This window comes from Pongo abelii, chromosome 3 (genome assembly GCF_028885655.2).
Source record: "Pongo abelii isolate AG06213 chromosome 3, NHGRI_mPonAbe1-v2.0_pri, whole genome shotgun sequence".
Lineage (NCBI taxonomy): Eukaryota > Metazoa > Chordata > Mammalia > Primates > Hominidae > Pongo > Pongo abelii.
Window position 1 is genome coordinate 25,095,379 of NC_071988.2, and position 144,179 is coordinate 25,239,557.

The 144,179-nt window shown below is 44.6% G+C and overlaps 1 pseudogene; it reads left to right on the forward strand.

Moving 5' to 3' along the window:
* The first annotated feature begins 128,113 nt into the window (after positions 1 to 128,113).
* Positions 128,114 to 130,106, forward strand: LOC100446561 (zinc finger protein 248-like; annotated as a pseudogene).
* The last annotated feature ends 14,073 nt before the right edge of the window (positions 130,107 to 144,179 follow it).

A 144,179-nucleotide genomic window follows, 5' to 3' on the forward strand; every position in this document is an offset into this window, starting at 1 on the left:
ACTGGATTAGGGCCCACCCTAATGACTTCTTTTAACTTTCTCTCTTTAAATACAGTCACACTGTGATGTACCAGGAGTTAGGACTTCAACATATGAATTGGGGGTGGGAGCGGGAGATAGAATTCAGCCCATAATAGGGTGGTAGCTATTATTGCCCCATTTCAGCTGAGGAAACTGAGGCACAGAGAGACTAGATAACTTACCTAAGTCCACAGCTAACAGAGGGTAGAGCCAAGATCTGAGCCAGAATAGCCTGACTCCGAGGCCAAGGTGGGCAGATCACTTGAGACCAGGAGTTCGAGACCAGCCTGACCAACATGGTGAAACCCCATCTCTACTAAAAATACAAAAATTAACCAGGTGTGGTGGTGTGTCCCTTAATTCCAGCTACTCAGGGGGCTGAGGCACGAGAATCGCTTGAACCTGGGAGGTGGGGAGATGGCACCACTGCACTCCAGCCTGGGCAACAGAGCAAGACTCTGTCTCAAAAAAAAAAAAAAAAAAAAAAAAAGCCTGACTCCATAGCCGGAGCACAGAACCACTGCCTGGACCCCACAGCAGCCTGCAGAGGAAGATCTCAGACCAGCTGAGGAATCCAAGTCTTAGAGGTCACACCTCTTGCCCAAAGACATTGATGGGACAGATGGCAGAGCAAGAACTCCAAACCAAGTGTTCTGGCTCCCAGCCCAACCCCAGCCCAACCTCCTTCCATCGAAAAGGGAACAGCAAAAGCTTCCAAGAAGGTAGGAAAAGGTTTGAGAATAAGAAGCAATTTGACTTTCCCATGACATTACTGGGAGATTAATGAAAAAACGGTTCCCTCTAAGAGCCTCTGACACACGCCTTATAGGCAGGGCACCTGTGGTTCAGAACAGCCCCAGACAAAGCTGGAGAAGAAAGCAGCAATCTCACCACCCCATCCCCCAAGATTCTCACTCTCCCCTGAATTCCCCTCTCTGTATCCCGCAGCCCCTTTCCCTTGCAACAACAAAACAGCCATAATAATACTCACACTTACCAAATGACTACTGTGCTAGGCCCTATTCTAAGTGCTTTTTTTTGACAGAGTCTTGCTCTGTCGCCCAGGCTGGAGTGCAATGGTGTGATCTCGGCTCACCACAACTTCTGCCTGCTAGGTTCAAGTGATTCTCCTGCCTCAGCCTCCCGAGTAGCTGGGATTACAGGTGCCTGCCACCATGCCTGGCTAATTTTTGTATTTTTAGTAGAGTTGGGGTTTCACCGTGCTGGCCAGGCTGGTCTTGAACTCCTGGCCTCAAGTGATCTGCCCGCCTCGGCCTCCCAAAGTGCTGGGATTGCAGGCATGAGCCACCGTGCCTGGCCCTAAGTGCTTTTATGTACTAATTTATTTAATCCTCTCAACAACCTGTGGGCAGAGCATGGCATTATGACCCTTTCTATTTTATATATAAAGAAGTGAATGCACAGAAATTTGTCAGAGGTCACCTGGGAAATACTTGCTGCAGGCTGAATTTGAACCTAGGCAGCCCGGCTCCCAACCAACCCCTCATCCATTCTTCACACTGTGGAGTGGATGGCTGGTAGGGAGTTAATGGGTTAGCTCTCCTTAACTACCCCTTCACTTGTTCATTCGCTTATCCACCCAAGGAAAATTTAACACACCTATTTTGCTGACTCTGCCCCAGCCCCACACGGGATTCCCCTGTCTAGGGCCTTCAGTCTTGCAGGGCAGGGAGACCCTTAGAAATGACAGGGACCCTATATAATAGGATTGTGTCCAAGAGGCTCTGAGGCAAAGAACAGGGGGATTCACAGCGTAAGACAGTCAAGATCGGCTTGATAAAGGCAGTGGTGGATAGGCAAGGTCTTGAAGGGCAGGTGGGTGTTTCCCAGGCAGATAAAGGGATGTTGCCTTTGGAACATAAGAGAGAGCTATGGTGGGTATATGTGGAGATGAGAGTGGGGTGAGGCAGGAGGAGAGCGCAGAGGAGAAGCTAGCTGGGTGCTGTGCTGAGGAGGTGTTTCATCCTAGAGGCCATGGCATTTTAAAGACCCTTTGGGGCTGGAAACAGCATGGTCTTCAAACTCCATAGTAGCTTCCCATCATACATAGTCTAAAACCCAAAGTCCCCACTGGGGCCTAGAAGGCTGTACATGGTGTGGCCTCCCAGCCCAGGATTCCATCTTTGCTCTCATCTCCCCCCTACTCTGCCCCTCGCTGTCTGCCCTCCAGCTATTCCTATCTTCCTGCTCTTCCTCAAACAAGCCAAGCCTATGACCTAGACATTGAACTTGCTGCTCCCTCTGCCTGGAACTCTCTTTAGCGGAGTTTGGCTTAATCGGCTAATTACATTCAGCAGAGCTTTAGCATGGCTCTCAATAAATGCTTACTTGTTAAATGAATGAATGAGGTCTATTTTATGATATTTCAATTCATTGAAAGTAAGTATACAGACAGCTCTCAGCCATCTAACTGGGTTGAATAATGAACCAGGACACACTGTCGCCCTTCAGGCTGGCCTGATGGCCCTGTTAGGTCTGGACTGTCACTGGGTTGCTAGCAAAGCCTCCTGAGCGGGTGTGGGCTGCAGTCAAAGCGAGGCTGCTTAGCAATTTGGCTCCTCAGCCTGCGGCTGCAGCTAACAACGCTGCTGCCACAAACACGTCTCAGCAGCAGAAAAGAAGCCGTGAAATTGCCTGAATTGAGGAGCTGACGGGAAAGTAAAAGGGGCCTGTCAAAATCCAAGTAAACTAAAAGGCAATTCCTCCTTGCCACTGATGCACTTTTGATGCTTGGAAAAGGGGAAAGAAAAGTCTCTCCCACTTCCTGTCCAACCTATACCCTCCTTTCCTCTGTCGTCTCCCTGCACTCATAACAGAGAGGGAGGGGGAGTCCTACAAGCTGATGGGTGACTGTGGCCCTAGGGCGAAATGAAATCACTGGCCGCATTATTAGGGAAACATGGTCTTGAAAATTCTGGATGATCAAAATAGCAATAAAGTCTTTGATGGGAAAGACAAAAAGCACCCTACTTCTCTCCCGGGTAGCAGAGTGTCCAAATAAATTGTTTCAATAATTAGCAATTCATTCATGTTCATCCGTACTCAGTACTTGCCTCTTGTCTTTGTTCTTGGTTATTTCAGAACAACAAAAAAAAACTAAGGTGGGCTCCCAAATTTTGCCCCCTAACTCAGTGCTCAAGTTTATTTCTCATGTTATTAGTCTTTCCTGTGAATGATAGCATCAGCTGATTATAAATAAATCAAGGTCCTTTTCTAGCAGTTACTGCTAAAAGTTAATGTCTCAGGCAGGATAGGGCCTATTTCAATATGTCTTAAACATGGGATGGAACAGCTAAGCCATTTGCGCTCAGAATGCTGGTGAAGAAATTAGGGCTTAATGAATCCTGAAACAACCAGCCTCTCCTCTCCTATATGGAGAAAAGAAAACATGGCTCGCAATTGTAAATGTGAACCAACAACTGGTTTAGAAATTGTTATTTAGAGATAGTGGCAGTGGGGGACTCTGGAAAGCAGATGTCTTCACACCTCATGAGAGAGATTGTTTTCTTAGGAAAGGCTGAGGTCGCCCCTGAGAGATTCTGATGATGAAATTTGGAGCCCACGTTTCCTACAATTCTGTGCATGTGGATGGCGGGTTTTAAATGCCCAGAATGTCCAATTTGCTAGGGGCCTCTTGGGGGTAAGGTAATTGCCTGGCAGCTTCTGCGGGTTCTACTGGCAATGGGCTCAGTAGATTTACTCCTTGAAAATTTCAAGGCAAAGTGATTTCCCAATATTTGCAAATTGGCAAGCTATGAAGGTTTTGAAAAAAGCAAATGGAGGTTGGAGAGCTCGGAGCAGGCGCCGGAAATCTCAACTCAGAGAATGCGCGGGAGCCAGTTCTCCATCGGAGCGCTAGATGGCGCCAGCAGCCTTCCCGGGCTGAACCGCCTTCTCCCTCCCCGTTCTCAGGGCGAGGCTGGCCCTTAAAGAAGTGACTGGGGAGGGGGGGAAACACCCAGAAAAGGCTTCCTGTTGGTTCAGGAGCACCGAGGGTGAATGTGGAAGGTGATTGGTGACACGTCTAGCTCTGGACGGCAGCACGTGGGCTGGCCGACAGGTTAGGAACCACTGCTGTGTGCTGTGTTGCATTGCTCTCCAGTTGCTTTTGCGAGGAAGGGCTGGTTTCCTCACTGAAACCCTTTTACCCTGCCTCGGCCTCAGCAGCACAGCCTACTCTCCGTCAGCTACCAGAGAGCTTCCTAAAAGATGGCACTCTGTTTTGGCAGAAACTGCTTGTTGTCCCCTAATATCTGCTTTCTCCTACCTTAGTAATAGAACCCCCCTTCGTTTGGGAGCTCTGGGCACCCAGGGACCACATAGCACAGGACACCTGGGGATGGAAGTCATCACCCACAGGACGGGGAGAGGCATTGAGGGGCTCTTTGGAAGGCTCAGATGGGACACTTGCCCACTTCCCAGCTTTGTGCATCGTTATGTGTGGTATGAACGCTGGGTCTGAAGTCAGACAGTATCACCCAAACTTGGGGGTCTCTGTGAACAAACGGACATAAAGAAATATGTGTATGGAACCTTAGGTTCATATTGTGGTTATTTCATGTTTTCATTCTTGATCAGTACCAGGACTTTCTGATGACGGAGTCTCACTCTGTCACCCAGGCTGGAGGGCAGTGGTGTGATCTCTGCTCACTGTGCCCTCTGCCTCCCGGGTTCAAGTGACTCTTCTGCCTCAGCCTCCTGAGTAGCTGGGATTACAGGCTTGTTCCACCATGCCTGGCTGATTTTTGTATTTTTAGTAGAGGCGGGATTTCACCATGTAGGCCAGGCTGGTCTTGAACTCCTGACCTCAGGTGATCCTCCAGCCTTGGCCTTCCGATTAGCTGGGATCACAGGCGTGAGCCACTGTGCCCGGCTTCTGATTGTCTTTTTACTCTTTTCTATCCCTGTTCTCTACTCCAAAGGCAGCTGCTTTAATGTGATTCATACATATCCTTGAATTCATATTATCCATAGAAAAAAATCTGTGATCTTGAGCACGCATGCATGCATGTGCGTGCGCACACACACACGCAAACACACACATTCAAAGAGTTTGAGTAAGGATGTACTTTTTTAAAAAAGCACCTCATCCAACATTAACATTGCAAATTAGAAATCCAAAATCTAGGCTTGGTATGGTAGCTCATGTCTGGAATCCCAGCATTTTGAGAGGGTGAGGCGGGAGGATTGCTTGAGTCCAAGAGTTTGAGACCAGTCTGGGGAACGTAGCGAGACCCCATCTCTACAAAACAAATCGAAACAGATGTGGTGGCGTGCACCTGTAGTCCCAGCTACTCAGGAGACTAAGGTGGGATGATCCCTTGAGTTCAGGGCTGCAGTGAGCGATGATCACACCACTGCACTCCCACCTGGCAACATAGCAAGACCCGATCTTTATAAAGTTAAAAAAAAAAGTTTTCATAAAAAAGAAAAACATCCAAAGTCTAAGAAGGACGGACAAAGAGCTTGAGGTTTCACACTGGGTTGGGACAGCACTTGGCCTCCATCCCAGGCATCTTGATTCACAGGTCAGTACTTCTTCCACCAGAGCATGCATAGATTTTTAATTTACACAAATGAGTTATTAGTCTGGATCTAGCAAGAAAATTAGAAACCACTCTAGGTCTTTCAAACAGAGGAAATTTAATATAGGGAATTGGTTACGCAAGTTAATAGGCAAACTGAGAAGATAAACAGGTGACCCAGAGATTATCAACCTCAGGAAGCCACCATGACCCCTAGGGCTGGAGCAGCAATAGGAAGGTTGATGCTAGTGCTTTATGTCTGGGACTGCAATGTAGGGACCGCTGGCAGGATCTGAAACAGTCGAGGAGGGGCCATCTGGCAGAAGGCGGGGCCATCTGGCAGAAGGCAGAGCCAAGGAAGAGAAACAGGGTTGTGGGAGCTACTGGAGGAAATAGACATAGAGAAACACCCTGTCTCTCCCTTCTTGCCCTCTCTAATCTTCTACCAGTTTCCCATTCCCTAAACCAACCCACAAGCCACAGCCACGAGAGCTGGCAACTGTAGTTCCCTGGGATACAAGGAAGAGCAGAGGAAAGGCAGAGATGGATTGAGAACAAACTGGCAGTTTGGCATAGGCAGAATGGTGATGTGCCGAAGGTCCTGCTGTTACAAATGTTCGTGTGTGAGGCCAGGCGTGGTGGCTCACACCTGTAATCCCAGCACTTTGGGAGGCCGAGGTGGGCAGATCACCTGCGATTGGGAGTTCAAGACCAGCCTGACCAACATGGAGAAACCAACATGGAGAAACCCTGTCTCTACTAAAAATATAAAATTAGCGGGGAGTGGTGGCAGGTGCCTGTAATCCCAGCTACTCCGGAGGCTGAGGCAGGAGAATCATTTGAATCCGGGAGGCGGAGGTTGCGGTGAGACGAGATCGCACCATTGCACTCCAGCCTGGGCAACAAGAGTGAAACTCTGTCTCAAAATTAAATAAATAAACAAATAAATAAATGTCCGTGTGTGTGTGTGTGTGTGTGTGTGTGTATGCATGTGTATGCATTTAATACAGAATTGAGGTGAAGCATGTAGGCTGCCTGGTTCAAATCTCAGCTCCTCTGCTATGTAAGATGATAAGCAGGTTACTGAATTTTTCCATGCCTCTCTTTGCACATTGGAGATAATGATGTTGTGTACCTGATGGGATTCGGTGAGAACTGAATGAGTTACACTGTGTCGAGTACTTGGAATGGGGCTGGGTACAAAGTAGTATTTGATGTCCTCTATTATGTTTTTTAAGATCTGTTCATGTTACTGTGTATGTGCATCCAGTTTGTGGCTCGTAATTGTTGCACAGAGCCCCATAATGTGTGAGCACCACATTTTATTTATCCAAGGAAGCACGAGGCAAGTCACTGATCCTCTGTCCACTTTCATTTGGGATGACCAGAGTGGTAGATACTGAATTCAGGCAACAACATATTTCAGAAACAAAATTAGATGGTGCATGTAACTGGTGCATGAGTTTACTGAAATCCAAGATGGTGCTTTTGCTTCACTTGACTTGCTTCATTTTTGACTTTTCATAAATGAAGATAACTTGGCTTTTTTCTTCTGAGTACAGTTCCATAAGGGTAAGTTCATGTCTCATAATAGTTTTACTAATGGATCACCTGCCCTGATCCTCACAGCTGCTTTGTGAGTTAGGTATTCTTATCAGTTGAGAGAAGTGAGGCTTGGAGGAGTTAAAAAAACCTCCCAGTCGCTGAGGCAGGACTGAACCCAAGCCTGTGGCTGGTCACTCTGCCATACCGCCTCCTTAAGACAGTCGCAGAGAGCCTGGCCCATGGAGTAGAAATTCATCTTTCACTATTACCAGGACTGGGGATTGAGTCCATGGGACTGAAATTTGGGTGAGAAGGGGCAGAATCTGTTGGCAGACAGCCAAAGAGCCACAGGCAGGACCTGAGATGGGGTCAGAGCCCAGAGTGTGAGAGAAGTGACTCCAGGTCTGGAATTACCCAGGGGGATACTGGGAATCCTTGCCTAAAGGCAGAGTTGGCTGGCGGGAGAGGCAGGCTCAAAGGGCCAAGATCTTGGTGGCAGAACACAGAGTTGGCAGCTTTATATGATTTCAGTGACAGATTACTGTAATGCCCCATTGTGTCACTGTAACTGATTGCATTTTGTAATTGAAAGCTCAGCCAGTGTAGAGTGTGGTTCATTTGGACAATTGCTGTGCACTTTTAAGGATGGATGTGGACCATTTATCTATGCCTTGTTGTCTCAGCAGGACTAGAATCAATGCTAATGAGAGCAGACTCATTTTTCCAAAGCACCATTTCTATCATATTGCTCCTGGGTGAAAAACCTGCGATGACAGCCCATTACCTTCAGGGAAAGCCACGTCTGGAATGGCTTCAGTGTCTTCCACACTGGCCCCAGGCTGCCTTTCCTGCTTGGCCTCCCTCTGCCTCCCACATGCACCCTATACCACCAGGCTGATCTACATATGGCCCCCTGAACCCTCAAACCCTCAACATGCCTTGCACCCTCCCAATTTCATATCTTTGCCCGTGTCATCCCTCCTGTCTAGATCACCCTCCTCCACAGCTGTGTGAGCACATCAGCCTGCTCAGTGCAGGGGAATGCTCTCCAAAGTCTTTTCTACTATCCCACTAAGAAAGCAAATAAAAGTATGCACATTTAAGTATGTCCTATCAGGCACATACAAATAAGTACATTTGTTCTTTTTTTTTTTTTTGAGACTGAGTCTCACTCTGTTGCCCAGGCTGAAGTGCAGTGGTGCAGTCTCAGCTCACTGCAATCTCTGCCTCCCAGGTTCAAGTGATTCTCCTGCCTCAGCCTCTGGAGTAGCTGGGATTACAGGTGTGCGCCACCACGCCTAGCTAATTTTTGTATTTTTAATAGAGACGTAGTTTCACCATGTTGCCCAAGCTGGTTTTGAACTCCTGACCTCAGGTGATCCACCGGCCTCGGCCTCCCAAAGTGTTGAGATTACAGGAATGAGCCCCTGTGCCCGGACCGTTCATTCATTTAATTTTATTGTATGTCCGGTGCTGCTAAGTTACAACAATTAGGATTTGGGTTGCAAACAGAAAATAACCTAAAAATACAGCATGCAATACTTTTCTGTGGCTGTCTTGACAAGGTACCACAAACTTGGTGACTTAAAACAACAGAAATTTATTCCCTCACACTTCCAGAGGCCAGAAGTTTGAAATGAAGGTGTCAGCAGGGTTGGTTCCTTCTGGAGGCTCTGAGGGAGAATTGCTTCATGCCCATCTCCTAGATTTTGGAGGCTGCTGGCAATTATTGGAATTCCTTTTTTTTTTTTTTTTGAGACGGAGTTTCGCTCTTGTTACCCAGGCTGGAGTGCAATGGCGGGATCTCGGCTCACCATACCCTCTGCCTCCCGGGTTCAAGCAATTCTCCTGCCTCAGCCTCCTGAGTAGCTGGGATTACAGGCATGCACCACCACATGTGGTTAATTTTGTGTTTTTAGTAGAGATGGGGTTTCTCCATGTTGGTCAGGCTGATCTCAAACTCCTGACCCTCAGGTGATGCGCCTGCCTCAGCCTCCCAAAGTGCTGGAATTACAGGCATGAGCCACCGTGCCTGGCCAATTCTTGGAATTCTTTGGCTTCTAGGTGAGTCATTTCCATATCCACCTCTATCTTCACATTATGTTTCCTCTGTGTCTTTCTGCTCTTCTTCCAGAGGACAAGTCTCTATACGAACGCTTATTGAGTCATTGGACTCAGGGCCCACTCTAACCAAGGCTTATTTTTATCTCCTTTACTTAACTACATTTGCAAAGACTCTTTTTCCAAAAAAGGTCACATTTGCAAGTCTCAGGGGAAGGACTTTCTGTTGCGGGGATGGGGCCGGGGGGACACGACACGCCCACCATTCAACCCAGTACACAGTGTGTTAAATAAAAAGGGCTTTATTCTTTTCACTTAACAAGGAGTCTGGGGGCCAGCAGCTGCCAGCCCTGATTTATTCCCCGCCCCTCTCTGCAGTTCTCTTGGGTTTTCCCTCATCATGCAAGAAAGCAACCTCAGCTCACTTTGTTATCTGAGTGGGCAGGGGGTGGGGGGGTGGGGGAGGTGTGACAGCACCAGTCACATCCATCCCTATTGTCACCAGATCACGAGTTGTCTTAGACCCCACCCAGCAGACATCTCCTTTTCAGGAAGAAAGGCTGCAACAGGGTGGAGATGGATGAAGTGTCTGTCATGGATGGAGGATACGGTGACCAACACATAGTCCCACCCTCAGGGAGCTGCAAATCATTGTTTCACTTCACCCCCAGGACAGCCCCGCCTTCAAGTTCGTTCAGCTGCAAGACACAGAACCCACCTGGTGGTGGATCCTGAAAGCACCGCCCTCTGGATCCTGAAAGTAACGCCCTCTTTGATGCAGAATCTGATGTTCCAGCTGCTGGGGGAGCTGACCACAGACAGCCTTCAGCTCTCAGATCCCTTAGGGACCGACTCAGCTGCAGAGTGTGGCCTTGCCCAAGGTCATGCTCTTCCCAGAAAGTTCCACATCCAATGACTGATCCTTACAGACCTGATCTTTTTGGCCTGACTGGGATGATTTTGAAGGGCCGTTCTGACTCCAGAGCTTCCCATGGTGTCAGAGTTCAATTGTGCTCTCTCCTGGCCCCTCCAATCCACAACTGATAGGTGGAAGTTTAAACCCCAGAACCTCAAAATAAGTCTCTATTCCAAGACAAGGCCTTTAAAGGTTAATTAAGGTAACATGAGGTCATTGGGTTGGGCCATAATCCAATATGATAGGTGTCTTATAAAAAGAGGAAATCGGCCTGGTGCAGTGGCTCACACCTGTAATCCCAGCACTTTGGGAGGCCGAGGCAGGGGGGATCAGCTGAGGTCGGGAGTTTGAGACCAGCCTGGCCAACATGGAGAAACCCTGTCTCTACTAAAAATACAAAATTAGCTGGGCGTGGTGGCGCATGCCTGTAATCCCAGCTACTCGGGAGGCTGAGGCAGGAGAATTACTTGAACCCAGGAGGTTGTGGTGAGCTGAGATCGCACCATTGCCTGGGCAACAAGAGCGAAACTCCGTCTCAAAAAAAAAAAAAAAAAAAAAAAAAAAGAAGAAGAAGAGGAAATTAAGATGCAGACACATGGAGGGAAGGCCAGAGGGAGATACAGAGAGAAGACAATCGTCTACAAGCCAAGGAGAGAGCCCTCAGAAGAAACCAGTCCAGCTGGGTGTGGTGACTCACTCCTGTAATCTCAGCACTTTGGGAGGCTGAGGCAGGCAGATGGATCACTTGAGGTCAGGAGTTCAATACCAGCCTGGCCAACATGGTGAAACCCTGTCTCTGCTAAAAATACAAAAATTAGCCGGGCCTGGTGGCACTTGCCTGTAATTCCAGCTACTCAGGAGGCTGAGGCACAAGAATCGCTTGGACCCAGGAGGCAGACGTTGCAGTGAGCTGGGATCGCACCACTGCACTCCAGCCTGGGCAACAGAGTGAGACTCTGTCTCAAAAAAAAAAAAAAAAAAGAAAGAAAGAAAAGAGGAAACCAGCCCAGTCAACACCTGATCTCAGACTTCCAGCCTCCAGAATTGTGAGGAAATAAATTTCTGTGTGAAACCCCTCCGGTTGCGGTCCTTTGTTATTGCAGCCTAGCAGTTTAACACACATGGGTTGGCCAAGGCTGTGGCCCTGGTCCCAGCTTAGCTGCTCTCTCCGCCCACTCCTGCCTCCTTCCCCTCCTTTCCATAGGTATCTATCCCAAGGGCAGTCTTTGGTCAACATGGAGCAGCCTAATGATCTCAGAGGCACCTTCCAGGGGACCCAGACTGTGCCTCCACTCCTGCAGCCTGCTCTAAAGGGAGCCTGTAGGGAGGCACAGGAGACACTTGGAGACATGGAGGGCAGGAATGCACAGGCCTGGGGAAGGACTGTACCTGGGGCTGGAAGCTGGAGAGGAACAGCCTCTCCCTAGCACCTGCCTGTGTGTCTCTTGTCCCCTTTCTGAGTGTCTGTTTTGTGCTGCAGATTCCCCAGGAAGACTTACCCTCTCTGTGGCGTCCTCATTGCTGGTTCCTTCAAGAGAACCAGCCCACCCCAGCCTGAGTCTATGTGATTTTCCATTTCCAGGTCACCCCTGACCGTCCTCCTCTGGGATGCTCTGCTGAAATTCTCAGAGAATCTGATTGGCCCCACGGTTGCCCATGTGGTCAGATGGTCACGGGTAGGGTCTCTCCTGGGCCTCAGGAAGTGAAGGCAGTGGGCATGTCCACCCTCTTTTGAGGTCATTGTCTTCCTGAGGAAGGAGTGGAGGCCCACAGGGCTTGCTTTCTTTTACCACTGATGGGGAGATGCTTGTCCTATGTCACCTGTGTTGTTATGGCACATTCCTCAATCTGATGAGAGTTCGAAGGCCTCTGAAGCCTGAGACTGGGTATTAGACCTCTGCATCCTCCCCTCCTCCCTTACACCCGAGCTGTGGCCCTTGGCCGGGCCTAGCTCAGAGCTGGAGCTTAATGAACATTTGTGGACTCAAGGATGGAGGTCAGGATTTCAGATAAGTTTAATTCAGTTTCTTTTATGATAATAGTCCATTCCTGGAATTGTGCCAGCCGTCTCCAAGAGGTATGAAATGAGGGGCCAGGGAGCAGCTGGAGGCCGCAGTCCTATACAACATTAATTTATTTAACAGCTGTTTTGCCTATTGTGGTAAAATATACATGCCATACAATGTATCATGTTTGTATTTTTAAATGTACAGTTTTGTGGCATTCAGTACATTCACATGCTGGGCAACCATCACCACCATCTAACTCCAAAGTTTTTTTGTCTTCCCCAGCTGAAAGTCTGTACCCATTAAACAATAATTCTTCATTCACCTCTCCCCATAAGCCTCTGGGAACCACCAATCTACTTTTGGTCTCTATGAATTTTTTTTGAGACAGAATTTCACTCTTGTCACCCAGGCTGGAGTACAATGGTGCGATCTCAGCTCACCACAACCTCCGCCTCCTGGGTTCAAGCGATTCTCCAGCCTCAGCCTCCCGAGTAGCTGGGATTACAGGCACCCACCACCACGGCCGGCTAATTTTTGTAGTTTTAGTAGAGATGTCACCATGTTAGCCAGGTTGGTCTCAAACTCTTGACCTCAGGTCATCCTCCTGCCTCAGCCTCCCAAAGTACTGGGATTACAGGTGTGAGCCATTGCACCCGGCGGTCTCTATGAATTTGTCTACTCTAGGTATCTTATATAGAGTCAGGCAATATTAGTCCTTTCATGACTGGCTTATTTTACTGAGCATAATAGATGCAAGAATCACCTATGTAGACTATGTCAACATTTTCTTCCTTTTTGGGGCTGAATAATTTTGCATTGTATGGATATTCCACATTTTGTTTATCCATTCATCTATCAAGGGACTCTAGGGTTATTTCCACCGACAGCTTTTTTAAGAAAAAAAATTAATTTCCCATTCACCATTGTACTTAATTCTTTATATATCTTACTCAGTTAATCTTCCCTATAGCTTAGGAGGTATCATTATCATTATCCTCTTTTAGGATGAAAAAACTGAGATTTGGAAAAATTAAGGAATTTGTCACTGTTACCCAGCAAGTTAGTTCCAGAGCCTGATTCCCTCCAGGGCTGTGTGACACTACATGCTTCCCGCTCCATGGTAAATGGCACCTGGGTAATGCAATCAGCAAAATTCCAAATGAGGAAGTTCTACATGGATAATGACCTAGTTTTTTCAAAAAATAAAATAGAAGAAACAAAAGAAAAGAAAAGTCAAGGAACCTAGAAATTAAAAGAGGTTTAATAGAAAATCAACCAAAAGCATGGGCTTATTTGGATCTTGATTTTAACAAGCTGTGACTTCACTGTGAATTACATCACTTCCAAACAGTGATAATAACTGGGGAAATTTGAACAATGGGTATCCAAGTATGATTATCATCACTGTGGTGTATTAATGGAATAGTGGTTGTGTTCTAATGTGAGAGAGAGTGAGGGTGTTAGAAGTACAAACAGAAATATTTAGAGATGAGGCTTAACATTTTAGTGTCTAGGCCAGGCGTGGTGGCTCACGCCTGTTATCCTGGCAATTTGGGAGGCCGAGGTGGGTGGATCACCTGAGGTCAGACGTTCAAGACCAGCCTGGCCAACATGGTGAAACCCCATCTCTACAAAAAAAAAAAAAAAAAATTAGCCGGACGTGGTGCTCATGCTTGTATTCCCAGCTACTTGGGAGGCTGAGACAGGAGAATCGCTTGAACCCAGGAGACAGAGATTGCAGTGAGCTGAGATCGCGCCACTGCACTCCAGCCTTGGCAATAGAGTGAGACTCTGTCTCAAAAAAGAAAAAAATTTTTTTTGGTGTCTGGAATTTGTTTCAAAATATTTCAGAAGTAGGGGACAGGGAGTGATGTGTGGGGAGTAGATACAGATGAAATAAGAATGGCCTATTGGGTCAGGCATGGTTGCTGACACTTTTAATCCTAGCACTTTGGGAGTCCCAGGGAGTTGATCACCTAAGTTCAGGAGTTTGAGACCAGCCTGGCCAACATGATGAAACCCTGTCTCTACAAAAAAAAATACAAAAATTAGTCAGGCATGGTGGCGAGCGCCTGTAATCCCAGCTACTCAGGAGGCTGAGGCAGGAGAATCACTTGAACCTGGGAGGCAGAGGTTGCAGTGAGCCGAGATGATGCCACTGCACTCCAGCCTCGGCGACAGATGAGACTCCTCGTCAAAAAGAAAAAAAAAAAAGATTGACTTATTGATAACTGTTGGGACCTAGAGATTAAATGAAACTCTAGAGGCGTATCAACCAAATGGAATGTAAAAATAGGCCTTACTTTAATCCTGCCTCAAATATATCAAGAGTGAAAAACGATTTATGAAACAAAGAGGACGATTCAAACTCCACATTTTTGAATGATATTAAGGAACTGTTGTTAATGTTTTAGGTGTGATAATAGTAAAGTTTAAATTTAAGAAAAAAGAGCGATTATATTTTGCAGATACATACTGAAATGTTTATGGACAAAATGATATCACATCTGAGATTCAGAATGTTCTAGGAGTAGGGTGTGCGGAGAAAGAGAGACACAGATCAGAGATCAGCTGTGTTGATAATTACTGAAGCTGGGTGATGCTTACCTGGATTCATTTTACTATTGACTGTTCTGATGAATGTGCTTGAAAATTTCTATAATAAAAATCCTAAAAGCAAACACTTGTGAATAAATAGCATCGCATTTCTCTAAGTGGGGAAACTGAGGCTTTGAGAGGATAAGTAACTTGCTTAAGTTCCCACAGCCTGTTGTGGGCAGCAGTGGAGGACACAGTCATCAACTTCCACTCTGGAGCCAGGCGGTTAGCCACTGGAACTGTTCCCTCCTGGGCACAGCCCATGTTTTTACCCTGTTACTAGCATCTTGGTTTTTCTTAGGGAGAGCACCCTCTCCAATCCTTAGTCCATGTGGGAGGGAGGTTGACTCCACGTCTGGCCCCAGCTGTAGGGGAGGGGCATCTTCCAGGCCCCATCAGTCTTATTAGTCTATCCCCTCAATCATGCTGATTGCCTCAGGGATGGACAGGAGGCCTGCATTGATCCAATGAGACACAATTCTTGCAGTTTTCCAGAAGTGGAAGCAGCAGTTCCTTTTTCCTCTGGAATTGCTAAAGAATAACAATAGCAATGAGAATAATACGTATCAAAGGCTTACTGTAGGTGCTATTATTATCCCCCTTTTTACAGGTGAGAACACTGAGGTGCAGAGAGGTTAAGAGACCTGGTGACAATCTGGAGCACTGGAGGCCAACACATAGACAGATCTGCTTAAGTCAACACCTTGAAGTCAACCACGCTCAAAAGAAAGAGTTGCAAGGAGATCAAGTCCCGATGATGTCATTTGAGTCTCTGGATTCAGCTAGACCTAGGACTTTTCTATTTCTTGAGCCTATAGTGTAAGTGTAAGCCAACTTGAGTTAGGTTTTGGCACTTCGCAACTCAGAGAGGCTTGGCATGAAAAATTATGGAGGAACTTGAATTTCAGGGGTAGGGGAATGGAGAAAATAGAAAGGAACCAACGGAACTTGCCTATTGTTAAGACAGGCATTGTGCTAGAGGCTTTCCATATGCTATCTCACTTAATCATTACAACAGCATGTTTGATGAGTAATAGTCACATTTTATAGATTAGGAAAATTAGGTCATAAAGGGTTCAGTCCATTGGTTCATTCACCATGTATTTTATTCTGGATCAGGTACTCTACTAGATATTGAGCAGTCAAAGATAATAGCAATAATAATAATAGCTAACATTTTATTGAGAACTTACTGTGTGCCAAACACTGTTGCAAGCATTTGACATTCATTGTCTTGTTTATTCCACTGAACAACCTTGTGAAGGTTGTTATCATCATCCCTATTTTATGCATGAGGAAATTAAGGCACAGAACCATTTAGAAATGTGCTTAAGGGCAGGTGGCTGGGAAGTGGTGAAGACAGAGTGGCTTCAGGGGCCAGGACTCTAACATGATGCCAAGCTTCTCTCTGGAAGTTCAAGGTAGCTTGCCTCAGGTCACACAACAGCAGTCCAGGCTGGTTCACCTGACCCAAAGCAAGCTCTTTCCTCAGCATTATAACGCAATTGCACATAGTGAAGTTAGAGTTCAATTTTGAAGAGGATTGGGAGCCACCAAAAGGTTTTCGGAGGAAAATGTGTTTCCATCAAAATTATGCCATATTTCAAAGAAGGTATGGGTCCTTCATTGTATTTATTCTGACCACGAGACAAAAACACAACCCCATAAACACCTCCCAGAGGCCACACCTTAGTGTGGTTTATAATGTGTGCCATGACGTACAGAAATGGGTTTCATTTCTGTTTTTAGGGAGAAAACTTCCTGTTTGTCCTGGCACAGAACCTCTTGCAGCAGGACACACTGTTGGCCAGCATAGGAACTTGACTCTTGCATGTCTTTTCTTTTGAACTGCCAACAGCTCTTACTAACTTTATTTTGGTAACAGCTCCCTTCTTTTGTTTCAGAACTGACCCTCCTCCATTCCACATGAGTCTGTTAGGGTCTCCTAACTCTGGCCAGAGGGTCGCTGCCCCTGAGCTGCAGTGATGAGCTCATGGATCGGGAATGCCATTCTAGTAAGAGCAATCAGACTCTTCTGGGAGAAGAGTCTGGCACTAGAAGAGAAAAGCTTACTTTTTATTGAGAGTGAATGATGCAAACTGGAACCTGTCTGTGATCATACTCATACCCTCCTCTCCACAACCCCTAAAGCCACAGGGAAGAAGCTCATCTCTTGCGATAGGAGTAAGCCTAACATCCCAAGAAAAGCACAGCTGAGAAATGGGCACAGAGAGAGAATATTACTGAGTTTCTGCATCCAGTCATGCTGGAGAACAATTCCATTCCATGAACTCCTAGTTTCTGGAATCAGTAAATATCCCCTTTGCTTAAATTGGCTTGACTTGAGTTTCTGTTGCTTGCAACCAAGAGAGTTCTGGCTAAGACTTGGTTTATTACCCAGAGGCTTTATTATCTATTGTTTGTTTTTGTTTTTGGCTTTTCTCACTTTCATCTTCACAAATGGTAATAAGTCAAGAATGTGTGTGAAGATATAACTGTAAGCTAATACTGGCTGCCAAGTTATTTGTTATGGTAAACATTTATAAAAAATCTTAGATGGCTCATCAGGGATCATTCACCTGTACAATAACCTAGTGTACCTAGGTCTGATGACTTTGTGGATAAAAAGTGACATCTAGTGATGTTAATGGCTTGACTGTGGTACACAGGGGTTCAACTCCACCCAGAGTCCCCACGGTTTTGTCTGGGGGTCCCATGGTTATGTCTCACATAAATTCAAGGACAGGCTCACTTGTATTTTTCAACTCTGGCTTCCTCCTTGAGACATTTCGCCACTGCCCAGGGCTGTCTGGGAAAACTGCTCCTCTGTGTGAAGCTGTCCTTTGGGGTGGCTTGAGCTCTGGAGTATCAGAGCTGGGCTAGGCCAATGGGAGTGGGAGGACCAGTGAAGGAAATCGCCCTGCAGTGGGCTGTGGCATCTGTGCTTCATCTTTCTCTCTTCAACGAGCTTCTGCATGTTATTTCCTCTGTTAAGAAACCCTTGATCTGGGAGGAACCAGGCCTGGCCAGTCAAAGTACTTTCTCCCCCTGACAATGGAGACTGGCCAAGAAGTGACATGGGATGCATGCAGGAGGACAGATCCCCAGAACCTGGGGAGAAAGACACTCTCTTCTTTTCACTTATGTTTCTAAGCTGGAGCTCATGGACTAAACCTATAATAAGAAAACCCAAGAGCTGTTGGTTGGCCTCTACCTTTCACCCTGTGGCCTGAGGCACAGGGAAAGCTGGCTTGCAGAGAACAGAGAATAGAGCAGATGGACAGGGAGCAGCAAGGAAGAGACAGAGTCTTGGCAGCCTCCCATCCGGGCCCTGATTCTAGGTCATTCCTAAGGTTTTGCTGCATCCCTGAGCTTGTGCTTCAGGGAATCCATACAATTGCTCTCGATATTTGCTAAAACTCACTTCAATTGGCTTTTGCTTTTTTGCAACCCAAAGGGTCCTAACGAATACATGCACTGTTCTTTTTTTCTTCAGATACCTGTGCATAAAGATATCAGTGCATAAAACTGTTCCCTTCTCTCTAGTCTCATAAAAGCAACTGCAGCCGGGAGGGGTGGCTCACGCCTATAATCCCAGCACTTTGGGAGGCTGAGGCGGGAGGATCACTTGAGGTCAAGAGTTTGAGATCAGCCTGGCCAACATGGTGAAACCCTATCTCTACTAAAAATACAAAAATTAGTCGGGTGTGATGGTGGGTGCCTGTAATCCCAGCTACTTGGGAGGCTGAGGAAGAAGAATTGCTTGAACCTGGGAGGCAGAGGTTGCAGTGAGCCAAGATGTCGCCACTGCACTCCAGCCTGGGCAACAGAGTGAGACTCTGTCTCAAAAAAAAAAAAAAAAAAGAAAAAGCAACTGCCTTTAAGCAAATGAACATATGCAAACCAATCTCTGGGATACTAGCCCTAAGCCTAGCCCCAGACTTGGCCAAAAACAAAGTCCCTTAAACACAACCTATAACTCACAACATCTATATTGAGTCTAAATGCAATAAATAGCAATTGTGGATGCGAACTTGCTCAAGGTTGTCAGATATGATGAGAAAGGAAGGGCCGGAATTCACATTTATGTCAACGTGTGTAGAAAAGTGTTTCACCATTTTGCTATATTTGCATATCAACCAATCTTTCAGAGCTTGGTCTCAAAGAAGTAATCTGGGACTCATTTATAATCCTTAAAGTAAGGGTCTTAGCTGCAGATTCCAGCACCTCTCTGCTGCTTCCCTGGCCTTTGCTGCCATCAGCCAGGCCAAGCAAGAGGGGAGATCTCCTGTACCCTGCACCACCACCCCTCACAGTTGGAGGGGCACTCAGCACAGATGCAGATCACACAGGCTCAGATGCTTACCAGCTAAGCTCCAAGGCCTCTCCAGGACAAGGATAAATGAAGACAACTCTGAATGAGAGGATACAGGCCTGGTGTTCAGCCCAGGAGATAGGCTGGCTCAGAGCGTGGAGGAGGGTGGTCACAGCCAGAGAGCAGGGACTCTCTCAGACAGCTGTTTCCTGCTGGGATCTGCTTCACAGAGGCTGGACTGCCACCCCACACACCCCTCCCAGGGACTGCTGTCTTGACTGCTGTCTCCAAGCAGTTTTTACCTCATAACCCTTCAGATTCAAGCCCAGGGATTGGAACTATGATTCCTGATTCTATGGACTTGAGATTTCCGAGGCCTGGATCTTGCTGGTGAGACTTCTCTGGCCTTTGCTTCCAAGGACTTCCAGCTCCAGCTGGATTTGTGTGATTGGATTCTCCTTGGCTCCATAACCTCAGAGTCTATGGCTCTCCACACCTCTGCTTGCGTGTTACTAAAAGAAGCCTATAGACAACTTTCCCAGATTGTGGGTGAGAGAAACAGCTGGGAAATATCTTGCCTATGCTGAGAATAAACACAGCCATTGCCTTTCAGTGGAAATCTTTGTTCTAGTTCTCCTTTGATGCCAAGGAGTAGGCAGGTATTGAGAACTCTGATGAGAGGCCTCCACGCTCTTGCCAATGCTGGTTCTTCACTTGCTAACAGGCTTGTGATTCCCTCTGCTGTAGAGACCAACCCTGGATTTAGCCTACTGTTCTCTCCCACATCAGGCCTCCTGGTCCTACAGATGGGTGCATCGTGAATCATGGTCTTCAAACACAGCAGGACCTCTGTGCTCCCCGGGGTCCTCTCAGCACCAGCGCCCCCGATTTCCCATGGTCCTTTAAAAGCTGCCTCCCTTTAGGCCATGATGTGACCTCATTTTCTATATCCCAGAGAGAACAGTCATCAGAGAAGACGTCCTCAGTCCTGCTGCACCCCCAAGCCTCCTCATTTCCCCTCCATCCCAGAGTTCTATTTAAGGAGCCCCTATTCCTAAGGTATATATGCTCTGCCTCCTCAGGAAAGTCAACTATTATTTATGTCTACCTTTAAGCAAGTGAACATATGCAAACCAATCCCTGAGCTACTAGCCCTAAGCCATCAATATTAGCCTTCTCCAGAGAAACAAAGCCAATAGGATGGATGGATAGGTAGATAATAGATAGATAGATAGATAGATAGATAGATAGATAAATAGATGAGATGGTAGATAGATAGATACACAAATAAGATAGATAAGAAATAGATAAAACAGATAGATACAAAAGATATATATAGATTAGATAGAAGATAGAAAGATGATAGATAGATAGACAGATAGATTAGATAATAGATATGAAAGATGATAGATTAGATAGATGGATAGATGGATGGATAGATGATAGATAGATAAAGAAATGGATAGATAGATAAGAAAGATGATTCATCGATGAATAGATTAGATAGACAGATTAGATAGATGGATGAATGGATAGATTGATAAGAAAGACAGATGACATAAAAACAGATAAGAAAGATGATAGATTAGATATATGGATAGATGATAGATAGATAGGTAGAAGAATGGGTAGATAGTTGGGTGGATGGATGAATGGATAGATACGCAGACATGATAGACAGATAGATAGATAGATAGATAGATAGATAGATAGATAGATAGATAGATAGATAGATGATAGAAAATAGATAAACAAATTTTAAGGAATTGGCTTATGTGATTGTGGGGCTGGCAAATCTAAATTCTGCAGGGCAGCTCAGCAGTCTGGAAACCCTGGGAAGACTTGATGTTGTAGCTCAAGTCTGAAGGCAGAGTCTGCAGACAGAATATCCTCTTGCTTGAAGGACCTTAGTCTTTTCCTCTTAAGGCTTCAGGTAATTGGAGGAGGCCCACTGACATTATAGACAATCATCTGCTTTACTCGAAATCTACTGTTTCAAATGCTAATCTCATCTTTAAAATACTGTCACAGCAATGTCCAGACTGGTGTTTGCCCAGATAGCTGGGCACTGTGGCCAAGCTAAGTTGACACACGAAATTAACTGATTACACAAGTTATAATTGTGGTCAAGAGCTCTTATATGTTTACTAAGTGTTAGTCTTTGTGCTAAATTAATCACATACAGTTTCTTATTTAATCCTCTTGATGCCCTATGAGGTAGATCCCATTGCTGTCCCCACTTTACAGATAGGAATGTTAAGTTACACAGTGAAGGGCAGAGCTCTTCTTCAAACTCAAGTCTAGCTAACTCAGAAGATTATATTCTTAATCACTAATCTGTGCCACCTTCCAGCTGCTTTCCCTATTCTGGCTTTTTATTCTCTGATTATAAACATATTAAAATCTCTCTGATTCAACAAAACAGAACTTCCCATGATCTGTTTCCTCTCTTTCCCGGGGAACCATCTTTGTAAGAGTGGCCTCCTCTTGGCGGCTCCAGTTCTTAGTCTTCTTTAACCCACGGCATCCTGGTATCCGCCTCCACCAGAACAAGAAAACAATGTTGACCAAGGTAACAAATGATATCCATGGATGTGGTAATTTTATCTTGGCATTTATTGTAACACAGAAGCAATTGTCCATTGTTTTAAAAAATCAGAAAAGCACTTCTGGTCAAGACAGCGTTTGTGTAAATACACATTTGTGTCACCCATTCTGCCATAAACACGTAGTAGCTATAGATAATATATTTTTTTAACAGAGCATATAAAAAGGGTATAACTGAACTCACAAATGAGACAGTCAGTTTTGCAGACCAGAAACAGAAGAGAAACATACAGCAGTTAGTGGGCAAGACTTTGGCTTCTGGGTGTAACTAAGCTAATCTGGCTCCAAGGAAACAGGAACTGAATATCTGTAGGTGAGGCAGGGTTCGGGGCTGAAACTAAGACTGGTGGAGTCTCCATTTAGGACAAGAGATTGCTAAAAGCGCCTACAAACAACTGCTTGAGGTTTTAGCTTATGTGAAGCTGAGGGACTAGGTGGGCAGTGATCAAGACAGAACAAGAAGCAGGACCTGAACTAAGCCACTTGCTCACTGAGTGAGACACCCACATTGCCAATAAGCAAGAGCTACCATCATCAATATAAGGTTCAATTTGCAGGCAGGCTGATAGGGGAAACTCAAAACTCCTAGACAAGAACAGAAGAATAGACAGAAAAAGAGGGAAAAAGAGAAGAGAGCAAAGGATCAAGCTTTAAGTGAACCTGAAAACTAGAAGTCCAAAAGATAAAAAGAAATCTATCTCCAAGGGATAATAGCTAATAAATCAATATTGATAGATTTTTTTGCTTCAAGTTAAACTAAAATAGTAAAACAATCTGAAAAAGAATTTAAAAATAAATGTGTTCCAAGTATTTAAAACACAAAGTGAAGAAATAAGATGAAATAAATAAGAATATAAAATGTGAAACAAAAATGGACAGAAATGAACTTTCTTTTTTTTTTTTTTTTTTTTGAGAAGGAGTCTCGCTCTGTCGCCCAGGCTGGAGTGCAGTGGCACGATCTCAGCTCACTGCAAGCTCCGCCTCCAGGGTTCACACCATTCTCCTGCCTCAACCTCCCGAGTAGCTGGGACTACAAGTGCCCTCCACCACACCCAGCTAATTTTTTTTTTTTTTTTGGATTTTTAGTACAGATGGGGTTTCACCATGTTAGCCAAGAAATGAACTTTAAAAAAAAATGAATATGGTCAGGTGTGGTGGCTCACGCCTGTAATCCTAGCACTTTGGGAGGCTGAGGCAGGTGGATCACCTGAGGTCAGTAGTTGGAGACCAGCCTGACCAATGTGGAGAAACCCCATCTCTACTAAAAATACAAAATTAGCCCAGTGTGGTGGTGCATGCCTGTAATCCAAGCTACTTGGGAGGCTGAGACAGGAGAGTCGCTTGCATCCAGGAGGCAGAGATTGCGGTGAGCTGATATCATGCCATTGCACTCCAGCCTGGGCAACAAGAGCGAAACTCCATCTCAAAAAAAAAAAAAAAGAATATGGAAAAGAAACAATTATTAATCTTGGAAATATAAAATACAGTTCCTGAAATTTTTAAAAGTCTAATAGATTGGATAAAATTTCAGACTCGGTACAGTCATAAAAATAATTGAATTGAAAGATGATACCAGAAAGTTCACCCAAAAATATGGCACAGAGAGCCAAAGTTTAAAATTATGTAAGAATAATTGAGAAAGATGGAGAATAATTGGAGAGGCTACAACTTACAGCACATGGAAGTTGCAGAGAAAGAGAGTAAATAAAAAAATAATAAAAGAATGATGGTTAAGAATTTTCCAGAATGGTAGAAAGACCAAACTCTCAGGCTGAAAGAGTATTCTGAGTGAAGTTGCACAATGTCCAAATAAAGAAAATCTTTTTTTTTTTAAATTATACTTTAAGTTCTAGGGTACATGTGCACAACAGGCAGGTTTGTTACATATGTATACATGTGCCATGTTGGTGTGCTGCACCCATTAACTTGTCATTTACATTAGGTATATCTCCTAATGCTATCCCTCCCTCCAAGAAAATCTTAAAGGCAATCAGAGAGAAGAATTAGATTATCTAACAACGAAGCACAGTTAGACCGATGGTAATTTTCTCATGAGCCATAATGAAGTCAGAGATAGTAATAACAACAGCTAACACTTGAATGGTACTATGTCCCAAGCGTAATGCAAAGTACTTCATGCATATTAACTAATTTAATCTTCACAGCAATTCTGTGAGATGGGATTCTTATTATCCCCTTTTTACAGCTGAGGAAACTGAGCCAAAAGGAAGTTTAATGGTTCTTGTCCAAGGTCTTGCATCTAGTAAGTAGAGAAGCTGGGACTCAAACTGAGCTGATCTGGCTCCAAATGCTCATAGTTACTGCTCTATAATGCTCCTCACTGTAGAGAAATATGTTCAAGGTAATGAGGGAAAATAAATGACAACATAAGATTTTATTTCCAGCTAAATTAAGAAATGTTTTGGTGCATAAAAATTAAAGACATATATTACCCATAGACATTCATTTTAAAAATTATTAATGTATATATTTCCACAAGAAGAAAAATTAACTAAAAGGGAAGGCATAGGAGTCAAGAAACAATGAGGACTTGATCATCTCTTTGGTAAACTTAATTATAAAGTATAAAAATTATTAATTTTTTTCTTTCCTTTCTTTCTTTCTTTTTTTCTTTTTTCTTTTCTTTTTTTCTTTTTTGAGATGGAGTCTGACTCTGTCACCCAGGCTGGAGTGCAGTGGCACTATCTCAGCTCACTGCCACTATCTCAGCTCACTGCCACCTCTACCTCCTAGGTTCAAGGGATTCTCCTGTCTCAGCCTCTCAAGTAGCTGAGATTATAGGCGTGTGCCACCACACCTGGATAATTTTTGTATTTTTAGTAGAGACGGGGATTCACCATGTTGGCCAGCCTGGTCTCAAACTCCTGGCCTTAAGTGATCTGCCCACCTCGGCCTCCCAAAGTGCTGGGATTATAGGCATGAGCCACCAAGCCTGGCCAAAAATTATTAATTTTTAAAGAAGAGATAAAACTTAGTTGACAATAACAAGATAGGTAAGATGATAATTATAATGTGTTTATGTTTCTTTTCATGATTTAAATGAGCACAGAAATATGGAATGACTTCAGATTTATTTTGTGTGAATTATAAAGGTAACAATAAGGAATAGAAATAAAGCCTACAGCTTTCACACTGACAGAGAGGGAAAAGAGTAAATATAGAAAACTTTATCAATGCAGCAGAGTAAATGGAAGGAAAAAAGGAAGCAAAGAAAAAGAATGGCAAATAGAAAGTGCAAAATAAAATGGTAGAAATTGCTTCAAGTAGATCAGTAATTACAATAAATGTAAACGGAATAAATTCATTGATAAAGAGGTAGGGATTATCAGATTAAAGTTTTTAAAATTGTGGGGCATACTGTCAAAGCCACATAGCAAAATTGCAGTAGCGGTAGAGAAAAAGATATACAATATTGTACAAATACTAACAAGAATAATGCTGAGATTATAATACTTAAGTCAGGCAAAATAAAGTTTAATGTAAAAAAAGTAACAGCAACAAAGGGATGGTATAGAACATTAAAAGAAATGACTTTCTAAGAATGCATAGTAGTAATACACTTATATGGCCTTACCAATGTAACTTCAAAATATAAAAAGCAAAATTGACTAAATTACTAGAAAAAATGGGAAAAAATTGTTATAATGGAAAGTTTTAACTGATCTTTTAAAAATGTTATATAAAGCTGACAAAAATATTTAGAATTTAAATTTAAACAAAAATATTGAACACTTTAAAATCTATATAAAATGCTGTATCCATTAAATAAAGAATACACATTATTTTCAGATATATGTGGAACACTTAAAAAGTGATCATATGTTAGATCACAATATTTTCAAAGAGATAAAATAATAAGGTCTACATTCTCTGTTCACATTGCAATTAAATTGAATGTCAAATTTCCAAAAGTTTGGAAACTAAAAAATGCACTCTAAACAACAGATGGGTTAGAAGGGAAATTATAATTAAACAGAAAATATTTTGAACTGAAGAGCATTCAAATGATTACATATCAAACAAGTATACAGCTAAAGTGATACTTTGAGGTAAATATAACCCCCACTACCCGCTACATACACACACTCCACCTACCCAGTTCCCTTCCCTGGAAATTGCTTATGTTTCCAGTTTCTTTTGTATTCATCCACAGATATTCAAACCATATGCAAGCATATATGTATAGGCTTAGTTATGTGCAAAACAATGTGTGCAGTATGCTACTGTTGGTATAAAAATGTTATAAGAAATACAAATTTCAGTTCATACATCTTGAAGATTTTCTTTTTTATGACTGCATTATATTAATTGTGCAACCTGTGAATCATTTGCATTAAAATCAGAAACAAGACAAGGATGCCCACTCTGAGCCAACTATTCAGTACTGGAGTTCCTGTCTAAGGCAAAGGTGGAAAATAAATAAGCAGCTTAATACTTAGAAGAGAAGAGGTGAGACTTTTTATATGCAGGCAATACAATTATCTGCATAGAAATCCCTCCTCCCAAACCCCGGGAATATTCACTGTCAAATTATTCAAATGAATACGTGAGTTAAACAAGATTGCTGGATGCAAAATCAACATTTTAAAAATGGTTGTTTTTATATGCTCTAAATTCAGAATTTTAGTTGAAAAATATCTCATCATACCATTACATGTCACATCCTCCAATCATCATGAAAAACAAGAAAAGAACATGGCACCTGCAGACTAAAGCTTGAAAAATCCCAATAAAGATGTTCTCTCTCTCTCTCTTTTTTTTTTAAAATCAGATTGCTTCATTTGCCTGTGCCTGAGCCAACGATTGTGGTGCAGAGAGAGATAGGATCTGTGATTAATAGTCTTTGGTAAAACAGATGAATGAGGCAAGGAAGGAACAATTATCTCCAAATAGGTGGGGATCTTCAGTAGCAAACATGTTTTTTATCTACCACACATCTGTCTCCCCAGTAAACAGCTCATTAAGGGCAAAGACAATGTTAAATTGTCTCTTCAGCACCTAGGCTTAGCACTGTGCCTTACATGTGATAAAGTCTCAATAAGTAATCAGTGAATGAGTGAGTGCATGTGAGCCAGGACCAACAAGACTGGATCACCCTCACCTTTTGCAAGACCACTCAGAACCCCCACAGCTGGGGACAGAGACTCTTCACCAAGCCCCAGCTGAGTGAGTGGGAAATGAGGGAAGTAGCTTTTGATTGAGATTGATGGGATCACTTAGAGGACAAATGTGACTGCCACTCAAGGCACTGATGTACGACCCTTGAAGGGAAGTGCTCACATTGAACTTGGCTGTGTCCAACATGGTTAGTGGTTTCCAGGAGTGTAGAGTCTTCTGTGCATTGGGAAATGAGGACAGCCTCTCATTTTGCCCAGCATTTTATGGGACTGGTTCCCTTTTATTTCATGACCTAAGAGAAATAAGTGATCCTGTCTTTTTTTTCTCTTTTTGAGACAGGGTCTTGGTCTGTCACCAAGCTAGACCATAGTGGCATGATCATAGCTCACTGCAGTCTCCAATTCCTGGGCTCAAGAGATCCTCCAACCTCAGCCTCGTGAATAGCTGGGACTAGGGAAGAATTGCCATACCCAGCTAATTTAAATATATATATATGTGTGTGTGTGTGTGTGTGTGTGTGTGTATGTATATGTATGTGTGTATTTATGTATATATGTGTATATACACACACATATATGTATTTGTAGAGAAGGGGTCAACATAGTTAAGGTTGCCCAGGCTGGTCTCAAACTCTGACCTCAAGTGATCCTCCCACCTCAGCTTTCCAAAGTTCTGGGATTACAGGCGTGAGCCACTGTGCCTAAGTGATCTTGCCTCTTAAGTACAGACAGAACCCCCAATGCTGCTCTCTTCAGCCTCAATACCACCACTAGTTAAGCACACAAAGGGACAGTGAGAGGAAACTGACATTTGAATGTAATCAGAGATTGATGGAAATCTTTTAGGAGCAAGGACTCCTTCTGTGTCTTTGCCCAAGCCATGTCTTTTGCTGTAACACCACATTGTCTCCTCCCAAGACCCAAGTTCTCTTTGCCCTTTGAGGCTCAACACATATCACACTTCCCTGGGGAAGTCTTCCATGACTATTCTCCTTAGATAGCATTTCTCTGGACACTGAACTCCTGTAGCACCATCACCAATATCTAATTCTCTTTTCTGTGCCACTTTTTTTCCTCTTGGAGACTTTTCTTCCTCCCAACACTTTGGAAATCTGATGGGCTGTCAATCAAGGGGAACTGCCTTCCCACCACCTGAGGAGCCATAAAACTCCGGTTGGCCAACCGAGTACCCCATTTACCCGACACAGTGATGGGTCCAAGAGTGGGCAAAGGAACAAAATGGGCTTTGGGAGAGGGAGGCTTTCTCTCCTTCTGGTGGACCATGGCTGGAGACAATGAGCATCAGGTTTTCTGCAACATGGAAAAAGTGTCAAGAAGTGAGGGAACACCGAGGAAAGCAAAGCTGAGATATGGGCAGAGAATATCCTGATTATATCACAAGAGTGCCCTGGATTGAGCTGTGCCTGAAGCCAGACTACTCTACTACGTGAGCCAGCACCTTTCCCTTTTGTCTTGAAGTGCTCTGAACTTGAGTTCCCTCAAACCAACAGTCTCGACCAATTCTCTCTCTTATAATTAGGACCATTTATTTGGCACATAAAATTATTGTAACCCAGTGAAGCTGGTTCCTCAGAATGTCTCACTTTTTTACAGAAAGATTTGACTAAACTCTGCTATATATCAGGGCCATCAGGCCAGACTTTTGATTTCTTTCTGTATGAGCCCTTGTTTCTTTATTTTGTAAAAAAATGTTTTTCAACCTTTCTTTTTGCACACTTTTTTCTCTCCATATGGTCTGTCATGCTTTGGTGCCAAAATAATTTAGAGTCATATCAAATTGCTTAAGATAGCTTATGCAGAATTTCCACTGCTCCCTGGCTTTGTCTGAGCCTCCCCCTCTGGGATATGTGTGTGTGTGTGTGTGTGTGTGTGTACTGTCTCTCTCCCCTCACTCACTGCTCCATTTAGGAAACAGGTGTGCACAACCTCACAACCCCATTCTCCAAATGCCTCCTTCTCAGCCCAACACCTCACTTGAAGATAGCTTTTGCAGAATCAGGTGCCAAAAAAGGATCCCTCCCCTAAGGCCTCAGGGGACCCCCAGATTTAGGATGCTCCTGGGTGTTCTCTGGTGCAGTCTCTCATCTGTGTTCAAGGAGCTGGAGAGCAGGGATCTGGCTAATTCTCCTGTCACCATCTCAGGCTCTACCTTAACTTAATCACCCTTTATCATGTGAGTACTTGCTCTAGAGCCCACAGTGGCTCCCTTGTGCTACCCACATCTAAACCAACCTCGTACCAGAACCCGCCCTGCTTAGGCTAACTTCCTTCCTGCACATTCTCTCTCCATCCCCCAGATTGGTGGGCTGACCCTCTCCCTCATTCATAAAAAAATATCAAGCTCATTCTCCCCTCAAGACTTTTGCTCTTTGTGCTCTTCCTGTCTGGAATACCCTTCTCTCTTCTTTCTCCCTCCTCCAAATCTTACACAGCCCACTTCAAGTCCCTCCTCTTCTGTGCAGCCTTCTCTGATTTTTCTAGTTCATGATTTACCCCTTTTCTGAATTGCTCCATAGTTAGGACTATACAGCTTGTTATTTAGATGTTGCACACTTTGGTATTTGACTCTGTCTTGCCCCCTTACTGAAATATGTGTTTTTTGAATTTAAGGACCATTTCTTAAACAGGTTTTATTCCTCTCACTCCATCTCAGCATCAAGCATGGAAACAGTTGCTCACACATTGTAGATCATAGGCGTCATAGGCATCATCCTGGGAATTTGTTTTAGAAATACAGATTCCCTGGATCCTCCCTTGGAGAGTCTGACTTTTAATAGGTTTGGGGTAAGATGCTTGGATCTGTACTTTTAAAAGCCCCATGACGTAAGGCATTACTGAAGCTAGTTTGGAAAACAATTTGGGTGAATATATTGTCAAACCTCAAATCAAGATGCTCATCTGACAAGCTCAAGTATTTTTATGAGAAAAAGCCACAGGATATTTTAAATGTGTAGGGACTTGGAAATCCTAGGGTGTGTGGTTCTTCTGCACTTGGTGATGGGGCTCCATTTTGGAGGTCATGTGGTGTGATGGCTAAGAGCATGGGCTTGGAGTCTGACAAGGATTTGAATCCTGGTTTACTCACTCATTGTGGGACTTTGAACAATATAACCTCTCTGAACCTTCGCTTCCTTATCTGTTAAATAGAAGTAAAAATAGAAGCCACTTTCCAGGATGACTGTGAGAATTAAACAAGGTCCCATATGTAAAGCACTCAGCTCCATGCCTGGCACAGAATACATATTTGTAACAAGTACTAGTAGGTGTTAAATTATTGAAGTTGGAAAATCTGCCAGCTTGTAGGAAGTTTTCGATCCAGGAAACTCTATGTTGGTGAGGCACACTCTCCATTGCTTTTGAGAGGGAGCACTCAGGAAGACCTCTTAGTCCTAATGCAAGTGCTTACCCACCACTGGGGAGGAGGGGTCCAACATCATGAAGCAGCTGAAAGGTAGACTGAGAAGTGCTCTATTTATTATGCAAATTGGGGGTACTCCCAGCACTATCTCCTTGCTGAGTTAGAGAACCTTTTCCTTCCTCAATCTGTATTTACGCAGCATCACAACTGGAAACCATTGTTTGTTTCTTGGAAGTACGTGTGCCCTTGCCCTTTCTTTGCCCACAGGAGATTGAGGGGACATCTGTAGCAGACGGACGGAGAGCCTGGACATTTCACTCCTAATGTCAGAGGAAAAACTATGACCAGGACTTAGCCTGGGCCAGGATGGTGTGACCACCATATGGTGTCATTTAAGACCAGCAAACCCAGGCTTTAGAAATGCATTAGCCGTGTCTTACATGAGGCAGGAGGACAAGCCCAGCAGGTGGAATGGGGCTTTGCATGCAAGCAATAGATCAGCAGATCAATGGATCAATGGGCCAGTGAATCACTTGCTGAATGGGTTTCTCCTACAGGCCGTGAATACTCCCGTGGGTCAAGAAAAGAATAGGGTCTTAGTTTGGGCAGAGGGAAGTTTTCCTCCCCTCTTAGGGACCAATGGGCACTTGGATCTGTACTGTGAGGGGACAAGAAGCCTGGAAAGTGTCATTCTGAGGGAGGTTCATGGCCTCTGGTACCATTTTCGAGACATGGGTTCAAAGGTTCTGTGTCACATGGCATTCTGCCAGGGAGGTGGGAACTCTCAGCTCAAGCAGTAGGTGAAAAGCCTTCTCTTGTTTAAACTTCAGTTTCCATAATTTTTGACAGGATCTCATGGGAAGAATTTAGTGGCAGAAATAACTTAGCAGAGATCATCCCTTCCTGGGGTGGGAATCTTAGTGGCAGTTACCAGCAGAAAAGCTAATGGGGTAACCCAAGAAATCTTCCTGGAGGAGAAGATGTTGGCTGAATCATCAATCAGCTCGTATCACTGAGCCAAATGCTTGTCGTTGGCTTTGGGGGGTCAACGTAGGCCCCACAGTTCCCCCCATCATCCTCAGAGTTAGCACTCCCCAGTGACTCACAGAGATGATTTCAGGTTCAGAAATTCTGACTCCCAACCCCCTTGGGTCCACTTCCCCTCTCATCATGCAGGGCCATCTCCCTGGTCTTGGCTTGCCCTATGACCACACTGCATTCTCCTTCCACATGCCCTGACACACGCTCTGAAATGCCAGGGTTCTCATGAGTCCAGCCTGCCAGGAGCGAGACTTGCCAAAGCTGTGTCCCAGCCAAGCGGGTGGCCTGCGGAGTGAGCCATAGGACTGCACTCAGCCCAGTTCCAAGCTGGAAGGTGAGGGCAGTCTCCCAACTATTTCTTCCAACCTCAGAAACGATTAGTGCTGGCAGTTCACACGAGGTCCCCCTGACATCTCCAGTCAGGAATGCAACTTGCTGTGGATTCTGAGGCAAAGAGAAGACCATTAGGAAGGAGGGAAGTCATTAGCAGATGGGATGACCAGCATGCACGAGGGACACATCTGCCTTTCCCTGAGGTGCCCAGGGGCTTGTGTGTGGGTCAACTTGAGCCTTCCGGGACTCTTTGACCACTTGAGACCCAGAAGATCAAAGGTCTGGTAGCCACAGCCCCCTTTGAATCCATAATTCCTTGCCTCTCACAAATGAAGGGAAGAAAAAGTGTCAGGAGGCAAAGCTGTAGCTAGCAGTTTTGCCAACATGCATGGATTGTAAACATTATTTAGTAAAAGGGTTCAAGGATGGAAGAGAGGAGGAGTCAGGAACTCTATTCTTGACCATCTCAAAGCACCCTTGACCTCAGGGGAACTCCTGCTGCAGACTCCCTGCCCTTAACCTTCAGTCCTGCTCCATACATTTTTGTATCCTCTAACATGCCCCTGAGGTGGCCTGGCTAACAATTTCTGCTGGCTGCTACCCCCCAAACCAGGGCTGGCTTGGCTCAATACACAGAGGGCACTCTGGGTTCTAGAGCATGTACTGGCTGAATATATAGTCATCCCACTGGTGGGTAGAGTACTCGAGCAGTGCTTCTCAAACTTTCATGTGCCTAGATTTATCTGGGGCTCTTGTTGAAGTGCAGATTCTGATTGAGTAATTTTGGGTGGGCCCAAGATTCTGCCCTTCTAGGAAGCCCACAGTTGAGGTTAATACTTCCAGTCCATGACTATACTTGGAAAAAGAAAGTGCTAGAAGGCTCAGCAGCTACTGCTGTGAAATCAGGACTTGCAATTCTTGTACAGAGGTCCAAATAGCACACTCATTAAAAAGACCAGATGCCTCCCTGCCCTCATAGCTGCAGTCACTTAGCCCCCACCAGAAGGCCCAACTCCTCCCCAAACTCAGGTACCCAATATCTTGAGAGATACAAAGGGGCTGTGGGGGTTGTTATTCTCCCTCTATCCATTTCACCCTCCTCTTCTCAGTGTTAGATTCTCCTCTACAACCTCCCAGCTTCCTGGGTTGACCAGCCTCTCTGCTTCACCCTCCAGTGCCAGGCCACAACCTGCCTGCTGGTGCTATGGGATAAATGTGCATCCCCCAAAGTCATATATTGAAGCTCTAATCCCCAATGACTGTGATGATGTTAAAAGGTGGGGTCTTTGGGAGGTAATTGGGTTTACATGAAGTCATGAGAGCGGAACCCCTATTCTGAAATTAGTGCCCTTATAGGAAAAGAAGGAGACCTTCTCTCTCTGACATGTGAGGACACAGCAAGAAGGTAGCCATCTGCAAGCCAGAAAGAGAGTCCTTACCAGAAAACTGAATCAGCAGGCACCTTGATCTTGGACTTCCCAGCCTCCAGAATTGTGAGAAACTAATGTTTGTTGGTTAAGCCACACAGTCTGTGGTATTCTGTTACAGCAGGCTGAGCTGACTAGGATACTTGGAGTGCCTGGTCCCTTCATGGGCAGCACTAATGAATGAACACAGAGTTCTCCTCATTCCTGCAAGACCACCAGTGCCTCCTTTTCTGGGCCCCAGCTAGAAAGAGCAATCTGCCTTTTCCATGCTGCTACTATTACCTGGAACATGTAACCATAATATTAGTCACAGTGTGATTGCAATTCTGAATCTACATAATTGTCACTTCTGCTATCCTTGAGGGAGGAAATAATAATGCAGAGCTGAGCACATAATGTATATTCATCGAATCAATGATGCTGTTATTCCTGGTCCCTCTTCCTTGGGAGGCCCCTCCCTCATATCCTTGGAGACAGTCACTATGTCTATCCTGTAGGGGACTTTTCTAGTTTAATAGCTCCAGTTTCTCCAACCCCAACCAACTTCTCTATTTAGAAGTATTTAAGATGCTAATTGTCAAGTTTGGCTGCTTGTTAAAATTAACAGGGGAGTTTTAAAAATACTGAGTCTAACCCTCAGAGATTCTGATTTATTTGGTTTGGAGTGTGACCTGGCCATTGGGATTTTTTTTAAAAAACCCAATGCTGCTAATGTGCAGCTAGGTTTGAGAGTCACTTGGAGTCAGGAATTTTAGGTTCCTACCCAGCACTTTAGTCTCCAGACAGCACTGCTGTCCGGCCTGTTCTAATCGTAGGTCCCCCAGTGTGAGTGAACAAGCTCTTGCTTTGATCTTGAAACTAGTTCTTTCTATGAAGAGAAGGCACAGGGCTACACTAGCAAGGACCAGAGGCTGGCATGAGACAGATCCACCATTTAAATAGGCATGACTCGAAGCAATTGTCTCCACCTCTCTAAGCCTTTGTTTCCTAACCAATAAAATGGGATCATGGTGTAGTCAGTTTCTACTGGATAACAAACCACCCCAAAACTTAATGGCTTCATTAGTCCATTTTCACGCTGCTGATAAAGACATACCCAAGACTGGGCAATTTGCAAAAGAAAGAGGTTTAATTGGACTTACACTTCCAAGTGGCTGGGGAAGCCTCACAATCACGGTGGAAGGCAAGGAAGAGCAAGTCACGTCTTATGTGGATGGCAGCAGGCAAAGAGAGCTTGTACAGGAAAACTCCCCCTTACAATAACCGTCAGCTCTCATGAGACTTATTTGCTATCATGAGAACAGCACAGGAAAGATCTGCCCCCATGATTCAATTATCTCCCACCAGGTGCCTCCCACAACACATGGGAATTCAAGATGAGATGTGGGTGGGGACATAGCCAAACCATATCAGTGGCTAAAAGCACAAACATTTATTCTTTCACACAGTTCTGTGGGATGGCTGGACAGTTCTGGTCTGGATGGACTCACCTGGAGCTAGATGGTCCAGGAGGGCCTCCTGCAGATGTCTGGCCATTGGCTTGACATCAGCTGGGGTGACACGGATGGCTTGGCTGGTGTCTGTGTCTCTCATCATCAGGCAGTCCATCTCAAGCTCATTCATGTGGAGGTCACCAGGTTCTGAGGGAGTGAGCCTCAAGATACTTTTCAAGCCCGTTTGCTAATGTTCCACTGGCCAAAGCTAGCATAGGGACCAAGGGGAAACTTCCCTTTCACTCTCTTGAGGCCTGCTGAAAATCAACTGACAAAGAAGGCAGATTAATAGGAGAAAAGACATACAAAATTTATTTTAATGTGCACAGCGTGAGGGAACTGCAGGAGAATATTACTCAGTATCTCCATGTGGTCCAGATTCTTATATAACTTTCTCCATAGGGAAGGGGGGAGATGGGAAATGTTGGTAATTCTTTTGAGGAGCAGTAAATGATTATTAGGGAGAATGAATGGACCCAGGAGACTGAAATTCAATTGTAAATTATTCTCTTTGGAATCTGAACAAACCTGAGAGACAGACATTATCTTATAAAAAGGTCTGTCCAGTTGTTGTTACATTACTCAGTCTTTGTTTCTGTGATAGATAATGAGATTTTAGGGATGGGACGGGAAGTAATTGTTCCACTTGGTGGGTCAAGTCTTCATGCAGCTAAGGGAAAAGCCTCTTCCAGCATCCGCTGGTCTCCAATGGCCTTGAATTTGAAATATTCATCATACCAGGATGCCATATTTTGGGGTGAAATTCTCCGGGCGTCTTCATTTATCAAGGCCAGCCCAGAGCCATGTTTGTTGCAGATGTTTCCCTGCAAGTCATGCCATTAATTCACTGATTCCTCCTAGAGATTAATTCATTCATTCATGTATTCATCATAGAGGTGCTGGGTGTCTGCTACATGCCAGGCATTGTACCAGGTGCAATGAATTTTGAAACAAGCGAAAATAGACCCTTACTCCCAGGAGTTTTATCATCCACTGGGAGAGGCATGCAGGTAAATAGAACCTAGAATTCAACTTGAACTTCAGATTTGTATTTGCATGTGTTTTCTCTGCTTTTGCCTGTTTCAACTTGCACACAGAAATCCTTCTCTTTAGAGTTCCGCATCAGACAAATATGTTTGTAAGCAATATAGACTTTATGGGCAGCTTTGCAGGGGAAACAAGAAAAGGGTAATATGGTACCCATCACATCAATGGGCCATCAGCTCAAACAACCAGTCAGATGTTTCTGTTCTTCCAAAGTTAAAGTGTCCGAACTCTCCCTTGAAGGAGCCCCACCTTCAATAGTTCCCTCTCTCCCCTTCCCAGAATCTCCTTCAGAAGTACACCCCTCTCCTCTCTGTTATGCAAAGCAAAGCAGCTCTCTCCTGGCTCCCTCATATCAAAACATTTCTTCTCCAATTTACAAAATTAGATCCACCCTGCTTAGAAGTCAGGGTTGGAACCATCTTGTGCTATTCAACCAGGCACTTTGAGATCTTATCTCTTGCCTTCTGTCACCCAAAACAATTTATCAAATTGTTTATTCCAGTGTTCTCCCCAAGAAGATGTTTCTGAGTAAAAATTTTCTCCATCTTCTTCCACATACAACTATGTCTAAAATCAAGCATGTTGAATTTTGTGCAAGAGCAACAGGAAGGAGTAATTTTTTTTTTTTTTTTAAGACAGGGTCTCAATCTGTTTCCCATGCTGGAGTGCAGTGACAAAAATGACCTCTGGTCGTCCTCACTGCTTATTATATGCCAATTATAATGCCTTAGCAAGCAAAAGACACACCCACGAATGTCATGACAGTTTACAAATGCCATGGCAACATCAGGAAGTTACCCTATATGGTCTAAAAAGGAGAAGAACACTCAGTTCCAGGACTTGCCCACTCCTTCCCCAGAAAACTCATGAGTAATCCACCCCTTGTTTAGTATATAATGAAGAAATAACCATAAGTATACTCAGTCAAGCAGCCCACACCACTGCTCTGCCTATGGAGTAGCCATTATCTGTTTGCTTTCTTAATAAACGTGCTTTCACTTTACTCGATGGACTCGCCCCAAATTCTTTCTTTTTTTTTTTTTTTTTTGAGATGAAATCTTGCTGTCGCCCAGGCTGGAGCACAGTGTCATGATCTCGGCTCACTGCAACCTCCACCTCCAGGTTCAAGCAATTCTCCCTGCCTCAGCCTGCCAAGTAGCTGCGGTTACAGGCACCCACTGCCACTCCTGGCTAATTTTTGTATCTTTAGTAGAGACAGTGTTTCGTCATGTTGGCCAGGCTGGTCTTGAACTCCTGGACTGAAGTTATCTGCCCACCTTGGCCTCCCAAAGTGCTGGGATTACAGGCATGAGCCACTGCACCCAGCTCCCAAATTTGTTCAAGAACCCTCTGTTGGGGTCTACACTGGGACCTCTTCTGGTAACATTACCATAAGTGCCTTTTCTAGTTAGCTAACAGGAGGATAAAACAGGCCAAGCCTTCACCTATTCACGGCACACAGAACAAGAAAGAAAAAACAGTGGCCCTACAGTTTCCATTGTTCCCCCCAAATGTCTGTATGTCATTTGTTACCTTGGTTTTGTTTGGCAGGGATGTGTTGTTGTTGCCTTTCACATGCTTTCGATCTAGACTAATCTCGGCACTCAGATGTCCCTTTGGCCTTACAGAATAGGATGCCTGGAATCAGAACAAGCCGTGGAGTGCAAAGAAATTCCTCAGTCATGACTACATTATTTTGTTCTTCGTCTCAAAAGCAAGCTAGGTGAGAGAATTCATTCATCTTTTACCACACTGCAAGGGACAGAGGCAATTTTTCTCCCAGGATTCAGGACTAAAGTAGATGATCTTCTGGACTTCTCTGTGACATTTCACTGAAATTGCACGTCACCGAAAACAAACAAGCAAACAAAAATCTTCCTTTTGAGAAGATAATCCCCAGAAGTTAAAAAAAAGAGTAGTAGTCCACTTGGAAGATGCAAAAAAATGTAAGTACACATGTCATTTGAAGGGGTGCGTGTGTGTGTGTGTGTGTGGACTCTTTCAGTTGCAAGATAGAGCAACTCAACTACAAGTGGCTTAAACAAAATGGGGGTTTTATTTGTGTTATAGAAAAGTCCAAGATAGATCAGTCTTCAGTCATGGCTGGATCCAGGTGCTCAGATGATGTCATATGAGTTCTTACCCCTCTCCCTCACTCAGCTCTGGTTCAACATGACCACCAGCAGCCCCAGACTTACATTCTGCCAGCTAGACACATCCCTGGGGGAATGTGTGCTTCTTTCCCAGAAGTCTTTTTAAAAGTTCTAGGTTTGCATCTCAATAGCCCAAATTGGATTTAGTGTCCATCCCTACACCAATATGGTGCCTCCAGTTGGCCAGGCCTTGATCACACACTCCTGAAGCAGGGTGGGGTAAGGCAGACTCCAACCAAACTACATGGACTTAAAAAAAAAAAGGATGATATTACCAGGAAGGAAAATGGTTTGGCAACAGCAAAGGATGCCTGTTACAGTGGAATGCCTATGTAATGGTGAAATGAATAAGAGGAAGAAAAGAAAGGCAGCTGGTAGGATGCTGGCAGAGGGCAATGAGCAGGTCTGTTCTAAGTGAACTCGGGTCGGCAGGCTTGGTTCTCAAACCAGTTGCCTTGATTAATGGTAAAAACAATAACATTTCAAGACCTGAAACACATCTCCTTAAATTTCATCAAAGCGTCCAGTAACTGCTGATGTTTACGGATGTCACCGTCACCCAGGGTTGCTGTTGCCCCTGGACAGCCGGGTAAGCAGGCAGCTGTCTATCAGGACTAAATGAAAGAGGTTCGAAAGCCAATGCGGTGAAGTCAAGAACTTGGCTTGTGCAGTGCATCATAAAGGAAGGAGGGAAGAGGGAGAAGCCTTGGCAATTTGTTTTTAATATTTTTGCTTGTTTTGGATGCCACGAAAGCCTCATGTATTGGCTCTTGACTAACAAAAACAGAGGGGAAGCCAGGCTGGAAACCTGGCTGTGTTTCCGTGCACAATTAGGTTTGTTTGTTTAGGTCTCTTTTTATTTGTTTTCAGATGACTCAGATATGAATACTGCAGGCCTTTCAAAGTGAAGTGTTCATACGTGTATTTTAGGTCTAGGGCTTCGCCAAGTGCAGAAAGACTTGGCTCCCTGAGGTTATTTTCCTATCCAGGGGTTTTTCAAACTTTCAAGTGGAGCTGAAGAATGCTGTTGCAAGCCAGGTTCTTTTTCTCAGCAGACCCCAGCTTGGGGTTGTAGGGGGGACAGGGATTGCAAACATACAAACACAAAAATCCCCAAACAGTGCACAAGGGCACCCATTGTGCTGATCCCGGCACTGCTTCTCCCTGATGGCTTTACCATCTGCATACTTCCGTCCTCTCTGGAAACCTCTTCACTAGTCTGCCTCCCTTTCACCAGACAACCAAGTCCAGAGGTGGACTCTCCCTTCCTCTCTCTCTGGATCTGTCTATAAACTGTCTACTTTCAAGATTCTCCTTTTTCATTGCTATAGTTTGGAGTCTGACGCCTCCTATAAAATGCAGAGATATTTACAATCTGGGAAGCTGCCAAGCATCTGTGAGCTCCTACCCCTAAGGGTGGTGTCTCCCGCAGGAATGGTTCGCTTCTGGCCAGGTGACCCAGCTTCCAGGGCCCTGGGAGGGGTCTAGGGAGAGGTCGAGCGGTAGTCTTTCCCCCCAAGATGAGCAGGATGCAAGCCAGGCAATGATGAAGACCAGTCTGATCTCCCTTCTTGGAGATGAGACTTCTTTCCAGTATCCCTGTCTCTGCATTGATGAATCAGAGAATAGAGACAGCCTGAAGTGGTCCCAGCTGTTTTCAAATACTCAGGATCTATATAGGCATCAGAAGCAGGTTTCCTAAGCTCCCTGGAAGCTGGTCACAGCCTAAGAGTCTCTGACAGCCTCCCTTGCTCACTGCCCATGTGAAACGGAAGACACTGACCAATGCATTAGCCAGAGAAGCACTTTCCTACGTTAGTCACTCCAGCGAAACGTCTGGTAGCCAAGATCACATTTTTTCAATGCTCCTCTCCCTCTGAATTTGCCCCTCAACTCTTCTGCTTTTAAGACTCTCCTCTTTCAGTGTTCCAGCATAGAGGCTGAAGCATCTGAAACTTTTAGGAGAAAGATTTATTCTGTCAAAATTCACACATTTCAGGAATGTCTTTTATTTTATTTTATTTTCCAAACCACTGTCTTCCAGAACTCTATCCTGGGGTCAAAGAAAAAATCGGTCCAATCTTGCACCCTCCACACCTACACTGCTGTGTCAGCACAGGTGGTGATTGGAATAATGGCCCTGTGTCTCAGCAGACACTGAGATAAGGATTTGAGTACAAACAGTTTAGTCGAGTGGCGAGCCCAGGATGCAACTCAGTGGGGAGGTGACCCTGGGCAACTGGACCTCAATCCTGCTAGGGACCCTCTAACAGGAGGAACAGTGGAATATGCCCGTGATTGTCCCACTGAGGGACAAGGAAGCTGGCTCTTAATGGTTGAGGGTTGATCTTGGCATCTTAACTCCTGGTCACTTCCAAGTACACTGCCAGTCAGGGAACATCTTCAGGCAGAAGAGATGTAGAACTTCCCAGACGCCACTTCCAGGGTAGGCTGAGGGGATTTGGGAAGGGCACCAGCCATGTCTATAGAGTCTTCTATACCCTAAGATGACATAAGGAAAAGACCAGTCATCAGAAAAAGACTGTACCGTCCTTACTCCACTGTGCCCGCTGAGGCAGGGAAGTGGACTGCACTAGTTGAAACAACAGGGCTAGAAAGCAAAAGGTTTGAGTTCAACTCTCAGTTTGTTGTCTACTGATTTATTTAGCAAATATTCCTGGGCTGCTTGCTAGTAAGTGGCAAGTGGGGATGGTGACGGTTAAAGCTGGCAGTGAGCAAAGGTCAGATCATAGGATCTAGAAGGCCATACTATGTTGCATAGCCAGGGCAATGAGGTATGCTTTTGATTATTATTCAATTAATATTTATTTCATTGTTTCTTGTATCCCCCGTCTTCTTTTCAGGTTCAACTTCTTTCTGAAGATCCCCCTTTCAGTAGCTTTTCACTGATGTCTGTGAGGGGTAAACTCTTAGTCAAGAATGGATCCATTTTTAAGACTATTCATTCATTCATTCATTCATTCATTCATTCAGAGACAGGGTCTCACTCTGTCGCCCAGGCTGTAGTGCAGTGGCACAATCATGGCTCACTTCAGCCTCCACCTCCCTGGCTCAAGCAATCCTCCCACCTTAGCCTCCTGAGTAGCTGGGACCACAGGCGCCCACCACCATGCCCGGCTAGTTTTTTAAATTTTTTGTAGAGACAAGGCCTCCCTGTGTTGCCCAGGCTGGTCTCAAACTCCTGCGCTCTAGCAGTCCTCCTGCCTTGGCCTCCCAAAGTGCTGGGATTACAGGCGTGAACCACTGCCCCTGGCCTGGATCCATTTTTCTTGGGGCCTGAAGCTAATGCCATTTTGGATCCTCTTTAGGAAAAATAATACAAACTATGAATATAAAATTAAGAATGAAAATATTGACAATGAGAAAAAAATCACTACAAATTATAAAGTTTGAAATGCTGACAAATAAAACAAACATTTAAAAAATCCAGAAAGAATACTATTTTTTATTAATTAACTAGACTTTTTCCAACTTCTCATATTGGTGCCATTGGAGGGACGATGGTCATTTTGGAGATTTGACTGGTGGGAAGATGAGATGGTCTACATTTACTTTGGATTTCATGAGATACATTAGGTGATCTGCAGTCCTTTTCATGTTTAGCTCAGTTATTCAGTTATTGCTGGGTGTACAGATGTTGGAATGGCTTCCAGAAATACTCCTACCATCCACAGGCTGACTTCCCTGGCACACAGCATCAGAGATTGGATGGAGATGCAAATAATTCTACAATGTCTGGCACCAAAAATATGCGGATAGTGAAGAAGTAAGATTTAAGATGTATGGAATCACAAGGTAGTCTGTAGAAAAACTCTTCCACTTATCAGATATGTAAAACTGTAAGTAGAGGACTCATTCATATTCAATGCCTAGTCAAATGAAAGATTTTTTCCCACCAGAAATATATTTGAGAATGTGGTGCATACAACTATAAACACACCATACATTTGCAGCTCATATGTGAAAGAAATTCATAAAGGTCTTCCCAAAGTCAACAACAATTCTAAACATGTATATGCTAGTACTGAAAGTGAGCTATAAAGCTAAAAAAAATTTTTTAACTTTCAATAACTTAAAAACAAAGTTTGATCTGCCATGTTAGAAAGAAGACTGAATTATCTTTCTATTCTCTTTATAGAAAGTGATATTACAAAATCATCATATTAAGAGATAATTAAAAGATACATAACTAAAAATGAAAACAGTCTAAATGAAATATAGTATCCTTGATTGGATCCTAAAACTCAGCATGTTCAGCACAATTTCTCTTGTGAGAGAGCAAAGACACATAAACAGAAATCATTGGTTGGAACTTCTGGGAAAGCTTATGAAAGGAGCCAAGCCAAGACTGAAGGACACATAATCTTGCCCTTCACCTCTCCTCCTTCCTGCTGCTAGGAATGTCATTGTGATAGAGCTGCTGCAGTCATCTTGCAGCCATGAGGTGACATTAAAGGTAGAAGCCAATGTTAGAAATGGTGGAGCAGAAAGAGGAAAGGATCCTGGGTCATTGGTGATATGATGTAGCCACCATACCAACCCTGAATGGCCTATTCCAGACACATTCAGAGAATGAATTAACTATCTCTTTTAAGCAAACCATTAATTGGGATTGCTGTTACATATAACTGAATCTAGTCCTAACTGATAGATCACCTGACCCCATCTTGGGGATCCAGGGACAATTTCCTGCAGATCATGAAAGATAATTAGGAAATAGGTCAGGTAACCGGTAGTAGGAGCACTAGAGGCTCCAGAGTACAGGTTTTATTTAAAGAGCAGCAGACAGCCACTGATGGGGTTTAAGGAGAATTTCAGTATTGGATTTTAGCACTGGGAAACAACAAATATAACTGTCTCATTGGTAGCTATACTGAAGAGAGGGAAAGACTGAAGACAGGAAAAGTAGGACGAGAGGTGATGTGACAATTTATGCCAGGAATAAGATCCTGAAATAATGCTGCATAACAGTGCTGAACGCCAAGGGCTGTGCCATCAGCAAGACCCGGGGGCCTATCTGGGCTTTGTCACTCATCAGCCATGTGGCCCTGAGCAAGTGACTTAACTTCTCGATGCCTCTGTTCCTACCTATTTCCGTAATATTTCTAAAAGAATTGAATGAGGCCGTGTGTGCACAATGCTTAGGACAGTACACGTAAGAACTCACTAAATTATTGCTGTTATTATTTTTGCTGGGCCTGTGGCAGTGAAAGACAGGTTCCAAGCAATAAGATGAAATCAAGAGAATGCTGAGACCAGTTGGATGGGGAGAGGGGTGGATGAGACAGAAAGGAGGTAGAAATGTCTCTTGAATTTCTGTAGAAGAAACAATTTGGGGAGAAGGATAACAAGTCCAGTTTTGGACCTGTGGAGTTGGCGATGTCTCTGGGCCATCTGCATGGAGATGATAGGTGTTCACCTGCACTGGCAGATACAGAGGGAGTGAGGATCGGAGCTGGAGACAGACTGGAGAGTCCTGGGGGTGGATGAGCTCACAGGCCTAAGGTGAGTGTGGAGAATGAAAAGAAGACGGCAAAGAGGGAGCCCTGCGGGTGGTAGGGATGGACCAGAAGGAGCCAGCAAGGAACCAGACGAAGACCGGACAGAAAATCCTAAGAAAAGCCTTGGGAGTAGCCCCAGGAACTTCAAAGGAGACAGAAATTAAAGAAGTGTTAATTGCACTAAATGGAGGCCTATGGCTCACGCCTATAATCCCAGCGCTTTGGGAGGCTGAGGCAGAAGGGTCACTTGAACTCAGGATTTTGGGACCAGCCTGGGCAACATGGTGAATGGTGAATCCCCATATCTACAAAAAAAAAAAAAAAAAAAAAATCTGGGCATGGCGGTGCTCACCTGTAGTCCCAGCTACTCAGGAGATTGAGGCGGGAGGATGGCTTGAGCCCTGGAGGGAGACAGAGGTTGCAGTGAGACAAGATCGCACCACTGCCCTCCAGCCTGGGCAACAGAGAGAAACCCTGTCTTAAAAAAAAAAAAAAAAAAAATGCACGAAATGCTGCAGAACCGTCCAAAAAAATCTGCGATATGAACATTGGGCTGAAGGGCAGAGAGGTCATTGGGGACCTTGGCCCCTGCCGGCTGGAGGTTATGATGGGGCTGGAAGGCAGTCTGGTTGGGGACAGGGGGCAGGGGGTAGGGGTGGGGGAAAGTAATTAGAACCAGGGATCAGGAAGAAAGCTTGTGTGAAGGTGGCAGAGAGTTCCGCAGTAGCCAGAGCTAATAAGGAGAGGAAAACGAAAGGAAAGTAAGACGGAAGGAAATGGAAGGCAAGAAACCTAGGAAGACAAGAGCAGGCTTGATGTCCATGACAAGAACCCAAGCTGTCCCCGGGTCCTTGCCCAGAGTGTAGAAAATCACCCCCGGTGGTTCGGGAAAGCCCGGCTGCCCAGCAGGGATAGGCGGAAAATTGGTGGGGAAAGTCTCCAACCTGAGCTTGCATGGACAGAGCTCAGAGAATTCAATGAGGCCAGAAGGAAAGAGAATCATGGCTCTCATTTACTAAGCACTCAACATAGCCAGGCACCTGGTGCCAAGATGTGGCAACCTACGAGGTCCTACCTATTTCACCAGTGAGCACCTGACGCTCCATGAGGTTAAGGAACCCACCAGCGAGGGCGGAACCAGGGCCTTCAACCCTGTCTGAGCCCACAGAGGTAATCCTTAGTCACCAAGCGCCGCTGTGTAAGGGACAAAGACCGCAGAAACGGCCAGAGAAGAGGCGAGAGATGTGGCCCAAAGAGAGGGGACGGGCCTGGGTGATTTCACATAGAGAGGGGACGGGCCTGCGTGATTTTACATAGTGAGGGGATGGTCCTGGTAATTTTACATAGAGAGGGGACGGACCTGGATAATTTTACGTAGAGAGGGGACGGGCCTGGGTGATTTTACATAGAGAGGGGACGGGCCTGGGTGATTTTATATAGAGAGGGGACGGGCCTGGGTGATTTTACATAGAGAAGGGACGGGCCTGGGTGATTTTACATAGAGAGGGGACGGGCCTGGTGATTTTACATAGAGAGGGGACGGGCCTGGGTGATTTTACATAGAGAGGGGACGGGCCTGGTGATTTTACGTAGAGAGGGGACGGGCCTGGGTGATTTTACATAGAGAGGAGACGGGCCTGGGTGATTTTACATAGAGAGGAGACGAGCCTGGGTGATTTTATATAGAGAGGGGACGGGCCTGGTGATTTTACATAGAGAGGGGATGGGCCTGGTGATTTTACGTAGAGAGGGGACGGGCCTGGGCGATTTTACATAGAGAGGGGACGAGCCTGGGTGATTTTATATAGAGAGGGGATGGGCCTGGGTGATTTTACATAGAGAGGGGACGGGCCTGGGTGATTTTATATAGAGAGGGGACGGGCCTGGGTGATTTTATATAGAGAGGGGACGGGCCTGGGTGATTTTACATAGAGAGGGGACGGGCCTGGGTGATTTTATATAGAGAGGGGACGGGCCTGGGTGATTTTACATAGAGAGGGGACGGGCCTGGGTGATTTTACATAGAGAGGGGACGGGCCTGGGTGATTTTACATAGAGAGGGGAAATGGACCTGGGTGATTTTATATAGAGAGGGGACGGGCCTGGGTGATTTTATATAGAGAGGGGACGGGCCTGGGTGATTTTACATAGAGAGGGGACGGGCCTGGGTGATTTTATATAGAGAGGGGACGGGCCTGGGTGATTTTACATAGAGAGGGGACGGGCCTGGGTGATTTTACATAGAGAGGGGACGGGCCTGGGTGATTTTACATAGAGAGGGGAAATGGACCTGGGTGATTTTATATAGAGAGGGGAAATGGGCCTGGGTGATTTTACATAGAGAGGGGACGGGCCTGGTGATTTTACATAGAGAGGGGACGGGCCTGGGTGATTTTACATAGAGAGGGGAAATGGACCTGGGTGATTTTATATAGAGAGGGGAAATGGGCCTGCGTGATTTTACATAGAGAGGGGACGGGCCTGGTGATTTTACATAGAGAGGGGACGGGCCTGGGTGATTTTACATAGAGAGGGGACAGGCCTGGGTGATTTTATATAGAGAGGGGACGGGCCTGGGTGATTTTACATAGAGAGGGGACGGGCCTGGTGATTTTACATAGAGAGGGGACGGGCCTGGGTGATTTTACATAGAGAGGGGACAGGCCTGGGTGATTTTATATAGAGAGGGGACGGGCCTGGGTGATTTTATATAGAGAGGGGACGGGCCTGGTGATTTTACATAGAGAGGGGACGGGCCTGGTGATTTTACATAGAGAAGGGACGGGCCTGCGTGATTTTACACAGAGAGGGGACGGGCCTGGGTGATTTTATATAGAGAGGGGACGGGCCTGGTGATTTTACATAGAGAGGGGACGGGCCTGGTGATTTTACATAGAGAAGGGACGGGCCTGCGTGATTTTACACAGAGAGGGGACGGGCCTGGGTGATTTTATATAGAGAGGGGACGGGCCTGGTGATTTTACATAGAGAGGGGACGGGCCTGGTGATTTTACATAGAGAAGGGACGGGCCTGCGTGATTTTACACAGAGAGGGGACGGGCCTGGGTGATTTTATATAGAGAGGGGAAATGGGCCTGGGTGATTTTACATAGAGAAGGGACGGGCCTGGGTGATTTTACACAGAGAGGGGACGGGCCTGGGTGATTTTACATAGAGAGGGGACGGGCCTGGTGGTTTTACATAGAGAAGGGACGGGCCTGGGTGATTTTATATAGAGAGGGGAAATGGGCCTGGGTGATTTTACATAGAGAGGGGACGGGCCTGGTGATTTTACATAGAGAGGGGATGGGCCTGGGTGATTTTACATGCGGATGCAGAGGAGGGGCAGCGTCGGGGCGGCAGAGTCCGACCTCGGGGGATTCACCTAGAGGGTTACAGGCGAGGCCGCTCCAGGCACGCAGGACCTGCGGGGCGCCACCCAGGAGGGGGCAGCAGCGCCATGCGCAAAGCTGGCCCGCTCCGCTCCGCTCTCAGGCTCAGGGCTGCGGAGACGGGAATCGCGGCTTCCCCGGGAAGAGGCGTCCCAGGAGACCTCCGCCAGGCCAGGGAAACCCGGCCTCAGGGCCTGGGTGAACGTGCCTTCCAGACCATCCCGGCAGGCCGCTGCTACCCAGAGGCCTCAGGCGCTAGGGACAGCCTCCCACCCTATTCCTGAATCTCTCCTCCATCCCGGCCAGCACCCACCTACCCCTGGTGGAACGGAGACCCCATGTCTTGCTCAGGACCTTCGCCACAAGCCCTCCCTACTCTGCCGCAGTGAGCCCTGCCAGGGAGGCAGAGCTGCAGAGCCCACCCTGCCACCGCCGCAGGGGCCCTCCCCAGGCTGGCCCTGCTGTCCAAAGGACTCATAGTCACCAGGCTGTACAAATATATCTCCCACCACACATCGGATGCGAAGGGAAAACCGAGGATCACTCTATTGCTTAGAACTAATCTGGTCTTTCTCTTCTGAGCCTCACCCACTAGTTAGTGGGATGGGAGGATAAATGAGATGTCCAATCCAGTTAAACTTTGAGCTGATATTTTAAACCCTGCAGATAATGCTGGGTCTTCAGGAAAAGCGTTCAGTGTCTCTGAGAGCTGCTGCTTGCTCTGTCTCTCACTGCAGAGGCAGGGATATGGGGAGCGAGGGGGCTTTCCCCGCCGTGGCAGCAGAGCAGTGGGTTCCTTGGTCCCATGAAGGTCCCTGGCTGTGTGCCAGCTGCTGCCTGCTGGTCTTTGGGGAGACGTCCTTTATGTGGCCTGGGTCACGCTGGACCTCCTGGCCTCCACTACTGAATGTGTGGCCCATTCTTCCAGCCCAGGCAGTGCCCCGGGTGGGCTGCAGCCCCAGAGCTCTCCCCGTATCCCCCAGTGGCTCTCCAGTCTACTCGTGGGGAGGCCCAGCCCTTGCGCGTGACTGGGCAGTCACCTTGTCTCATAACAGCAAGCCCACTGGTGGGTCCACTGGTTCCGGACTCAGCATCTGTGCCTCGTGGGACTGAAGGGAGCACACAGCTCCTTTCCAGGGCTGCAGCCTGGGTTCTTAGGGGGCAGCTTGTGAAGTGGCTTCCTCTCAGAGTCCTGAAAGGTGACGTCTCTAACGCTGTCCCTCTGTGGGCCCAGAGATGGGAAAGCCAAGTCTTCCATCAACTCTGTTGATGTCTTGGCTATTCTCAGCCAGTCCACTTCCTTCTCTTTTTAAAAGATTCCCAGGTACAGAAAAAGCACAGTGGGCTTTCCCTTGACTTCTTTCTTTCCACATTTCCTCCTTCCAGACTCCCCTGAACCCTCAGTGACTGGCTTTGGTATCGAGCTGTGTATTTTGGAAATCCCTAGCTCAATGCTTTAGGATTCGCCTTGAAATACCAAGGGAAGAGGAAGAAGAATTTGAAAAATCCCGTCTCAGAATAATGGTCTGGCCTCTCAGGCAGGAACTTTCTACATAACCTTATTTTGAATGAGCAAAGCTCAGCATTGCCTGGGTGTCTCTTGGTATTCCTCCTGTAACCGAGTTGAATCTGCCCACATTTTTCCCCTCTCCCCATCTCATCACGCCTCCTCCCCCTACAGCCAGATATCAAGGGAGAACAGGGAGAGTGGGAACTGGAAGAGAAAGCATGTTACTGCCTTGAAATGGGATCCCCCTTCCCCTGTCTTGCAGTCTGAAGAACTCGTTCTCATCAGGTCCAAATCACTTAGCTTTTCTTCTTTCTCTTATTGTTCTGTTAAAGCTCCAGGTATCCGTCTCTACTCTCATTACTCCCCAGCTCACCCCAGTCCACTCTACATACAGTATCGTCTCCAGTCCTGCACCTTCAGGTAAGGACCACGCTTTGTCTGATTCCCCGGATGCACAGCCCATGCTTTCACACTGCCATGCCATTGCCGCGCCCTGTCCCCACCTGAATTTTCTATCTTCCAGTCCTTTTCCAAGGCTTATCTCAGTATCACTTCCTATGAGAAATCTTTCTCGAGTTTACTAAGTCAGATGAGACTTCTCCCTCCTCTAAGGCCTGCACCACTCTGAATCTCTCACATCCGGCCTTGTATTTAGATATGTGTGTATTTATCGCCCAGCTAGGCTGGGATCACTCACTCAGCTACATATCTTCTGTACGGTTGTGGATTAAATTAAATCAAATATGAGGCTGGACATGGTGGCTCAGGCCTGTAGTCCTAGCACTTTGAGGGGCCGAGGTGGGCGGATCACCTGAGGTCAGGAGTTTGAGACCAGCCTGGTTAATGTGGTGAAACCCTGTCTCTACCAAAAAAAAAATACAAAAAATTAGCCGAGCATGGTGGCAGGCGCCTGTAATCCCAGCTAATCAGGAGGCTGAGGCAAGAGAATCGCTTGAACCTGGGAGGCGGAGGTTGCAGGAAGCCGAGATGGCATCACTGCACTCCAGCCTAGGCTACAGAATGAGACTCCACCTAAAAAAAAATAATAATAATTAAATCAAATATGGTCATCAACAGGACTAAACCTAGATCCAGTTTTTAAGTAGGCCCAAAGCCCAGAGCACATCACTTTACACAAATTATTGAATTTCTTTGGCCTCAGTTTCCTCCTTCGTTAAATAAATGAGTTGGTTTCCAAAATGTCTTAGGTCATCTCTTTTTCTGACACTCTATATAATTTCATCTACGCTCTTCTGTGGTTTGTGTGTGCATGTGTGTGTGTGTGTAGGGAGGCAGGGCTAACTAACTGGAGAGGAAAGGTGGAGTAGTGGAATTGACACAAGCTTTAGATTAGGACAGACATGAATCTAAATCCAGGCTCAGGCACCCACCTGCTAGGTGATCTTGCACACTCTTACCTGCTCTGAGTTAAATGGAAAATAGGATTGTTCACCCACTCAGTAAGCATTTACTCAGTCCTACTAAGTACACACATCGAGTTGGTTATCAGGGGATATTGAGTAAATAAGACGTGTCCCCTTTCTGTAGCAGGCCAGAGTTCCTCAGAAGGAGATAAACCTATATCACAAGTAAGTGTCATAACAAGCATAAGTACTAGATGGGAGAATGTTCCTGATACAGTGGAGCCCAAAGGAGGGAGAGACTAAATGGATAAACAGATTATAGGGACTGATCTCACTGGGAATGTGACAGGGAAGGTTTCCCTGGAGAAGGGAGACCAGGAGGGAATACTCCTGGAACTTGTAGGTGGACGGGGAGAAGCAAACCATGCCAGGTCTATTCCTGTCATTGTGAGTCTTCTTTGACCCACCTTGGTGAGGCCCAGGAATCTTGGATCCTGAATGCATTTCCAGAGAGGTGGTCACAGCTGACATCAGTCCTGTGGCTTGGCCTCTGAATCTGTTGATTCCATTCTTAAACCTCAGTTCCTTTCCTTGTTGCAGATGAGTCGCCTCCAGTGCCCAAAGCAGCCTCCTCACCCTCTGTGTGTCAAGACTGACCTGTGCCCCAGCTAATCTCTTGGGGAAGAGCAGTGCCCGATATAAGGCAATTATTACCATAAGAAGTAACCCCTCCCCTAACTGCCCCCTTTACTGGGTCCAGGGGAGTTTTCTGCACAGAACCCACAAGAGTTTCTACCAAGGGACCATCTGAAAAACAACTCTAGCCAGAGGAAGCTGTTCAAACACCATCCATTTTGACACTTGGCTGGATTAGCAAGCACCTCTTCCCTCAGAGAGTGGGAAAATTTCCAGAATTAGTCTGCCGGCAGAAAGGGAGGTTGAGCAAACAGGCATATTGTTTTTTCATAGCTGTCTCTCTTGTTAATGTTTGGTCAGCCAGCCGTGCATTTTTGGAGTGTTACATAGGCTTACGCTCAGCCTTCATCAGAGAACAATTAGGACGAGTGTGGGGGAGGCCCCAGGGTCAGGGATGACAGATGGGCCTCCACTTAAGCAGGTTAGAAGTTCAGTTGCTCAGGAGGAAGAAGACCCATCTTTGGCTGGGGAGCACAGGGTTGGGTAGAAAGGAGAAGAATGGAAATAAGGCAGAAGGCCTCTCTTTTCTGAAATATCCCTTAGGGATAAGTCCCTATATCTTAAGCAGTTGTTTTAGTTTTCCCTGAAGAAGCATCAGCGGCCGTGGCTGAATCAAGAAGCCAGAGGCCTGGTGCCATTCTAAAATAGCAGCATTGCTACGCTTTCCAACTGAGGGATTACTCCTTGGTGAGCCAGAGAGCTTTGGAACATCATTTGGAAGCAAAACCACATTTTTTTCAAAAAGAATTTTTTTTAAAGGAAATTTTACATGCAGTGAAGTCAAGGCTTAACTCTTGAGAGAAAGCAGTACAGGGACAGTCATTGCTCTGAGTGGAGGGTGAGTTTTTCTTTGGTGAAAGGTCAGTTGAGGTGCCTATGAGAGGGGAGAGGCAGAGGGTAAGGGTATTGTTTTTTAGAAGGGTTGGTTAGTAGGAGGAAAGTACTGGTAGTTGGTAGAAAAGTACAGAAAGTAGAAAGAGAATTCTGTGATTTAACCTTTGCAGCATATCAAACTGCCTCGAAACTATGTGGCTGAAAACAACCATTTTATTTGCTCAGGGTTCTGTGGGTCAGGGATTGGGTTTGGGCTCAGTTAGGTGGTTCTTCTGCTCATCTCACCTGGGGGTCATTCTTCTGGCTGCAGTCATTTGACAGCTCAAAATGGGGTTGGATAGTCTAAGATGGCCTTACTTCTCTAGCAACAGATGCTGGCTGTTAGCTGGGCCATGTGTCTCCAGAGACCAGCCTTGGCTTCTTCACATGGTGTCTGGGTTCTAAAAGCAGTAAGAGAGAGGAAAAGGCTGACCTCACAATGGTTTTTCAAGTCTTGTCTCTTGTCCTGCACCCTCAGGTAAGGGCTACACTTTGTCCCATTCCCCTGATGCACAGCGCATGGGACATTTACTGTCCTATTAGCAGAAGCAAGTCGTACAAGCTCCAAGTCAATGTGGGTGGGGACTGAACAAGAGTATGGATACAGGAAGGCGCTCTGGCTCCATTGGAAACCATCACTGTAACTGCCAACCCACAAGGGAAGTAAATCTTAAATGGACTTGGACACCCTAAGCTCAGTGGGATGCAAACCATGCGAATCAGAGTTATGAGCTCAAGTTGAGGAAAAAAGACCAGAGAATCATCTTGTTGAGTTTTGGAACAAGCCAGCTCTGTCCTGGGGATGCTGGGGTAGGGAGACACTGGGATTAGTAAGACTTGAATAACTCTAGTGAGAATCATTTTTAGCATCTCATAAAATTTATAACAGTGTCCTCTTCCTCCATATTTACATTTATATCCAAATAGATATGACCTGAGACTCCTCAGGCCTCCCCAGACTATAGGAAAGATGGTGGTATGGCCATAGAGTCTAAATGGAAAAACAGACACCATTTCCAGGTTTTGCAACAGAAGGAATGGTTTATGCTGGTGATGGAAGGGCAGAGGACCAAAGGGGACAGTGCAACAGCCCAGGGATGAGCAATGGCAGGAGGTCACTACTCCTCTGAGATTGGAGAGGCAAAGAGAAGACACCAACTAATAGAGTCCAGAGACCAGGGTGACATGGTACAAACTACAGTCATAATGGACCTGTCTGATGGGAGCTGGAGCCATGCAGAAGGCAGAGCCACTGAGGGAGAAGCCACCCAAGACTGAGAGCGAGTGAGAGCAGAAGCCTGGCTTCTTCCTTCCTTCTAACCCCTCATCTCCTGCCAGTGTCTTTTATGGGCTACACCTGGCCAGAACCCACTACTCTAGGAGCCTCTGAAACACAGCCTGCAAGGGTAGCCCCCTGTAATAGACAGTAGGAGCAATTCAAGGAAGGGATCTGGGGCAGAGAGGCCCAGGACCAGCCCATGGAGCACATTCACAGTAATAACCCAAATATTACCCATGCTTGATCAAGTAAGACTCTTTGTTCCCCACACAGTCCCACTGTAATTTCTGTGCATCTCTGTGGGTATTTCTTATGAGCATAAGAAAAACTTTGAGGTTCACATCCAAAAGCCATTGAGAAGGGGCGTCTCCCACCCTGAGAATGCTGCTCTGCCCAGGCTGCTGTCTTCTGCCACCCTGAGGCTGAAAACACTGATGTACCAATGTGGTACCGAACACTCCCACATCCTCCTTGAGACTGAACCTCACTAGCCCACTCAGAAGTGGAGAGATGGCTTTTCCACCCTGCCATTCTCTTTATAACAGTCCTTTATAAAAATAATTCATTCAGCCCCTCCTCAGACACTATCTCTGAGACCAGGTCGAGGGGCACTGTACAAGGCTGACTCCCCATTCCCCCATCTGGTAGCATCTGACCAAACCATTCCCACATCCTCCTTCCACCAGCACACCTCCCTGCAAATCCACTCCTGGATGTTCACCTCCCCTTTACCAGACACATCCAGTCATACATGGATAAATCCCTGATGGGTTTGAGCTGGGACCACACACTCAAACACACATGCGTGCATGCATACATATGTACACACAAGTATGTGCTCACATCATTACTACCACAACCTCTGCAAGAGTGCACAAGAAATGAGAAAAATGATCACTGATTAACACCTCCAATGTGTCACATAGTTTATACTTAATTCCTTTACTCCTAAAGAAAATCCTACAAGTAGGCCTGATTCTCATTTACAGGTGAGAAAACTGAGGTGCATATTTCTGTGACTGGCTCTAGCTTACACAGTAAAGAAGCAATAAGATCAAGATGTTAAGTCAGGTCTACAGAATACCAAAATCCATATCCTTCCCCTACCACGTTGTCTTTCAACCTATATGAACAGCATTTTATTCTTGTCTTGGCACTATTTCTTATTGTCCTAGTAAGATTGAATAAACTGTTATTTCTAAGCCTTCTTATATATTTGAGTACCGTCTTCTGGTGAGTGGCGCCTAGATTTCAGCTTAGGGACTACCTAAAAATAATCATAAGCAGTGTGCTGTTTCATGCTTCCATATTGTTTTCCAAAGATTTATATTGTTATTACAAGAGGGGCATACTGGAGGATGGCCCCTGGAGGTGATATCGCCTGGGATCTGGAGGCAATTGAGCATTGCTGTTGAGAACACAAACTTTGGCACTGAGCACAGCCTTGGGAAAGGAATTTTCCATGTGCACACAAAGCTGCATTGTAGCTGGAAGTGTGGGTAATGGCCAGCACACGACTCACAGCCAAGCCAGGCCAACCCTGTAGAATCTTAGCAGCAGTATGGATTTGGAGAGGAGGGAGAAGTTGGGGAAGGCAGAGAGATTAGCCATTGTAATGAATGGTCCCTGTGAGAGGTGATGGGTGGTGATTCTCTAGTTCTGGGTCAAGGCTTCCTGTACTTGAAGGGCAAATGTGAGTAGCAGAGCTGCGGGAAATGAGGAATGCTGTTTCTAGGAAATGAATGTCCTCCTGGCACTCCCAGTCACTGTCCTTTAAGTCTGATGAGGCTGCCCCATGTTCTCAGACAACCAGGTCCGCTCTCAATAGCTGGGCCTTCAGCTACCTTGTTCACCACTTCATCCCTGGTGTCTGTGCATAGTAGGTGCTCAATAAACACTTGCTGAATGAATGAACAAATCAAATAGACCAATTTAAGAATCTATTATAAATTTCACCTGCACAAAGTCTTTCTTCCAATGACTATGTTAATACGGTGCAAGGCTGAAAACTTCAATGCATTTTATTTAGAAAATATTTTATAATATTAAGAAAACAGTATTACAGAATGATTAGGAATTGAAGGAGAAATAAATACTCATAATCACCCCTTTCCAGAGCAACTATTATTATACCATGTTTCCCTTGAATATTTGGTCAAGTGCTAGTATAATTTTACATGTGTCCATTTATATGTGCATTTCATTTTGTTTCTTCTGTGTGTGTGTGTGAGTTTCACTGCAGGACGTTGTACCATAGTATCTCCATGTCACAACCTAATCTACATAGACGTTTTACATTACCTCATTGCATAGCCTTAAAGTGAGGCCTTCGTAAATTCAACTCCTGCATCATCTCTGTTTCTCTTCCAAGGACTTTTTGGAACATGCGGGAATTTCTGCCTTTTTTTTTTTTTTTTTTTTTTTTTGAGACGGAGTCTCGCTCTGTCACCCAGGCTGGAGTGCAGTGGCACGATCTGGGCTCACTGCAACCTCCACCCCTCCAGGTTTAAGCAATTCTCTGCCTCCGCCTCCGCCTCCGGAGTAGTTGCTGGGATTACAGGCACGTGCCAACACGCCCGGCTATTTTTTTAATATTTTTAGTAGAGACGGGGTTTCACCATCTTGGCCAGGCTGGTCTTGAATTCCTGATCTCGTGATCCACGTGCCTTGGCCTCCCAAAGTGCTGGGATTACAGGCGTGAGCCACTGCACCCGGCCCATCTTTTAAACAAAACTCTCTCTTTCTATATACATTTCCTTCTGCTTCCATTCACAGCAGAACTTCTCTCAACTGTTGTCTATCTCCCATTCATCGTCTTCCCCATTCTTCTCCTCCCCTTCTCTCTTGAACTTATTCTATGCAGGTTTTTGTCCTCACCATTCCACAAATTGCTCTCGTCAAGGTCCCCAATGATGTTAATGATGCTAAACGCAATGTTCAGTTTTCAGATATCATCTTACTTGACCTGTCAATAGCATTTAATATCATCCCTCACTCCCTCCTTCTTGAATCCCATTCTTCTCTTCAGTTCCAAGAAAACTCACCTGGTTTCCTCTCATATCCTTGACTGCTTCCTCTCAGTCTCCTCAAACTCCAGATGTTGGCATGTTCCAGAGTTAAGTCCACACAGCTCATCTTTCCTCTGTCCATACTCACTCCTTTGAGATATCATCCATGCTCCTGCTATCTGTGTGCCACCAAAGACTCCCCATTCTCTATCTGCACCTAGACCTTTCCTCTGAACTGTGGACTCTTATGCCAACTGTCCACTCAACATGACAACCTGGATCACTAATAGGCATCACAACCTTCATGTGTCCAAAAATGAAGCTCCAGGCTGGACATGGTGGCACATACCTGTAATCCCAACACTTGAGAGGCCAAGGCAGAAGGATCACTTGAGACCAGGAGTTTGAGACTAGCCTGGACATCATAGCAATGATGTCTACAAAAAACTATATATGTCTACAAAAAACTTTTTATGTCTACAAAAACTATATATAGCCAGGCATGGTCGTACATGCCTGTAGTCCTAGCTACTTGGGAGCCTGAGGTGGGAGAGTCACTTGAGCCCAGAAGGTTGAGGCTGTAGTGTGCTGTGATTGCATCACTGCACTCCAGCCTGGGTGATAGAACGAGACCCTGTCTCTAAAAAAAGTTTTAAAAATAATGAAAAATAAAAAAGAAACAAACTCCTGACTCTTCACTCTTAACCTTCTCTCATAGTCTTCTCCAGCTCAGGAAGTGGAAATGCTGTCTTTTCCAGTTGCCCAGACAGAAGCTCTTGTCATGTTGATTCTTCTCTTTTTTTTTTTTTTTTTTTTTTTTTTTTGAGATGGAGTCTTGCTCTGTCGCCCAGGCTGGAGTGCAGTGGTGCACTCTCTGCTCACTGCAAGCTCTGCCTCCCGGGTTCGCGCCATTCTCCTGCCTCAGCCTCCCGAGTAGCTGGGACTACAGGCACCCACCACCGCGCCTGGCTAGTTTTTTGTATTTTTAGTAGAGATGGGGTTTCACCGTGTTAGCCAGAATGGTCTCAATCTCCTGACCTCATGATCCGCCCGCCTCAGCCTCCCAAAGTGCTGGGATTACAGGCATGAGCCACTGCACCCGGCCACTCCACAGATTTGTTGATCTGTCAACGAATCCGATGGCTCTTTCTAAAAATACATGTAAAATACAACCATTTCTCATCCCCTCCACTAGTTAAAGCCACCATCCTATCCCACCTGAATTGCTTCAAGAGCATCCCAATGTCATTTAGCTTTGTCCTCCATAGTTTATTCTCAATGCAGCAGCCAGAGTGGGTGCCTGTTAACCTACATCACGTTTTATCATTTCTCTGTGCAAAAGGTTCCAGCGGCATACCATCACACAAGGAATGAAGCCACTGTCACCCACAGAAGGAAACCACTGTCCCCACTATGGCCTGCAAGGCCTCCACATCCAGCACCCCACAGCTAGACCTCATAGACCTCACTTACTGCTCCCCTCCTGGGTCTCTCCACTGCCCTCAAACATTCTGCTTTTACCACAGGACCTTGACACTTGCTGATTTCTCTGCTTGGAATGTTCTTTCCAAAGACCTTTAGAGTCTTTTGGGTATTTGTTCAAATGTGAGGCCTTCCCTGACTATTCCAGTGAAAACTGCAACACAGTCCCTGGCTTCATATTCTCCTGGTGCACCCCGTGTGTCTCCATGTGAGCTACTGTATAATTTAGTTATTTTTCTTGTATTCTGGGCCTCTCCCTGTGGTAATATTTTTTATTTTCTTTCTTTCTTTTTTTTCCCCCCACTGCTTTCTACCCAATGCCTAGAACAGTGTCTGACATGCAATGTTTGTTGAATGAATTGATCTGAGATCTGGCGTCTGAGAGTTGAAAGTCTCGCCCACGAGATGTGAGAAGGCAGAACACGATGAGAGGATCGCAGGCTGCCCCCTGTGCCTTGCCTGTTCGTTCATCGAACAGCAATCCAGCTGTCTCCATCTGTTCACAGGACACACCTGTGAGCGCCACGTCGGGGAAGAATGTTTGACATCCCTGAACTCATGCTACTCAGCAGCAGAGGGCCTGCAGCGTGGTCTTTACTTATTAAATATTTAAGTTCATTAACACACAAGAAAAGGGCTCCTGAAAATAGTCTGGAACCACTCAGGACCGGCTTTATCTCTTTCCCAGTTTTGCCTTGGGCCAGCTGTGTGCTAAATTTATTCACTTATTTACTCAGCCAGTCGATAAATGCAGCTTTGTAAATCACGTGATTGTTATCATTGTAAACAGTGTTTCTCAAAAAGCAAATGGAAAGGGCAATTCCTCTAATGCTTTTTCCCTAAGAGTTTTTGTCCCAAGTAGAAACTTCAATGCCCCCATCCAATCAGCACAAATCCCAAATGCACTATCTGGCCAAGCGCATCGAGTTTTTAGCTCACCACCCCCTCCAGAAGTTCGGAGAACATTTCCCTGAAGAAAGCCCTACCTCACCCCTTAAGTGCATTGGCGGTTGCTTACAGCCCAGGGCAGATGTGTGGTCATTCACAGTTAAGTGGCTGCAGGCCGGTTAGTGGACAGACAACATGAAGTATGCACAAATGAGCCAACAAGCCAACAGTGGAAACCCCAGAGTGGTGCATTGGCTGTGTCTACCCCAGTCACTAGCTTTTTTCTTCATTTCCTAGCACCTCTTCATAGCCGCACTAACTGTCTGATTCGCATTATAATCTGTGCTTTATACATCAAACAGCAAGAGATAGGCTGAGAAGCTCATCCTGCCCATCAGTGAGTGGTGTTGCCCTTCATGATTATATTAGTCTGTTCTCACACTGCTAATAAAGACATACCTCAGACTGGATTTCAATGTACTCACAGTTCCATATGGCTGGGGAGGCCTCACAATCATGGCAGAAGACAAAGGAAGAGCAAAACGACGTCTTACATGGCAGCAGGCAAGACGGAATGAGAGTCAAGCGAAAGGGGAAACCCCTTATAAAACCATCAAATCTCCTGAGATTTATTCACTACCATGAGATCAGTATGGGGAAAACTGCCCCCATGATTCAATTATCTCCCATGGGGCACCTCCCACAACAGGTGGGAATTATGGGAGCTGCAATTAAAGATGAGATTTGGGTGGGGACACGGCCAAACCATATCAGTGGTCATCCGCATCTTGTCACCTTTTCACTTGTTGGCCCCTGAGTGTGGCCAAGTGTGGCTACTTTAAGGGAAGTTCAGGAGCAGGAGATAGTTGGGCCACTGCTTTCTACTCAGATTGAGAGCAGTTGACTCCATCATTCAAGTGTCCATCTTGGGGGAGAATTGATTTCAGAGGCAGACAAACCTGCCGTCTTCGTACCTGTTCATTCCTTACACCAGAGAAACCTGTTCCAACTGTGCTTTTTGTCTGTGTCTATTAGTTCTTTGGGACTTACTTTGAATTGTCGTATTTTGCAGGTGTGCAGTACCTGTGATTGTTTAAGTAAAAAGGATTGTGTAAGTAAAAAAGATGAAACTGTGGATACATGCGCCAACGTGGATGCTCTCAAATGCATTAAGCTAGGTCAGTGGTCCTCAATCAGGAGTGATTTTGCCCCTCAGAGGGCATTTTGCAATGCCTGAAGACATTTGTGGTTGTGACAACTGGGGAGAGAGGTGTTACTGGAATCTAGTGGGTGGATACCAGAGATGCTGCTAAACATTCTATAGTGCACAGGACAGGCCGGCACAGCGAAGAATGATCTGGCCCACCATGTCAATAGCGCCAGGGTGAGAAACCCTGTGCCAAGTGAAAGAAGCAGACTCCATTTATATGACATTCTGGAAAAGGCAAAACCACAGGGATAGAAAATCCATCAGTAATTGCCAGGAGTTGGGGATTAAGTCCAAAGGGGTATAGGGGAATTTGGGGGGTGATGGAAATGTCCTCTATCTTGATGGTGATGGTGTTTACATACAGAACTATATACTTAAAAGGGTGAATTTGACCATATGGAAAATAAACTTATACCTGAAACAGCAAACAAAAACCCAGCTCTATCTGAACCAAAGAAATTCTGGAGAAGGTAGGGAGAAAAAGTAACCACCAAAGAAAAAAATGTGGGTTGGGGAAGAGAGGCTGAAGTGTAAAGAAGAACAATGGCCGGGTTCAATGGCTCTCGCCTGTAATTTCAGCACTTTGGGGAGGCCAAGATGGGTGGATTTCTTCAGCCCAGGAGTTCAAGACCAACCTGGGCAACATGAAGAAACCCCATCTCTACCAAAAAAAAAAATTTTTTTTTTTTAAATTAACCAGGTGTGATGGCGTGCGTGTGTGGTCTCAGCTACTCAAAAGGCTGAGGCGGGAGGATCGTTTGAGCCCAGGAGGTTGAGGCTGCAGTGAGCCGTGATCTCACCACTGCACTCCAGCCTGGGCAACAGAGTGAGACCCTGTCTCAAAAAAAAAAAAAAAAAAAAAGAAAGAAAGAAAGAAAGAAAAGAAAAAAAATCATAGAAAGACAGATGTTTGTTTTTCAAAACTAAATTAACTGATTGCTCCTCAGCAAATGATACCTCATCAAAAGCTACTTGTTGTTGTTGCCAGATATTTTTATAAAACAGCTTCAATGAGGTATACTTACCATGCAGTGAACTGCACAACTTTAAAATGTTCCATTTGGTCAGTTTTGACCTATGCATATACCTGTTAAACAATTATCACAATCATAATAAACATATCCAACACTCTTAAAAGCTTCTCCTCATCTTTTTGCAACCTTTCCCTCTCATTCCTCCCCTAAAAACAGTAGTACTGATCTCATTGGGTTGTTGTGAGAATTTAAGTAAGATTCAAGCATAGAGAAAGCCATGTTATATATACACTTTGCTTTCTATCTTTAGGTGGGGGAAGCCATTGTCTAGTGAAAAAGACCTGAATTCCGTGCCCAGATCACTGCTTATTCTTGGTACAGGGCTGGAGTGGAGTTGAGGATTGCGTTAAGTGTCGCAAGCAAAGAGAATGTGCTCGATAAATGCATATTGAATGAACAAATGAACGAATCCACCAGATCTATGTGCTCAAAAATCTAACTTAGAGACAAGAACAACACAAGTAAAATAAATTGATACAAATTAGAGGCATTATATAATCACGTGGCACTAAATACATGTACATATTATTAAATAGGTCTCAAATTGATTTTGTTTTCTTTCCCACAAAACACATTCTTCTTCTTGAAGATCCTTATTTGTGGCTGGTGTCCATTTAGCCACCCAAACCAAATCACCCATCCTCAATTTTCCATTCGCCCTCAACTAATCTGGCTCAAATCGATAGGCACACAGTCCTGTTTATTTGACTTCATCTCTTGTTTTTTTTTTTTTTTTTTTTTGAGATAAGGTCTCCCTTTGTCACCCAAGCTGGAGTGTAGTGGTGTAATCTGGACTCACTGCAGCCTCCACCTCTCCAGCTCAATTGATCCTCCCACCTCAGCCTCCTGAGTAGCTGGGACCACGGGTGCACGCCACCACACCTGGCTAGGTTTTGTCTTTTTTGTCGAGACAGAGTTTGGCCATGTTTCCCAGGCTGGTCTCGAACTCCTGGACTAAAGAGATCCTTCTGCCTCAGCCTCCCAAAGTGTTGGGATGACAGGCATGAGCCACCGTGCCTGGCTTTTGACTTCATCTCTTGATGCTTCTATGTCCTCTTCATCTCCACAGCAGTTCCAGCTCCCATCACATCTCACAGCACTGAAGTTGGTCTCCACCTCTGGTCTTTCTACTCTGCAGGATACGTCTTTCCTAAAAATCCTTGTCCTTCCCCACTTCTCCAGTAACTCTTTATTACCCCCCTCTAACACAAAGTGCCACCTCCCCAAGTACAAAATATTTTATTACCTGGACTAAATCTACCTTGTCAGTCTCTCACCCACTCTTGAAGTCTTAGCCAGGCCTATGAATTCACCTTTTCCTCAATATACCACAATCGTTCCTCTCCCCACACCTTTTTTCTTGTTAATTTAAAAAAATTGTGATAAAATATATATTTCATAAAATGTATCATTTTAACCATTTTTAAGTAGACAGCTCAGTGATATTAAGTACATTCACACTGCTGTGCAACCATTTCCACCATCCATCTCCGGAACTTTTTCATCTTCCCCAACTGAAACCTTATGCCCATCAAACGAAAGCATTCTCCCTTCTCTCAAGCCCCTGGAAACCATTCTACTTTCTGTCTCTATGAATTTTACTAATCCAGATAATCCATATAAGTGGAAGCATACACTATTTGTTTTTTTGTGTCCGGCTTATTTCACATAAGGTCTCTGAGATTCATCCATATTTAACATGTGTCAGATTTCATTCACTTTTATGGCTGAATAATATTCCATTGTAGGCATGGCCCACATTTTGTTTATCCATTCAACCATCGATGAAAAGTTGGGTTGTTTCCATCTTTTCACCCTTATGAATAATCCTGCTATGAACATTGGTGTACAAGCCCTGTTCAAATCTCTGCTTTCTTTCCCCTGGAAACTTTATTGCATGTTCCTTCTGGCTAGAGAGTCAGCCTGGAGGCATCTTCCACCCCTCTTTCTGAAGAACTCCTACTCATTCAGCAAGACTCATCTCAGTTGGGCGCGGTGGCTCATGCCTGAAATCCCAGCACTTTGGGAGCCTGAGGTGGGTGGATCACCTGAGGTCAGGCATTCAAGACAAGTTTGGCCAACATGGTGAAACCCCGTCTCTATTAACAATACAAAAATTAGCTGGGTGTGGTGGCACACACCTGTAATCCCAGCTACTTAGGAAGCTGAGGCAGGAGAATCGTTTGAACCTGGGAGGTGGAGGTTGCAAGTAAGCCGAGATCGCGCAACTGCACTCTGGCCTGGGTGACAGACTGAGACTCTGTCTCAAAAAAATAAAAACAAAAACAAACAAAAAAATCACCTCATCTCTCAAAAGTCCATTTTCTAATTTAATCAAAGAGAAGTAGCCTTGACTTCCTCTGCATCTTCCTAGCCCTACATACTATGCCCTCTTATGGTCCTTATTTCATTGAATCACAATCACTTGTGCCATTGCCTTCCTCTCTTGCGAAACTGTACTTTAGTGAAAAGGGAGCTTACCTTGTAATCTTTCTCCTCCAGATATCATGCCTAGGCCACTGTCAGAACTTCATAAATATTTGAGAAGAAATAGTTTAAGGACTGCCTCTGGGTTCTTCAGTCCCAATCTCTCTAGGGACTCAAGGAATATTATCAACTGATGTTGATTTTTATTGTTTGTTGGCTCCAGGATAAAGATCTAGCACAGATTTCTGACCTTCGAAGTATTTTCTGGCTGCCACAGGGTCTTATTTCCCTGGAGGTCACTGAGGAGATGAATCACCGCGGTTAGACCCTCTGAAATGCAACTTCTTTGAATCCTACTACTCATCTACCTACACAGCCCTGGTGGGAAGGCTCGAGCCAGCTGAGCTTTCATTTGCACCTTCAGCCAGGCAGACTCAAACCTTTCTAATCATGCCAAAGTGGAGGACCAGGGGAGCAGAGTGAACATGAGTTGAAATGAGCTCTCAACTTCAGAATTAAAAAGCATTCTCTCAGCCTTTCTAAGGACCATGCTGCCAAAGGTACAGACTTTAATAGTTATAAGAAAGCCATTGGGAAACCTAAAAGACAGGTCTTGGCTCCCCATCCACTCCCCTCTTTCCCATTTTCTTGGCTCTGCTGCTTCCCTGCCAGCTCCATCTTTCTTTTCTGAGTATCCTAGTGTGTGGCCTTGGCCTTCCTCTTGTCTATGATCCCAACTCACACAAAGGAGAAAGCATCTCTCACCTGCCTTGGATGATGATGTGTTCAGGACATCACAGTGTGTGGCTTTCATTTGTTTATCCTTTTGTTCATTGACCTCACCTCTTGTGCTCCATGCTGAAGGAATTCAGATATCTGCTCACATTTGAGAGGTGGGAGCAGGAAGGTTGTGCTGTCCCCCCTCCCCGACAACAAGGGAAGCACACGCATGCAGGCATGTGCATGTGCACACTTTGAAAAAAGTCCAGTCACGTCCTAGTAAAGTTCAAGTGCAATTTCCCATCTGGATCTATTTGAGTCCAGAATGCGTTGAGGAGTTTAGTGTAGACTCCCAGGATAACTGAACTTATCCTCAGATCATATTAACCTCTAAAATATTGGGACTAACCCCACAGTCACCTTTCAGCCTGCAAAGCGCACCTGAGAAGCTAGTCTTGTGCCCTGAGCTTCTAGCTTCCTCTTGCTGCCCTCCCCACCCCACTCCACAAGGGGCCCGCCCTTTGGCTGTTGGTCACTGTCTGCTTCATCAGCCCCACAACTGGATGGGTCAGAAGGAGGAGGAATAAAATGCTAAGATGAAAGTTTTTTCTGAGATTGGAATGTCTTCAAAACCTTCTAGGTATGTCTCCAGGTGTAAAAGACAAATCCACTAGCAGAGTTTCAGCACCTAAGCGTGCAGTAGAATCTTGAGTTCTATTACAACAATGTTCAGTTCCCTTAGCCCTGGAGGCGGCAACTCCAGGAAGTCAGGGAGGAGAAGCAAGAAGGGAAGAAAAGTCCATTCTCTTCATGAGGAAGACAGAGTGCAGGGAGACTGGACTGAGACAAGGAGAACATCTAGGAGGCAGCCATCAAAACTGTGAGGCTCTGAACTAAGGCAGAAGCTCTAGGTGTCAGGTCTAGATCACTGGGTGATTGGCTAAGAAAGACTAGAAAACATTTTAGGAAAACATAATGACCAGTTTGTGCTATGTTGAGTTTGGGCTGGCACCATCAAATCTTAACCTATCTTCTGCCTGGGCATGTCCCTGCTCTTGTCCCCTATGGTCTGTTTTCCACATGATAGACTGATCAACTCTAATCAGGGGCTTCTTAGTCCTCTAGGCTATAGTCCAAAGTCCTCAATGTGGCCTGCGGTAGCTTGCAGGCATTGCTCTGCCAACCCTCCAGCTTATTTGTTTATAGTCTGTCTTTTCTATAGGAAGCTCCATGAGGCCAGGAAGGATGTCTCTCTTATTCTTGGATTCATTTGCAATGCCCAGCACATAATTGGTTCTAGAGAGAAATGGAGAAGAGAGAAACTGAGAGAGAGAAAGTAAAGAATGAATAATGTCCAACTGGAGACTCTGGCAGATAATTTGAGCTATAAATTTGGGGCCTTTAACATTAAACAGGTATATGAAGACATGGAAGTAAACGAATTTGCATATTTTCAGAAAAGATGAAACCTTGGGGAACAATGACATTCTAGGTGGCCACATGAATGAGGAAGGATAAGCAACTCTAAATGAGGCTGCCTGAGAACAAGCTGCTAAAGACACAGGTGGGGAACTGGCCAAAAGCGTAGGGCAATAGGAAGGAGTGCAGTGTGGGAAGGACTGACAGGAGGCCACATTTACAGTCCACACGAGATAGAAGAACAAGGCCAATAACACCAAAACAAAATGGCCAAACAACTGCAGAGCACGGGACACTCCATAAGACAATCAGGATGATCTGTTTATTTATGTATTTGAGATAGGGTCTCACTCTGTCACTCAGGCTGGAGTACAGTGATATGATCATAGTTCATTGCAATCTCAAACTCCTGGGCTCAAATGATCCTCCAAAGAAGCTAGGACTACAGGTGCTCACCATCACATGTGGCTGAATTTTTAAATATTTTATAGAAATGGGATCTTAGTTTGTTGACTAGACTGGTCTTGAACTCCTGGCTTCCAGCAATCCTCCTGCCTTGGCCTCCCAAAGTGCTGGGAATCCAAGTGTGAGCCACTGCACCTGGCCAGGATTTTTTTTTTATCATTGTTATTTTTAAAAAGAAGCTAAAAAGGGTCAAACACAAAAATATTTTTGATTGGATCTTGGTTCATAAAAAAATTAAACTCTAAAGTTAGCTATGTGGATATCTGCAGAAAGCGCCTTACAAAGGGGAGGAAGAGTCAATGCAAAGGTTCCAAAAGGGGATCCTGCCCAGCCTGTTCAAGGAAAGGCAAGGAGGCCAGTGTGGCCAGAGGAGGGTGAGAAAGTTGGAGGAGGGTAGAATTCACAGGGTCTTGGATGCAATTGGTAAAGACTTTGAACTTGACTCAATTTTTGGCGTATTCAGTTTGAAATATCTATGTAATATCCAAGTGGAGATGCTGAGCAGATGGCTGGGTATGCAAGTCTGAAATTCAAGGGAGGCCAGGTGTGGTGGCTCACATCTGTAATGCCAGCACTTTGGAAGGCTGAGATGGGCAGATCGCTTGAGCCCAGGAGTTTGAGACCAGCCTGGGCAATATAACAAGACCCCATTTCTACAAAACATTTAAAATTTAACTGGGTGTGGTGGTGCACACCTGTAGTCCCAGCTATTTGGGAGGCTGAGGCTGGAGGACTGCTTAAGCCCAGAAGGTCTTCAGTGAGCCTCATGCCACTGCACTCCAGCCTGGGTGACAGAGTGAGACTCTGTCTCAAACAAAAAAAACAAAAACAAAAACAAAAACAAAAAAATCAGGGGAGAAGCCATGAAAGGAGACAAAAAAATTTGGGAGTCATCAGCAAATTAGATGATTTCAAAGCCATAAAACTAGATGAGATCATGGAGGGAATGAGGATAAGGAAGAGAAAAGGGCCAAAGAGTGAGCACCGGGCCTTCCAAGGCAAGAGGTCAGGAGAAAAGTAGGGATCAGCCAAGGTGGCTCTGAAGGACTGGCCAGTGTGAGGGAAGGGAACCCACAGAAAGCGGTGCCCTGGAAGCCGAGTGTGGACGGGGGAGGCGATCATCTGGGTCCCCTGCTGGGTCAAAAATGAGGCCCGAGGCCTGGGTTAATCCACGCAGAGGCACAGCTGACCTTGACCTCGGCAGGGCAGTTTTGGTGGAGGGAAGTAGCAAAGGCCTGCCAGGACGAGGCCTGGGAGAGACTAGGAAGAGAGCCATTGGAAACAGTGCGTAGAGCAGAGTTGGGGGCGGGTGTCACAAGCAAAGGGGCAGGGGGTCAAGAGAAGTTTGGGACTTTTTGATTTCTTTCTCTTTTTGCTTTAAGATTGGAAAAGAGATGGCCAGTCCATAATGTTCATGGGACTCAGCGAGTCAATGAAGGAGTGCATGAGGGAGTGAGTGACTGAGGGCAGATGCAGGGTCAAGCAAAGTTTCCGCCATCTGAGAGAGGTCTGAGCAGGAGTCCCAGGACATGGGAGATTGCCCTGGAGAATGGATTCACAGAGGCGGGTGGGGGTGCAGTCCTTCCGCAGTCACTGCCTTGAGGGGCCCTTTGTGTCTTACCCTCTTGTTGAATCTGGCTGTCCCCACAGCTACTTTGCCTGGGGCCCAACTAGGGCAGAGATACAAATACGCCAGGCCATGGCCCCACAAAGTCTGGCCTCAAGGCTGCAGCCCATTTGGAAAACGTTTTAATTTCATTTGCGTGTTTTTTCAATTTGATTATTAAGTGCCGTTTACACATGGATGGGGAAAGCCTGTTTTCATTCGCTGATTCCCCTTCCTCCCTAGCCTGCGTGCCTCCCTGGTGAGTAATGGGGAGGCTGCTTTTCTGGAACACAAGGGAAAAGTTCCAGCAAATTGCAAAAGCATGTTCCTTCCTTGAAAAATCCTTTCACACTTGTTTTTTACTCCGTTTGTAAAGTTCATGAAAAGCCTCCATAAAAGTGCTTTAAAAAGCCTAAACTTTCTTTGTTCTCCACGTTCAACTTTCTTTTTCTCTCTTAAGAGGGTATATAATTTCAAGGGATAACAAACAAAACATCAAACCTAGGGAGCAAGTGGCGAGATGAAGGAAATGAAGCAAACTTTAGAAATGTCGGAGGATCACAGGTTGGAGGTGCCAGCAAGGGGGAAATTTCCACATGTGTTTTCAGAAGATGAGAATCCGGCACTCCCCCACCGGCCCCATCATCGCTCAGATTTGTTTCTGAAGTTATTAACATTTCACGCAAGGCTGGGGCAGCTGGGCAGACAGAAAGACTGAAATAATAAAGGCTCAGGAAGAGCGACACATCCTTTTAGGTACATTTCAGCAGCCTGAACTATCAGGGGTGCAGGAGATGGGAGCACAGGAAACGGTGCTGCCAAGAATTTGCAAAGAAGGTTTCCCTCCTGACCCAGAGTGGGGTCATCCGATTAGAGAAATACAGAAGGTCCTTAAAGGGGATGGAGGCCATATAAGGAGTTTCCCTCCGCAGAGATAGACTCCACTCTGGTTTGGGTTTGATGAGACAGCTTTCTGAATATGGGCAGTGGGAGAAAAGAGCTGAGAGGATGGGGTTCCCACCAGCCTTGAGGGACTGTCCTGGAGCGCCTCATGGGGGTGGCCAGGGGAAGTGCTGCGGGGTTCCATGGGCAATGCTTGGGGACTGGGTGGCGTGCCTTAGCCAGCTATTGATCTAATTCCGGTCATTGCGACCTGCCTGTCCTGGTGTCTGAGTCCATCTAGGGCTGCATGTCTGGTGTATCTGTCCCTAGCCCTCTGGGCTCCAACGTTGGCAAAGTAACACTGATGGGCTCCCCTCCCCACTCCCATTTCTCTCTCTGCAGCACCTGCTTCCCCCCTGCATAGCCCTTCCTCATCTGCCTCTCTCAGCCACAAGGAAGGACTTCCAAAAAGGGACTGAGAAGAGGCAGAGAGCTGTATTTTGACAAAGGCCCGAGAGGGAGAAATGCTGTTTGTTTGCTTGGCGGGTTCAAGATATGGAGGATGGGTAAGAAACGGGGAGGAATGGAGCCATCTTCAGCTCCTGAAATCCTGGGATGGACACTGTGATTGCAAAGGCCACCGTGCCTCCCTAACCCAATAATGAGCTCCGGGTGGACAGGGGCCCAGCCTTCATCAGCGCTGTGGGTCCTGGGTTCTGGGATATTGCAATTAGGATGGTGCTTTCCCCAGTAATGGCCACGTGATCAGCAAATAGATCCTTACATCTCCTTGAGCCCCGGACCCCTCCTCTGCCGCAGAGAAAGAACCAGCAGTGCACCCTGCACACACCCTCTTCCTTAGGTACCAGGCTGACCATAGGACTTGCTGTGCCTACCACTGAGGAAGCTGCCCTTTGGCTCCTCCGCCCTGCCTGGGTGGCCTCCTCTTCTTCCCCCAGCTGGCACAGTCACCTCCTCTCTGTTCCGCCTTTTCCTTGCCCCCTTTCTTTCCCTTCCTCTTTCTACCCCTCTGATCCTCTCTGATCCTCTCTGATCCTTGGATTGCCTGGCAGAAAGCCAGGGGGTAACCCGGAGTTCGCCTCAGCAGCCTCAAGCTCAGAAGCAGTTTCATGCTAAGCCATGGCTACCCCAAAAGCCTCTCACCTCATTTACATCCAGGGCTTTTCCTCAGCCATATCCTCGTGGGTGCTCCGGAGAGGATGTGACAGTCACCATGTCTTTGTGCTAGCCCTAAGTATAACCCCAGCCAAGACAACCTGCTTCTTCCAAAACCTGATCTTCTATAGTTACTTCCACTTTGTACATGGAGATACTGAGGCTCAGAGAGATGAATTTACCTGCTCTCCGGAGCATGCACTGCCATAATTATACTCAAGTAAGGAATCACTTGTTAAACGCATCTAATCCTATCTTCTTCCGAAGAAGAATGTGGTCAACAGGGTTGCATCAGGGTTGTTAATTAACCTGCAGTTCTCTGACCTGGCTACCTGCATCCCCTCCCTGAGACACCAGCTTCCTCATGCTTCCACTGTTCCTGCTCCATCCCAATTTAACAAAAGCCTGGCCATGCTTTGGATCTTTCCCTATCCCAGGCTCTGCCAGAACCTACTGAGAATGAGTGAGATTGACATAGCTCCCAGCTCCTTGGGTTTTCTTCTTCAATCACTTGAATACATAATGCATTTTTATGTGCTTGCAATGGCACGGCTTCAGCTTTGCAAAATCAAGACTGTCAGCCCCTTTACAGCGAATCTACTCCCTCGATTAACTTGAGGGTATGGAGAACCTAATAAAGAAGTTGCATTTAATGCAAAGAAGATCATCACTTTTAACTGTCCCTGTGGAGAAGCCCACGCCAGATCTCTGATTCTTCTCCTGAACTAACTGGTTCTTTGCTGGGAGATGAGTGAAAGCAGAGTTTGTTCAGGCAACTGGGAGGAGCTGTTCCCCCCTCCTCCCCACTCCTCCCCCAACCCCCGCCCCTTGGCCCCTGGAAGGCTCTTTTTAGGGCATGCTGGTTTTTATGCACACTGATGGCTGTTTTGTATCTGGGCTAATAGGCTTGACTGAGCGGTTGCCACACAGCCAGCACACGCTGCAACACGGCTAGAAGGAGGTGTTTATGGGGCTAGCTGCTAATGATTCCCATTTATGGAACATGTGTGCAGCAGCTGAGTGGGGCTGGCTAAGATAGGACATCAATAAGAGCCTGGCTGCACACACAGGATCTCCTGGACAGCTGCAGCGATGGTTCCAGTGCAAGCTTCCGGGGGAACCTGAGGCTCCCCAGAATTCAGGCCCTTCAGTGCTAATCATGTCCTAACAAAGACAGCTATGCTAGGAAAGCTGTGGCCAGGCTGACTGTACAAGGCCAATAAGAGAAAGGATTGCTAGCCGGGTGCCGTGGCTCACGCCTTAATCCAGCACTTTGGGAGGCTGAGGCAGGTGGATCACGAGGTCAGGAGATCGAGACCATCCTGGCTAACACAGTGAAACCCTGTCTCTACTGAAAATACAAAAAATTAGCCAGGCGTGGTGGTGGGCGCCTGTAGTCCCAGCTACTCGAGAGGCTGAGGCAGGAGAATGGCGTGAACCTGGGAGGCGGAGCTTGCAGTGAGCTGAGATGGAGCCACTGCACTCCAGCCTGGGCGACAGAGCGAGACTCCATCTCAAAAAAAAAAAAAAAAAAAAAAAAAGAAAAGAGAAAGAAAAAGGATTGCTGTGATAAGAATTAAAACTCACATTCACTGGGTGCTCACCTTATACCTCATGCCAGACATTGTGGGAAGCTAGCACATGCGTATTTTTTTCTTTTGTTTGAGCCTCACCACAAGCTTATGAAGTTGGAACTATTTGTTTGTTTGTTCGATAAATCACGGTACAGAAGAGGAAACACTTGTAGAGATGAAGGACTTCGCCCAAAGCAGCAGAATTGGGATTTAATCCTGGTGGTCTAACTTCAGAGCCCCGTTCTATAGGTGTGGAAAAGTGAATTCTAGATGCTCGCTCAAATCATTTTAGATCACAGTTGACATAAGAGTAAAAGACATGCATTTTGGTATTAGAAAGACCTAGATTGAAGCTCCAGCTTTGCCACTTACAAGTTATATAAACTCAAGCCTTGGTTGCCTCACTAAAAGAGAAGATAATAGTGTTACCTAGTACTAGAGTGTGGAAAGCCATAGCCCAGTGCCCGCCATCGAATAAGCCTCCAGGAAATGTGTAACAATGCGTTCACACCCACAGACCCCAAGGGTCAGTGCACCTGGGGTTCTGAGTATGGACCCCAAGATGCAGGAGCATGCTGGATGGAGCTCAGCTTCTACAACTTCCTCAACCCCACCCCCCTGCCCCACCCTGAGCCTTAGTTTCCTCATCAGTAGAATGAGACGGTAATAGGGACCGCTAACAACAGGTGTGTCAGGGACCACACAGAGTGGGGTGTCAGGAACAGAGGAGCTTGTATGTACAAAACACGTTTTGCATCTTCCAAGGCTCTGGGAAAATGCTACTTGTTGTCTTTGGAAACAAAATCCTGTTGGATTTCTCCCTTTTGAGCACAGCCGCCCTGCACATGGCACGTAGTTATAAGCAGAGGGGAAAACAGAAACTCGACCTTCAAAGTTCTTATGCGCTCCAGGGGGAAGATGGGATCAACAAAAATAAAGCGTTCATTAAAAACAAAGTGGCATGTCCATATACACACATGCTTGTAGATAATCACTTACAGCCATGCAGAGACGTGTGCAGGGCCTTGGGGATTTTGCTTGAGTGCCTGGGATGACATCTGGGCGGGTTTGTAAGAGGCGCCATTTGGGGCAGAGGAAGGAAGGTCCCCCCTAGACAGGGAGCTCCACTTCATTTCCTTCTCGTCTTGCCACCAATGCCTCCAGCACACAGTTGGTGCTTAATGTGTGCTTGTGGAATGAGAACAGGAAGTGGAGAGAGCAGGATCCAAGCAGGGGAAGTGGACAGGGTGGCATGACTCAGAGGTGGGGCAGGCACACCACTAAATGCTGAAGGCATGAGTTTATTCTTCTTGAGTGTTTTCTGCCAGAGGTTGGCCCATGATAGGCCCAGAGGACCTTCTTCTCCCCAAAGTTATCCTTTGGGGATAAGGAGAGAGACAGAGAGGAAGAGAGAGAGAGAGACTGAGGGAGACAGCGTTCCATTTATGCAGTTTTGTTTTATCTCATCTTCGTGTGAACTTTACACACACAAACCCCTCCTAACACTAGATTCCCATATGAGCAAAAACTGATCCTCTTGGGGCACAGACACTTTGGATGGCCTCACCCAGATCTCTTCTCCCCTTCCTTCTTGCTTACAGCACCCCTGTCTTGTTCAGGAATCACTCCTCAGGGATAGTCACTATGGTGGCTTTGTCATGTATTGGCGTGGCTAGGCCGATGGTAGTTTTCTGGAGTCCACTTTCTTGTATGTTTCCAGTTCTGCCACAAGAGATATCTTGCCTGAGATTTGGAGGGCAGAAGTCAAGCTCCGAAGGTCAGGCAGTGTCGCCAGGCTCATTTCATTGTCAGAGTGTGGTGGGCGGGCCTGCAAGTGCTTCGCCTCTGCCTGGATCCTTCTTCAGCTTCCTCAAGGCCTTGGCAGAGCTCAGTGACAAAGGACACCCACTTCTCCTGCAGCACATGAAGATCATCCTCATGGGGTCCAGCTTGTCTTTGCTCTTTTCCACTTGACATCCATCTCCTCTTCTCCACTTCCCACCCCATGAACTTCCAGCCACAGCCACAGCACTGTAGAGACAGTTGAACCTGTTCCCACAATTGCAGAGGGTCAAACCTCTGTAACAAATCCCTCATTGCATGTTTATATGTAGAGCCACTTTCTGTCTCTCTATCAAACTCTGACTTATGTAAATACCATATTCCCAGCTTGAGAGTGAATCCTGGTTGGTCTGAGCCAGTTGTGGTTCATTCCCCTTGATGGTGATGGGGTCAGGGATGGACATGTGACCTGGGACTCCAATAGTGGAGCCTGGGGGGAAAGGCTTCCTAGATCTGAAAAAAAGACACAAAGAAAAGATGGTGCTCTTCTACTGATGCAGTGTCCAGATATCATGCTTGGAATTGAGGCAGCCATTGTAACTAAGCCAGGGGATTACCCAAAGAACCAAGCTGAGGACCAAGATAGAAAAGATGGAAACAACCTGTGTTCTCCATGGTATAGTTCAGCTGGGGAGTTAACCTTCCTTGAAACTGCCTACCTCAGCGCTCCAGGTATGGGAGATGTTATGCAGTAGTCCCCCGTTATGTGCAGGGGATATTTTGCAAGATCCTCCTTGAATGACTGAAACTGCAATAGTACTGAACCTTATATATGCTATGTTTTTTCCTATACATATATACCTGTGATAAAGTTCAATTTATAAATTAGGCACTGTAGGTGATATGGTTTGGTTGTGTCCCCACCCAAATCTCATCTTGGATTGTAGCTCCCATAATTCCCATATGTTGTGGGAGGGACCCGGTGGGAGATAATTGAACATGGGGGTGGTTCCCCCATCCCATTCTCATGGTAGTGAATAAGTCTCACAAAATCTGATGGTTTTATAAGGGGAAACCCCTTTTGCTTGGCTCTCATTCTCTCTTTCCTGCCACCACATAAGATGCGTCCTTCGCCTTTTTGCCATGATTGTGAAACCTCCCCAGCCACGTGGAACTGTGAGTCCATTAAACCTCTTTTTCTTTATAAATTACCCCGTCTTGGGTATGTCTTTATCATCAGTGTGAGAAGGGACTAATACAACAATAATTAATAATAAAATAAAGTGAGTATAACAATATGTCAGCATCACTGCTCTTGAATTTAGAGCCATTATTAAGTAAAAGAAAAGACACAAGCGCTGTGCTACCTCGAAGGTTGTTCTGATCACCAAGATGGCTACTGAGTGACTAAGGGGCAGGCAGCATCTACAGTGTGTATATGATGAACAAAGGGATGATTTATGTCCCAGGCAGAACACAGCAGGACTGTGAGAGATTTCATCAGCTACTTAGAATGGTGCAAAATTTAAAACATAAATTGATTATTTCTGGAATTGTTCATTTAATATTTTCAGACCACAGTCGACTGTGGGTAACTGAAACTGCAGAACTTGAAACCGTGGATTGGGGAGACTACTGTATTTTCTCATTGTTTAAGCCAATTGAGGCAGACTTTCTGTTTCTTGTAGCCAGAAAACATCCTCATCCAACTCCCACCCCAAGAAGGAGCCTCAGGTTTCCTCTTGCAGTGGGTCCTGAAGTCTCCTTGCTCTGGGAGCTTTTCCAGAATGGAAGTGGTCAACTTGGAGTGAAGCTGGTATCTGGCCTCCCTGAGCTTGGTCTTCTCATCCAAGAGGCCAGAAGATGGGCACCCCAGCAATCCACAGAAGATTTGAAAGTAAATAGAATTTAGGACGATCAAAATGGTTTCCAGATTATGGCCCAAGGAAAAATGGGCTAAGGCTCTAATTGCGGTAATTATGATAATCAAGTGTACCAGCCGGATGCAAGGAATGGAAGCCCAGTGGGAGCTGGTGAGACCTGCCCTTTACCTCTCGGCTGTCATGTCTAAGCTCACCCTACTGCCCTGTGATGCCAGAAGGGTACTCTGCAAGCCACAATTGACAGACTCTGCCCATAGGAGGCGCTAGAGGGAGACTGGGGCAAGAGAAGAGGAGAAGGACCTGATTGTTGTCTTTCAGCTCCTGGCAGTGTCTCTCTAGCAGGAGCAGACGGTGAGCTCCACTTGCCAGCTCCATTCAGCATTCCCAGCAGCCCCTCACCATGCACCTGCAGAGGTGCTGGAGCCCACCACCAGCCTGGGACCTGGGGGGTGGAGAAGCAGTTGGACAGCTTCCTCACCTACTCACTGTGGGCATCAGAGCAATTCCTGGCCCACCACCCTGGGGGTGTGAGCATATGTCAAATCATGCCCCCTCCTCTTCAGTGGTCTGAACACAAGCTATGCAGTTTCCCCCCAGGAGCCTGGCACCAGCATCATGAGACCGTCCTCTGGTAATCACCCTCTCCCCTCTTTTCTGCCAGCCCTAGGAGTAACCTACTCCCAAGTTATCGCAGTATCCTTATTTTCATCTCTCACTGTGTAAAATTCTTTTACTAAATCTCCTGTTTTGAAATATCCACTGTGGTTTCTCTTTTCCTGGCTGGGGCTCATCTGAGAGAGTACATTGATTAGGTTATGTAATCCACAAGTCCAGATTGAAGGTAATCTTAGGCACAGTTTGTTCCAGAACGTCTAAATATGATTAGGGCCAACACTGGGTTTTTTTTTTTTTTTTTTTTTCGAGATAGGGTCTTGCTCTGTCGCCCAGCCTAGAGTGCAGTGGCATGATCACGGTTCACTGCAGCCTCGAACTCCTGGGCTCAGGTGATCCTCCAGCCTCAGTCTCCCAAGTAGCTAGGACCACTGGCACATGCCACCATTTCCAGATAATTTTTTCCCACTCTTTTTTTTTTTTTTTTTTTGAGATAGAGTCTCACTCTATCGTTCAGGCTGGCTGGAGTGCAGTGGTTCAATCTTGGCTCACTACAACCTCCGCCTCCTGGGTTCAAGTGATCCTCCCACCTCAGCCTCCCGAGTAGCTGGGACTACAGGTGCCCACCACTATACCTGACTAATTTTTGTATTTTTAGTAGAGACGGGTTTTCACTATATTGGCCAGGCTGGTCTCGAACTCCTGACCTCAAGTGATCCGCCTGCCTCAGCCTCCCAAAGTGCTGGGATTACAGGTGTGAGCCACTGTACCCAGCCATTTTTTCCCACTTTCATTTAGAGATAGGGGTCTCCCTGTGTTGCCCAGGCTGGTCTTGAACTTCTGGCCTCAAACAATCCTCTCTTCTTAGCCTCCTGAGTAGTTGCGATTGCAGGTGTAAGCCACTGCACCCAGTCCACTCTCTTTCCCAACATTTCCTCAGCACCAGTCTCTTCCGTGTGTGAACTGCTTTTAGGGTGGCCTCCTTCTGGGTAGCAAAAATGACTGCAGCAGCTCTAATCCTCACATCCAGAAGCCAGACCTCGTCTGAGAAAGACAGAGAATGCCTTTGTCCCACATTTCTAAACAGGAGCCCTGAACTTCACTTTGCTTAGATTAGGTCCTGCCATTTTAACCAATTCCTGTGGCCAAGGCACCAGCCCACTGATTGGCTTGGTGTGGATTGCATGCTCTCTTCTTAAAACTGGGGTGGGGCCAACACCTGTGGGGTCACTGGACCCACAGATGGAAATCAGAGCTTCCTGGGAAGCTATAGTCAAATGCTTGTGAGATCAAGATCCCCTACACTTAATCTCAGATTGTCCAGGGAAGTCCAAGCTTCCTATCACTATTGCTGCTGTTTTTAAAATACAATACCTTTAAAAATATATAACTGCATTAGTCCATTTCTATGTTACTAGAAAGGAATACCTGAGACTGGGTAATTTATAAACAAAAGAGGTTTAATTGGCTTATGGTTCTGCAGGCTGTACAAGCATGGCACCAACATCTGCTCGGCTTCTAGGGGGAGCCTCAGGAAGCTTTTACTCATGGTGGAAGGCAAAGTAGGGGCAGGCACATCACATGGCAAGAGAGGGAGCAAGAGGGCGATGGGGGCTCACATCAACTGGTTACAACATATGTGCTGAGTGCTGTCGCAGAACAGTTTCTCCAAACTTTTTTTTTTCACATTTATTTATTTATTTATTTTAAAAAAAGAGTCTCACTCTGTTTTCCAGGCTGGAGTTCAGTAGCGTGATCTCAACTCACTGCAACCTCTGCCTCTCAGCCTCCCAGGTAGCTGAGATTACAGTTGTGCACCACCACACCCTGCTAATTTTTTGTATTCTTAGATGGAGTTTCACTGTGTTGGCCAGGCTGGTCTCGAACTCCTGGCCTCAAGTGATCTGCTTGCCTTGGCCTCCCAAAGTGCTGGGATTACAGGAATGAGCCACCACGCCCAGCCCAAACTTCTGACCTTGCAGCTCTACCATTTAAAATATTTGAGAGCACAAGCCAATCTATGAGTACCAAAAACACTCCTGATCATCCATTCTGGTCCCTGGAATGGGCCCCTGACCCAGTTAAAGGACTTCCCTCAGACCCCAGCTCAATAGGTAGTATCTTATGGAGGAGATTGGGTCTTTAACAAGGCTTCTACTGTCCCAGAGCTGTTGATAGCACTGCTGCAGAACCTTCCCAGATGACTCAAGGGTGTCACACAAAGCCCTGCTCTGCGCGGGTGCCAGGGCACGCTCGCCCTTAGGGTCCCATTCTTGGTCTGGAGGAAACCAGGTGGTTTCCCCATTCGACATTCATTTTCTCTTTTTTCTTGTTATCGCCTGGGAGGCAGAGTGTGGCGTGCCCACCTGTTCACTCACACACGTTTCTTCTGCTCATTTTAGCTGGCTCAGAGCCCAGCTGTCATGGAGCATGTTCCCTGGCATCCATGCACACACACAGGCCAGTCCTTGTGCCTGGGAAACACCCTCCCAACTTTCTGCCTGCTGGACCAACTATTCACCTGCAGGGTCTCAGCCCAAATATTAGCTCCTTCCAAAGCCTTCTATGACCCCTTGCCAATCTTGCCACATAGCTCCCTTCAAGAAGATCATCTGATTTTGTAAGAAAATGAAAGAGGACTTTAAGTGACAATGTAATTCTTGGACAGGAAAGCAAGGCATTCAAAAAACGAAAGTAGCATATTTGTGAAAAAGCCTGGATGAATATTTAGTTATTTTTCAAACATGAAATGAATGCTTTTTAAAAAATTAAACCGTTTTAAAGTGTCCTTCTGAAAGACAAGTTTAAATACTTGTGCTCGTAAACTGGCGTCATGTTTTCTTTTGCTTTGAATGCAAGGATGCTCAGAGCTCATGGATGTGCTTGATTTGGTGGCTTTCCTCCACCTGGGCTTTGAAGCGAACGCTGGCCCTCTTGATTTTGGCTTTTGCCCATGAGGGCAGCAGCTTGATGGGGTGGACAGAGCTTGGGCTTTGCAACCAGCACTGGGTCAGTCCCTGCTGGCTCACTCACTAGAGATGTGCCTTTGACTTGGGCTCGGTTCTCCCAGTGGCAGGCCTGAGACAAGATGGGAGAGCAAGTAGCTCCTCTGGGCAGGATCACGAGAAACTCCAGGAGGGGAGTCAAGAGGAGACATGGGAAAGAGAAGAGAGAAAAGCAACCCAGAGAGCTTGACTGAGCAGGTTAGGTCACCATGGAGGGCAACTGGGAACTAATCCCAGTAGGGATCTTGAGAGACCGTGGAGTACACCTCAGAGCTGTCCCAGCCAAGAGGGGAGGAAGCAGGGGGATTTAGCTACCAGCTGCCATCAGCCACGGGGCAAGGGCTGCTCCTAGAGGCATTAGCTCCTTGGCATCTCTGGTCTGTCCCTAGCACAAGCTGAGCCAGAGCCTGTGGGTGAAGAAAGCTCTTAGGCATGTTATGGGCTGAATGTTTGCATCCTTCCAAAACCCCTGTGTTGAAACACTAGCCCTGCATGTGATGGAATTAGGAGGTGGGCCTTTGGGAGACGATTAGGTCATGAAGGTGGAGCCCTTGGGATGGGGTTAGTGCCCTTATAAGAAAAGACGCAAGAGTTTGCCCACTCTCTCTGCTCTTGAGCATGTGAGAATACAATGAGAAGACAGCCATCTGCAAACCAGGAAGTGGGCCCTCATCCAACACCCAATCTGCAGGTACCTTGGTCTTGGACTTCCCAGCCTCTAGAGCTGTGAGAAATAAAGGCTTGTTGTTTAAGCCACCCAGTCTCTGGTGTTTTTTCTTTTTCTTTTTTTTTAATAGCAGCCAGAACCGACTGAGACAGGAAGGGACCACCAGTGCTTACAGGAAGGAGCCATCAGGGATGGTGAGAACCCAGGGTGTAAGGAGGGGCAATGACAGTGTCGGCTACCGACCATAAAAGGAAGTAAGAGGAACAATAAAAACATGATTGCTAACTTCAGTGTATGGCTGGGAAATCCAATGAGGTGATACATGTGAAACCACTGAGTAAACTAAAAGTCGTCATACCAATGTTCCATTTGATACTAGGGATGGTGACGATGCCGATTACAGCAATGAATCACATGCTAGATCACTTGCTCCGTCTCCCTCATAGGAATCCCTGACCATAGATTGGGTTCCAGTAGCTTTTAAGTCTTTGTAAATTTCCTGGGTGGCTGGAAGTGACATTTCCTCAGTTTATTGGACCTGTCCTAAGAGTCAAAAATGAAACCCTTCACAGGAGTCCCTCTCCTTCCAGCCCCAGACCCTACAACTTTCAGCAAATAAATAGAAATGCCTTTTGTTTTATTTCTAGCATTTTGAAATTCAACTTTTTGAATATATTTGCATGGGGCAAAATTCTGGGAAATATTAAATATATTAAGAGGCATACAGTAAAACCATCTCTGGTTTTCAGTCATTCAGTTCCCTTTCTCCCAAAAGTCAACATGACTACTATTTTCTCATGCAAATTTACAAAGTGTGCATATTGTGTATTCAGATTTATTTATATTTATGTAAACCAAATTTGCATTTTCCCTCTTTTCTTTTAAACAAAAGATTTGAAATAGCACATATTGTTCTTTGCCTTGCTTTTGTCACTGGGCACTATATCCCAAGTTGTACATGAAGAGTTTTCTTTTTTTTGTTATTATTATTATTTTACCACCCCCAGAAATGCTAGGTGGGTGTTTTCTCTTTTTTAACAGCTCTGTAATATTCCATTCAGCTTTTCATTCTAGAAAATGTGAATCATCATCAATGGGTGAGCCTGCTATGGAGTTTAAACCCACGATCTTATTAACCCTTACACAGTCCCAGGAGGTAACTAGGGCCTGTAGTTATCACTGCCATTTTGCTATAAGGAATTGAGGCCCATTGAGAGATTAAGTCTTGGCCCAAGGTCATAGAGTAGGGAAGTGGCAGACCAGTCCTGGGCCTGTTGCACTACAAGTGCATCCCTTAACCACTAGACGGCCTCCCTCTCAAGGACAGACTTTGGACTATCACTAAGGCAGTGAGCTGAGCGGTATCCTAAGGTGCTCGGCAGAGGTCTTGGATGTCAACTTGGGTATTGCTTTGGCAATAATGCCATATTGCCTTGTGCATGCTATGTTTTATTTCAATGCATATTAATATGATTTCCTGCATTTTTGCCTCTCAAGAATCCCATTTGAGGCATGAATTATTGGAGGAAGTGGTAGGGGGGGCCATTCTTAAGGACAGGCCCAAGAATTTGCAGCAGTGCTGGCAGAGTACAGTGGAGCAGCCGTCCTGAGTGAGCTGAGCCCTACGGAGCCACTGGCAACAGTAGGGGTCAGGGGGACACTGCAGGGTCTGGAGCTGGGCCTGGGCTGGAGCCCTGCTGAGGCCAGGGAGGAGTCCAGGGATCTGGGCCAGGAAGTAGATTTAAGGGAGGAAATTGGGAGGGGATCTGGGAACTAAGAACGATGTGGGAGCTGGGAAGGGTGTCTGGAATCATTTGATACAAGGCCACATTTTTCAGGTGAAAAAAAACTGAAACCCAGAGCAAGGTGGTGGCAGCCCCAAATTCATAGAGACTGGAACTGAACAAGAAGCCGGGTCTCATGACCCCTAATCCAGTGCCCCTTCTACCACCGCTCTGAAGACACATGCGCATAGAGTGTGTGTGTGTGTGTGTCTGTGTGTATCTATGTTTGTGTGTCTGTGTGTATGTGTGTTTGTGTGTTTGTAGTCTGGGGAAAATAAGTGTGCATGTGAACCTCTGTGTATGTGAGTCTGCAGCACAAGCTGAGGAATGGAGAGTAAGAGGAACTCAGGGGACAGGAGGAAGAACAAGGATAAAAACGAAATAAAATCCAAGAATCTTTCCAGGATGCATGCAAGTCCCAGAACTTCCAATTTGGAATTTTGCCATCTTTAATTCCATGACAATGTGTGACAATATAACTGGTATTCATCTGAGGGGTTGTCGTTTATTTTTATGACTCCAGCAGCTGCAGATGTAAGAGTTCTCATGCCCTTTGGCAGATTCTCAGAAGCTCTCAGTTATTAATGGCCTTGATCACACACATATGCAGGAGACAGTTGCTGCCCTTGGCTCAGCATTCACTGCACTTCTTCAGGTGAAGCCCCACAAAATGATGGGGACTGACGGTGGAAGAAAGATGGTTCCCTAAAGACTTTTTGCCAGAATTTGGCTGGGCCTGGTGGCTCACACTTGTAATCCCAGCACTTTGGGAGGCCACAGCAGTTACATCACTTGAGGTCAGGAGTTCGAGACCAGCCTGGCCAATGTGTGAAACCCCATCTCTACTAAAAATACAAAAATTAGCTAGGCATGGTGGCGGGCACCTGTAATCCCAGCTACTTGGGAGACTGAAGCAGGAGAATCGCTTGAATGGGAGGCAGAGGTTAAATTGAGCCGAGATTGTATCTCTGCACTCCAGCCTGGGTGACAGAGCGAGACTCCGCCTCAAATCAAAAGAAAGACTTTTTGCCAGAATTATTGGGGAAGAAAATTTATCTCCCCTGTAGTTGCTACTGTAAATAAGCCTGGAGATGTGGAGGCCTCTTCATTGGAAAAGCATGTGAGGATGAAGCCAACACAGAGAAAAAGCAGAACATAGAGAGTGATTCCAATTGATATCTTTTTGAGCACCTGGATCCAGCTGTGCCTGAAGCAGGTAATACCTGGACTTTTAAATTACAGGAGGCATTACATGATCTTTTCTGTGATATACATGATGAATGAAAACTAGGCTGCCTGGGTTTGAATTTTGGGGCTGCCACTTCCTAGTTATGTAACCTTGGACAAGACACTTAACCTCTTTGCCCCTCCACCATATTATCATCTATAAAATGGGATAATGATAGTATCTACCTCATAGGTTGATATGAGAATTAAATGAGTTAATAAATGGAAAGCATTTAGAACAGTGCCTGGCATATAGTCAGCATATTGTAATTTTAAAAAATTATATGTATCAGACAGTATACTGCAATAACAAATAGCCCCACAGCCTTTGTGGCTTAAAATAATACAGTTTTTATTTTTGCTCATATTACATATTCAGAAATTCAGGTTGATGGAGCAGCTGCCATCTCTAATGTTGCTGGCCACCACAATGAGGAAAACAGAATCTAGAAAAAGCCACACTGGCTCTTAAAGCTTCTCCCCAGGACGGATACAGGTTGCTTCTATTCGTGTTCCACTGGCCAAAACAAGTCATGTGGCCACACTTAACTTCAAAAGGGAAGAAAGGGCAATCCTGCTGTGTTCCCAGAAGGAAGAGCCCTATTGACCCCACATTATCATTGTTATTTTGTAACTGGTTGAATATTGGACGCTTGCATCGAAAAGATGCAGAAATAATTAAAAAAAAATCTGTTTCCCTGTTCTTCTCAGTTTTTATTTTATTTAAAAAAACTTTTAGAGACAGGGTCTTGCTGTCACCCAGGCTAGAATACAGTGGCATGATCATAAGTCACTGCAGCCTTGAACTTCTAGGCTCAAGCCTTCCTCCCACCTTAGCCTCCCATGTAGCTAACACCCCAGGTGTGCACTGCCATGTCCAGATAACTTTTTATTTTTTATTTCTTTTGTAGAGGTGGAGTTCTCACTATGTTGCCCAGGTTGGTCTCAAACTCCTGGCCTCAAACAATCATGCCTCAGCCTCTCAAACTGCTAGGATTATAAGCATGAGCCACAGCGCTCTGATTTTTTCTGGTTTCATAATCCCCAGGGACCAGGAGCCATGACTGAGCCATACTCTATTTACCCCACTTTTCACCATACTACACCAATCACTTTAAAATCTGTTGGTCCTGGTGTCCATCATCCAGGGGCCAGGACCAGATCACTGACATTTTCAACAATCTCTTGCTGGTGAAATTCCAGAGAAGAGGAAAGAAGCCATATCTTGGGCCCAGAGTCACAAGCAAACAAGAGAAAGAAAGAATTGAGGGACAAAAGAAGAAAAGCTCTCCTTGAGAGAGGATGGTGTCTTGGGTCTGGAGCAAAGGGCTGTGAGAGAAGCTGGAAGGGGCAGGGGAAGGTGCTAAACAAGGATGTAGCATCAGCTGTGGTCTTGTTCAGCCTGACTTCATGGGCAGCTCTGAAGTGTGAGTTGCACACGGAGTGGGTCCTGCCCTGAGGCAAGGGAGCTGACCTTTTGTACCCCATGACTATGAGTCATTGGCAGTGAGCTACCTCTTGAAGAGGGGAATTCACCTTCTGGGTCAGGCAGCTCCTGTTGGGTTGGTCAAGGGCAATTCTTGGAGAAGGGGGCCACTGTGCGCTGTTCGCATCTAACCCTAGCAGGCGCTGGGGAATGCGTGCAGCAGCCCCATCAAGGGACCTGGGTGGGGCACCAATAGCATCTACTACAGGTGGTCAGAAAAGCACTACAGGGCTCATCTGCCATCTTTCCCACCCATATAACTGCACTTTCAAAGCATGAGATATATTGACATTAGTGGGGTAAGTAATGGCATCCAATGGCTTCCCATTTACCTCCTGGATTAAATGCAAATTCTGCCATCAATGTATATTTCCAGGCTATGTCCCAGTGCTCTCCCAAACCCAGCCTATATGAAAAGTCACCTGGAAACTTGCCATCTTCTGAAGAACTTCTGTGCCTCGGATCAGGCTCTTTCTTCTGCTGGGAGTGCCCTCTCTACCCCAAGACCCATGAAATTGTATCCTCACTTCAAGGCCCTTTCAAATACTAACTGATTCATAAAGCCTTTCCTAATCACTCAACGGGATGTGAGCTTTTTTTTCTTTCTCTCAAACACTCTTTGAAACTTCAGAGTCCTTATTTTATGGAGTGGGTCCCATTCCATGAATTTGAGTCGTTTGATCAGGTTATTCCCCCAAGTCTTTTGTGAACTCTTTAGGAAGAATTGAGTCTTTTTCTCTTTGCAGCATCTGGCAAACACCCTGAAAGACAAAGGCACTAAATTAATATATGTGTAATTGAATTGAGACTTTGCTGAGATTAAACGTCTGTGCTTAATCAAAGCCTTGTCTTATACACGTCACCCATAACAGGCATGTACTGAGCATTCGTTTTGTGCCAAGAACTGTGCAGAAAGGATTTTCTTCACATTAATTATCTCATTTAATTGTATTATTAATGATCTCCACCCCACAGATGAGAAACTAAAGCTCAGAGAAGGCAAGCAACTCACCCAAAGCCACACAGGTAATGGGTGGTAACTGGGTGGAGACTCATATGTCTAAATTCAGAGCTCATACCCCTAACCTCTATGAAGCAGCTGTGATAGGGACAAGCGCAGGTTTTCAATCAAAGACATGGCTTCTGATTGGGTACATCAGCAAAATTGGCAGAGACTGGCAAGCTCTCTATCCAACCCATCCCCTTTTCCTCCTGGGCAAAGAGTTAGACCAGCGATTCTCAGGTTTCAATGTGCATGTGATTCACCTGGTGCTCACTGAGAATAGAGGAAACAAGCAGAAAACACACACATGCACCCACCGTAACACAATCTGAATCCTAGGGACAGCCTCCCGCTATGGGGTCCCAGGCAGTGAGGCTTGCTGGGAAAGTGAGAAAGTCTATTACAGAAATATGCTCACAGACAGGAGAAGAAGGCCAGGATGCAGACAGAGGTGCAAGGGAAGTCAGGAAAAGTGGCCCAGAAAACGTAACCCCAGAGCTGAGTTGTTTTTTTTTTTTTTTTTTTTTTTTTTTTTTTTGAGACAGAGTCTTGCTCGACCCAGGCTGGAATGCAGTGGGTGCGATCTCGACTTACTGCAACCTCCACCTCCCAGGTTCAAGCAATTCTCCTGCCTCAGCCTCCCGAGTAGCTGGGATTACAGGCACCCACCACCAAGCCCTGCTAATTTTTTCATTTTTAGTAGAGACGGGGTTTCAGCATGTTGGCCAGGCTGGTCTTGAAATCCTGACCTCTGGTGATCCACCCTTCTCAGCCTCCCAAAGTGCTGGGATTATAGGCATGTGCCACCACTCTCGGCTCTGAGTCTTAAGAAGGAGGGAGTGGGAAGAAACTGCATACAGGTGGCAGCTTCAGCACAGACAAAGGCAAGAGATGCGAGGGCACACGAGGGCATTTGGAGAACTGCTAGCAGCTGAATATAGCTGGAGGGTAGAGTGAGAGAAAGAGCCAGGCCTGGAGAAGTAAGAAGAGGGCAGGTCCAAGAAGCATCATTTGAACCATGTACCAAAGATAAGGGGAACTGCTGAGGCATCTCAAGGTGAGCGAGAGTGTCGGCCTGACCTTCAAAACTTTCCTCTGCCTGCTTTTGGGGAGACTGGATTAGAGGGGCTGAAGTTAGGGGCTGCTCAGTTTATTTTTAGATGAGGAGCTTCCTGGGTCCCAGCAAGCCTCACTGCCTGGGACTCCATAGCAGGAGGCTGTCCCTAGGATTCAGATGATCCATGCGGGGCATTTCAGAAGCCAGGGAGTCACAGAGCCATACAGCTGCAGACAGCCCTGGGGACGTGAAGCAGGAACCTTGAAGAAGGCCACCAGGACATGGAGTAAAAGGGAAAGGAGGCTAAAAGTTCAAGAGGGGTGGGCTAAGACAGACCCACTCAGACATCTTTTCCCTGGGATCAGTCTGTTATCTCTTCACCAGGCCGTTAGTTCTCAGCCTTTCTCCTGTTGAACACAGAAGGCACATGACCTTCACCAGCAGGACCCATGTCTTTGATACACTCAGGGTCATACACACTCCCTGGAGCCACCAGTACTTGCAACTGAGAGGGACATCCACAGAGGGATGACCATGAACTCAATTTACAAAATAAGTAATTCACACAAAACCATTGATGTCTTCTCCATTGCTAGAAGTAGACTATAGGCTTGGAAGTCAGACAATCTCAGGTTCCCATTCTGACTCCCTCACTTATAGGCTGTGTGGCGCTGGGTGAGTTACTTACCCTCTTTGAGTCTTAGCATTCTCATCTGCAGAATGGGTATGATAATAGAACTGCTACGATGGAGAGTCTGTTAGGATTGGATCTGATTATGCAAACTAAATGCTTGGCAATGTGCCTGCTAATGGTAAATACTCAATAGGTGATAACAGCTTTATTATGAATATTTTCTTATTCTTGTCATTAGCAATATGCCTCACAGCCGATGGGAGCACACCTGTGGGTAATAACACCGTGGCTGCCTATTAGCCTATTAGAGAAAGGAAAACCATTTACTCCTAATTGGTTCACCTTTGTCCTTGAAAGTCATCACACTGTGTCTCTTTTAAAACATGCTGTAATTGAAAATTCAGTCTAATTCACCCAGCCCTCCCCTCCGCTCCCAATCAGTGGGACTTTTGCTGGATAGGGAACTGGGTTGTTCATAGGTTCTAAGCCAAAACCCAGCTTTAATTTCCTATTATAGGCCTGTCCTTTTTAAGATATGCTGGATGAAAACAACATCAGTGGTGGGGCAGAAGGAGCTAGGAATGGCCTCCTGTGCATTGACAGGGGAAGTATTCAGTCCTGTAACAATCTTTCAGCAGCCCACATACCTGGGCTCCATGTGGCCTGTAGTCTCTGCCTCTCCAAGAAGCTGTTTCTCTTCACCACCCGTAGGGGGCAGAAATACCTTGATTAGGGCCCCCTCTAACAGTGTTTCCATCTGAATAGATGGGAATGCTGCCCGCTCACCCTACAAGAATTTAATTAGTTTGGTTGTTGGCAGGTCCCCCAAAGATGAAAAGAGCAAGAGATTCCACTCTCTCATCCAAGCCAGTGTCATCTCCGGCCCAGACCCAGGCAAGAGCCCACTAACTAGTCCTGCTAAGCCCAGTCTGACCCCACCAGCACATTCTCTCTATGACAGAGAGATCCATTTAAAAATGCAATCTCATTCCATCACTTCCCTCGTCAAGTATTCTCAATCTCTTCCTCAATCAACGCTAGGACCCAGATTTTATCCCCCAGGGCCCACGTCTGGCTTCTGCTGGCTGGTCCAGCCTCATCCAGGCCCTTTCTGCCTTTCTGTGCCCAGTCACACCAGGGCTTTGAGTGTGGGGAGCTCCTGCCCACCTCTGCCTAGCTGGCATCTTTGCTGGGAGACCATATCTTCCTTCCTCACCTCCCACCTGTACTCAATTTTTGCTCCTATGTTCTCAAGGTTTCTTATTTTTCTCCCCTGTGGGCTTACCCGTCTCCCCCAGTGGGATATCAGCTCCATGAGGGCAAGAACTGTGTTTTATTTACCTCCTCATTCCCAGCACCGACCACGGTGCCTGAGCGACATGTAATAGAGGGTTGACAAACTTTTTAAAAACGGCAATCTTTTTTTTTTTTTTTGAGACAGAGTTTCGCTCTTGTTGCCCAGGCTGGAGTGCGATGGCACGGTCTCGGCTCACTGCAACCTCCGCCTCCTGGGTTCAAGCAATTTTCTGCCTCAGACTTCTGAGTAGCCGGGATTACAGGATGCACTACCATGCCCAGCTAATTTTGTATTTTAGTAGAGACAGGGTTTCTCCGTGTTGGTCAGGCTGGTCTCGAACTCCCGACCTCAGGTGATCTGCCTGCCTTAGCCTCCCAAAATGCTGGGATTACAAGCGTGAGCCACCACACCCAGCCTCAAAAATGGCAACCTTTTATTATATTGGAATTGCAGATGAAGAGCTCTGTTTTTGCCAAGGGAGATGGAGTGGAAGTTAGTTTATCCATTTGCTTACTGTAGACTCAATTATTCAAAGGGCAAATGCAGATCTCCCTATTCCCTCAGAATATTATGCTGTCAGGAGTTATTTCCCTTAATGTTCCCTTTATGTCCTTCAAACTCCTTCTCCATTAGAAGATGCTATTTATTACTTCCGCATCCATGAAGCCTCAGGCTTCTTTGGTGGTTATTATGTCACAGAGAGGAATCTTGTCAAAATCAAATGGAATGGAGGCAATCGGGGGAAAAGGATTTTATTTTTCATCTGATTACCATCATTTCTCTCTTGGGTCTAAGGGTGGGAAGGATGTAGGAAGGGGAAGCAGTTGTCCTAAAATGGGTTACTGAAATGTTATTGGCTCATGTTAAATACAGAAATGGAGGGTTTAGAAATGTTTATGGTGATTTAACTTTGCCACAATGTCCAAGCACATGATCAATGGACGTGTCTTGATGAAGAGGGCAGTGGGGAGCATTTGGGGTGCTGTTGAATTTGTGTGGTGGCTCACACACACTAGGACCACATATCTTCCCTCAAAATTTTGGAAATTTTAAAAAACTCATCCTTAACTGCAGAGAGTTTGTAAAATATGTTGTCGAAGATAACATAGCCCTAGTCACATGGTAGGGAAAAGCCAACATTCAAGAAATGCTTAGAAACTGAGAAATATTAAAGGCAGGAGTACAAAGGAGGTGAAGAGAATGGTCACTGTAGGTTGAGGTGAAACAGGAAGTCGATCCTTGGAGATGAATCCTTAGAGGGTCTTGAAAAAAAAGTTGGCAAATATTAAGGGGTAGAAGGATGTTTCAAGAGAGAGGAAACCGTGAGCGAAGGCATGGAGGCCTATGCAGAAGATGTGAAGGCCATGCACATTATTTGCTCATTAAACTGAAATAGAAAGGTCAAGAGTCTGGGTTCCACCATTTGGCAACCATCCTAATGATAATTGATTCAGGTAAGAACACTAATGGATGCTGAGGAGTGGGCAAGTTTGAGAAATAACAGACTAGTATAGTCTCAAAGTATCCGCCTTCCAGATTCTTAATGACAAAGCAAAACTAATAACCCTCCAATGATAAAACCTAGCAGATACCACCTTAACTAACTGATCAGTTAATGTTAAAAGAGATGAGAAAAATCCACAGCATTTGCCTCCTGATATGATGCACTGGGGAAAACACAACAACACAATATCACATTTGTGTTATTCCTGAAAAAAAAAAATAGCAAAACCTAAATCTACTCACAGGGTAACATCAGGCAAATGTCACTTGAAAAACTTTCTACAAAATAGCTGGTCTGTATTCTTCAAAAATGTCAATATCATGAAAGACAAAGATTGAGGAAGTGTTGCAGATTAAAGGAGACTGCAGACACGTGACAACTGAATGCAATGCATGACGCGGGATTATCTTTTGCTTTAAAGCAAAATACTGTTCTTTAAAGGACAGTATTGGGACAATTGGTGAAATCTGAATAAGGTCTGTTTACTAGATAAAGGTATTGTATCAATGTTAATTTCCTGAATTTTGTCATTGTACATTCAGAGAATGTTCTTATTTTTAGGAAACACACACTGAAATATGTAAAGGGACATTGTGTCTCAAACAGTTCAGAAAAAATATAATACTAGTGAGGATATAGATGTGGAGATAGATCGAGATACAGGATAAAGCAAAGTGATAAAATGTTAACATTGGGGGCATCTGGGTGAAAAGTATGCAGGCCTATGAGAATTATTTTTATTATTCATGTAACTTTTCTGTGAGTCTAAAATTGTATCAAAGTTTACAGTTAGGCTGGGTGTGGCGGCTCATGCCTATAATCCCAGCACTTTGGCAGGCTGAGGCAGGCAGATCATTTGAGGTCAGGAGTTTGAGACCAGCCTGGTCACCATGGTGAAACCCCATCTCTACCAAAAATACAAAAATTAGCCAGGCATGGTGGCATGTGTCTGTAATCTCAGCTACTCGGGAGGCTGAGGCATGAGAATCGCTTGAACTTGGGAGACAGAGGTTGCAGTAAGCCGAGATCGTGCCACTGCACTCCAGCCTGTCTCAATAATAATAATAATAATAATAATAATAATAATAATAAGTTAAAGGAAGAGAAGAGAGCCATTAGGCTCTGGTCCCTTCTTGGCTCTGTATAAGTGTGTAATGTTGGCTAAGTCTCTACACCCCTGGATCTCCTCCTGCCCTTCCAGTTGGAGGCCTCATGGCTTGCCTTTCTTGTTCTGCCTCCTCCCAGCTAATTTCCAGATTGACACCTTGTCCCCTCTTCCTGAGTCAAATGTTTCTTTCACACTGCGCCCTGATAGCTGATCTCTTTGGCTTAATGCCCCTTGAGATCTGGGCCACCATGGAGGTTTTTGTCCAGTGTCCGGGACATTTTTTGCCAACTTCTGCTTGTGCTCCAAACAGATCAAGATAATTCACATTTATTTAAGTCCTACTCTGTGTCAGGCACTGCTCTTGATCTTTTCAATAACCTAAAAGGTAACTTCTCCAGTGTGTGTAGTCTACTCTCACTATTATCTCCACACAAATTTCAGTGGCTCCAAAACCCTACTTCCTTGATCAGAGAAAGTTCAATATTTAGTGGCTCATACCCCCATGTGAGAAAACTCAGGACCACCTAAACATATCACGGATCCTACTTGGTTGTCCACTTATAGCTAGGGATCACAGAGCTAGGATTTTTGGCTTCAAGTCCTCAACGTTCTATTGAAGGGGTCACTCAGGGTTCCAGCTATCTCCATTTGTTGGGTACCAGCTGTCTCCATTTCTTGGGTACCATCAGAGCTGAACCTCAAAGCTAGAGATCTTGTCACCTGTGAAATAAAGAAGAAAATGCAGGCCTGGTGTGGTGGCTCATGCCTATAATCCCAGCACTTTGGGAGGCCGAAGAGGGAAGATCGCAGGAGGTCAGGCGTTCGAGAACAGCCTGGCCAACATGGCGAAACCCCGTCTCTACTAAATATACAAAAATTAGCCAGGTGTGGTGGCGGACGCCTGTAATCCCAGCTACTTGGGAGGCTGAGGCAGGAAAATCACTTGGACCCTGGAGGCAGAGGCTGCAGTGGGCCAAGATGATGCCACTGAGCTCCAGCCTGGGTGACAGAGTGAGACCCTGTCTCAAAAAAAAAAAAAAAAAAAAAAAGGAAAGTGCTCTTTTCATGTTACAATCAGTTGCAGTCGATGTGAGGGAGTCCCACAACCAGTTCCAGAATTCTAGTGCAATGGCATTTATGGCAAACCTGTTTAAATTCTGGGTGAGGTTGAGATCCAGTACCAGCCACATTATAGTACCGGGGCCATTCTGCCTCCTGAACACTCAGGCCTGGCTTTGGAGCCCGCCTCGCCACACAGGACCATTTCCTCAGTGTGAGTTCTTTCCCAACCCTTGTTGACTCTGTCTGCAAACTAAATTTTTAATATGTCTGAGACAGACAGAGATTGTGGACTTAAGTCAATACGTAAAGGGTATTGCCTATCGCCATGGGCCACCAGGAAACCCTAGGCCAGATCCTGCCTCATCAAGAGACCATGTTGATACTGGAGGCTCAGAGAAGTTACCCATTTGAGGCTGGGGGTCCCGCAAGTCATAAGTGGTGGGGTCAAGATTTGAACTCAGATCTCTGGGGCTCTTTCCAGTCCACTGTCTTGTTTTCTCCTCAAAGTGCAGCATAGACAACAATTAGGTAAATGGAGGCCTTCCTACTTGAGGCTTTGTTAGCGAATTGAGGTTTTTCTGGCCTGGCCTGGGATTCCGGAAGTACTGGGGACAATTGTTCATGCTGCTGTTGGTGATTTCACATTTAGATGATGCAGACTGCTTGTTTTTCTTTCTTCATAGTACCTTTTCCCTCCCAAGCACTTAATCACCCAAAAGACGGAAACATCAAGGGTAGCCCATTTTTATACAGTTCTGGAAAATGCTTTGGGGCAGGTGGGAGGAAAGGTTGAAACGACTGGCAATGTGGTTTTACAGAAAGAGCGTGGGTATCAGAATCAGACAGTTCTGGGTTCAAATTTGGGCTTGTCGCTTCCTATTTGAGTAAACGTTCAGAAGTTAAAGGTCTTCATCTGCAAAACAGAGACAATACCATCTACCTCTCAGCGTTACATGAGAAACCTTATTTAAAATCATCAGTCTTGAAGAGGGCTCAATGACACTTAGTGTCCCTTACTTTGGCTGATCCTTTTTGGATTATATGAGAATTTTAGCTGTCTATATTTTGCTATTCATTCCTCTTACAGACAATCCTCAAGTCAACTCAGAAGCAGGTCTTGTTTCCATGGAGATGTATTTAAGGTAAACAAATGTGAAAAGGGGAAGCACAGACGCCCATCCCCTACACCCACTCACGGCCAATGCACCATCTCAGCAGAAATGTTTCCAAAGAAATGTTTCACAAAGCTTTCGGGGAAGGCCAAGGGCTCTTTCAAAGTCTTGACATGCTTTTTCATTGTACGGCTCTTGAAATGAACAATAATTCGAAACAGATAATAATGAACTTTACACAGCAATGGATCAAAAGTGGAATTACTGAGCTCAGCATTGTCTAGTATAATTAGGCTGACATGCTGCTGAATCCAAATGGATGGCTTTCCGACCCCCACTTTTGCATGTGCACATTTATTTGCAGAAGAACTTTTAATGGGCAGAATATTACAAGATTTCTGGACCCCACATGGTTTCAGTTCTAATCCAAACAGCTTACTTTCTTCTGAAACTCTGATTTTCCTTCCTCGCTTTCTTCTTTTTTTTTCTTTTGGCATCACTATTTTGTAAATTTCAAAGGAGAATTGCTTCCTTGAATGTGCATGGAAATATAAGCACACAAATCACATGCTGAATTTACTTAACAAGGAGCAATAATCCCACTGTCACTTCCCACTGAACAATGCCTTTTTAGGAAAAAATACTGCAAATCCTTTAGAAGTCCAAATCCAATGCATCCAATCAACTCACTTTTTAAAATTCCACAAAATAATTTCTCTGTTTTAAATAGCTTATTAAACACAACAGCAATCAGATAATAGATATTTCTTAATTAGACCTAGCTTTAGATCTCTCTTCAATCATGGCAGACAGCAGACTAGCTAGTCACTTTATAGGGCCATAAACATTCATTTCAAAGTCTAATAATAGAGTGGTTTCCTCTATTCTCCATCTAACACAAGGGCCAATTTTTGTCAAGTGAAAATCAGCCCATGTCTTACACAAGACATCTGTCCTCACGATGTGACGCCTAAAATGATAAAGCAGAAATATGTCACCAAAGACAACAACTTGTAAAATTATGGCTAACAAGACTAGACAATCTTGTTGTTGCATCAACCACAAAAAAGAAAGAGAAAGGGCATTTAATATAGCCTTTATTAGTCACTTTATTAGTCACTGGTACCTGTCTTGAATTTTCCAAAGGCTCTAACAGAAGAATTAACTTGACCCATTTATAGAACCACAGGCAGAAGATTCTGCACTATCAGGGATATCCACAGTGGTAGCAAGAACGATTAGCAGAATGTCTAGATGTCCCTAAGCAGACGGGTTAATGCCACCATCCTCAAGGTAGGCTCTGAGCCACTAGCTAGAAGGATATAAGGAACTCTGGTTAATACAGAGAGAAGGTCCCAGCCAATAATTACTAACATTGCTGGCCCCATCCATCCACATTAGATCCAGAGCGGAGAATGAAGTGGAACCTTAGAATCCTTCCCATTGTCATGCAAACAAATCTGTTAGATGAGATCTTAGAAGCATTGAGCAGCCCCCAAACCATAGAATTGCCAACCTTATAGGTGGAAAATTGTAGAGGAGGAAACTGCAGCTGAAGGTGGTAAAATGACTCGCCTAAGGTCACAGAGAAACCACACCACCCTTCACCACTTGTGACTTGAATGGAAATAGTCTTTTTCTGACCAAAAAAAAAAAAAGAGTGAGTACACTATGTGTCAGCAAATGTTATGCCACATGCAGCTAGATCATTGCCCAACAAAAGAAATGTGGATTCACAGAACTAGCTTCCTACTTTGAACACTATTTTTCCTGTAATCGGGTAAGGCTGGGGGCAAATTCTGGTCAAACCCTACAAAGATAAAGGGAAGCTCCATGTTTATAGATGCATGAACTGCAGGCCTAGTGAAGACTTCTCAATCATTTATCAATCCAGTATTGAATGCGGCATGCCCAACATGGGGCAGGTGCTTTGGAAAATATAGAAAAAGCATAAGACATAGCCTTTTCCCTTAAGAAAAATTTAAACAATGTAGATGATTCTTAGAGATCAAGTGCAAAGATTAGATATTGATGATGATCCCAAAAGGCGTTCAAAGATGGGAGAAATCACAGGGTTTTTCACAAGTCAAGGAGGATGGCTTGACTGACCTGAGATCTGTAAGGGACCTTGAAATCTGGATTGTGTAGAAGGATAGATGTAGGGGAGAGAAAACCTGGGGATATCTAAGCAGGAACAAAATTTCTGAGGTTGGAATTAATATGGCCCCAGAAAGTCTGGTCAAGACACCTAAGTGGCCTAGAAGTTGGTTTTAAGGACACAATGAAAAACAACACTGAACCTCAAGGGAAAGCCATAACAAGTGACTCACCAAATCAGTTGGCCAAAGCAACAGCAAACAAAGCTCAAGAGTCAGACCCATTTCCTTGGAGACTCGTCTCTCTGGTATGCTAAGAAAAATTAAATTTGCAATTTTCAGATGTACATATGCCAGAATCATCAAAATGTCATGGATTCTCCTTCATATCATGACTAATATCCTCACCTCTGTACAAAATAGAAAGTTGGCCCGAGCTGTAAGAGGAAGGATTGCCCCTTTCTACCACCGCTCCCCAAGAGGAAATTGACTAAATAGTTTTGGAAGCCATTTCTAGACCCACAAGGCCCTAATTCAAGAAAATAAGGTGTTGCCATAGCTATTAAATATCCAAAAAACTATCTGAATACCTTTCTATGCTTTTGAACATTCCTTCTCTTTGACCTTAAACATGCTCTTAAATTTATCAACTCCTTCCATCTGAAGGCCTGTCCACACATGGCCTTTCTAATATTACCTCCAATTTGAGGGGGCAGAGGATAAACAGATAAGCTGAGGAATTATAGAGCCACCTAAATGGGAGGCTACTTCAAGGTTAAAACATGGCATGCCCAAACGCTTGCTGTACACAAAGGCTATTTATAATAGTTCTGATTTTAAACTTGGATTTATAATGAAGTTCAAGGCAGAAAGAGCAAAATTCCACACTGAAGAAAAATTACAGCTGGAAAAATCATTTGAAAAAAAAAAACAAGAAAACCTTCCAAGTGGTTACTCAATTTGGGAATTTAAAGAAGATGGCAGTTTGTGTCCAAGAAGAAACTACTTTTGGGGAAATGGAAGAGTGGAAAGTCTTGCCTTCAGTCTATTTTTGTAGCCCTGCCTCCAGCCGTGCACATAACTGAGTCAAGGAAAGGCACTCCTCCCCACAGCTTCCAAAAAGGCACATGTGAACAGAGGTCCCTGGTCACACTATGGTGAGCCGAGTGCAAAAGCTTCAGGCAGCGAAGGGCAGTGGGAGGGGAGACACTAACTTGCCTCTGGCCTTTGGCGCCCAGCAAACCTGTGCCCTGCCTGCCTGTCCAGCCTGCTTGTGCCTCTCCAATCTGTGTTCCAGCATCTAGCTCCGGGTCACTCAGGAGTTGTGTGTGTTGGAGGGGATGGGACAAGGTGATGTGATGGATAGAAACTCTCTTCCTCTTCCTCTCTTACTTTGTCTTAAGTGGGAAGGAGTTTTGGGCTCACGGGGAATCGTTGCTCAGCATGCTTGCTTGTGCTCTGTAGGTTGAAGCGTTTAACTATAGGGTGGCGGGTGGTATCTATCTATGTAACCACTTCTTACCTCTCTCTAGCAGATGAGCCTCTAGAGCACAGCACTCATTTACTTTGAGCAAAGACTCAACTCCAGAATCCTTCCCAGTCCAACAGTCCAGGCTGCCATCACCAGTCAGTGGTTTGCAACTCATTTGCCAAGGTAGAGAAAAGGAGATCAGGAAGAAAGAGGAAAGTAACATTTTCTGAGCACCAACCATATGCCAAATAGTGGCATGTCAATCAGGTGGGGAACTCAGCCTCGATGGGCAGCGGACAAGTTATCACTGGCATTGCATAGTGAACATAAAATGACTTGGGTCATCTTTACACTGGGCTCCAATACTCCATGGACAATGCACCCTCATTGCCACTCCCATTGTCCCCTCCGCCCTCCTGACTGCACCACCAGGACCAAGAACAGCTGGTGGCCCTTTCAAGGGCTTGCCTTTCCCAACAGCCTGGTGGTCTGGCAAGGACTTGGAACCATCCCTCTTATACTGTTAAACCCCCTGTTGAGGTCAGACTGTGCCTCAGTTTCCTCACTTGTAAAGTGAAGACAACAAAGCTGTACCTTTCCTAGAGGGCTGTAGTGAGGGCTAGTGCTTCTGCAATTGTGAGAGGGCACAGAACCTGTCATATAGGAAGAACTGTTAAATGTGAATTTTCCTTTAAGTTACCAGCTGAACTGGGCTGCCCCTACCTGAGTTTTAAGATCATTACAGTAATAATAAAAATCAATTGTAATATACCACATAGGATTGTCTGGTTTAGAAAAACAAACAGGATACTCAGTCAAATTTGAATTTTAGATAAGAAATGAGTAATTTTTTAGTATGACTATTTCCCAAACATTGCATGGAACATAGTTATACTAAAAATTTATTTATTTTTAATCTGAAATTCAAGTTTAACTGAGTGTCCTATATTTTATCTGGCAACACTAACATCAAATCTTAAGGTGTGTGGAATAAATAAAGGCATAACTCTTTGGAAATAAAAATGTCACACTGAAAGAAATGTTCCTCCAAATTGATTTTCAAACTCTTTCCAGCCACATTCCACAGCAAGAAATACATTTTGCATCACAGTGCAATACACACAAATGTGTATTAACTGAAATCAACATTTTACAAAACCTTTTTTGTGTACAGTGTATTCTGATATTTTGTCTCCTTCATTCTACTTTATCTCATTTCTTTTTAAAAAAATTATTTGTCCAGTATCACTTAACTGATTTCATGACCCCCTTAATTGAGGGGTCAACAAATTATGGCCCAGGGCTAAATCTAACTAACCACCTCTTTTTGTAAGGCTTGTAAGCTAAAATGTTTTTTACATTTTTGGCCAGGCGTGGTGGCTTACACTTGCAATCCCAGCACTTTGGGAGGCCAAGGTGAGCGGATTGCATTAAAACCAGGAGTTCGAGACCAGCCTGGCCAACATGGCGAAACCTTGTCTCTACTAAAAAGAGAAAAATTAGCTGGGCATGGTGGCGCATGCCTATAGTCCCAGCTACTCCGTAGGCTGAGGCAGGAGTTGCTTGAACCTAGGAGGCAGAGGTTGCAGTGAATTGAGATCATACCACTGTACTCCATACCACTTTTTGAGACTCTGTCTCAAAAAATAAAAAAGATAAGATAAAATGTAAAAAGATAAGATAAAAAATTGTCTACATTTTTAAGTGGTTGGAGGAACTCAAAAGGAGAATGATATCTCATGACTGGTGAAAATTATATGAAATTCACATTTTAGTATTCATAAATAGTTTAATTACAGGACAGACACACTCACTTGTTTACCCATTGTCTTTGATCATTTTTGCACTACGGTGGCAGAGTTGAGCAGTTGCAAGTTGAGAGTTGTATGTTGAATACAGCCCAAAAAAACCTAAAATATTTACAATTTGTGCCTTTACTGAAAAAAAATTGCCTCCCCCTACCCTAAAGGTTTGCAATTTGCAGTTTGAAACACTCTGCTCTAAATGGTTTTGCCCCAAAAGGATTCATTTCTATTCATGTGAGTGAGCAGTTTTTTTAACAATGTCAAGTTAACCTTACTCTTCTTATTTCCTCATAAGATAAAGACAGAGGAACAAATACCAGACCAGCTAACTTACCTGAATCCAGCTGCCCTTGGAGTATGGCTGAGGCTTGGTCAAAGCCCAGAACTTAGCAAGGGTTAGAGGACATCATGGGACCATATTCCCAGTCACTCCAGGTATCCACTACTCACAGGGAAGGGAGGGATTATGAAGAACACAGAACAAATGCCAAGTTCTTGACTTTGAATCATTTAGGCTCTTGACTCTTACTACAGAGATTGGGTCCTCCATAGCCAAGGTTTTTGATAGAAAAGTGTGATCAAATCTAAAGGCTAAGCCCCACGTAAGCACGACATAAAGTTTATACTACAAACAAGAGAATGGAAAGAGAGGAAAGGATGGTTGCTCTAGCTAGGGAAAGAGGAGAGGGGAAGAAGAAGATGCTGACACAGCCCTGAGGGGGGTCCTGCACTTTGCCTGCTCCCTCGTCTTCTGATTTTCTGAAGTGGGGTAGCGGGTGATAAATCATCAAGATAGGTTTAGTAATGCCAAGACCTGAGAATGTGTGCCCTGATCTACGGGAGACGTCTAGAGTTAGGGGAGAACAGCACAGATACATACTGAGATCATCAAGGGCCCCGAGGGCCAAATGCAGCATGCTACTTCCTTTTAAGTCAAGTTTTATTGGAACACAGTCATGCCCGTTCATTTATCTATTGCCTGTGGCTGCCTTTGTGCTACAGTAACAGAGTGGAGTACTCATCTAAAATATGTGCTGTCTGGCCCGTTACAGGGCATAGTTTGCCATTCCCTGCGTTGTATGCTGGCCATAGTGGAGAAGAGAGCGCAACAGAGCAAAGCAGTGGGGAGGCCCCAGGAAAGCCCCGGATCCGTCACAGCCAGGCCCATGTAAGAGAGCATCCTAAAGTTTCCCTTGCTCCTGCCTCCAAAATGGGCACAAAATGGCCAAAAGAGGGCCACAGACCTGAGCAGAGCTTGAGATTGGGACAAGAAGATACAATGGAGATGGACGGCTCTCTAACAACGGAGGCCTTGGCAGCCTCCAAGTATGGCCCCTGGGTGCCACTACACATAGGTGCCGATGGCCAAAGACCAGGTCTGCTTCAGGCTAAGGATGCCTGTGGACCACACCACCCCATCCCTCTCTCAGTCCCCCAGAACCCCGTTTTCTACACCTACACCATCCTATATTTCCAGGATCTTATCAGCAACCCCAAGAAGAAGGGAAGGGAATGAAATTTTGAATTGAGTGACTGAAACCGGCATGACTGCATAAACACCGAAGTGAGTGATTTTTACCAGGAAGACACTATATATTAAGTTTCCTGCCACTAGAAGAATGTAGACTTAAACTAGAAATTAGGTTATAGAAAAATGAAGAGGTTAACACTCTACATAGCCGATAGGGAGAACAGGAAACTGACTTTGTCGCTGCAGGAAATTGGAACTTCATTCACAGCAATTCTGAGACCACAGAAGTTGAAGTCCTTATGGTTCATGACTCAATGACTCCATACCTACTCATTTTTCTACCGACTTCTTTCTAGAATAAGACAGTTTAAAGCAGTCCAAATCTCCCGGAGATTTTTCCCATTCTACCTGCAACTCCATAGAAGGAATCCTGTACAAGTCTAAATTTTCACCAGTAGGTGGTGCTAACACAAATACTACACTGTACTTATCTGAGGATGAATTAGCCAGACACTAATTAAAGCTCTCTGCATTAGCGCTTTTCTCTACAGCACCTTTCCTCTGGTCTAATTGAACTTTGTTATTAAGCAGTCCCTGAGTGGTTTCACCTCAGGGCTAACACTCTCTCTCTGGAGTGGTATAATGGAAAGAACTCCAGCATTAGGAAACATGGGGTATGGATTTTGGCTGTCTTGCTAATTAGATGAATTGGCCAAGTCACTTAATCTCTCTGAGTCTTAGGATCTTCATTTTTAAAATAAGTGAGTTGGGTTTGTTGGATGCTTGTTTTCCAGGTTTGAGAAACAATTCCACAACCACTCTTCTCCCATCAAGCTAATACATTTTGAGGAAAAACTCAAGATTTCAAGAAATAGGCTCTTGGACACAATTCTGTGGGGGAGGTAAGAAGTCTGTGGCACAGACTTTCTGTCAGGCAATTTGACAATGTATAGCGGCAGTCCTAAAAATGTATGTACCTCTTGACCACGAATTCCATATCTGGGAATTCATCTCAAATAAATAATTACAGGCATGTGCAAACATGGAGCCAAGAGAACACTCTATAATGCAGTGCATGTTGACTTTGTTGAGAGCTCAGTGTATCTTCGCTAACCAGTTTCTGAACTTCAGATAATCCTTAAAACTATATTATAATCCTTGTATAAGGCAACAAAGCAAACTATTGCTTAATCATACAATGAAAGGAGGAAGTAATGAACACATTTTCTGTGCAACACAAAAAGCCAGACACTTTTCTGAAGTTCTTTCTTTAAATATTCTTACAATAACCCTGTGGCAAAAAAGGTATTATTAATTCTATTTTATAGCTAGGGAGTCTAACGCTCAGACCAGTTAACCTTCTTGATCAAAGTCACCCAGTGCTGATTACTGGGAAAAGAATTGCATCTTCTACTTTACAAAGATCAAGTTCTCTGAGGGCTTGGGGAAAGCTTTCCCTGTCATGGAAGTAAGAGGAGGGAAATTCAGTAGGTGAACTTTGATTCTGCCTGAGAATTGAATCTGGGCTCTTGGGCGTCTTTGAGGAAGAACTGCAATTTCAAAGCTTCTGCCAATTCTTTGTGCTGCTAAAAATGGAAACCCAAATTAGTCTGTGGGGGCCAACGCTTTCTGGTGGAGAAAAAGTTCTTAATTGAGTTTTTATCTGTGCAAAAGGAAATTCCGTTCTGGGATGGGAAAGCCTAGACAAGGAAACACTCAAGCTCTGTGTCTACCAAAGTAAAAGAGTGAGGATTGTACCAATGTTAATGGATTTGGGGCTTCCTCTGGTAGACAGAGGGAAGAGGCTGTGGGGGCATGGCATTCAGGGAAAGAGAAACACAGTCAATGCAAACCCTGGTGTGGACGTAAAGACGGGATAGGAGCACACCCGGCAATGTGCTGGGAGCCTGAAGGTGAAGGAAGACCAGTAGGAATTGGGTGGGATGAGATTTGGCCCAAGGACTTGGGGTATGGTTGGTCATGGCTGACACTGAGCTTAATTTTTCCCTCTCTGCACTGAAATTTTTTCAAGCTTTCAGTTGAGCCAGAAAGCCTTATGTTAGCATTGTCTTGGGGTGAAGGGAGGCACTGAATCCATTGGATCAGGGACACACATTCAGGTGGAGAAATGGTAAGTGAATGCCAAGACTGTGTCTACATTCCTTGGAAGAACCCTGGGCTTCCTGAAGCCTCCTGGTTTGGAAGCTGGAGTTCTTTTATTTGCATATATGTATATTTTTTACAAAAAGGATGGTCTTGGAAGGTTGTCATAAACTCAGGGACACAGGAGTTCCGTCTCATTGTTATATTTCAGGGACTGAGACTTAAGATGGTCTGCAGGACAGCTGAAACCATGGAGAAGGATGCTTTTTAACAGGGTTCACCTGTTCTGAGGACTCTGCGACCACAAGCACTTGGCCGCCGTCAGCAGGCTAGGTGATTACAGCATTAGATCATGCCTCTAATGGGAAAAAGGCTTCTCCTTTCTGGCTGACTAATCAGCTTGCCGTTTTTATTGCATGATCAGTATCAAGAGGCAATGATTTCTGTCAGCTCTCCGGGTGCACACTAGCATGACAGAAAGAACAGCTATATTAGCAAAGAAAACAGGTGGAGGGATTAGCAAACTCACTTAAAAGGTCAAGACAGCTTGGTCCCTTATGGCACAGCGACAGGAAGGCTGAAGGGGCCCCTTTCTTAGAACAAGAATAGCTGCTAGTACGAAACTCCCATACGCGGGGTCCTCTCTAGTCATCTTGCTATTTTCCTTTTTCTTATTATTATTTTAAAGTCCAAAGTATTTCATGCTCATTGTCAATCTGTAGCAGTTCCCTAGGGCTGCCATGACAAATTACTACAAACTTGGTTTCTTAAAACAGCAGGAAATTATTGTCTCATGGCCCTGGAGGCCAAAAAGTCTGGAATCAAGGCATGGGCTATGCTCCCTCTGGAGGCTTTATTGAAGAATCCCTCCTTACCTCTTCCAGCCTCTGGTGGCTCCAGGCAATCTTTGGCATTCCTTGGCTTGTGTCTGCATCACTCCAATCTTTGCCTCCATCTTCGCATGACCCCTTCTTCTCCCTAAGTGTTCTCCTCTGCGTTTCTCACATAAGGACACTTGCTGTTGGACCTAGGGCCCACCTGGATCAGCCATGATGACCTCATCTTGAGATCCTTAACATAATTACATCTGCAAAGACTCACTTTCAAATAAGGTCACACCCACGGGTTCGAGGAAGACATGAATTTCGAGAGGTCAGTATTCAGACCCAGTACTTGGGGATGTTCTTTTGTGTCAAAGTGCTTTCAAAGCTCTGGAAAACTCATGTTCAAATTCTCAAGTGCGAAGGGCCGATCTGTGAAGAGCAGTGCCAGTGTATCCATAGCTGCCTGAAGGTGGACGATGGGCAGTGCTGGGGCCAGGACACCTCCGGAATAGTGCTCCCTCCCCACTCAGCTCACACCAGTCACCAAGTGCTGTGTGTGGTCCCCTCTCCTCAGCGTCACACCATCATAACCTCTTCTCCAAAGCTCAGGCTACCAAATTCCTCACCTGAGGAACAGCAACATCCTCTGGAAGGAATTTCTTCACCTTCTGTCTTGCTGGCCTCCAGTACATTCTCTAACCATCAGCCCACGTGATCTTTCTAGGTTAAAATTAAAATTTTGCAAAGCTTGCTCATTGCCTTTGCGCTGTGGTTCAAGCCTGTTGGCTGGGCACTCCAGGTCCTCTGAGACCAGCTCCTTGCTTCCCAAGGCAGTCTCAGCTCCCCACCACACCTCTGGCAGCCTAAGCCCCAGGCATTCTTGCCACTGAAGAACCAAGCAAGTCCGCAAACACCTCCTTGCCTTTACATCCTCTGCTCTTCCTGTCTGAAAATACTTTTTTCCTTATTCACCTGGTCTCTTTGGGTGAGTACTGGCCCACAAAAAGATATGCCCTGTCCTAACTTCCAGAACCTGAGAATGTGACCTTATTTGGAGAAAGGGTTTTGCAGATGCAAGCAACTTAAAGATCCCAAAATGAGATCATCCGGGATTACCTGAGTGGGCCCCCAATCCCATGACAGGTGTCTTTATAAAAGAAAGGCAGAGGGAGATTTGACACAGAGCAGACAGTCCTGTGAAGACAGAGGCAGAGATTGGAGCAATGCAGTGCAACCTGAAACCAAGAATTGCCCAGAGGAATCACTGGAAGCTGGAAGAGGCAAGGAAGGATTCTCTCCTAGAGCCCCCAGAGGGAGCATGGGCTTGCCAACACCTTAATTTTGGACTTCTGGCCTCCAGAACTATGAGAGAATAAAGTTTTGTTGTTTCAAGCCACCCAGTAGGTGATAATTTGTTAAGCAGCCCTAGGAAACTAAAAGGCATGGATAATCCCAGGATCCCATGGAAGGCTGTGCAGGTTGCTGACTTCTCAAGGGCACTACTTAAGAGGACGAGGAGAGACTAAATACAGCTCACACTGGGCCTGCCAACCTGCATGCCCTGCAGGAGACTGCTCCTGGCCAGAAGGGGTACCTCTCTCTTATTTACAGCTGGCCAGCACCAGCTCTCATTCTTGGGTTTTCTTCAACTCTCTGCTCCTGGGTTGACCCTCCAGGAAGCCTTTCTTGAGCCGCAGTTCTCCCCAGGACTAGTCTGGACCCTTCTTCTGCTCCAGTAGATATATTTATCCTGCTGTAACACAATTGTTGGTTCACATTTCTATACCCTTCTCCATATCTCAGAAGCAAGGACTGCTCTTAGTCTCCTCTTTCCACTGTGCCTAGCACATCATAGGTGCTCAAAAGAGACCTGTTGAATGAATGAGCAGGAGCCAGCTATGGAGCCTCAGTGAGCCTGCGACAGCGAGAGGCACAGTGAATGGGAGCAGGGATGAGATGCCCGTCCCAAGGGGTTGCTGAATCAAGGCAATTTCATGCTCGTCACAATTTGCCTAAACTAGCCATCAAACAGAACCGAAAAATGGCTCGAATAGAGAGCACCACCAGGACGTTAACATTTTGCAGATGTGTTATCTGAGCTTGTGCCTTTATCTTTTCCCTAACTGAGGCATCAGTGCCTAAGGATATTTCCACTTGGGCCAAACACATGCTCACACATCCAATGGGACCCAACGTACTGCATTCCACGCAGATACACACATGAGCTCATGCAAGTCCCAGGGTGATCATCTGGTCCAGATTTGAAGGAAACTATTTAGCTAGATGGAGAAAAACACATCATGTACAACTTAATACCAAACAGATTTTATCACATACTGAAACTGCTTTTGATAATCTACTAATATATCAGAAGGGCTAATCAACTAAAAAAGAACCAGCTAATATCATATCTTTGAGGTCTGGACAACGTTTATGTGAGTTGCAGGGATGACAGAAAATACAAAAAGATGCAGGGAGTTTTAGGGAAAGTTATCCAAAGGCTCTCCCATCCCCTACTGAGATGCAGTCCTGTTTATTGTAGCAAGAAATGTATTTTGCCAATTTATGAACATAGATAATTATTTTCTGGCTAAAAGTCAGAGTGGACTTTTCCAGAGATGCAGAAAGGCTATTGCTTGGCCACTAAGATCCCTGGTGGGCACAGGCAGCCATGGATGCTACTAGGGAAATAATCGGTGCATGACAGTTTCACTTGAAACTATCTCAACCCATTGGTGGTTTCCTCGTCAGTGTGGGGAGCCCCTTCATTAACTGTCACTTGACCACGACAGCATTCCTAAGTGATTCCTAAGACTTCATGAAGTCTCTCTTGATAAATGTTTTAAATTAAAACCCACATCTGTGCTTGTCCTGGTACCATCTGGGGTTATAAGAGGCAACAAAACATACTGAGATAAGAATGACTTTGAAATTGCAGTTCAATTACTTGATGATGTGAGCTTTGACAAAACTGCTTAATTACTCTGGCCTCAGTTTCCTCACTGGAAAATGGAGAACAAAATGTTGACAGTCTCGCTCTGTCATCAAGGATGGAGTACATCCTGGAGTACAGTGGTGTGATCTCAGCTCACTGCAACCTCTGCCTCCCAGGCTCAAATGATTCTCATGCCTCAACCTCCTGAGTAGCTGGGATTACAGGCATGCACCACCACACTCAGCTAATTTTTCTGTATTTTTAGTAGAGATGGGGTTTTTGCCATATTGGCCAGGCTGGTCTCGAACTCTTGGCCTCAAGTGATCTGCCCGCCTCGGCCTCACAAAGTGCTGGGATTACAGGAATGAGCCACCGCGCCTGGCCTTGCTTAACTTTTCTTAATGCAGGATATTCCACAGGGGCAAGTGCGAGCATGGATTGTGGTACTGTGCCCAGAGACAGGGGATGTGGGATGGCAATTGGAAATTTATGGAAGTCTATCTGACTGTTGCAATACCTGGGGAGAGGAAGGCAGGGGAGGGGAGCATTACTGGTCCTGAGAGGGAGCCAGAAAGCCTCAACTTATTATAACACCCTCACTGAGAAGCACTGCATTAAAGTAATCTCAGGCTGTTCCTGGCTGAATCTGTATGAAATCCTGTGATTCTATGTGATGAACAGAAGGCGTATTACTTCTTGTGTTTGCTTTTGTTTTGATATAGGTTATTGTTGTAGAGAAGTGTTTTAATCTTATTATATTGTATTTTTTAAATAACCAAATCATTTTGTTGGCATTGTATAAAGAGACATATTTTCTGAAGTACCAAGAAAAAGGAGCAGGCCATTTAGACTGATGGCATCCTTTCAGATGCTGCGCTCCCATGAGGAGCTCCAGGAGCCAGTCTTCTCCTTTTGGGCTCTCACAGGAGATCTTAGAAGAGGTTCTCAGAATAGGGCTGTAGGAAAACGTCCCGACACCTGGCGCAGCCAGGCTGGTGGGGATTAGGGAGCGAACATGATTCACTTCATTTTATTTTTATACAGGAAACTAGAGACATAGCTAAGAAACAAACTCGCTATTTCTGGTTCTTGGCTAGTTGTGGCTCTTAGGGGACACTCCCTTCCTCTGAAGAGCTGTTTTTATGGCAAGGGACTCATGCTTTTTCATTGCTACATTATCTTTGAATCATAGTTGGCAATTAGGCATTGAAATTTGACTATTTACCTTAGGGACTCCTCTGGGTATGTGAAGAATTCCCCTGTTTTGCTCAGGATGTGGGCAGATGAGGAAGTAGTAGCAACTGACTGATATTATACCTCCATTTGGCTGGTGCTGGGGAAGAACCTTTGAGTCAGCCAAGGAGACATTCCCCAGTGCAGAGATGGCAAATAGAAGTGTATCTTTGGATGTCATCTACTTCTTCAGCTGTCCCCAGGTCAGAGGGAATGGGGGTGGGTGGAGGAGGTGTTGGAGGTGGAAATCCCACCATTCAAATGTTCAAGACAATCTGTGACTTAAACAGAAAATTGTGGGACTTGGTGAAAAAATGGAAGGTTGCACTATAGAGTTAAAAAGAAAAAAGAAGGAATTCAAGCCAACAACCATAGATAGTCCCAGGCTTACAATGGTTCACTTCTGATATTTTAATTTTGGTGGTGCAGAAATGATACATAATCAGTAGAAACTGCACTTGGGAGTACTTATACAATCATTGTTTTTCACTTTCAGTACACTGTTCAATAAATCGCCAAGCTTTCCAACACTTTATTATAAACTAGGCTTTGTGTTAGATGAGCTTGACCAACTATAGGCCATTGTAAGTGTTCTGAGCATGTTTAAGGCAGGCTAGGCTAAGCTATGAAATTCAGTAGGTTAGGTGGATTAAATGCATTTTTAGTGTATGATATTTTCAGTTTATGATGGGTTTATCAGGAAGAAACCCCATAGTAAGTTGAGGAGCATCTGTATTTATCAAGCATTAGGTGCGGAATATAAAATTATCATTAACATTAAGAATAGCTCATTTCCTACCCTCCTTCTAGATACCAGACACTGTTTATTTAAAATATATGTATTAACTCACTTAATCTTCATAACACACCTTTGAGGTACTTACCTATTAGTACCAGGAGCATCTGTATTTATTAAGCACTAGGTGCTGAATAAATCATCATCATTAGGAATAAGAATAACTTGTGTTTCTTATCCTCCTTCCAGGTATCAGATACTGCTTATTTAAAATAGATGGATTAACTCATTTAATCTTCATAACACACCTGTAAGGTACTTACCTGTTAGTATTATGCCTATGTTAAAGATGCAGAAACAAGGCACCAAATGGCTATGTAGCCCTCCTGGAATTATCCAGGTAGTAATCAGTAGAGATGAGATGTCAGTGCAGACACTACACCTCCAGATTATGGGCTTTATATCACTATAACATAGCTTCTCTTAGGACGTGATTTCTTTTCTCAAGGACGTTACAGGGAGCTGGCAGCCTGCAGTTAACCAAAGCTTGGCTGCCGTGGTTGGCTGAGACTCAGCTATTTGTTACAAGTATATACTCTTAAGTTAGGTTGCAATAGTATTCAAAGTGTGGAGGAAGCTTAAGGCCAAATTTAATTTAACAGGGACATGGTTATGGATTGGCAGAATAATTGGTGAAATGTTGCCCACAGTGACAGGAAAGATAGAAAGAACACCTATAAATGTGTGTATCTGGCTAAGAAGATTTCCAAGCAGAATGGCAGCTTTTTTTTTTTAAGTAGGGAGGAGTGAGATGAGCTTAAGAAAGAACTGATTGGTTTTCAAGCAGAATTTAGAGGTAATATTTCCAAGGCAAGACTTGCTTGATGGGAATTTTTTTAAACAATTTTATATTCACAGATTATCTGGAAAACAAATGGTTCTCAAAGTAAGAAATGACCAAAGGACAAAAATCAAATCCAAGAAAACATAGCTTCCAGGTAAAGAACAGATCAGGGCTATGGTTGTGAGAAACTTTGTTGAAATATCAGCAAGATTTAAAGTGATACCTCATGGACCTCCCAAGTAGACAAATAGCTAAAGGGATTTTCTAGACCCTCCTAATCGGACAGCAGCACTTCTGAGAATTGTAAGTGTTTTGCCTCACCACACACTGACTTGAGGGTTCTGTCTCAAAGAGACTTACGGATATTTCTTTTGTCTTGGGTATGGATTATAATTTGATACACAGGAAGCCCACAACATTTTTTAAAGGAATTATATCTGCTTTAACTCAAAGGGACAGATAGTGGAAAATAAAAAGAGGTCCCTGGACCCTAGACTTCCTAATGGCAGGAAGCAGGCTACAAACACAGGGCATTTCTTATAGGAGAGGAAGGGCAATTTAGAAGAAGAAGTCAAGATTCCGGAGGGAAGAGCTAACAGCCATGGAAAATCACTCACAAGGAGCAGAAACAAACGCTTTCTTTTCATTGTTTATTGATTTTATTTAAAATTATGTGCATCTTCCATGTTTTAGGTTCTTGATAACGTTGGAAGGGGACATAATTATGTTTGCTGACAAACAGCTTTCTGAAAAAGAGTTTATACATTATTCCATGTGGATCAAAGACTTTCAGATCTTTTCAAATTATTATTATACTTACAGCTTAAATTTTTTAAATGTTTACCTCAATAGTTTTTGGGGTGCAAATGGTTTTTGGTTACATGGATAAGTTTTTTAGTGGTGATTTCTGAGATTTTGGTGTGCCCATCATCCAAGCAGTTTACACTGTACCTAATACATAGTCATTTATCCCTCACCCCCCTCCCACCCTTCACCCAGAGTCCCCAAAGTTCTTTATATCATTCTTATGCCTTTGCGTCCTCACAGCTTAGCTCCCACTTGTAAGTGAGAGTTTGGTTTTCCATTCCTGAGTTACTTGACTTAGAACAATGGCCTCCAGCTCCATCCAAGTTGCTGCAAAGTCCATTATTTCATCTCTTTTTAGGGCTGAGTAGTGTTCCATGGTATATATACCACATTTTCTTTATCCACTTGTTGGCTGATGGGCATTCAGATTGGTTCAGTATTTTTGCAATTGTGAATTATACTGCTATAAACATGCATTTTCCTGTGTATTTTTCAAATAATGACTTCTCTTCCTTTGGGTAGATACCCAGTAGTGGGATTGCTGGATGGAATGGTAGTTCTACTTTTAGTTCTTTAAGGAATCTCTATACTGTTCAGAAATGAACTCTTAATTAGGGAATGTTCTCTACCCCTGGAATCAGAGAAAATGGCCACATGTACCTAGTTGGATTTCAAAATTGCTAAGAACAGTAGGGCCTTGTGTCTCCTGTTTTCATCTTTTTTTGAGCAGAAACATTTATTGCTTTATTCTCTTTTTTTTCACAATTTTATGTTAGCTTCTGAGATCATTGGCACATTTTTTTTTTTTTTTTGAGAGTCTCATTCTGTCACCCAGGCTGGAGTGCAGTGGTGTGATCTTGGCTTACTGTAACCTCTGCCTCCCAGGTTCAAGTAATTCTTGTGCCTCAGCCTCCCAAGTAGCTGGGATTACAGGCGTGCACCATCACGCACAGCTAATTTTTTTTTTTTTTTTGTCCTTTTAGCAGAGATGGGGTTTTGGGTTTTGTTGGTCAGGCTGGTTTCAAACTCCTGACCTCAAGTGATCTGCCTGTCTTGGCCTCCCAAAGTGCTGGGATTACAGACGTGAGCCACCGCGCCCAGCCTCATTTGATTTTTTTGTTTCATGGATCTTCACATCCAAGAAACCACAGCTGAAAAGCTATATTCAAGGAGTAGACCAGGGATGCCTCATCCTCACTAATGCCTGTTTGAACTGATGTTGTCCTAAACTTTGAGCTGATTCCTTTTTTTTTTTTTTTTATTTGGAGCTGATTCCATATGGAATGAGAATTTGAGGGAGGAGTGAGTGTATTTTACACATGAGAGTGCATAGTAGATAATCTCCAAATATGTCCACCATCAATTCCTTCCCTCCTTGCATACAAATACCACTCCCTATCAATAAATGTAGATTATTTCCACTGGGCTGGCCTTGTGATTTGTGTTGACCAATACAATGCAGCAGAAGTGTCAGATGGAACTTTAAAATCTGTCTTATGAGAACCAGCAGCTTCCACTGACTCCTTCCTTTTGGAACAAAGCCCTCATCTGTAAGGAATCTCAAGCAGCCATGAGGAGAGTAGTATGTAGAAGAATAATGGCTGCATGTGGTGGCTTATACCTGTAATCTCCAGCAGTTTGGGAGGGTGGGGTGGGCAGATAACTTCAGCCCAGGAGTTTAAGACCAACGTAGGCAATATGACAAAAACTGTCTCTACAAAAAATACAAAAATTAGCCAGGCATGGTGGCATGTACCTGTAGTCTCACCAGCTACTTAGGAGGCTGAGGTGGGAGGATTGCTTGAGCAGGGAGGTCGAGGCTGCAGTGAGCCAAGATCATGCCACTGCCCTCCAGCCTAGGTGACAAAGTGAGACTCTGTCAAAAAACAAAAAAAAAAAAAAAAAAGAAAAAGAATACTAAGGTCCTCAGTTGTCCCAGTAAAGTGGCCAGCACCAATTTTCAGCTGTATGAGTGAGGCTATTTTTGAGCAATCAACCCTCTTAGCACCTTAGCCAATACTGCACAAAGAAGATTCACCCAGGTAACCCACAGGATTGTGAAGATAATAATTTGTTACTGTTTGAAACCACTAAGTTTCAGGTGGTTTGTTGTAGCAACATGTAACCAAAACAGATGAAGATTAAAACATTGAGGTTGGCTGAGATATCTCCAAGAAAGCAGTAAAATAATAAAACAAGAACAAGTCCGGGGTGAACAAGAATTTTAGGTGGTTAGGAGGTGACTACAAAAGGAGACAGAGAAGAAATGTTCAAGGAAATAGGAAGAGAGCAAGAAGCAACCTCATAGGTAGCCAGGGAGGACCTCTGCAAGGTGGAGGAAAGACCAACAGTAGCACATGCAGCAGAGAGTTCTAGAAAAAAAAAAGGAAAGGTATGGAAATCTGCCATCATCTCTGGTAATGTAAAACCATCAATGACCTTTGCCAAAGCAGCTTTATCAAAGTGGTGAAAAAAAGAAGCTGATTTACAGGGGGTTAAAGAGCTGTCTAGCCAGGAAATTTTACTTAGTCATAGACGGTGAAAACAAGAGGAAACAACAGGTACAGACATCTCTTGTAACCAAGTGTCTAAAAAAGGAAATAGAAGTAATAGGACATTTGGTAACTGGGGGCATGAGATCAAGAGGAATGTTCCATTAACACATTTGTGCTTTTTAGTTAAGCTCTAGATAGATGGGCTTGGCTTTTCACAAATGACCATCTTTGGGCTGATGTGTGGCACCAGCTATTATTCAGTCCACATGATTCTGCTGGAACGCTGGGTGAAATCAAGTTTTTGTGATGAGTGGCATCTTGTGGCGCAAGGGGCACTGTATTCGGTTTTCTGAGGCTTAGTTTGCCACCAGCTAGCTACAGCAAGTCAGTTTACTTCCAGATCTCGCTCTTCCTCCGTTTGGTAAACGGACAACGTTGGAAGACCTTGAAGGGCTTTCCAAAGTTAACATTCTCTAAAAGTGAGTTCATCCTCAAAAATTTCTACATTTGATTATTATGCTTTGTTATTGTTTCCCAGAAATCCAGAATATAAATACGGTCTAAATCACCCAATTTATCAAGTGAAATACTTGTGGCTTAAGGCCTTTGCCTAAATACATGCAATACTCTTGTTTCTAGCCCATATACTTGACAAAATGCCAGGTCCCTCCTGAGCAGCTCAGGCTTATCCAGAGCAGGTCATTCTGGGTCCCATGGTTGATGAGCTAAGACCTTCCCTTTGATCATCACATCTAGAGCTAAGAGGTCTGTGGGCATGCCCAGGGACAAACCAGGCCACCAAGCAAAAGGCCAAGGGTCGTAGGATGGGAGTGGTGGTTACCTAGGACAGCTTATTTCCTAAATGGATAGATGTTCCTCAGTTTATGTGGGAGGGGGAGACATGTCTGTGACTTAATGTGTTTCATAGACAAGGAACACATGCCAAGACCTTCAATATCCCTCCTTCCCAAGGGTCAACATTTTCAAGCATTTTTTTCACATTTAGTGGTTACTAGAGGATATTATTTCTGTGCCAGTTTCGTTTAAAAATTTCTTAAATAAATTTATGGGGTACAAGTGTCATTTTGTTACATGGATCTATTGCATAATGGTGAAGTCAGAGGTTGTAGTGTATCCATCACCCAAATAACATACACTATCCATTGAGTGATTTCTCATCATTCACCCCCAACACCCCCAGCCTTTCAAGTCTCCATCGTCTATCAGTCCACACTCTATGTCCATGTGTATACATTATTAACCCCCACTTATAACCGAAGACATGCAATATTTGTCTTTCTGTTTCTGAGTTGCTTCACTTAAGATAATGGCCTCCAGTTCCACCCATCTTGCTGCAAAAGACATGCTTTCAGTCTTTTATTTGGCTGAATAGTATTCCACTGTGTATGTAACACATTTTCTCTATCCAGTCCTCCACTGATGAATACTTAGGTTGATTCCATATCTTTGCTATTGTGAATGGTGTTGCAATAAACATACAAGTCTTTTTTGTGTCATGATTTTTGTTTCTTTGGGCAGATACCCAATCGTAGGATCGCTGGTTTTAATGGTAGTTCTATTTTTAGTCCTTTGAGAAATCTCCATACTATTTTCCATAGAGGTTATACTAATTCCCACCAACAGTGTATAAAACCTTCCCTTTTCTCATCCTTGCCAACATTTGTTGTTTTTTGTTATTTTATTAATAGCTATTCTGACTGGTATAAAATGATATCTCATTGTGGTTTTAATTTGCATTTCTCTGGCTTCTTCCTTTTCTATTTCTAATTTACACTTTTATCTTTATTTTATGGCATACCTTTGTTTCTCAGATACAATTAAGGACAAAGCCAGAGAGTAAACAGTTTTTCTGTGGTCAAGAAGTATATTTAAGCCAACCACGGTGGCTCATACCTGAATCCCAGCTATTCAGGAGGCTAAGGCAGGAGGATTTATTGAGTTCAGGAGTTTGACATCCTGGGCAATGTAGTAAGACCCCAGCTCATATTAAAGAGAAAGAGAGAGAGGGAGGGGGAGAGAGAGAGAGGGAGGGGGAGAGAGAGAGAGAAAAGAAGAAGAAGAGGAAGAAGGAGAAGGAGGAGGAGGAGGAGGAAGGAAGGAAGGAAGGGAAGGAAGGAAGGAGAGAAGGAGAGAAGGAAAAGAAATTTAATTGAAATTACCATACTTTTTTGTTTAGAGGAAGAAAATAAACTAGAAAGATAAACCTTATTACATCTCTCACAACCACAACCCCGAATCCTAATACTTGAATATCATTATTCATGTGGCAGTGGAATAAACAAATGTGTGTTGGGAAAAGTAATTTATCATCCTCCACTAGTTCTAGGATCCTTTGAACATCCATGCTAAGTGGAATGATGAGTGTGATTAGTGTGATTAGAAGGTAATCGTCCCCATCAAGTGACAGGGTCCATTTTGGGGAGCTGATGAGGCAACAGAGCAGCTATTGGCTGAAATGAAACAACACAGGAAGAACTGAGAAGCTTAGCAGGGATTTCTACTACTGTGCCTTGTTCTGTGTGATAGCCCACTCTCCACCATTTCTCTCCAATGCCTTCACTAGCTCAGCCCTTGGTGTGGTGGCTAAGAACACAGGTTCAGGAGCCAGAGTGCCTCATTTCCCCCCCGCAGCTCCATTCCCACCTCTGGCTCAGTGACTTTGGGCTATGCAAATCTTCGTGATTTAATCCAACATCTTCATGCTTTGGTTTCTTTATCTGTACAACAAAGATAATAATAGCACCTACCCCATAAAGTTCTTGTGAGAGTTAAATGTGTTAGTGCATGCAAGAGGCTTATAATAAGCCTGGCACATGCCGAGTGCTATATTTACCACTACTTACTAAAACTTGGTGAAATTTGATTTTTTTTTTTTTTGGTGGAAGGAGGATGTGACAAAAAGCCAAGTTTTCTTTCATGGAAAATGAGATGACAATGAAGATCGCTCCCAGAGACTAGTCATATCTGATATTTTTATAGTAGTTATTACTATGGCTACTATTACTATTTCAGTCCTTCCTCCTAATGTGGATCTGAGCCCACACACTTTGCTTTACTACTTTAGCATGTATGCCCATTCATTTATTCCTTCATTCATTCAACAAATACCTTATTGAGCACTTATTACTTTCTATGTGCTAAGCACTTGTCCAGATGCTGGGAAATAATACAGTTAAGATCCCTGCTCCTGTGATGTTTATATTCTCAAGAAAAAGGTAGAGTATCACTATGACAAACAATTAAACAAACAAGATAATTTCCAAACTAAAAGCTGCTGTGATTGTCATCAGACAGGACCATGGGGTTGAAATGGACTTGGGGAGAGTTGCTCCATTAGACAGCATGGTAAGGAAGACCTCTCTGAGCATGTGATATTGGAGCTGAGAAATCCCTAATACAAAGGAGGTAATCACAAGAAGGTGTTGGGCTGAATGTTCCAAGCAAGAAAGAAAAAAGTCCAAGAACACCGAAATGAAAGTCAGCCTTGGGTGTCTGAGCAATTGAAGAAAAACCAGGGAGCTGGAGTCCAGGAAGTAAGGAAAAGAGTGGAAGGATAGGAAATGTGAGAGGTAAAGAGGGGCCGCATCAGCCAGTCCCTCAGGGGCTCTGGAAGGGAAACCACTGGAGGGGAATAGGCAGAAGAGTAACAGAAGTGTATTTACTGTGTGTAAGTAGACATTGATTAAACATCTACTATGTGCAAAGCACAGTGCTAGCCTTGGTGGAGGATACCAAGTAGAAACTAGTCTTTTTATAACCTAAGACCATCCTGGATGCTGTGGGGAGAACAGAAGATGGAAGGGTAAGGCAGAAGCAAGAAGTCCAAGGGGAGAATCCTAGAAGAGAAAAGCAGGTATCTTGGCCTAGAGTGGTAGCAGTGCAGCTGGAGGAAAGGGCACAGATTTTAGAGCTAAAGCTGAGAGGTTCTCCTAATGACTTGCTAATGAATATTGGTGGGTGGACAGAACAATAGAGGAATTAATGATGACAAGGAATACAGACTTGACAGAATTAATTCAGAGAAGTCATAAAGTGGAGAAACAATATGTATTAGTCTGTTCTCACTCTGCTAATAAAGACATACCCGAGACTGGATAATTTATAAAGGAAAGAGGTTTAATGGACTCACAGTTCCACATGGCTGGAGAGGCCTCGCAATCATGGCGGAAGGCAAAGGAGAAGCAAAGACACGTCTTACACTATGGCAGGAAAGAGAGCTTGTGTAGAGGAACTCCCGTTTATAAAACCATCAGATTTCATGTGTCTTACTACCATGAGAACAGTATTGGGAAAATGGCCCCCAGTGATTCAATTATCTCTACCCTTGACACATGGGTATTATTACAATTCAAGGTGAGATTTGAGTGGGGACATAGCTAAGCCATATTACAATACAACAATGTGAAGCCAGGGGGATGGAGGAGAATGTGATTTCCAGAGTTCCCACATTATATTATCTAAAATGCCTAGTTCCAACAACAAAGAAATACAAGATGTGCAAAGAAACAAAAAAGTATGGCCTACACACAGAGAAGAAAAGTAGTCATAGAAATTGTCTCTGCAGAAGCCCAGATTTTGGACTTACTAGACCAAGCCTTCAAATCAATTGTTTTAAATATGTTCAAAGAACCAAGGAAATTGTCTAAAGAAGTAAAGAATAATGTATAAGAACAATGTCTCCTTAAACAGAGAATATCAGTAAAGTGATAGAAAGAAAAATATTTTTAGGAGTACTAAGTCCCTTACATCTTCTAAAGAGTTTAAAGAAATTTCTCAGGTGATGAGTGTGGTTTTCAGAAGCACAGCTCTGCAGGTTTAGTGATGTGCTGTTTTATAATTTACTGCAAGTTGGAAGAGTTCATTGAAGTATTTTCTTTCTCTTTCATGTATCTCTGTTGATCTCCCCTTCTCTCTATATGTATTAGTTATCTATTGTTGCATAACTATCCCACACCTTAGTGGCTAAAAACACCATTTATTATTTCACAGTTTCTGTGAGTCATGAATCTAGTCTTCCAACTCAACTGAACTGAAGTCTTCCAACTCAGGGTATCTCCTGAAGCTGCAACCAAGATGTCAGCTGAGGCTGCAGTCATCTGAAGGCTCGGCTGGAGAAGGGTCCACTTCCATGCTCACCCACGTGACTGTTGGCAGGCCTCAGGCCCTTGCTGTCTGCTGGCTTGAGGTACCAGCTCCTTGCCACATGGGCCTCTCCATAGGGCTGCTCACAACAGGGAAGCTTGCTTTCCTTATGCCAAGGGATCTAAAAGAGAGAATGAGAGAGTGTGGAAGCCAGTCTTTTTATAACCTAATCTTTTCATAACGACATCTCATCACTTTTGCCATATTCTATTTGTTAAAAGTTAGTGAGTCCAACTCACACTCAGGAGAAGGGGATTGTCCAAGGGTGTAAGTACCAGGAAGTTGCCTATCACCTGATTGTAACCATTTTTGGTGGACTAGACTCTCCTGGGTAGCAATGAGAAGCAGGAAACATGATAATAGCAGCAAGTTATCCTATCCCATAACTTTTGGGATAGTTGCTGATACTTCAGGCCAATCTAATAAAGTCATGAAAGGAACAGTTCCTGGTGCCCTCTGTACAGGAAAAACACAATGTGGAAAAAGTGAAGCAATGTGTATTAAGTTTATACTGCCTGCAACTGAGTCAGCAAGAACTGTACCAGGTCTGCATTGTTCAAGAAGTTTCTGAATCTTCATCCTCAAGTACAATTATTTGGATTTGCACCATAAGATTCTTGTAATCTGATCCTGTGCTCATTGCATAAACCTTCCCCAAATTCATCAACAGACCTTTCCCAAAGTGATGTTCCTGGACTCCTTGTTGCCCACTCCTAATGACAACTTCCTTCATTTTCAGGTGGCTTTTCTCATTACAATGTCATTCACATGAGGGGACAGTACCAGGCATGCTCCATCTAACTGAATGCCCATTGTGTTCTTGGCTCATTGCACTGCTGCACTCAAAATAATGCAAACATCCAACAGCCTCTTCTCTGCTCTCCCACAATGTCTTGTTCTTTGGTGCAAATTGTCCTAGATTCCCAAATTTACCACATTCCATTGCTGTAATCTAAGCTTCATACATTTTCCTTCTCCAATGAAATGTTTATCTTCTGATCAATAGTTCACAAAACCCTACCTGTGGACATCTTCCTTGGGATAGGTTCCCTTAGAAACATAGATTTCCATCTGTGATGGTTAGCTTTATGTGTCAATTTGATTGGGCCACAGGGTGCCCAGATATTTGGTTACACGTTGTTCTGAGTATGTCTGTGGGGATGTTTCTGGATGAGAGTAGCATTTGGATTGATAGACTGAGTAAAGCAGATTGACCTCCACAATGTGGGTGAGCCTCATCCAGTCGATGGAAGACCTAAAGAGAACAAAAGACTCAATAAAGGAGAATTTGCTCTCTGTCTGACTGTCTTCAAGCTGGAACATCAGTGTTCTCCAGCCTTTTATCTGGGACTTGGACTGGAACTTGCACCAGTAGCTCTTCTTGTTCTCAGGCCTTCAGACTCAGACTGAAACTTACACTATCAGCTCTCCTACCTCTCAGGGCTTTGGACTTGCACTAGAACTATGACCTTGTAGACAGCAGATCTTGGAACTTCTCATAATTGTGTGAGCTAATTCCTAGTAATAAAAGCAACTCCCTCATTTATATATATCCCATTGGTTCTGTTTCTCTGGAGAACTCTAATACACCAATGTAGGTTAAAAGGTGAATCTCACAAAGCCCAGTAAATGTCACTAAAGAGCAAAGAAGTCATATCAGAGTAAACCAGATGGTAACTGAAGGGTTTTCCTCATTTGCATCCTGAATTTCCACAATACTACTTCCCCACTTCCCAGTACCACTTCATGGAAATTGTTGGACTTTTCTAGATCCTAGATAATTAGAATTAAATTGTAAACTTCCAAATCTTTTATGTCTGTGATCTAAAGCAGCTCTCCACTCAGAGGCTTCAAAAACTGATAACTATATCCTAGATATAGTTTCATTCTCCTGTTCTGTATCCTACCTAAAACATCATCTCCCAGCAGTCAGAGTGAAGACTTGTCAACTTTTTGATCTTGTAGTGGTGTTCTGTATTTTTTAAACTGGTATTTCCATAATTTCAAAAAGCGTGACATCCCCTACCTAAAATTACATTTACATTGCTCTAAAGAACTATCTATGGGCTTCCAGAAAGAAAAGCATGTTGGAGTGGTGGTACCTCACTTACTACTTTAATCAAGTGACTTGGCCACTCTGTATATGTGGGTAACAATTCTTAGCTTTGAGGGCTTTGTGGGTCAATATAAGATCATCGTCATTCATTTAGCGACTGTTGATTGAACACCTCCCAAGTAGAAGGCATAAGGCTGTGAGCTCTGGAGGAAACAAAGATCAGTTAGAGAAAGACAGGGCCCTTAAGGAACTTAGAATCTAGAATGGAAGATTAAAATTAATGGCTGTGATTCAAGGTAGAGAGTGACAGAATACCTTCAACCAGGTCCCAGAGCAAACGTCACCTCCTCCGAGAGGCCTTTGGAGCACTCCAGCTAATGTGGCCCTCAAACACTCTTTACGACCTTATCTTGTTTCACTTTCTTCTAGCACTTTTATGATCTGCTATTATCATAGTTTTTTACTTTTCTCTTTACTCAATTTCAGTCTGTCTCTTTCTTGAACACGTGAGCCATGTGAGGGCAGAGGCCTTCTCAGACCTGTTCATCGCTGCAAAACCATGATCCATGGATGCTCATGGAGGAGCAAATGAGAAATTCAAAATTAGAAGTGAAGATAATGCAGAAGTGAGAAATTATTTTGATGTGTAAAAGAACTTGGTAAACGCTAGCAACTTTTCCAAAGGAAAAAATCTGGTTTGTAAGTTTTATGTCGTTTCTGGTGAACTCTACAGAGAAATTTCTTTCCCAAGATTGGGCCTAGGCTCCGGGCCCAGGGAGGAGCCACCATTGGATAAGGCTTGAGGAGAGAGGAGAGTCCATCTTCTAACCAACTCCTGGAAGTGATTACCCCGATCTCACCCTAGGTATGGAATGACTGACTGAAGTCATCTTTCTGGGGAATAAAAAAAATAAAATCAACTCTATTGGATGAGGCAGCCTTTCACATTGCTCCTAGCGAATAACTTAATACAATTTGATTTAACAGATGTCAATACCTTGTGGGAACAAATATATAAACTTACATCAGGGAGGCTTTACCATTAAGAGTACACTTTATGGCCAATATACGAAGCACCTACAGGACAACTACCCTTCAAAATAGAAAAAAAAAGAAAGAATACTGCAAATGCTCTATGATAATTTTTACATGATTAGACAAAGTTTAAACACCTCAGAAAACATCCATGCCTTGTCTGAAAAAACTATAATTGCCTAATAAAAAGAAAGTCACCTGTAATTCCTATGATTTCTTTTCTTACTTATAGTTCTTATAGGATCAATAATAAAATGCAAGTTTTTACAACCTCATTATAGTTAAATCACATTTACTAACAATGACCTCTTTCTTCATTAAAATAATGTTTCATTTGATAACTACTGCAAGTGTCAAGCCAATTTACCCAGGGCTGTTTGATCTCCATATTGCTTAGTGCTCGCCACACTGGACTCAACTCTTCATGTTTGCAACCTCAACAGAACTTCTCTCCACTGGGTGACAGTGAAAGAATACTCTTTCTTTTACTGTTGGATTTGTTCCTGTCCCAGGAAAAAATTAAACGAATCATCTTCCTATATGTTTCAGCCTGGGACATGAGTTTGGGGGTAGTTTAAAAATGAATTTGGCTTTGATGTTAGATATAAACCAGGAACTCAGGACACAGTCCACAGGTATTGAAATTCCCCTGAAATGGGTGTGACAGATGACATCAAGAGCCTCTGCAGGAAAAGAACTCACATTTATAAAATGCCTACTGTATGCTAAGCATCTACATGTGCTATCTTGTTTAATCTAATGCCAAAACATTTAACTATGTGTTATTTACTACCATGCGTTATATCCTGCTGTCTGGGGATTTGATGGTGTGAAGAAGTGAGAACCTCCACTCAAAGGCCGTATATTTAAGTTTCATAACAACCTTGTGGGATGGGTGACTACTATTCCCATTTTATATATAATGTAGGTTTCAACTTGGATAGGAGCTCTCTCCATCTTGCTATGCCCTGTGGAATCTGTTTGCATGAAAGAGTGAAGACATTTATGACAGGAAACTCACATTAAGGGAAGGGAGAGCTGAGCACAGTGATCTTGACCAGGTTATGAATACCCTGTTTTAGAGGTGAGCAGAATGTGGTGCCTGCTATTGACATCCTTGGACCTATCCATGGGATTCACATCTGGGTCCTAAGATGGCAAGAGAATGTAAAAACAACAACTACATAAATAAATAAATAACACAAAGACCCAGCCTGGGCAACATACGAAGACCCCATCTCTACAAAAAATTTTCAAAAGAGAGTTGGCCAGGTGTGGTGGCTCATGCCTGTAGTCCCAACTACTCAAGAAACTGAGATGGGAGGATTGCCTGAGCCTGGAAGGTCAAGGCTGCAGTGAGCCATGTTTGGATCACCACACTCCAGCCTGGGTGACAGAGTGAGACCCTGTAAATAAATAAATATAAATAAAACATTAAGAGTTATTTCTCTGGAAGCTGCATGTGCCCATGAGCCAGAAACAGTGGGCTTTAGTGCCGCCCTTCTCTGGCCCAGACCAGAGAGTCCTCTGCCCAACATCTAGTCTCTCTGTTTTTCCTAACATAACCCCAACTTTGTTCGGTTATCTACTCTTCCTTTTTGACCAAGAAGCTTACTCTGGGGAAACGGGCCCCATCCCCAGTCGGGGGATGCACTTGACCCATCTAGGAGTAATCTTTACCCCTTTGCCATTGACTGGCTCAAAAGTGAGCAAGACTCCAACCAGCCTTGATAGGGTCTTGTGAGAAAATTCTCGTACATTCCTTTAGGAGAATGTCCGGAAGCCACCTCTTCTCTCTGCACAGTCACAATGGGCATGTTCTGAAACTGCTTCAATTGTTTTGTTACCAAATTAAAATGAAACCAAACACTGAGTAGGCAAAGCCAAGCGACTCACAGGAAAAGAGTTGAAGTCCATGGTAGTCAACAACCTGAAAGGTGCTTTGGCAGAAAAAATTCCACCAAAACTGTTCTCCCCATTTTCCATGGAGTTTTGCTGAGCTGGTTTTGCTGAGCACCTGGCCATCCAGAGTAAAGATATCATCTCTCTGCAGTTTGGTGTGTCCATGTGCTGAGCTTTGGCTGAGGGAATATAAGCAGAAGTGTCATGTGGCAACTTCTGGGAACCTTCATTACAAGAATGCTGGGTCACAAACATCTTCATCTTTCTCTTCTTTCAGTTGCTGGAATGGCTGGAGCTCTAGTTACCAATTTAGTCCATGGGGACAATGCCACACTGATTTAGGAAATGGCAGAGCTGGAAGGAGTCTAGAAGAAAATGAAAGTTTCTCCAGATTCTATTGAGCGCTGTTACTATAGAAGCCCTGGCCTTCCTATCTCTGGCCTTATATATGTGAGAGAGAAACAAAGCTTGTTTAAGCCACTGTTTGTTTCAGTCTCTGTTTCTTGCTACCTAACCTAATCCTCACAGATACATATGCTTTCTTACCTTTGGACACCTACTTTATTGTTCAACAGACAATTTCCACTTGTTTGAGCCATATTTGGTTGAGTTTTCTATTAATTCTCGACCACAAACATCCTAAGTAATACATAGAATTGAGGTAGTCTTATCTGTACTTTTCTATAAACCACCTTATAGTTTTGACACATCAAGGCATGCAGTATATTGACGGCCACACCAGGACAAATATGCCATTGGAGAGGTGCTGCATATCATGAGACAGCACTATTCACTAGCAGCCAGCAGATATAAAGGTACCCATCAAAAATTAAAGAGAAAAGTGCATTCCACATGATGGTTGACATGATAGCTAAGTGGATTTGTATGGGGTTAATGAAAGGCACCCTAAGACTCTTAGAAATATTTGAGGAATATTCCATTGGCTTGATGGAATATTCTTTATCATCCTTAAATTCAGCTGTTTTAAGCAACATGTTGGTGAGAATAGAAAAGATTGAATTACATATTGATTAAGAAATAAACTCAGAAAGAATGTATAACATTCACAACTTCATATAACTAGTCCCACAATTTGAACCAACATCAAATCCTTATGAAGAGATACTTTAATATCATGGGGTTTTTTTTTGTAATAAATGTTATTGCCTTCCTCTAAACAAATGCATCCTTGTGTTTTGCCAAGAATTTTCTAACATTGGATGAAAACCCAAATCATATTTACAGTAACACCCACTTACCCAAGATAACAGAAGATAACCTATCAGGAATATTGGAACCCACAAGTTCCCTTCTAAATACAAATACTTTGACTCTATGATCCAATCCCTGATGTTTATTATAAATTTTAAATTATATTTTTCTTTAAAAAAAATCCACCTCCTGCAGAAAAGTGTATTTTTGAGCTCAATCCCTAAAATTTTTAATAATCCACATATTCCCTTTAACCTTAAGTAAGAATAAATAAAGTTTACTCTGGTATTGAAATAATTCAAATAATTTTCACTGTTGGATTATTCAGTTGTTAAAAATCAGCTCTCCAGTTTCAACCAGTTGGCCTCAGCTTTGGTGCACATGTAAATTAGTAAATTTGGCAGAGAAAAGGCAGACATTTTTCCAAGGATCGGCCAGAGAATGTGTGATTTTTTTCCCCTGCAGGCTGTTGGCTTACCAGTTGCAAGGGGTGAATCTCAAGAGATTCAGAAGCTCAATCTGAATAAACAACCAAAACTTTGGAGGCTTATCAAAACTCTGGCAAAACTAGGCCAGAAGTGGACGCTATTTTCTAGTGAGGTTTCCAGTATTTCCTGTTTCCAGCGGAACTGGACTAGCTCAGGAAGAGTCTACCAATGACTAGAACCAACTGGACATAACTGGAGAACACGGAAAGATTGAAACAAAAAAACAAGAACAAAAACAAGAGAAAAGATAGTGTGTGCTGTTTCCAGCTGCAAGAGAGATGAAGATCATTCAAACATGGTGCTGAAAATAAGTTGACCTGTTACTTCTATTTTCCTAGAAAAAGAGTCTGAAGGGTTTTATCCTTTCTGATTTTGATCTCTGCCCCAAAAAAGAGATCTACAAGGTGGCCGCCATGCCATCTATGGTGTGGACTGCAAGCAAATCTATGCAATGGTCCAGTGTCATGGAGTGCGATTTATCTACCCTTAGCCATTACTAAATTTGTGGCAACAAGTTGGAAGAGGCTATGATGCAATCTGTGATAAATAATAGCCTGATTATGAGTCATCCTTCCCAGAGCCAAACAGGACTATCCTCTGTCATTCCAAAGAGGTGGGCAATAAATCTATTTAGAGAAGGGGATCCAGAAGAGCCACTGAAGAGCAAAGATAACCCACTGTAGTAAACACAATTCATTCAAACACAACATCCCTTCCCGCCTTTTTGTGTGTCTGCCTGTACAGCAGAGGGTCAGAAAGTCAAACAGTATTTTCCAGGCTATCTTGCAATAGAGTTCTAGATAGTATTTGGATTCTACTAATTGGAACCATTAGTGAAAGCTTTGAGATGGTTAGTGACATGAATGCCACACTTCTGCTTCTGTTATTTCTGGAGGCAAACACCACTACGGCAGAATTAGTATGGTCTCAGTACCCAGCCCTCAGCCATCTATTTTACAAGTGTGGATTGTAGCAGATATGTCAAAATTCTGAAGCTGCCAAATAGCAGGGACTTCCTTATCATGGCATATCACCTGGTCATGTTGTTGTCTGTGTATCCCATTTCTACTGCCTTCCTGATTGTGGCTTGGATGGGGTGTTTCTAGAGCATGCGGCTTTTGCAGGAGCTTTCAAATTTTGTGAGTAGCGTCATGTTTATAGGAGTTTCTCTGGCTGCCTTGGTGTCGCTGTTTTGTAGTATGGCTTTGCTAGCTGGTCCTATAAACAACCTCCCCAATAATTTGGTAAGTCACTGAATACCCCTTAATCCCTTTCTGCTTTAAACTGGCTAGAATGTATTCTGCTATCTGCAGCTGGACTCTGACCAATGCACCCTCTCCCTTACATCTACAGAAATTCCAATTTCTTCCCAGTTTTGCACATGGACCTAGGAGAAACTGAATGAGGAGTGAGGGTGGAGAAGGAAACAGAAGGGGGGTTTCCAGGAGCTGACTGACCTAGGGGAAATTTTTTATCCAGGAGATCTTTTTGAACTGATGAGTTGCAAAGGAGAGAGAAAAACAGAAGCCAGGAAATGGAGCCAAGGCAGAGGAGAAAGTAAATTCTGTGGTAAATGGGAGAGGCTTATGAAGGCAGAGACTGAGAAGGAGTTGAAAAGTCAGTAGTAAAAAAGAAAAGAGAGCATGTGGCTAGGAGAGAGTCAACTGTGGGCAATCCCAAGTACTTCAGGTAGCTGAGGTCAAGTTTAGTCTGGTATTGAAATAATTCAAAAAATTTTACCTAATTTGAATTAGGTAAAAATAGTCTCAAATGCCCATCCCACATGCCCTGACAAATTCAGGACTCCTCCTAACACACCAAAGTGCCTTGGAAAGGAGAGGTGACTCATGTTTTCTCAAATCCTCTCAGGCCCCTGCTTCCACTCTATCCTCCATCCCAGCTTCCGCCCTCCAGAAGACCAGTGCCTCTCCCCAGGGTACTGCCTGCAGGACACCACTTCAAATGTTTGGCTTCTCAAAGTGCCACCAGTTCAAGACAACACACAGCAGACTTCACGCAAGGGTTGGGAAACAGCAGATATTATAGCATAGTTTGTTATAGAAAACCACAGCACTGAATGTGAGTCTCTTTCTTCAAAGTCCCTTGGACAACGTGGCCCTCAGATGCTTCTCTTTGGGTTCAGGTGTGGGGGCTCACAACTGTAATCCCAGCACTTTGTGAGGCCAAGGTGGGAGAATCACTTGAGGTCAGAAGTTTGAGACCAGCCTGGCCAACATGGTGAAACCCCATCTCTACTAAAAATACAAAAATTAGCCAGGTATGGTGGTGCACACCTGTAGTCCCAGCTATTTGGGAGGCTGAGGCAAGAGAATCACTTGAACCTATGAGGCAGAGGTTGCAGTGAGCTGAGATCACACCACTGCACTCCAGGCTGGGCAACAGAAAGAGACTCTGTCTCAAAAAAGAAAAAGAAGATTCCCTTTGGTTCTTTCTCCTACTTGGGCTCCTGCTTCATCGTGTAATGTGTCAAGACCCTCCTCTTCCCCACCGGCTAACCTCAGCAAATTATTTTTTATTTCTTCTGTTGAACCGTTTACATTTTTGTGTCTCTCCTCATCCAGTGTGGCTGCCCAGATGACATTTTCTCCGGGAAAAATGGGCCATGGAGACAGTTTGTCTTCTAAGACATTTTCTGCCACTAGCTCTTAAATCAGAGTAGGAGGTGGTTTTGAAGACATGGTAGAGAGGGTTTATTTGGATCAAATTCCTAGAGGAAGAACGGGGAATGGCATCCAGGGCTCAGACGAAAGTGACAATTCTCCTTGAACCCTCCCACGAGGTGGGAGAAAATTGCAGAGGTAGGCAAGAGAAGAAGGGACAGAAGAGAGAAGACTTCCCACTCTCTTCCTGGAAGGCTGAGAATCAGTGGGCAGTTCCCTTTGCCTTTTAATTCAGCCTTGGTGCATTCCATGATGTCAAAGCATGGTGGTTAGGAGTCTGCACTATACTGAGAAAAATGACAGAATTCCAAGCGAAAAAAACAGTCTGCACTAGAGGCAGGTTGCCTGAAGATAAACCCTCACTCCACCACTTACAAGCTGCATGGTTTCCAGGCAAGTTTGCCTGATTCTCTGCATTTAGTAAAATGAGGAGAGCAATATTACCTATCTTATAGGGTTTATGGGAGTATTAAATGAGAAAAGCATAAAATGCATAGAACAGTGACTTAAATATCAAGTGCTCAATAAAAACCAGCTATGTTCTGGTAAGGGGAGTGGCCTCCTAAAGGAACCAGACTGGGATAGACACATCTTCTAAGACTCAGCAAGAATGAACTGGGCAGTAAAGTAAGATTAAGGGATTGAGTCCCCCACTCCTCTGTTGAAAGCTATGTGGCTTTGCACACAGCGCATAACCTGTCCAAGCTCAGTTTCCTTACTCACAAAGTAGGGGTGATTATTCCTACCTCCTGGGGCTCTTCTGGGGATAAAAGACACTAACACTTATAAAGAGGATGGCACAGTGGCACTATAAAGTCTGTCCTTGTCTGGAAAGTGAGCTCCACACCCAGGCTGATCCCTCATTCTTACTCTTCCTCACTAGCCAGAAGGGATTAAAAACACCAGCAACAAGAATTTAGGAATGTCTCTCTTGCCTTCCTCTTTTTTTTTTTTTTTTGAGACAAAGTCTCGCTCTGTTGCCCAGGCTGGAGTGCGGTGCTGTGATCTTGGCTCACTGCAACCTCCACTTTCCAGGTTGAAATGATTCTTGTGCCTCAGCCTCCCAAGTAGCTGGGATTATAGGCATGGTCACCATGCCAGCTAATTTCTGTATTTTTAGAAGAGATGGGGTTTCACCATGTTGGCCAGGCTGGTCTCAAACTCCTGACCTCAAGTGATCCACCTGCCTCGGCCTCCCAAAGTGCTGGGATTACAGGCATGAGCCACTGTGCCTGTCCACCTTCCTCTCTCTCTCTCTCTCTCTATCTATCTATCTATCTATATATATATATACACACATATATACACACATTTCCTCCTGTATTCTCAATTGACATTATTAAAAAAAACTTGATTAAAGTTTAAGCAACAATAAATATATCTTTATAACAATAATTCTTATAACCAACTGATTGAATAAACCAGACTTGCCAGAAAGCAGACAGAATCACCTTATTCATTCTCCCATTGCCCAATCAATGTGCTCTTTGGCCCTCTTCTTCCCTCCTCTGGGATGAAACCTTAAGTGAGATCCCATAGCTTTCCCCATCATTCTTAGATAATAAAAAGGTCTTCACATCACGTTCAAACATTAAGGAGATCCATCCAGTGTAATAACCAAATAATCAAAACTGCAAGCTCCTCCCCTAGTTAAAACGTACCCATCCCCCAACACAGTAGAAATTGACCCCTACAGTAGGCAAGGGGGTCAATTTCTCTGTACTTCTTACTCCATCTCCTACCCCATTCATTAGTTTCTGATTATGGACCTTTGGGGTCCAGCACAGGGGGACAGGACGAGGGGATGGAGGACACAACTTACTTGAAGGGAGAAGCTACTCAGGGCATTGGTGCCCTGTGGCATGGCGAATGTCCCCTGCAGACTCTTACTCTCCTGTAGCTCTGTGGCTGTCTCTTTGGAAAACCTCCTGCTGGGCACCTCCACATCTAACCCTTTTGACATAGGGTTAGATTCCTGTCCTTCAGCTGGCCGTTTAGAACTCTCCACTCAGCTCTGACTTCCAGCAGCCAAAACCTGTCCATCAGGATAAGTGGGCAACTGTCCTTTGCGCATCCTCTTATAATTTGGCATGCATGAACAGTATGAACTCAGCTTCCCAAAGAATAACCGGAAACACAACATTTTCCAGTTCTCTTAGTGCAGGGCATGAACAAGTGACAAAGATTCTATGAATCAGAGGCACCATGCTGAGGCTTTCACACTGAAGTTAAACGTGAGCAAACAGGCAGGTGGGCATGGCCTCCATGGTGCTGGTGGGTGTGTCCATAGGTGGGTGTGGCTTCCATAATGCTGGTGTGGGTGTCTCCAGGTCCCGCTCAGCCCTGGAGTCAGCGGAGGGCCGGCATCAGCTCCCTTCTCAAGACAGTCTCTCTGGTGAGATTCTGACACTTGGTCCTAGGAGAGCAGACTAGGAACTTATTCCCAATATTTTGTTAAGTCACTAATGCCCTCTGATAAATTCCTTTCTATTTAGGCTGACTGGCAGTGGTTCTGTCATCTGCAACTAAGAACTCTTACCAAGGTAGCATCCCTTACAAGGTAGATTGTTGAGCCAGCTCCCTTTGAGGATGACTCTAGGCTGGCTTCCTTCCAGAAGTCACATCCAAGGGGTTCACTATCGTCAACACGCAGCTTGCTCAGACAACCACCACTAGTCTCCACTCTACTGTCAGAGAAAGGTGATTGGCCCAGTCCCCCTCCTTCAAACTCTTCTCGTTAAGAGTCTCAAACTGGTCCCTGTCCCCCCAGCCCCAAGCTCTAGGAGACTCTTATACATCTCTGCAAGCAGCTCTCCAAACACTTTCCTCACTAGGTTCCAGGTGAAGGGAGCAAGCTCCCTTCCCTATCCCTATATAGTGGGCACAGAAATGCCCAGCACCCCCGTGGTGCACCCCAACAGCTTCTTACTCTTCACTGGACTCCTCATCTCTTTCTTCTCTTCTTCTATAGCCCAGGCAGGGCTGATGGGCTAAAGCTGGCCAAACAAGCTTTGCAATTGCACAGCATGTTCTGCATGGCTGGCTTTTGGGGCTTTGGGGAAAAAAACTCTACGATATGCATGTGCATCCCTGGCTTCCCCCAACTTCCTGGGTCATCCTTCCCCAGCCTCCAGTCCCTCATGGGAAACAATCCCTGGCCTCTGGTCGCACATGACAAGGCAGTGGTGGGATCCTAAAGCCATTGAAGTGTGTGTGCCGGTGAAAGGTCTGGAACAAGTTTAAGAGAGAGAACCTAGATTGGTAGTAAATCAGTAAGAAATAAATGTTTACATTCACTCATTGAAAAGGGTCATTTCTAAGCTCAACACATATCAGAGCGACACATGGAGATCTCTCTCTCCTCCACTACACAGAAAATGAACAAATCCCAAGAACAAGTGTCATTCAAGGATGTATGCATAGACTTTACCCAGCAAGAGTGGTATCTGCTGGATCCTGCTCAGAAGATGCTGTCCAGAGATGTGATTCTGGAAACTTACAGCAATCTGATCTCAGCCAGGCGTTGCATTACTAAGCCAGATGTGATCTTCAAGATAGAGCAAGGGGCTCCAGAATATTAGAAGAAGGATTTCCAAGCCAGTGCCACCCAGAAAGGAACTGGAAAGTTGATGACCTGTCAGAGAGCAGCCAGAAAAACCAAGACAAGTATTTTTGGGAGCTTGTGTTCACCAAAAACAAAACAGTAAGCATAGAAAGTGGTAATAGAGTAAGAAAAACTTCCAATTTGGGTACAAACCCTGTTTCTTCAAGAAAATTTCCTAATAAAATATGTGACTTGTGTGAAATGAATTTGAAAAATACTTTGCATTTAATTATTGATCAAAAGAACTGTTCCAGAAAGAAGCCTAATGCATTTAATGTATGTGAGAAATTGCTCCTTGATATTAGGCTTGAGAAAATTCCTATTGGAGATAAATTGTATAAATATGATCAAAAAAGGGATGTCATTAATCATCACCAGGCTCTCACTCAGACAATTTTTGACCAACCTTTTGAGTATAAGAAAAATGGACAAGGCTTCCATGAGGAGGCAGCCCTTTTTTCCCTTTTTTTTTTTTTTTTTTTTTTTTTTTTTTACAAATAAGAGTTAATCTTGGATAGGAGAGACACTTTAAATATAATGAATGTGGAAGAACTTTCACTGTTGAAAGCTCAAAGAACTCATTTGGAAATGAAGCCATATGGAGGCAATATTTGTGAGAAGTCCTTCTGTATTGATTTTAGATTTGGACATCAGATCAGATAATTCTTATAAGGGAGAATCTTTTTTTTTTTTTTTTTTTTTTTTTTTGCAGAGAGATTTGCTCTTGTTGCCCAGGCTGGAGTGTAGCAGTGGGATCTCGCTCACTGCAATCTCTACCTCTCAGGTTCAAGCGATTCTCTTGCCTCAGCCTCCTGAGTAGTTGAGACTACAGGTCTCACACCCGGCTAATTATTTTGTATTTTTAGTAAATATGGGGTTTTGCCTTGTTGGCCAGGTGGGATTCAAACTCCTGGCCTCAAGTGATCCACCCACCTCAGCCTCCCAAAGTGCTGGGAATACAAGTGTGAGCCACCGTGCCCAACCTATAAGGGAGAATCTTTATGAATACAATGAATATGGGAAATCTTCTGTGACAGTTCAACTTTCATGATCCATCAGGGAGCTTACACAAGAAAGATTCCCCATGAATATAAATTGAGTGACAAAACTTGAGAAAACTCAACTCTCTTTAAACATCAGATAGTACACGTGGGGCTAGCCCTCTGACCACAATGAAAATGGGAATAATTTCAGCAAGAAGTTACATCTCACTCAGCTTTGGAGAGCTCACTCAGGAGAAACAAACCTACGAATGTGGTGAATGTGGGAAAACCTTGCGGGAGAAGTCAAACTTCACTCAGCTTCAGAGAACACACACAGGAGAGAAACCCTATGAATGTACTGAATGGGGAAAAGCCTTTTGCCAGAAACCACACCTTATCAACCATCAGCAAACACACACAGGAGAAAAGCCCTATGACTGTAAGCAATGTGGAAAAATGTTCTGTGCGAAGCCAAACCTCACTGAACATCAGAGAACTCACACAGGGCAGAAGCCCTATGAATGCAAAGCACATGGGAAATCCTTCTGCCCCAGGTCAGCCCTCACTGTCCATCAGGGAACACACACAGGAGAGAAATCCTTTGTATGTCATAAATGTGGAAAATTCTTCTGTGTGAAGTCAAATCTCATTGTCCATCAAAGAACTCCCATGGGAGACAAACTCTATAAATGTAGTGAATGTGGGAGAACCTTCTGTGAAAAATCAGCTCACACCGAACATCAGAGAATTCACACAAGGCCGAAAGGTCTTTCTACATCCTGAATGTTAGAAGCCTTCATACACCTGTCAAATTTTTGTTCAGCTTTTAAAAATTAGAGAAAGCAAAGAATGTCAGAAATTACTAGAAAATGACTTCTTGTTTGAATATGTGAAAGCATTCAAGAAAAATTAAACCTTTTCATTAGGAAATTTGTACTGAGGGGAATTCTGTCTAAGTAATGCAGCAAAAACCTTTATCTAAAATTTATGTTGTTTAGTGTCATATTCCAAATGTAATACCAAAATTTTATTGTAAATATAATGGACAATATTCATTTACTCATCTTCACAGTAGAATCTGACGCATATAAAAGTTGAATGACACAGAATTAAACATGTATGTGGGTCTGGCGTGTTGGCTCATGCCTGTAATCCCAGCACTTTGGGAGGCCGAGGCAGGTGGATCACCTGAGGTCAGGAGTTCGAGACCAGCCTGACCAACATGGCGAAACCCCGTTTCTACTAAAAGTACAAAAATTAGTCAGGCATGGTGGCATGTGCCTGTAATCCTAGCTACTCAGGAGGCTGAGGCAGGAGAAGCTTGAACCAGGGAGACGGAGCTTGCAGTGAGCCAAGATCGCGCCACTGCACTCCAGCCCAGGCAACAAGAGTGAGACTCCTCTCAAAAAAAAAAAAAAAAGAATATATATATATATATATGTATGTGTGTGTGTATGAAAAGTCCCTGATGTTTGTAGACCTTATGAGTGTGCTAATGTAGCAAATTTTGGTATGTTTCATTTCCATATTGCAACCCAACATGGTTGTCAGGAGAAAATACGTACCTTTAGTTTAGTAACTATTATGGTACGTGTTAACATTTTCCACACAAAATACCACTGGTATCTTTATACGTTGATATAATTATATGTGTGTATGTACATATGTATGTGTATATATATGGGTGTATATGTAAATATATTTGTACACACATACTAAAATATAGTGATGTGCTAGCGTCACCTCATATTGACTTAAAAGTGCTGCTGATTGTTAAATTTTCAGGAATTTTGTGAGGCAGTTATTAAACACAGTCATTATTTAAAATATATAAACTTACTATTAAATTATATTAAAAACAAAGGTAATAAATACCCGACACTCATCACTTCTAATTAGGTTGCTACATTTCACTATGATCTTTGTTGTTTAGGTTACTTATATTATTGACCTGTATGGTGAAAATACTATCCACATCTACTGCTACTGCACGTCTCTTCCTGACTCCACATTCAGTACTATCTTGTTGGTAGCTTGGACATAGTGGCAGTATTTACACCATCAAAATCGGCAAACTATAAATCAAGGTTTTTATTTTCTTCACAGAACCTACTGTCAAATATTTACCAGCACATCATCGTGTATTTATGAAAACATATTTGATAGTACAAACCACATACCCCTTTTTATATTTCCTGACATAAACAAATGCCTATCGTCATTATCGCTGAACTGCCTCTTCAATAAAGGAGCTAAAAAATGTTTTTGTGAGGTTTTAAACTACCTCTGAGTCAGTCCTATTCTAAATACTATCACACTCGCTCTGCAGGTTGGCCAGTATAAGCTTTTTTTTTTTTTTTTTTTTTTTTTTTTGAGATGGAGTCTCACTCTGCAGCCCAGGCTGGAGTGCAGTGGTGCGATCTCAGCTCACTGCAAGCTCTGCCTCCCAGGTTCATGCCATTCTTCTGCCTCAGCCTCCCAAGAAGCTGGGACTACAGGCGCGTGTCACTACATCCAGCTAATTTTTTGTATTTTTAGTAGAGAAGGGGTTTCACCATGTTAGCCAGGATGGTCTCAATTTCCTGACCTCGTGATCCACCCACCTCAGCCTCCCAAAGTGCTGGGATTCAGTATAAGTTTTAAGTGAGATATTATTTTACAAGGAACTGTATTACATACCTTGTCTCTGTTTGCTGGCATATGTGAATGGGTATGGCTGTTATTACTAACCTAGCACTTCAGTAAAGAAGAGCGAAACAGTATTTTTCTGAGGTTTTTCAGCTACCTCTGGGTCAGTCAGTAATGTAAATGCTGTTAATAAGGATAGTATTTACATAAATTATGCAAAGGCTAACATCAGTTGAAATACAGTAGTACTCACTGCACTCTACAAATGAAAAGTGATGGTATGTTAAAAAAAAAAAAAAGAAACTCTACAATAGTCTTTAACTTCCTGTTTAAATTAAACAGGCACCATGAATTGAATTTGTCAAAATAAAACCATACCAAAGTTAGCATTTAGTTCAAGATTCCAAGTTTTCATCATGTTGTCATTCAATAAAATTGACCATTCCTTATGTTCTCATTCAATAAAATTGACCACTCCAACATTTTCTGTTTGTGCTATCAGCACTGAAAATGCACATCCACCGTGTTGACAGCAGCTAACAGAGTGACTCACATGGAGGCATCGCAGGCTGCATTGAGCTGACAGGTTGTCAAACCAATGAACGGGCAGGGATGATGTCGGAAGACCTTTCTATCATTGCTGATTAAAGCTTATGGTAAAAATGGCTTCGATTCTAACTGAGAAAACTGACTTTTCACAGATTCAAAGCCACAACTATTCAGAGGAAAAGTCATATAGGCTGGCCCACAAAGTTGGCCACTCAATTTATAACACTTAGTAAATGTTAACGGAGGCAGGAGAGTTGATTTTTTTAAGTGAAGGGCTATCAATGTTGCTGGACAGAACACAGTGGTCTTTCGAAATGGAAAGAACTCTTAAGGAAACCCTGTCCTTGGTACTCCTGCCCCATGCGGCTACCCCCGCTCCCCACCCTCTGGGCATCTGCCATGGCCACAAAACAGGGTGCACAAATTCCTGCAGCCCAGGCATCCTGCCCTGGCTTTTCTGGCCCCAGATATCTCACTTTACCTCCTCCTGGGACCCCAAGTTCTAACAATCTCCCTCAATTTTATCTGAACTATCACTATACCTAACAAAACCAAGATCCTCCACATGTCATATTATACAATAGGTAATATGACATATTACATGTTGGCCAACTTTAGAAAAGGCAATTTAATTCTATATTGCACACACATGCTGACCACCTACTAAGTGACAAGCAGAAAACAAACAGAGATGAGTCAGACTGACTTCATGGACTTTACTGTCTATTCTGAAAGGGCAGTGTAGCATATAGCATTAAGGGGACAAACTAGGGAGAAGCTGGGTTCCTCCACTTAATTGACTTTATAACTCTTTGACAAATGAATTAAGTTCCTTGTACATTTACTCATCCTGAAAATGGAGTTAAGAAGAGATTCTAATGCTTGGTATTTCTGTGAAGAAGTAACAAGTCAATACACATAAAACACTCAGAAAGTGCCTAACGCTATTAGCACTTAAAATAATTATTAGTGGAGACAGATGTAGACATAACTGCCTATGATATAATAAAATATTTGGCAGTGATTTAAAAGTACAAACAACTATACACAAATTATATATATATATTTGTGTATGGATATATACATATTTGTGTGTATATATATATTTGTGACATTTTAGATATATTATCCATATATATCTTCATATATATCTGTGAAATACATATGACAAATATGTATATTTGTGTATAGTTGTTTGTATTTTTACTTCTACAAACTTGCTTGAGCCAAAGCTATGTCCACCACTAAGATTCAAATATATATTCACCCATATATATTTACTGACTGCCCACAAGGTTTCAGATACTGAGCTGGACCTGGAAGACAGAGGGATGCAAAGGGCTCATAGAGATTCAGTCTTGCTCTGGAAACCCTGGCTTAGTCAGAGGCTTGGTCTGGAGAATTAGAGACATGGGTCTGCCAGATGTTTATTTGTGTGAAGAACTAAAGAATCTCTTTGGTTAAAAGAAAAGTTCATCCTACAGCATTAATCATTCACCAGGTGAGGCATAGGTTATCAGTCCATCCGTGGTTTGGTTATTCTCCAGCCAACTGTGGCCAAATGGGTGGGATCATGTGGTACAAAACAGGTGCTGCCTCCTCCCCAGGGCTGTAGGCAGAGAAGGTAGGTAGACTGGGCCCATTGTTTAGTACCAGCAGGCAGGTATGAAAGATCACTCAGGCTTGCAGGGCAATGTGGCAGAGGTCCTGGGGAACAGAGTGGTCATTCACACCAGTCTAAATACAAGAGAATGGATGGAGTAATTGATTGGTCATTTTTGTAACACTGTGTCTTCTGACCTCTTTATGTCCTTTAATTTCTACCGTTGCTTAGGTTCATTCATATGTTACTCCTTGAAGGAAGGTCAAAATAAGCTCGCAATTTTTCTCATCTCACAAAATATCCTTCTAAACTTCCAACTCCCAAGAAAAAGGTACTCTTTTGACTTCCCCATTTCTGTCCACATAACTATTTGCACTCTCCATCACACACTCTTGAAAACTTGAGGCTGTCTTTGACACCACTCTTTTTCTTTCCCCTTCTATTAGGTCAATTGCTAGTCCTCTTGGGATGTGGTCCAGAGTAGTCAAAGGGGCTTGGCTTTTGGAGTCCTCCATAGCTGGGTACAAAGTCCAGCTCTACCACTCACAAAACGTGTGATCTTTAACAGGGTATTGCATTGATCTGAGTCTCAGTTTCACAATCAGTAAAATAAGACTAATCGTACCTACCTTATAATATCACCATGGATTAAATAAATAAAATACTGTAAGGAAAGCCCCTAGCACAAAGCTGCATATAGTGAACTCTCAGGAACCATAAGCTTTTATTTTCTACTTCTTTTTTTTTTTTTTTTTTTTTTTTTGAAAGAAATTACAAAGTTTATTTAGTTAATACCATATCAGTAAGTGCTCACATCACTTCTGTATTTTTAATCTCTTTTATGTTTGTCTTATTTTTCTTTGTTTCCCTCTTTTGTTAAATATCCTTCTATTTCTCTAGGAAAGAAAGATATACAATGTGAAGCTAGAGAGAGGGAGAGAAAGAAATCCAGGACTAATAAAGAGGGAGAGGGACAGACTTCCAAAATCTAGGAGACAAAAGAGAGAAACATCCAGGGCCAAGCAGAAGCAGAGGCATCTCTGCCCCTATCACTCCTGCTTTCTTCAAGATCCCCTCTGCCTTTTGCACAGGCTATAGTCTTCTGGGAAGGCAGTGCTGGTGGAGAATGGGTCCACCTACTTTCAAAGACATGCATTGGGAATTTATTAATACTTCTATATCCTGCTGTCTGGCTCTCTGAGTTGGGACTCAGTAATGTACTGAGGAGAGTGAGCTCCTTGAGAGCAGGGCTCTTTCTCTCTTTCTTTCTTTCTTTCTTCCTTTCTTTCCTTTCTTCCTTTCTTTCTTTCCTTCCTTCCCTTCCTTCCTTTCCTTTCTTTCTTTCTTCTTTCTTTCTTTCTTGGCACGATCTTGGCTCACTGCAACCTCCACCTTCCAGGTTCAAGTGATTCTCCTGCCTCAGCCTCCTGAATAGCTGGGATTACAGACACCCACCACTACACTCAGCTATGTTTTTGTACTTTTAGTAGAGGCAGGGTGTCACTATGTTGGCCAGGCTGGTCTTGAACTCCTGTCCTCAGGCAATCCACCTGCCTTGGCCTCCCAAAGTGCTGGGATTACAGGCATGAGCCACCATGGAGGTAAGGCTTATTTCTTACTCTCTCTTGTAGTCCTTCAGTAATAGTTTGCTTAGAAAACTATCCTAATTAATACACTGAGCTTTTGAGATACTGTTCCTTTTATACAGTTACATTCTTACTAATACAAATGAGAAATCTGTAGCCTTAAAGACAGGATTAGGCTAAAAAGAGACTTAATTTTGGAAAATTTGTAAGGAGCTTGATAAAATGAATCCAAGGTTTTAAAAAAAGAGGTTCTGTTACACACACAACACACACATACACTAAATAGACATACATCGTGGATTAAACCTTTTTTAAAAATGTCATGAGAAAGATATTATTGAAATGATTTAATAGCATTTTTAAAATTATTGTTTTTAATTGTTTAAGATACTGTTATGTAATTTGTTAGATGTTAGAAAACAAGCGAAGGGAATTTATTAGATGTTAGAAAGCAATGGAAGAGAATTCACTGAATGTCACTCATATTCCATAAGAGTGGTTGTTTGAATCTGATAATTTCATCAATAAATTTAAAAACTTTAAACTTATTTAGGGCTGACTGGGCAAAGGATAACCCCCCCCCACCCCAGATTGGGTCCTCTTTTATGCAAGGAATTAGAGAGAAATGAAATTGTTGACCTGGCACAAGCTATCCTTTCATTAAAATATCTCCTAAAGTCCTGATGACTGAAGGGGATATATTAAAAACAAAGAGAGGCTGCTCTTCCTATGGAGTAGGCATTCTTTTATTCCTTTACTTTCTTAATAAACTTGCTCTCACTTTTCTTTAAAAAAGGAAACTTAGTAACTTATTCTTAAAAAAAGAATGGGAAATCTCTTTTTCTTAATAGTTTATCACTTATTGAATGCCTACTGTATATTCTTTTCACATAAGGAAACCTCAGTTTTTTAAAATACCCAAGATTATGCTGCTAGAAAGCGGTAGGGCCCTAATTTGAATCTATTTAGCCTAGAACCTCATGTGCTTTCTAGCCTACTACTTAGGGTCACGATGTTTAAATTTTTTTTTTTTTTTTTTTATTTCTGAAGTATTTATTGATCATTCTTGGGTGTTTCTCGGAGAGGGGGATATGGCAGGATCATAGGATAATAGTGGAGAGAAGGTCAGGAGATAAACACATGAACAAAGGTCTCTGGTTTTCCTAGGCAGAGGACCCTGCGGCCTTCTGCAGTGTTTGTGCCCCTGAGTACTTGAGATTAGGGAGTGGTGATGACTCTTAAAGAGCATGCTGCCTTCAAGCATCTGTTTAACAAAGCACGTCTTGCACCACCCTTAATCCATTTAACCCTGAGTTGACACAGCACATGTTTCAGAGAGCAGGGGGCTGGGGGAAAGGCCATAGATCAACAGCATCCCAAGGCAGAAGAATTTCTCCTAGTCAGAACAAAATGGAGTCTCCTATGCCCACCCCTTTCTACACAGACACAGCAACAATCTGATTTCTCCTTCCTTTCCCCACACTTCCCCCCCTTCTCTTCAACAAAACCGCCATCGTCCTCATGGCCCGCTCCGATGGTCGCTGTCTCTTCGGAGCTGTTGGGTACACCTCCCAGACAGGGCAGCCGGGCAGAGGCGCTCCTCACCTCCCAGACAGGGCGGCCGGGCAGAGGCGCTCCTCGCTTCCCAGACGGGGCCGCCCGGGCAGAGGCGCTCCTCTCCTCCCAGACGGGGCAGCCGGGCAGAGGCGCTCCTCACTTCCCCGACGGGGCCGCCCGGGCAGAGGCGCTCCTCGCTTCCCAGACGGGGCCGCCCGGGCAGAGGCGCTCCTCAGTTCCTCCCAGACCGGGTGGCAGCCGGGCAGAGGCGCTCCTCACCTCCCAGACGGGGCGGCCGGGCAGAGGCGCTCCTCACTTCCCCGACGGGGCGGCCGAGCAGAGGCGCTCCTCACTTCCCAGAGGGGGCGGCCGGGCAGAGGCGCTCCTCACTTCCCAGACGGGGCGGCCGGGCAGAGACGCTCCTCACTTCCTCCCAGATGGGGTGGCGGCCAGGCAGAGGCGCTCCTCACCTCCCAGACAGGGCGGCCGGGCAGAGGCGCTCCTCACTTCCCAGACTGGGCGGCCGGGCAGAGGCGCTCCTCACCTCCTAGACGGGGCGACCAGGCAGAGGCGCTCCTCACCTCCCAGACGGTGTGGCGGCTGGGCAGAGGTGCTCCTCCCTTCCCAGATGGGGCAGCCAGGCAGAGGCGCTCCTCACTTCCCAGACGGTGTGGCGGCCGGGCAGAGGTGCTCCTCCCTTCCCAGATGGGGCAGCCAGGCAGAGGCGCTCCTCACTTCCTCCCAGACGGGGTGGCGGCCAGGCAGAGGCGCTCCTCACTTCCCAGAGGGGGCGGCCGGGCAGAGGCGCTCCTCACTTCCTCCCAGATGGGGTGGCAGCCGGGCAGAGGCGCTCCTCACTTCCCAGATGGGGCAGCTGGGCAGAGGCGCTCCTCACTTCCTCCCAGATGGGGTGGCAGCCGGGCAGAGGCACTCCTCACCTCCCAGACGGGGCGGCCGGGCAGAGGTGCTCCACATCTCCCAGACGGGGCGGCCGGGCAGAGGTGCTCCTCATCTCCCAGACGGGGCAGCCGGGCAGAGGTGCTCCTCACTTCCTCCCAGACGGGGTGACGGCCGGGCAGAGGCACTCCTCACCTCCCAGACGGGTCGGCCGGGCAGAGGTGCTCCTCACTTCCTCCCAGATGGGGTGGCAGCCGGGCAGAGGCGCTCCTCACCTCCCAGACGGAGTGGTCAGGCAGAGGCGCTCCTCACTTCCCATATGGGGTGGCGGCCGGGCAGAGGCGCTCCTCACTTCCCAGATGGGGCAGCCGGGCAGAGGTGCTCCTCACTTCCTCCCAGACGGGGTGGCAGCCGGGCAGAGGCGCTCCTCACCTCCCAGACGGGGTGGCCGGGCAGAGGCGCTCCTCCCTTCCCAGACGGAGTGGCCAGGCAGAGGCGCTCCTCACCTCCCAGAGTGGGCGGCCGGGCAGAGGTGCTCCTCACTTCCTCCCAGACGGGGTGGCGGCCAGGCAGAGGCGCTCCTCACCTCCAAGACGGGGCGGCCGGGCAGAGGCACTCCTCACCCCCCAGAGTGGGCGGCCGGGCAGAGGCGCTCCTCATTTCCCAGAGTGGGCGGCCGGGCAGAGGCGCTCCTCACTTCCCAGAGTGGGCGGCCGGGCAGAGGCGCTCCTCACTTCCCATAGGGGGTGGCAGCTGGGCAGAGGCGCTCCTCACTTCCCAGATGGGGCAGCTGGGCAGAGGTGCTCCTCACTTCCTCCCAGACGGGGTGGCGGCCAGGCAGAGGCGCTCCTCACCTCCCAGACGGGGCAGCCGGGCAGAGGCACTCCTCACCTCCCAGACGGGGCGGCTGGGCAGAGGCGCTCCTCACCTCCCAGAAGGGGCGGCTGGGCAGAGGCGCTCCTCACTTCCCATATGGGGTGGCAGCCGGGCAGAGGCGCTTCTCACTTCCCAGACGGGGTGGCGGCCAGGCAGAGGCGCTCCTCACTTCCCAGATAGGGCAACAGGGCAGAGGCGCTCCTCACTTCCTCCCAGACGGGGCGGCCGGGCAGAGGTGCTCCTCATCTCCCAGACGGGGCAGCCGGGCAGAGGCGCTCCTCACTTCCTCCCAGACCGGGTGGCAGCCGGGCAGAGGCGCTCCTCACATCCCAGATGATGGGCGGCCGGGCAGAGGCGCTCCTCACTTCCCAGATAGGGCGGCCGGGCAGAGGGGCTCCTCACATCCCAGACGATGGGCGGCCAGGCAGAGACGCTCCTCACTTCCTAGACGGGGTGGCGGTGGGGCAGAGGCTGTAATCTTAGCACTTTAAGAGGCCAAGGCAGGAGGCTGGTAGGTGGAGGTTGCAGAGAGCCGAGATCACACCACTGCACTCCAGCCTGAGCACCATTGAGCATTGAGTTAGCGAGACTCCGTCTGCAATCCCAGCACCTCGGGAGGCCGAGGCAGGCAGATCACTCGAGGCCAGGAGCTGGAGACCAGCCCGGTCAACACGGCGAAACCCCGTCTCCACCAAAAATACAAAAACCATTCAGGCGTGGCGGCGCGCGACTGCAATCCCAGGCACTCGGCAGGCCGAGGCAGGAGAGTCACAGGAGCCCGAGGCAGGGAGGCTGCAGCGAGCCGAGATCCCGGCAGTACAGTCCAGCTTCGGCAACAGAGGGAGACCGAAAAAAGAAGGAGAGGGAGACCGAAAAAGGGAGAGGGAGGGAGAGGGAGAGGGAGAGGGAGAGGGAGGGGGAGGGGGAGGGGGAGGGGGAGGGGGAGGGGGAGGGGGAGGGGGAGGGGGAGGGGGAGGGGGAGGGGGAGGGGGAGGGGGAGGGGGAGGGGGAGGGAGAGGGAGAGCTATTTTCTACTTCTGACCGGTATTTCACATCTCATTTGTGTGTGTCGTAGAAATTGTCTCATTTCTCTGACACACCCTAGAGTGACAATAACAACCTCTGTCTTCCATTGTTTTCCTTCCCAATCCATTATATGCCCAGCTGTCAGAAGGCTCTTCCTAGGAACAGTTCCAATCCCTTCATTGAGTAGATTGGAAATCTTTAATGACTCCTCCAATGCCAACCCAATAAATAAAGTATGGACCCTTTAGCTTGGCATTTCATTTTTCAGATTAGCTCCCCCTCCTCCCTTTCTGTGAAAGTCTCTGACCTTCTCAAACTGGATGTGTCACCAATTCCCCCCAAAACTGTCCATGTCTGTGCTTTTCTTTACACAGTTCTCTCCACCTAGAAGGCACTAGCCCCCTCCTTCCTTTCTATCCACATCCTACCCATCCTTCTGTGTTGTTTTCTTTTGGTTCACCCATGATGTTTTTCCAAATCACCAGCTGAAATCAACTTTCTTTCTGAATTTCCACAGGACGTTTTAGCACCTCTCATAGGGTATAGGTCACCTTCTATATTACAGTGGCATTATCAGTGTAACAGCCTCAATTCGTTCATGATACAAAGCAGAACATAAACATATTCAGGTCCTAGGTGTGGCCTGAGGCCTTAAAATGGCTGAGAGTTACAAGAACCCTTTTCTTCATAGCTTATAGATAAAATACCATGTTTGGGATCATAAGACCCCACCATCTTGGCTACAAATGATTGAATAGGGCTTTGTGCCTGAGGCAAAGACATCCACTTTATAGGTAGGTTCTCCTTCTAGAAAAGTCTGAATTTGAGCCACATCAAAAGAGAGGAGTTAGAAGAACTAGAATTTGAAAGACTCTAAGAAGCCACATGAGACAGCAGTAAATGGACACCTTGAGGCAGAAGCTGGAAGTGAGCAAGACCAAGAGGTCAAGCAGAAAGTAGAGAGAATGGAAAGTCAGCAGTAGTAGTAGACATAGACTCCGTCTCTCAAAAGCAACAACAAAAGCAAAGGCACCAGAAAATCAATAACAAAACTTGTTGCTGAGACCTGGAATCATGTAATGCCCTGAACAACCTTCCAGATCTCTGCTGGGCAGGCTTTTCAACTGATGTTGACTTTCTGTGCTTTTTAAATAGCTGAGTACCACTACAGTAAACACCCATCACCTTGGACAAACAAGCCTTTGTTCTGAACAGTCTAGAAGAGCCTTCTATAGAACACCCATACCTGAAATCGTTCTCTCAGTACCTCTATTTTTTTCTTGAGAGACAAATTTAGTCCTCTCTGTCTTGGCCCACAGCCGGTTAGTGAAATGCATACATTCTCATGGCCTTTCATACTGTCCAAACAGCAAATATCCTGGTAAATTTGAGACCTGTTTGCCTTCATCCTAACCTTGGCACCATATTGCTCAATACCATATTGTTTCAAAGTTCTGGCTCATCTCATGTTTCCTAATAGCCATATGTTAGCTTCATAACCCAATAGGTTACTCAAGACCATTATCTCAACTTTTTTTTTTTTTTTTTGCACACTGGAAAATAAGCAATATCCCAACTTTATAGATGACACCATTGAGGCGTGGACAGAATGAAGCTTGGCAAGAGTACTGTAGTTTAGAAGCAAAAGTGTAAATTAGAATTCCTGAGATGCCCCAGCTATTCTTATCTAGCCCTATGTGATTAAACCAAGGTGAATGGACATACATTTTTCAAAATAAGGAAGAAAGGAAGGAAAGAAGGAAGGAAGGAAGGAAGGAAGGAAAGAAGGAAGGAAGGAAGAGAGAGATGAAGGGGGGAAGGGAGAGGGAGAGGCAGAGGGAGAGGAAGAGAAGAGGGAGAGGGAGGGGCAGAGGGAGAAGCAGAGGGAGAGGGAGAAGGAGAGGGAAAAACTATCTACCATTCTCAAAAGTGGGTAGTAACTGAAGCAGCAATTTAGCAAAATGATTGACTTCCTCCAAGGAGTCCTTTCAAAATTTTCAGAAAATGATAGATTCTAAGCACTCACCTGATGCATCAAGCTCCATGGGCAGAAGCAAATATTTAATCTCATAATGGAAAGAATCTGAAGCCAGTGGGCTGCCCTGCTTTTTCACCTCTGAATCTTACTTTGTCAACAAAAATTATCTCAATTCAAGTGCTCCTGTGTGGGTTTCTCAATAACTTGAGAACCAAATAGGCAGAGACAAGTTTGTGCCCAAATAATTAAAAGCCTAGAATGGAAGCATCTGGCAGAAAAGATTTAATCCTCAAAAAAAATCATGAGATCAGTCTTATCCTCATTTTAGAGAAGAGTAAACTGAGTCTCAAAGACACTAAACAAGTTGTTCATGACCCCCTAAGAAGGAGAAGATCAGAGCCTCAAGTCTCCATCGTCTAACTCCTATTTCCACCCTTTGTGCACTGCTGCCTGACACTGCCTCTTTATAGCCTGCTTTTTGTAGGAAACTAGTTGTTACCTACACTTCAGTTTTCAACCAGACATAATTACTCTGTAAACCATAGTCTTAACCAAAATGGAAAAAAAACAATTATCCTGAGTTCACATAGGTACTGTGATGTCTTGAGCTTGACACAGTAATTTAACAATAATCAAGTAGCATCCAATCAGAAAATGAAACTGCACATTAATCTTCAAATAAATGCTACATCACACACCCAGAAGCAATTAAGATTACACACAAGAACCTCGAGTTGCTTGGAGTGAGTATACTTTTTTTTTTTTTGTATTTATCTCTTGTGTCCTCTTTTTTCTTTTTAGGTAGTAAAGCCACTTTTTCATGGGAGAAACACATTCCATTGTTGACCTTGAACTTCTTCACCTGGCCATTCAAATGATTACATTCTCCTATGCACATGGTCGGTTCAGGCATAAACTTTGACCCAAGCAAGGCTAATCAGAATCATCTCTGAAATTTTATATATGGACACATTTATAAATTATTAGCCAAAGGATGCAAGCTCTGGCCTTCCAGCAGCCATATTTTCAGGGCACATAAACCCCAATGAGGATAAAACAGGTAATTAGAGATAAGCAAAGTGAAGTGATCAAGAGAAAAACAGAGTCCTGATTTGCACGCTAGATCAAGCCATATCTGATGTGAGTCCTGTCTTTGGACTGTCCAATAATAACAGTAAATATTATTCCCATTAAGTTGAATTTGGGTTACAAGGAACAAAAAGCATCCTACCACAAATAATACCAAATTCCAGTATTTCTGTACAAACTGGTGAGTGGTTCAAATGTTTCTGGCAGGCCAGAGAGTGACAATTAGAATGTGGGTATTGTAGGTTCAAATAGGGCAGACTCTGGAGTAAACTCACCCATTCGAGGCAGAGATATATGGAGGAGGATAGAGTGATCAAAGTAATGAGAACTGGTTAGGAGGCACGCTTAAACATTTTAAATTAACATTTCTTGGGATTTTTTGGAGATGATTAATGTAAAACACATTTATTGGAATAAAGTTGGAAAATATAGAGAAACATAAGGAAGGAGTAACATATCCTGAAGTAAACACCACTAATATTTTGATATACATATGTCTGAGTAGGATCTAGTAGGAACTGGCAAACTTTAGCTGCAAAGATCCAGAGAGGGAACATTTTAGACTCTGTGAACCATATGGTCTCTAATGCAACCTACCATTGCAGGGAGAACACAGCTATAAATAATACAAAAAGGAATGGGTGTGGTTGTGTTCCAATAAAACTTTATTTACAAAAGCAGATGGTGGGCCAGATTTGGCCATAGTCATCCGACCCTCCTCATTAGAATTAGCTGCTCTAACAGAAACTCAAAAAGGGAGCAACATAAACAAACAAGAAGCACATTCCCCTCTCAGGAACAGATTGGGCATAAATACAGTTATGCATTGCTTAGTAACGGGGTTATGTTCTGAGAATTGTGTCATTAGGGGAGTTTGTTATTGTGAGAACATCATAGAGTGTACTTATATACTAGTGTACAAACCTAGATGGTGTAGCCTACTGCACACCTAGGCTATATGGTATGGCCTGTTGCTCCCAGGATACAAACCTGGACAGCATGTGACTGTACTTAATACTACAGGCAACCAGAGCACAATGGGAAGCATTTGTGTATCTAAGCACACC